General features: G+C 43.0%; 2 protein-coding genes across 2 annotated transcripts; one reads left to right on the forward strand and one right to left on the reverse strand.

Moving 5' to 3' along the window:
* Positions 1 to 9,529: 9,529 nt before the first annotated feature.
* On the forward strand, positions 9,530 to 92,394 carry mgat5 (alpha-1,6-mannosylglycoprotein 6-beta-N-acetylglucosaminyltransferase). Its single transcript, XM_069675216.1, has 16 exons — positions 9,530 to 9,959; positions 19,162 to 19,326; positions 38,904 to 38,980; positions 41,224 to 41,313; positions 44,812 to 44,883; positions 48,287 to 48,448; positions 49,311 to 49,480; positions 51,435 to 51,569; positions 57,629 to 57,762; positions 66,106 to 66,239; positions 81,876 to 82,025; positions 88,702 to 88,848; positions 88,930 to 89,046; positions 89,898 to 89,972; positions 90,056 to 90,213; positions 90,529 to 92,394. The coding sequence occupies exons 1-16, from the start codon at positions 9,719 to 9,721 to the stop codon at positions 90,725 to 90,727; spliced, it is 2,226 nt and encodes a 741-aa protein (XP_069531317.1). The 5' UTR covers positions 9,530 to 9,718; the 3' UTR covers positions 90,728 to 92,394.
* A 4,450-nt stretch (positions 92,395 to 96,844) lies between these two features.
* On the reverse strand, positions 96,845 to 119,471 carry LOC138603642 (transmembrane protein 163a-like). The gene is made up of 8 exons (XM_069675515.1): positions 119,217 to 119,471; positions 116,972 to 117,091; positions 110,617 to 110,660; positions 110,419 to 110,510; positions 104,945 to 105,041; positions 99,069 to 99,180; positions 98,737 to 98,878; positions 96,845 to 97,873 (listed from the first exon to the last, which is right to left on the reverse strand). The coding sequence occupies exons 1-8, from the start codon at positions 119,407 to 119,409 to the stop codon at positions 97,813 to 97,815; spliced, it is 861 nt and encodes a 286-aa protein (XP_069531616.1). The 5' UTR covers positions 119,410 to 119,471; the 3' UTR covers positions 96,845 to 97,812.
* Positions 119,472 to 120,037: the final 566 nt, after the last annotated feature.

Here is a 120,037-nt window from a genome sequence, read left to right on the forward strand (position 1 = left end):
CCAAACTAGTTAACACGAATGTTATTTAGTGCAACTGTTGTTGTCTAGAAACACAGAGAATAGCTTCAGTGCACTTTCCTGTGCTTGGATTCTGTGATGAATTAGATATTATAATATTTAGATTGACATGTTGCAGCGTGGTTGTGTATACAGGCAGGAGGCTTTCAAATCAGTAAAGCAGGACTCCAGTCGGATAATTGGATTGGTGCCGTCTCATATGCATGAAATTGTTGAAGAACATAAAACGCCAGCGGTTCCAAAACTGGATGCCTTAAGGACGGGCTAATGTTGCTGAAAGATTTGTTGTTGTTTTTTTTTCACAGTAAATTTAGGCTGTAGTTCATTTTAGGATAATATTTTCCTACAGTGAAACCAAGAGAGACATTAAATACATTTTTATACCATGTTTTCCAAATAAAGTAAATGGAAGTAATAAAGATGGAAAGCACTGCATTCGTTTTAGAGATAGACCGATATGTTTTTTTCAGGGCCGATACCGATACCGATTATTAGTGGTCAAGGAGGCCGATAACTGATATTTGGAGCCGATATTCATTTGCAGTAAAAGTGAAAATATTGGCGTCCAAATTTTGAATAATACAAACTCCAACACTTAACTTTGTTTAATGCCTTTAAGTATATGTTTATTAAACAAACAAACAAAAAGCACAGGGAGTTCCCAGGGTCAGCAGCATCTCTTATAAAGTTAACTGAACATTTAGATAAATAAATAAATAACTTCCTGAAGTTTTATAAAGTAAATAAAACAAAGTTAAATAAAATTTGCAAAGAAATGAACTCTTGTCGGCTGTCGGATACATTTTTTTAATTTAAAAATATAAAATAAAAATAATAATAATTTAAAAAAAAAAGAAAAAAAAAAGGCCGATGCCGATATGCGTCAAAATGGCTATCCCTAATACGTTTTCATGAAATAAAAACATTATAGAAGTTTTGGAATCACTTCACTACATTATGTTGTTCATCATGATCATAGATCATTTAAAGTTCTGACATCAAGTAATTCATTTATGATCTGTTTGTCACAAGTTAGAAACAGCTGAAGGTGTCCTAACAGAAAACAAGTTGGCTGCAAATAAAGGAAGTGCAGAAAATAGACTTTTAAAGTCGGCTTATCAGCTCCTCAAGATTTACTGTTATAGACTTTGATCGGTCACGTTCTGAAACATTACCTTGCACATAAATCAAAACAGCAAGATTGAAACTAGTAGAACAACACGCCTATATGAAATGGGGGGGTTGCAGATCACAAACAGGCAACCCCATTGCCTGGAGGATGGAGGTGTCATGCCAGGGACATGCAAGTGGCATGCAAGCTTGCAAAGGCTCTGTTTTAATAGTGTACGTCTATCCTTGATGCGGCAATCACAACATCATGTTCTGTTTAACCCAAGCCTATGATGCCTTTAAAACCACTAAATCTTGCACATACCGTTTACTGCTTCTGCGGAGACAGATCAAAGTTTCGATACGCTGGTGTTTTGAAGAAATGAGCTGCAGGGTGTCAGATCCTCAGAAAAAGGAAGGCAAACTTTGGTGATAGAGCTCTGTAGAGCGACTTCGCTCTCAGTATTGTCGTCAATGTCAAATATATAATTGTATGTTATTATCTGAGCCTCTTTTATGATTTTATGTGAAGCAACTGTCTGGCATTGTGTCTGTTGCCTCTCATGTTTTTATGATGTTTTTAATCTGAAGTAACAGACCATAGCACCGTGCGCAAGACAGACTTTCCCTCTGCAACTATAAAGTTTACTCTCCCTCTCTCTCTCTCTCTCTCTCTCTCTCTCTCGCTCTCAAACTGGTTTTAATTAAGGTTTTAAAATTCACTGGTGCTGTTTAATGGGGCTCAGTGGGAGGACATGCAGCTCCAGCAGAAACCTCTCTAAACGCACAGCAGGGCACAGATTCAACAGGGTTATTTTTATAACATCTTAATTCTGGTAGTAACTTAGTTAAGATTGCCTTCATGTCGGCGTCGGAAAAAGAAACGTCCATCATCCCTTCTGTCGTTGTTATATGACCCCGTCACCAATCAGCACAAGTCCAGAAGCTTAAACACCAATTTTTTAAATTGGTGCAACAGACAATTATTATCTATATCCATTTATCTGCCAATTTTCTGTCATGATTAATAATTGCTTCGTCCATTAAATGTAAACTATTTGAAAAATATATCACGATGTTCCTACTTTCGACCAGGTTATTGTCCGTATATGGCGCAGCCGCTTTATTTGTCCTCAAGAATGAAACGCGCCACCTGTTTGCCTGACCACACCTCATTTAAGACCAGCAAATGACAACTGCAGCGGGTGGAAAATAGCTTTGCTGCCACGCTTTTGCGCCACGTGAACGATAGGGCCCTGCGTCTTTGATGTGCGTAAGCGGTTGATCGGGGGGATGCATTTTGATTACTGTCAATGCGGAAATCGACCTGTTCTCTCTCTCTCTGTTAGATATAAAGAGATCCATTTTGCCCTTCACATCGCAGAGGTTACCTAACTAGATGTTTACAGTTATTTTTCTGGGGTTTTTTTCTAACGCTGCGCCTCCCCTGAAGTCCTCTGGCACACCGCAGGGGAGGCACGCCTCACACGTTGAAAACCGCTTATCAGACAGACTGAGGTGGATGTTAGAGAGATAGAAAGACTTTTTATTTATGACACATTATCAAGATTGCTCTTCATTTCCTATACAGCTAAAAAAAATGCTTGCGTTAATGGTAACGTGGGTTTTTCCTGTAGCTGCTTAGTTTCATTTACTGCCTTACACATAGGCTATGTTGATGTTCATGGTCACCTTACTGTACTATGTTTTTTTTTTTATTAAAGTAAGCTTACATTGTATCAGTCTATTGTAAAAATCAATTTGAACATGTGAAAATGTATCTAACAAGACCTTGAAAATGGAAGCCCCGAACTGTTCGAGCTGTGACTCACTGATCATAGATAAACTTCTAACTGGTTACATGCTGGATTCACGCCAGTAAGGTGGCGAAGCTGCAGCAGCGGGGCCTGTTTCTCTGCAGGGCCTAATGAATAATTGAGAGGCGGGGCTTATGTGAAGAAGTCCATTAAGATGCAGAGTCACACCGGTCTCCATGGTAGCAGGGCTATATTATCAGGATCACGTCAACTCTGGCCAGGAAACAGAAGGACCAGCACAGTCTTAGTCTGGGAGAGGATATGTGTTGACTGGAAGGAGGAATTTGAAGGGTGCTGGAGGAGGATTTAAATATTCTTGAAGATCAAATGGAAGGCTGTCACCGCATCAGGAAGCAGGGGTCGACATAAGCACCGGCCCCGGTGGCCCAGCGGTATGTTTGTAACCCCCCTGGGCCAGTAGATTAAGCATTTAACTGGCCCTGTGTGCCAGTAGGATCCACAAGCCCACAATGTAGACAATATAGTAGTATATAGATGTGCCTACGGGATGATAGAGGCAGACGTGCAGTTACGTGAGGTGGCAATAAGTGTGTGTATTCTTGTTATCAGCGGCACCTCGTCTCGGTGCACGCTGTGGCTACATAAACAGACCGTTCACAGAGCGGACGTGCTGCGGACTGTTTACTTTTAACGGCTACAGGAAGTAGGAGACATTAAGATTTTGTTTCAAAAAGTTACTGTCACGGGCTGATCATGTTAATTAAACATACCAATGGTAGGTAACATACCGTATAAGTAACGCCAATACAGCTATTACTACTTATTCATGCGTGTGTCAGAGTTGCTGAAGCAAGAGTGGTAAAAGAAGACTCTTTATACCCATATGGTTATTTTGGTCTATTTTTCTAGGTTTATAATAGTTCCACAATTGAACACATATTCAGTAATAAGAACCCTGACATAAGGAGAAACAAAATTTGACGAACAGCAACATAACAAATTATTTCAGGGCCGTTGAATTTGGCGCGTTACTGGCGTGGTGTGCCAGTGGAAAATTGTGCTCATTGTTGACCCCTGGCTAGGTTAGGCATGAGGCCTTTGTTTTTGTTTAAAGCAAAGTTTTGTTGAGTAGAGCTGGACGTATTGAATTGATAACACTGTAAGGCAACAATATTGCTAACTGACTTATCTTTAAGACACTTCTTAAGCAAATATGTTGAGAATTTCCTGGGTACAGCTCCCACAAGGCTTTCTTTTCTTTCTTCTTTGGTTAGAAACTGAAAAGCTTGGGGCTTTTGGCTGTTGGTTGTACAAACCAAATCACTTTGATGAGTTTCAGACCTAACCTGATTGATTCAGTTAATGACCTCTGGTGTGTTTATCTATTAAGTGCATTGTAAAGTCTGAAAGCTATCGGTTAAACCCCGGTGTTGACTCCACAACTGTACAGAAACCTAACTTTTCAGGTGGTCTTGACTTCTACAAGTAAATGATAGATGATAGATGTGTTATGACCAGTATGTGTGTAAAAGGGCCACGCTTGATGTCTTTACTAGGAGTGGGACAAAATATCGATAGCGCAATATATCGTCGTCCAAACTGGTGTGATACAATTACCGCATCGTTGGCTCCCTGCCAATTTGAGTCAACGCATCATTGTTTATCTCAATTTGAGTCAAAACAATATATCAATTATCGCTGTATTGTGATACTATTGTTATCGTGGGCCACGTATCATATTGTGAGTTACCCTGCGATTCCCACCCCTAGTCTTTACTCTGTGGAGCAAATCTGTGGCGCAAAAACACCACGTATGTACTGCTTTCATCGTGAAAGCATAGTGTTGCTTTAATCCAAACCTTCCCCGAATGACAGACATCACCACCCTTTTAGTTCTCGTTTTGTGAAACATCTATCTATAGTGAAAATATTCTTCAGTTGTTATCCAAGACCATAACATCTAGGAGAGAGGACTATCTTACTTCTCTGGCGATGACAGCCCGCAGTGGAACTTTTCCAAGAGCTTTTAAAGTTACCTGAGTGTGAGCTGTCAAGCTCCATAAAAGCCTATTTATATTCCCGAGAAAAATGGATACTTTTTCCAATGTTGATCCATAATTGATGGCCGAGGCTACATCTAGAGCATATTTCACTGCTTTATTGGGTTATGCAACAAGCTCTTAGTGTATGTTATTTCAGTTCACTAGAATGCTCTCTCTTTTAGACGTGAAGTAATGCAGTGGAATTAATCCAGACCTCCCTCAGCCTGCTTCACCTTTGTGGAGTCTTCCACTTTGAAGGGAGGTTATTTTCAGCTCCAATCGCAGATGCAAAAGGAAAATGGAAAAGGAGTCTTTACCTTGCTCAGCCATCTGGCCTGGTCTTAACGGTCCTGCATGTGATGGAACAGGGGCAAAGGTCATGTGATTAGGACCCAGCTGGAGAGATATTAAAGCCTGAGATGATGACAATAATGCCATATCATTGTGAGACGTAAACCACTTATGTCCCTGTTAGGGATAGACCGATTATCGGCCGGGCCGATTATCGGCGCCGATATTTAAAAAATTTTTTTTTTTTTAAATAATTTTTTTTTTTTTTAATCCGACGGCCGATAAGAGATCAATTTAAAACTGGGTTATTTTGGCTCTGATGCATATGCTTAAAGGCATTTAAACAAAGTTAAGTGTTGGAGTTTGTATTATTCAAAATTTTGACGCCAATATTTTCACTTTTACTGCAAATGAATATCGGCTCCAAATATCGGTTATCGGCCTCCTTGACTACTAATAATCGGTATCGGCCCTGAAAAAAACATATCGGTCTATCTCTAAAACGAATGCAGTGATTTCCATCTTTATTACTTCTATTACTTTACTACTTCAAAATTTTGACGCCAATATTTTAACGTTTACTGCAATTGAATATCGGCTTCAAATATCGGTTATCGGTATCGGCCCTGAAAAAAACATATCGGTCTATCTCTAGTCCGCGTACACAGGCCCACAATCATTGTAAACAGTCATATTGGGTATTTGTATCAATATAATAATATCAGTTACTCCCACTTATTGTATCCATGTTTTGCAATAGTTGCTGGGGAGTAGAAAAGGCTCTCCTGTTACTGGCTGGGAGTAACAGCTCTGCGGTGCCTCCGAGGGAAAGATCCTTTGTAGCAGATTTGGGTGGACAGTAATTTCTCTCAGGCTCGACTGATTCAATTGTTTCTGTCGTCACCTGTCCTGAACCTACAGGGTTTACTTCCAAGCAATATAAAAACCATTCAGCAGGTCATCATTAGCGCGTTATCATCTCAAGTTGCGACGTATCATATATTCTGCAACCTCAGCCGGCTGTCAACACAAAAGAGTTTCACTGGGTTGTTGCCGCTGAGAGCCAGAGGGCTCCCTGCCAGACAAATTAAGCTCCTGAATTAGAAACCAGAAGGTAACTGAGAGGAGATATACGCACTGCTGTGGGTTGAGCGTTTGAGTCGCCCCCTTTCTCTACAGATAATAGGACACATTCTGTGATTGGATGGTTTCCTAAGAAAGGAGTGATGGCTTTCAGTCTTAAAATAAGATGGATGGATGCAGGAAATCAGGCCAGACAAGAGAGCCAGCTCCGGCTGAGATTGTGTGTATTAAGAAGCGGTCGAGTCAATGTTCTGTGTAGGTTTTGGCTCGTGCTTCTAACAGCGATGTACCACAGGGCACTCTGAGCAACGCTTCTCTCTGATAAACAGCCCCGAAGCCTCCCATCCTTGTCGGCACCCAACCAGCGAAGGCTGCCAGCCTTTTCCTGCTCCCCCCCCCCCACCGCAAGCAAGCGAGTCCCAAGCAATGAGAGACATCCGATGTTATCAGCCCCGCAGATTGCACAGTGCCACTGCCAAGGGCTTGTCTCATGAACTCACAGTGCAGCGAGGAGATTTTTCCCCCTACAAAAAGCCTTGTTTTGCACACATCCTATCACAAATTGGATCGAGTTAAGTGTCGAAAAAAAGGAGAGAGAAATTAGCATTTTTTTCCTCGTCTTCCTTTCAGACAACATTCTTGCTTTGTTGAAATGTATGAAAAGATCTCTGTGCGCGCGGATCACAATCGCGAGCCTTTGTCTTAAACGGCACACCATAAACAATTATGGTGTGTGATAACCTACTGTGAGATTCCAGCCCTGTTGGAAGCTGCTCGCAGCTGTCTCTGACCTATTTATGAAGCTGATGGATGTAAGGTGAAAGGAGCTTTTGTGTTTCTCTGGAAGGTGCCGATGATTTTCTGTCAACAGTTACCATCTTCATACTGAAACGTGACCGCTGAAACCAATCAATACGACGAGTAACATACGAACAGGTGAAAGAACGCTGCTGCGGTTTATTACGGCGTGCTGCATCCACGGAGGGGGATGCGGTCCTGACCTGGTTTGAGCTGCTTTGAAAGACCGTGAGAGGAAGGCAGTTCAGAAGGCTGCAGAAATCCCCTCCCCACACTTTGCTTCACTTACAGTAACAGCAGCTGAATGCAGATGAGAGAACTTGATTTTTCTCCGTGTCATATCTGTGTTTTTGTTGCTTAACACCTAAAGCCAGGGAGGCATTTACGGCCTTGAGGTTGTCGGTTAAGATTTGTTGATCTGTTAAAACAGCTTCATAAATGCTGCGGGGCTGCTTCAGCTTGTGTTACGGCAAAAGTTTGGCCAAATGGCACGATTGTGTTCAATCAGCATTAAAGATAGCTAACATAGAATAGCGACGGAACAGTTAAATGTCACATTTGAGAGCCTGGTGGGCTTTACTCTCACCTATGAAGCTGCACATATACTAGAGGAAAGGGTATGTAAGATCTAATCAATTATATAAACATGGACATCTATTTAGAGTTTATTAACCGCATTATTGAGCTATAACAGTATATGAAATATTGAATCATATTGTTGCACACAAAGTTTAAGGAAGCAGACAAGTGTTTAAGACACTGGAAAATGCAAGAGTGGACCGAAACGACAGACAAGCAGACGACAGGAAGTGAAGACGAGCCGGTGGTTTTTGGTGTCCGTGGGCAATGTGCACATCACACTGAAGTCAAGAAGGAAGTGGTGACGCTCCGGAGGTCGTTTGGTAACTCTCAGAACAGCAGAAGAAGACTAACTTATGCACTTAAAACATTAGCATTAGCAAGCTAACAACAACCAACACCTAACAAACAAGTATCAAAGACAAATAAACGGATGAATTGTTTATATTGAAATAAGCTAGATGAGTATTGTATATTGTATGTTCAGTGGATAAGATATCAGATAAATGGTTCCTGTATATGATAATATATCATGGTGTCGCTTTTGTTTCCATGACAACTTTATTCTGCTTAAACATGAAACAAATTTCAGTCCTTTCTAAATATATCCATAATAAATGTTTGCAGCTTTTTCTTTGTTTTGTGTGTTGAATCTAACTTTCACTTTTGGAGATCTGGAGTTTGGAGCGTTGATTTGGTGCATTTCCAAACAAATTAGTAGAGATAGACCGATATGGTTTTTTCAGGGCCGATACCGATTATTAGTAGTCAAAGAGGCCGATAACCGATATTTGAAGCCGATATTCATTTGCAGTAAAAGTGAAAATATTGGCGTCAAAATTTTGAATAATACAAACTCCAACACTTAACTTTGTTTAAATGCCTTTAAGCATATGCATCAGAGCCGTCGGATTAAGAAAAAAAAAAAAAAGGCCAATGCCGATATGCAACAAAATGCCGAATATCGGCGCCGATAATCAGCCCGGGCGATAATCGGTCAATCCCTACAAATTAGGTGAAATCACCTCGTTAATTACCTATTTTCTCTCACAGTTTTTGTATGCAAATTTTCTCACCCAACCACACAGTGTCAAAGAGACATGTTCCCTCTTTTGTTCAGAAGAAAAAAACGTAATCGCAGAAAAGCCACGTTTTAAGAATTCAGCTTGTGTCCTGGCTTGTCAGTGAGGAAGACGAATTATAGGCTTTCCAAATGTTTATATTTTGAGGGAACTGTAAACCCTCTTACACAAATTCCAAACAGCCCCATCCATCATGAAGATCCCGCCGTCCTGCTGAGACAAGGCTGTTCTGTGTAGCCTCTGCTTTGAATCTTGTCCTGTAGTAGCAAGCATTGCTTACAGTCTGAATTCCTTACGCCACCAAACTCTTCATTAATTCAGCTGTTGAAAAATATTTTACATAAAGTTTTTTTTAATGTGTAAAAAATGTATGTTTGGCAAAACAAGGTGAGGCAAAGTTTTCCCTGCATACTCAGCCTGGCTAACTTAACTGAATGTCTCCATTCAGCTTCTCCCATTAGGTTTAATAAACACAGTTTGGTGTGTCACCATCCTGCGAGTGTACTGAAGCAGCTTCTACACACAAGTGATCCACAGTCCAGATACAGTATAAGCTCTGTGCTCTGTGGTCTGCTGCCGTTATAAACTGGCTACTGTGCCTAAAGTTACAGGTTAAAGAAGTGTGCTCTTAATTCATTGGCCAGCTCCTTGTTTAGCAGACCAGTCAACTAACCAACTATCTGTCTCTTCTGTGGCAGGATGCACCCGGTTGGACTCAGTCCACTGAGATGTTACTGAGCGACGAAGATGGGTCAGAGAAGGAAATCCCGCTGGTGAGGCAAACACCCCGTACACCAACCCTCCATCACCGCCGCAGCTCCACCGACTGAACCAGCCATGCCCCGCCTACCCTCCTGAATCTCCTCCCCGACCTCTGCTCGCTTCCTCGGCCGAATCTGACTCACTCCAGCCCCGACGACTCCCAAGTCAAGTCAGCATGGCCACGCCCTTCCTGTGGAAGCTGTCCTCCCAGAAGCTGGGCTTCTTTCTGGTCAGCTTTGGGTTCATCTGGGGCATGATGCTGCTGCATTTCACCATCCAGCAGCGAGCCAGCCATGAGAACAGTGCTGTGCTGAGGCAGCAGATCCTGGACCTCAGCAAGCGCTACATCAAGGCCCTGGCTGAGGAGAACCAGAGTGTCATGGATGGACCCTATGTGGGTACTATGACGGCTTACGGTGAGTAGATGAAGTTAATGTAACTAAGATGTTTTCTCACTTAAAGGAGCAACCTGTTTGTTTTGTTCATCCTTTAGAGTTCTACCAAATATATCTACAAACAAAACCAATACATAGCATTATGTTGCGCACCTGCGTTGTACCGGATTGTAAGGAAAGCAAGAGGAAAGAGAAGCTGGAGTGGAGGACTACCGGAATACTAAGGACGTTGATCGCTGCAGGCAATAGCTCAGAGCAGTACAGAATCCGGAATACGACGAGCAGTCTGCATTTCAAAGCTGACACTTTTGAACGAGACACGAGGACGGAATAGACGCTCTGTCTCGGAGGCGGGCGTCCTACATTGAGGAAGTGTTGTTTAGTAAGCTCCTTGGCCTCCACTAGATGACATGTTTTAGGCAGTCTGAGTCGTAGTCGGAGGTTTTTCAGGGCCCATTGAACAAGCGGATAGCGTCCTCCAAAGGCACAGAGCAAAACTGCATTTTTTCTTCCACCAAAATGGCATTAGCTCCCCGTAATAGCATGATAGGACTGAGGTTGAAAATCAGCGAAACTGCCCTTTAACTTAGCTAAGTTCTCCTGTGGTAGTCGTCTGTAGAGATAGACCGATATGGTTTTTTCAGGGCCGATACCGATACTGATTATTAGTAGTCAAGGAGGCCGATATCCGATATTTGAAGCCGATATTCATTTGCAGTAAAAGTGAAAATATTGGCGTCAAAATGTTGAATAATACAAACTCCAACACTTAACTTTGTTTAAATGCCTTTAAGCATATGTTTATTAAACAAACAAACAAAAAGCGCAGGGAGTTCCCAGGGTCAGCAGCATCTCTTACAAAGTTAAATGAACATTTAAATAAATAAATAAATAACTTCCTGAAGTTTTGTAAAGGAAATATAACAAAGTTAAATAAAATGTGCAAAGAAATGAACTCTTATCGACCGTCGGAAAGAAAGAAATTTTAAAAAAAAAGGCCGATGCCGATATGCGTCAAAATGCCGATTATCGGCCGAATCGGTCTATCCCTACTCGTCTGGCAGGATATTTTGCAAACAGGAACTGCTAGTTCCTACATTTAATGCTGACAATTTGCAAGTTGCACAGCTAACTAACCAAGCACATAACTTTATACCTCCTGTTCACATGCCCCACATTTTGGGACTATAGCTGTTTTCTTCACATAGGTTAATCCAGCCGTTGCAACCTGCTTCCTCTCGCCTAATTCTACTCAGATGTGTTTTTGATTCGCTGAGCACATCAAAGCTGAAGTGGAAAAGCCCATCAGAAGTTATAAACGTGTTAAGAGAATCCTAAGAACGTCCTTCCAAATATAAAGGAGCTGGAGTCTGATGTATGAAATCACAGGATAAACACGTAGCCCAGCCTTCACATGTCCTTTGAGTTGGATCAAATAGTTCCACTTGTTCTCCTTTAGCAGACACAACACTGCTACACACACGGAAACTTGCCTCTGAGATTAAACGCTGAAACAGCTGCACCGGAGCAAAATACTGTAATAGCACGGGTCCACAAGACCCCATCAATAAGTTATTCATGCCATTAATAGACCTGTATGGCTCGATAGGCGGCTTCATTAGAAACCTGAGATTGGAATTGATTGTTCTCTAATACCCAGAGAAACAACAGGATATAGTAAAGCTCTTGGAGATTAAAGCGTCCAGAGAATGTAAAGAAGAAGCCCAAGTAGGCAAAGAAACAAGTGCATACTTGCTTAAGGTTTTAAGCTGAACTTAGCAGGTAAGCTTAATCAACCTGTGTGTATTTAAAGGTGCATGCACGTTGTACCTTTTTAATGGAACATCAACATCTTATTCATTCGATTAAGTTGTTATTACTTGACCTGGTGTCAATTACTCAAGATGTAGAGTAGTGAGGTTTATTTTGTACAGTTTTAATTCATATAAACTTCATTCACACAGCAGTTATCCTCATCATTTATCATGGGATTATGTTGCGGTAACATGATCCGAGAGCAGCTCGTGGTTTTCCCTGCAACACGATCCGGGGGTTTCCAGGGAGCAGCGTCCCGCCCAGTTCTTCCCTTCTTATGACGGATTGATTTCGGTGATGCCGTCGGAGCCGTCCAACAGTCCCCCCGACCTCCGTCCGGTATGACATCAAAATCCATTTCATGTCCTTGATTAGATCGGGAGGCAGCAGGAGACTGTGCGCTTCCTGCGTTCACTCACTTGGTCGGTGATTTGCCCTGATATGATTTGTAACGAGTTTAAAGGGGAGAGGGTTTCCTCCTTTTCCATCCATAAACGACCCATAAAATCTTAATGCGTGTGAATTTAATATTATGTCCCCTGAAAGCACATTTGGAGCACGGGTGGGACAGCGCCTTATTAGCAGTGCTGATTGTAATAAACCCATGTTGAAGAGCGTTTACATTTCTAGATTATACATTTGACTAAATCCAAACTGGACTCATTTTACTGCCATGTGTGTCAAAGTGCAGGGAGCTGTGTCAGCTCTAATCACAGTATTCTGCGTCACGATCTTCTATGGGAGAAATATTTTAGGAAATCAGTCGACCGTAGACAAAAAGTAAGGCTGTTAAATGATTCACTGATATTAAGTTGGATGGAAGATTATTCTCTCTCTCTTTATCGCTCCTTTGGCTGCACCAGGTTTGGTTGTTGATGCGTGCCATAAAAATCATGTCTTCAAATTATTCTTTGAGGCATTAAACATTCTTTATTTTTTAAAATAGTTTAAAGTAAAAAAGATTTGCTTTTGCAGTATTATGGACTGGCTGTCTGGTGCAACATTTGCGGAAAAAATCACAAGCGGCGCCCAGTTAGTGACGCCTTTTTCATCAACAGCAGTGGTTGGTCTGCCAGAGAGGGTAGGCGGAGCTAACGCGACAAACAAGCGACGTGTGTGTTTTTCCGGTTTCTGTAAACGTTGCGAGTAAACAGTAATCTACTATGGCTGAATAAACAAAGAAAAGATGGATGACTACAGATACAACTTCAACAAGAAGTGAAAATCCAAAGAAAAAGAAACAAACTCGACGCTCAGATGAAGGCAAAAGCGACCGTCAGAGAGGAAAATCAAGAGTTACAACCGTGGACGTCACACATGCGACAAAGTTTGGGTATCTTGGAAGTGTGCTCTCGCAATTACCTTTTATCGCCACAGGTGTCGCCAAAGAGAAAGAAACGATCGAATCATTTTTTTCATGCGTTCTTCAGACGGTGTCATTAGTTTGCAGTAGGGCTGCACGATTATGGCCAAAATGATAGATTGATCAATATTGAGATCACGATTATTAATCACTGTTTTTATTAATTTTAGCGACACCCTTTTTTTTTGCATCAAACTAAAACTAAACTGGGTTCTTTACCTGAACTTTGTGCATCTTCTAGAGGCAAAATGCTAATTGCATTGGTCATTTCAGCCTGTCTTTGGGAGTTAGGTGGATAAAGTGTCGCACTGTACAGCGTCGCAGTTGTGGATGTCTGACTGGATGCTGGACAAGGACATTCATCATCCTGCTCTTTGTGCTGTTTTTTCAGGTGGTTAAACAAAGTAATTGTGTTGCTTTGCGGCGCAGACACAGGTGCTTGCTTCACATCACTTGCCCTAAACCTGAAATACCTCCAAACAACAGACGACGAGCCATTACGGGGGACCGGTGTTTCCGTTTAACGAGTGACTCGATCAGTTCCTGTTTTAGCGTAACAACGAGCAGCATTCACTCCACTTGAAAGACGTAACAGAAGTATATTTTGAGCTCATAATTTAGAACAACAAAGACGCATTCATGATGCGAGCTGCATATTCTCTTCCTGTTTTCAGCAGCTGCTGTAACCAAGACAACCACAGACGCATTCGGCTGAAGGTCACCAGTTAACATGGTCACTCACTGAACCAAAACACCGGTCCCTGTTGTTTACTCTTCCACTTTTAACTGGCATGACAAGCCAGCTGTTTAGGGAGCGCTTTATTTGATATGCAGCAGAGCTTTCTACGGGCGGAGCACGCATCTTAAACACCAATACCGCTGTCAATCAATTATTGAATCATGGGAATTCAGGAGTTCAAAGTTTGCAGCTCTTTTTGATCACTGCTGACACAGCCATACCATTCAGCTAAAACGCTACTTTTTGCAAATGTAACATTTGTTTGTAGCAGCCCTGCAGGGAATTTGCAATAGCTTTTCAATGCAAATGATCTGCTGATTCTTCACATGATTATTAAGCACTACGTTGCTCTGAAGAATCGAAGCGTTAGGAGACACCTGCACGTTGCTTGTTTTGTCTGAGCTGCAGTCCAGGACTTAGAGATGTTCACGTCATACTTACACGAGACAGGGAAGGGCTAGCCTCTCTTGAGGAGTTAGAAGTCAAGTTTTCTTGAGGAATAAGTTACTTAATTATTCATAGAACAGATACTTATCGAAGTCTGTGGATTATCTCAGGGTTGGAGCTGAGCTTTCATCGCCTTTCCTTTTAGCCTCGTCCCAATTTGCTCTACCTGAAGCCTATCTCACGGCACTGTCTCATCATTCCCTTCCTGTCAAGTGAAATCAGCAGGAAGAGGATACATAATCTTTCCCGTCCCCGCCCTTCCTGAAACCGCAGCCGGCCACCTGACACCCTTCCTTGCTTCTGCACACTTCAGCGGCTACTGTGGGTTTCTTTTGCATCTCGGACGTAAATCACACTCGTCCTCTCGGCGTCCGTCGGCTCCGTAGGGCCAATATCCGAATTCAGGAGGATACAGCTGCCCTCAGCTGAAGACTGGGGTGTGGTGTAAGCTTATATTGCTAGGCTAATCCGTCCTCTCTTGGGTGGAAGGTCAATGGATGCTTCTTCTGCTTCTGTCTGCTACTCATATTATACCAAATCTAAATTACAGGGACTGTCAGGCCCTCGCAGATCACAATAAACAATAGAGATCACTGATGAATGCCTTGGGCTTATGTCTCCTTTAATCACTTCTCTTTAATCACAAGCTTCCCCGTTCATTGTGCGTTCAGATTATTATATTATACGACACTATTATTAAAAGCAAAGTTAGGTTTAGTGCATTTACCGCCCGAGGATTTGTTTTGTAATTGCATCACCTCGCAGAGAAATATTGAGACAGGCAGAAATGTGTCCCTAGGTGCGCTATTACTCATCAGGTTACCTGGCAGCAGTGTTACAAAGGGACAAGTGGAAGCATTATTCACAGTGCCATGGATGCTTTTATAACATACTCGCTAATGAGGGTCTCTGACTCACAGCAGCGCAGTTTATTTTTTAAGACTTTGGAGCAGACGATTCTGGAAAAGACGTTTGTCATTCGTTGGCTCCAACACAAAGGATTTAAACTCTTTAATAAAAAGCTACAAATGCAGATGGAAATAGAGATCAAGTAATTGTAGAAAATTGTATCTCATGTAGAAGTTTCATGGGATGAAAAAATTCAGTTCATGTCAAAATCGCAACCTGGAAGATTTTCATGTAAATAAATGTCTGTTAAGTCTCTATCTATTGCTGAATGAGGTTACACACTGTAGATTGAGCCTATGGCCCACTGATGAAAGCTGCTGCATTTGCAGTATATAGTATTATTATATGGGTGTCTGTGGCGACAGGAAATCCCAAGCAGCGCCCAGTTAGTGACGCGTTCTCCATCAGCCAGCAGTGGTTGGTCTCCCAGAGAGGGTAGGCGGAGCTAAGCGGCTGCTTTTCCGCTCTCTGCAAGCGTTGCGAGTAAACAGTAATCTACTATGGCTGAACAAACACAGAAAAGATGGATGACTACAGATACAACTTCAACAATAATCCAAAGAAAAAGAAACAAATTGGACGCTCAGATGAAGCAAACAGTCTGAAAAGGAAAGCGAGGAAAATCAAGAGTTACAACCGGAGCCAACCGTGGACGTCTGGTTATCTGCGAAGGCAGTTGCCCAAATAGAACCAAACTGAGAACTTTGAGATTCTAACTTTAATGTCGTATAATAATGTGCTGCTGTGGTTTTCTTAGCACTCAGCAGACTGGAGTAAATCCTCACATAAGCACCACTTTGTAACAAATTGGAATTGATTGGTTTGAATCAGGAATTTAAACTTCTATCTGCCTTATTGTAATCTTTTTTTTTAATACTTTATTGTATTAATTACAGTTTCATCATTCCAGACAGCTGTTTCTTTAGTACATTGCAATTTTTATATTAAATTTAAGTAATATATAAATTGGGAAAGAAATACAGAACAACAAAAAAGGACAACAGCAACAATATCAACAACAAAACAAAGCAAAAAGCCTTATTGTAATCTTAATCAGGGCTGTTTGAAATGCAGTTTGCCCAATTTATAGTAGAAGAATGTACAGCTGTTATGTACTGTGTGAAAAACTGTTGGAAAGACTTTTTATTTATCAATTTATTGATCAAATATTCCAACTAAACTCTAACTTATAACATGAACAGATGAGTCTTGCTTAGATTTTCATCACTGCTGCTTGATGGGACATGTGTGTTTGGATACTTGGCTACCCGAAGTCCTCGGAAGAAAGTATCTTTGATTAAATTTGGCGGATGAAAAATACTTCTGGTCATTTGGATCGACTTTTGATTGAAACATTACTTGTTTATTGTAATCCAAACTGCTGCTCCGGACGGTAAAAGCAAGGGCAAGTAATAAATGAAGCGACAGAAGACATTAGCAAAGATTTTAAACCAATCCTTGTGGATGTCTCTGATGTTAAGCCTGATCACAGAGATGAGCAGAAAGGGCCTTTAACTCCTCTCACTCCTTCTTTCTGTAATTATATTCGGCTCAATAGTTTGGCGAGGTATCCCTCCAAAGCTTTCCGTTTGGTTTCTTCCCGGCCTCGCTTCGATGCACCGCGCGCATCTGCTCCTCCCAGCGCTCAGCTCGTCCAAATCAGACAAATGCTCTGGCGTTTGTCTTCACACGAAATCAGGCTGGTGTGCTCTGCCAGGCCTCGTTGCGCCCTTGCCAATCTTTCTGACGTGATCGAAACTGGCGTGTCAAATGCATTACGGCGAGGGAAAAATGTGGCGCCTGTATGTGATAGACAAGCTGCGATTATCATCACCCGAGGAAAGCGAGCGCGATGCACGCTGGATGGTTTCTGTGCACATACAAGCCAACGCGTGGAGTCGATGATTAAGACACAGCTCTTTGCAGTAAGCACGTGTTGCTGATTGCAAAATATTGCTTGGTATAATGTATGTTGCAGTTACAACATCTTGAAACTAATTGCTCTGTAAATGTCATCGAAATTGCCGCAGGTCACAGTATTCAACAAATGCAAAGAATGTCATTCCTTAACATTTGGAATGTATGCCCTATCAATCACATTACTGCTCTGCCTCCCTCCTGCCTAAACAGCCATTAGCTTAGCTTTTATGCACTGCATGGGAATTAGAAATAAGACGCCCAAAGAAACAGGAAATACGTGCAGGAACATGGCCACAGCTGAAATCAAGCGACTTGTTGCAGTGGGAGATGAGGAGCTCCTGGTCGTACGTTTTCAAACACAAGGTAGTCGGGTGAGCCTGCCAAGACGACAGGCTGCAGCTTAAATCACCTGCATGTGTTAATGGTTATGATAGCCAGGGTGATAATGGAAGAATTGGAGGCATTTTATTAGTCATGTGGAACCTTTTTCCCTCTGTTAATCAGATACAGATTGAAGGTGTACGTCCAAAAAACTTCTTGTTTTTTTTTTTTCTATTCCTTATTCCACACATTTTATGTTTTTGTATCCAGTATCAGACACTGTTATTAAGGCATTAAGGCTAGTAATACTAGGGATGCACAATATTATCGGCACGTTATTGCTATCTGCAGATTATGGCTTAAAAATGACACATCGGCAGATATGTCATTTTTCTGCCGATATTTTCCGGCGATAAAACCGCTTTAAAGTCGAGGTGAAATTAAAAATGTCATTTTAATCCTTTTAGATCACATCCCCGATAATATTGTGCATCTATTTGACAATATAGGCCCAAAAAAATACAGAAAATCCATTTCTCCATATTCTTATATCAAAATCCGATCATTTTTTCTTCCTGTAAAACAAAATATCCCGCGTGCTTACGTAGGCTAGAACCAACCAATTTCAACCAATCAATCTGCAACATTTAGCCACAGAGCACCAAGAACGCTCGGTCAGTTAGCTAGCTACTGCGCTGTGGAGAACGTCTGTCGACGCCCACTTCTCAACGATCAAATCAAATCCCTCTAATGATATGTCCCGCCTGCACGTCCTGTTTCACTCGGAAATCAACACGATACGGAAGCTAGATACTTTGGAAATGCCGTTTCAGCTCGACTTTAATTCTGCCTAACTGTTCGATGATTCCCTAAAAAAGCTCAACGTAATGCTACAACATTAACGCCGCACGATTGTGCGCGCGCACTGCCTGCGCACAGTTATCAACAATCTACAAATAAAGACTAAAAAGTCACAGAAACTCAGCCAATGAATAGAAGTTACTTTCACAACTCTTAACTAGCTAACCGTTAGCTCACATTCTCGTCATTTTACCAGACTTAACAACATCAAACATGCCGAAAATACACTTGCGGCCAAATGCGACGCTAACAGAGAAAACTTACTTACATATTCATGGACGCACACACGGTAAAAAGAGTCCGTCTGCGATGACGGTTGTCTCCGTAGCAGGTGCAGTGAACAAGTCCGGGCATGTCTCCCTCACTACCGTGTGAAGAAGGGTGCAAGATGTCTGCGGTATGGCAGCTTTTGGCCACTACATTACGAGTCGGCATGATATCAATTCCTACTACAGGGAGACTGGATGTTCTCTGCAGTTAGGTGGAAAAAAACATGTGCCTAATATATCGGTATTGAAATCAGCAATTGGCAAAAAGGGTTGGAAGATATCGGCAAGTAAAAACATGGTATCCTATCATTTTAAAATTATTTCAGGAATATTGATTTTAGTTGGATCTGAGCTTAGATCTGAGATTCTGTATTGATGTATTGATGTTGTAAGCCTCTGGCTCTTGCCTTAACCACTGTATATATTGATTTATTTACACCCCTATTCATTAATGATTTATAGACTAACCTAAACCTGAGGGAGCCAAGTGCATCTCCTCTCGGATATTCAAGGTTTTGGTGGAGGAAAAAAACATTTCCCAAATTACATCAATAACCTGATTCATGTTCTCGCTCGCAGACTTGAAGAAGACGCTCGCGGTGCTGCTGGATAACATCATGCTGAGGCTGGGCAAGCTGGAGTCCAAGGTGGAAAACATCTACAACGGCACGGGGGGCAACCTGACCAACGGCACCAGCACGGCCACGCCCAGCGCCACCAACCCTGAGAAAGTGAACGTGGCAGGTACGTGTTGCATCGCATGCCACTTGTTTGTGTGCAAATGAAAGGATTAGGCTTTAAGTCTGGAGGGTCTGAAGGCTGAAATCTCCAAAGGATTGAGGTCCTCTTTGCTGGCCTCAGAACGTCATTATCACATGAACTTGGACTTTGCAGTGTTTCTTCGTCCAGAGAACCCTGCACTTCCTTTAGGTTATGAAAACGCTCCGTAAACATGTTGTACTCGAGACTAATTTTAGAAACGAGGCTTTTTTACCACCCTTGTTTTTATTAAGACAGAAATTTCCATAGTGCAAAACATTCCCGAGGCATACAACAACTAAACACTGGCAGTATTGCACAGTGCACACCAGGCACTTTAATAGTACCAGACCACATCCTTGGACATAATTCAAATAAGGCCTCCGTTCACGCTGCATGACCCTTTTATTAGTTTTCATTGATTTTCCTGCCAGCTTTCAGATGATGAATTCGGGCCAGTTGAGAGAGTGAGGTGTTGCTTTTTTTCCTGTGTTTCTGTGCAGCATTAAGCAGCAGGAATGTGGACTTGGTGCTCTGAGCAGTTTAGCAGACTGATTGAGCTGTACAAAGTTATATTTGAATGCATCCTTATGACAGTTACCGCACTTTCATATTCTTATGAAATGACGCACCCTTTGTTGCCTCTTCTCTTTTAAGACCTTGAGCCTGAAAGCAGTTGGTTATTAATTGACACGCGCAACACATGAATGTGATCATAAACGTCTGACTTCCTTGTTACTCTTTGAAGTCTAGCAGCAAACAACTAATGCCACATCCTGTCACAGCATCTGATGTCGTGTCTGTTCACTCAGCTGCCTGACAGTATTGTAGGTTGCGTAATCTTTGAAGCTTGTGTGCTTTTTTTCCCGACCTCAATGTTTCTCAGCTCATCTCAAACCAACAGATTGCTTTAAACAAATTAGGATTGTTAGTAGAGCTAAGACAATAAGTTGATTAGATGAAAGTGTGTTTGAGTCTATGCTCATTATCCATGAAGCAGCTAAGCCAATTTTTGTAGCAATGCCAGGAGTTTCTGGTTGATGCTACTTAAATGTAGTTAAAGGTGCACTACAAAAAAATCGTCATTCCTAGTCGGGCTGGGTTTAAAAGAACAACAATTTTTCTAATTAATAAATGATGAACGAAATAAACGATCTTTAAAAAATTTGTAAAAATGTGTCTGATCACTCACGTTTCCGAGCGCTCCTGAACGCAACACGTCTCAGCGCTTTCCCCCGAAACACGGCGGTGAGGGAGACATGCCCGGACTTGTTTAATGCAAACTGCTAGGGAGATATCAGTGATTGACGACTGACTCTTCTAATGCAGGAAGTTGTTAATATTGTGTTGCCTTTTGTGTGTTGGTCATGCTAAATAAAAAGTACATGATGTTACTTAATTGAGGTTAATTCTTATTGTAGACATTAAAAATGTTGATAATGCAGCAGATAGAGGTGCATTGATATCGGATAGAATCGGGACCTTGTGAATCGGAACCCAGCCGTAACTCCTAGTGACACGGTCGGCTGTTGAGAGAACGGCAGTCAACCTTCTTGCACGCCCTCGTGCGGTCACTCGCATGCATGAACGAGCATCAGGGGTTTTTGCCGAAGACATGCAAAACTGAGCATGCTCAATCCCGGAACTCAGCGGCTCTGTTTACTTCTCACTAGGGATAGACCGATTATCGGCCGATATTCGGCATTTTGACGCATATCAGCATCTGCCTTTTTTTTTTGTTGTTGTTGTTTTTTGTTTTTATAAATCTGACGGCGGATAAGAGTTCATTATCGTTGCAAATTTTATTTAACTTTGTTTTATTTACTTTATAAAACTTCAGGAAGTTATTTATTTATTTATTTAAATTTTCAGTTAACTTTATAAGAGATGCTGCTGACCCTGGGAACTCCCTGCGCTTCTTGTTTGTTTGTTTAATAAACATATGCTTAAAGGCATTTAAACAAAGTTAAGTGTTGGAGTTTGTATTATTCAAAATATTTGATGCCAATATTTTCACTTTTACTGCAAATGAATATCGGCTCCAAATATCGGTTATCGGCCTCCTTGACTACTAATAATCGGTATCGGTATCGGCCCTGAAAAAACCATATCGGCCTATCTCTACTTCTCACTGACGAGACGTGTTTATTGAAGGGCATTGACGGTTTATTGACCATCTATTGGTAGTCATAACGTTAGCGAGCATGCTAAGGTTAGCCAACTAGCTCTAATGTAGATACACTGCATCAATATGGCATTGTTCTTCGTAACCAAACAGCAAATTCCTGTTTGTCCAGACAGGCTTCACTAACGATTTGTCGCTATTTTCTTACTATTTCCAGACAAAACAATGTACCAACATAATCAGAACATTTATCTGTCATGTGCACACTGTACACCCTCCTGGAGGAGACAGTGCGCACAAGAGTTGGCCCTCTGTTTAGTCTCAATCCCGCCATTGTTTGCACCAATCTGATATCCAATTGTCCACACACTCTTGGCCCACGCTCCCGTGTTGGAAAGCGATAATACTTGGACCTGTGACACATGTCAATGAACCTGCAGTGGCCCCCGCTGGCTGAAAACTTCCAGCAGTACCCTTGAGATCCAACATTGGGATCCTGAGTGCAGGTCAAGCTGACAAAGCGGCTACCACATCTCTCTTGGCAATGAGCTAAAGGGGCCCAACACTCCAGAGTCTCCATCGGAGCATGTCTCCTGTCTTTGAGTGGGTGGCAGGCAGCGCTGTTGCCAACTCCACTAGTGCTCCTCCCTGACTGGAAGGCAATTACCGAGATAAGAATCTGGACAGTGAGGGGAACACGCCTGGCTTTCAGAGGGGCTGCTATCAAGATGGAGCTGAGCAGCAGCCCTGGGACTGCACTGTTCCACCTCGATTGTATATATTTTATCGTAGCCTAGGACTCTGGCATGTTTGGGAGTTGGGCCGTTTATTCCCTGCTTTTATATTCAGTTTGGATTGGAGTGCAAGAGGTCGCATGAGTCTAGTTCCCATTTGTCCAAATTTCCATCCACTACTAGCACGAAGACCTCAGGAACTGGCCGCATCAAGATAAACAGCGCGTGGCGGTAATTCTCCACATCAGTTCCATTTAACTAGTATAGAAGAAGAGGATGCAATAATGACGTAATTCAAAGCGCAGCAGTTAAATCTGAAATAAACACAATTCCCACGTGATTATGTAGTTCTCACGCGATCTTGTGATCTTGTGAATCCAGCTGCTTGGGCTGAAGACATAAGTGAACACTATGTCACACAGTTATGATGTAACTATATATAGATATATATTTCTGGCTGGTGTCTGAAGGCTAATTCAATTAGCTTTGCCCTGGCTTAAAGCTGCTAATAAGCTAGTGAAGAATAGCTGTGATTTGTCATTGTAACACTAAAAGAGGTTTGTCATTTACTCAGTGCAGCGAACACAATACACAGCCCTTATCACTAACCTTGAAACTGAGCTTATCTAGCACACCTTTGCTGACTGCTGTAACAACCCAGAAAAGGCGTGCTCTTCTTTTTCCCACAGACAGGAGAGGCTTACTTTCCACAACAAACTAAGTCACATGCATGTGTTACCCACAAGGCCACCGACCAATGAAAACGAAGAAGACTTTTCTGACGACCAATGATTGGTCCAGCTCTAAGTTGTATAGAAAGATTTTCACCTCAGCCTTTCTGTGTGACTTTATTTCAAATGAGACCCTTAAATACAGCTGCACGATATCGGAAAAATTGCGCTTCTTTTTGCGATTTTTCTTTGTCGGAAAAATTGCGATTCTTTTTGCGATTTTTTTTGTTCTACGATATTTATTGCGATTTTAAAATATACAGGGAATTATACAGATAATCATACTTGTTACTATTTTCCTCTAACAAAACAGATCCCCCCTTTATAAATAAGTACAAAGACTTATGGCCTGCAGTCTACTTTAACTGCATGTCATCTACCATTTCTAACAGTGTTCAAATGTGTGTTTAATCAGCGTGACCAGTCCGGTGACAGTAACCTCCTGAAACAAAAGCTCACGTCTCTTGTTTCCTGTTGACACACACCTTCAGGGCGTGTGTGTGCGCTGTATGTGCAGCAAGTAGTCATAAACACTCGGCGGAACTTCCGCTCTGTGAGCGGCCTGTTTGTGTGGCCAGTGTTAACCAGCACTGGGGGGAGGTGTGGCTGATAACAGGAATAGTCACAAGCACTTTTGACACTGAGGTTCCGCCTCAGCGACATAACTCAGCTATCATGCAGCCTTTGCCATTTACATTGGACCAAGCAACGCCGGCTTAAAGTGGCCCCACTGTGTGTTTTCACATAGTGTTTCGGAAGCAAAACGTGCGCAAGGTGTAAACAAACAGCGTGTGCTTCAAATACATGCTGTTTCGCCCTGCCGTCTCCACTGTTTACACAGATGCTGTTTCACCTCTGTTCGGCCTCTGTTACTACATCCGATGGCGGCTCAGAGGCGAGAGACTTCGCCCCACCATTACCATCGCGTTTGACATAGAAGATCGAACGCAACAGAGGCGTAATAACCCCGCCTTGAACTGGCAGTGTAAAAAGGGCTTCACTTATAAGCCACGTGTCTGCCTCGATCATCCCGCCGACATGATCTGTGACGCCACCTGCGTTGTGTTTACGTTTCACATGCAGGTGACACACAGAGTCTGCAGCACAGCAGTCAGGTGTCTGTGTGCTCTGGTGAAGAGCTGCACTAATGTGATAACAGACGCACCCTTCCTGTGGATTAGTGATGGAAAGCGAGAAAGTGGCGAGTTTTTGTACAATAGCAGTTTCACTTGACGTGCTTCACTTTCTCACATCCTGCGATGGTTAAACGACGCATCCTGCAGCCATAGGTCGGTCAACTCACTTACATTTTATGTGACTCAAAAATGACTCCTCTTACTTTCTTTTTATAAAAATCTCGGCATTTTGAAAACAAATAAATGTTTTACTTTCCGTGCTAGCTCTTTGAACATAAAAAAATAGTCTGAGGCTGTTTATATAAAGCCATTAATGAAGGCCCCAATCATTTAGGCAGACTTGTCAAAGCTCTGGAGAATCCCCGACACTGCTGAAATCACAGTTTGAGACATCTCATCAAGACTGCATTGCTTATGTGACACTGGTTCTCTATTTCATCATCAACCCCACAACAAAGCCTCCATTCTCAGCCTCATGTTGACGTGTGATCTTTACAGCGTTACAGCTCCTGTAAGTCCAGCTCCTCCCCTGCGACTTAACGCTGCTGATGTGAACCAACAGCTGCGAGCACACAATGCTCCTTTCTTCTGACTGGTCACCTCGCAAAAATGTGACCCGCACTCACACACCTCATGTGCTGTCAAAGCTGCATCGCGGTTGTCAACAGGCCACATTTTGTTTGCTTCCGCCCACGCACGGAGATGGCTTCAGCCCTCGTGTGCTGCTTGCATTAAGCAAAGAACAACAGGCACAGGAGCCCTTCATCGGATCAAAACAAGTCGATCTGGCTTTGGTTGCCGCCTAGCAGGAGGCAGATGGGACTCGTCCAGCAGCGGTGTGTGACGCCTCGCCTTGCCACGTCTCGCTGATGTGGTCTAATCAGCATCTCCAGCAGTGTTTCACCCGTGGGCCGGCTCGTGGCACGGCAATGTAATCTCCTCCTACACGCACACAGGCGTGGAGACAGATGTAATAATGGTCAGGTGGTGATTTGCAGCAATCTAATTCACCCTCGCTTGCCTCTGCTTCCCTTCTATGATATATTTCTCCACCATTTGCGTTTTAAGTGATCAACGCCCCGGACATCTCGGCCACACTGCCGCTGCCTTTTTGCGTCCTGTCTTTTTGACACGATTACCTTTTTCGGTAAACAGAGACCCCTTTGCTTTCACAGCTCAGGGCGTCTTTGTCTCTTTCAGCTATTGATCCGTTCGCATCTCCGTTTGCCATTCACAGTGAAAGATGAGATCCAAGGTGTCAATGTCAACAAAGGGAACGAGACAAGGACACGGTTTCTGCTGGGGATTGCTGCTTACCTCATGATTTGATTGTTTGCTTCGAGAAAAGGTTGATTCGACGCACAGCCACCGCGCATTGAACATTTAATGCTGAAATCATCATGTCGGACTGTATGCCATTTCAAGCAGGGTCTGCGGTCTCCATTACGTTCTGGAAGGCCTGTTTACTTCTTCAGTGTACAGATCGATACTAATAAAGTACCCACATACACACACAAACCCACTCAGTGCTAATAAGCTGCTGAGAGATGCTGTCTGCTCCCACACACTTTCAAACACTCACGTGAATCCTGACATTCATCACCCTGCGGTCTAATGTAAATCGCACAGCAGCAGAAGGCAGCAGCAGCAGAGGTTACTTGATAAAGGGTCAGGAGAGTAAATAGTTAAAGAGGGGGTGTTATGCTGTTTCACATTTTAAGACATATATATATATATATAATGTTGGATGTTCAGACTAAACGTGGGTGAAGTTTCAAATCTGTAGGTAAAAGTATGTTGGAGTTATCACCTGCTAAAAAAGTCTCAGTCTGCAGGCTTTCAGACGCTTCACTTTGTGATGTCACAAAGCGAAGGAACTCTGTATTTGGGCGTCTGCCTGAGACACAGCCGAACTTCCTGCCCCTGGCACAGTTCCTTTGCCGAAACATTCAAACACTGAGTTCTGCCCCTTGGTAGGCTTCAGAGAGCTGGCCAATCAGAAGAAAGCGGGCCTGTAGGGGCGGGGTTTCTTAAAGGGACAGAGCTGACTGAGTCGTTTTAGGCAGAGGCTGTATGAGGGCCTGCACAGAGCACCAGTACGAAAACAATGTGGAGTTTTTTTTAACTGTAAATTATGCTTAGCTACTCCACATGTAGCTTCAGAGTGAAATATGAAGCTTGAAATTAGCATAATACCCCCCCTTTAAAATGTTATTAATTAGGTTAAATTGCGATTTATACTACTTAAGTAGTATAAATCTTAAGCACAGGCGCATAAGAGTCTGTCATCGGCCGGACTAGACCTGAATCTTTGATGTAGAGATCCGGAGAGGAAGTTTTTCTCACTACCTAAGACACAACTTGTGCTTACCTGCCTGTTTCAGAGCTTCAAATGAAACACTAGAGACGACTGAGCCTCTCCAGGACTTCCCCTCTCAGTCCAAGGTGCAGACAACAAGCACAAACAGGCTCTATATTAATGCGTGCGCATTTTTTCTTTGCATATGGAATCCATCGCAGAAAAGCCAACTTTATGAACTCGTGTTATGCTGTTGCGGGGGTCTCTAGAGCCCCTTCCCATATGGAAAACATCTTCTTATAGCAGAGTTGTAAACAAACAAGTTGGAACGCCTGGAAACGTTTCCTGAGGCCTTGTCGACGGGGCTCATGGGATCAGCACACAGTTAGTATGTGATGCTCTTTCTCTCACATGTTAGCACTTAAATCACTCCTGGAAATATCATTCAGAAAACATCCCCCCAAACCTAGAAAATACTGTTTAAAAACATCATGTTCAGCCATGTTTTTTGTTGGAAGTAGAAGTTTAAACTGCGAATAAACACAAGCCACACCATTATGATTACATTACAGCCACTGTTTGACGCTGAGCAGATTCTCGAAGACGTGTGCTGATGTGATTAACTAGGCTACTGTTGTCCCCACGATTAGGCGAACAGTCCACAAAGCCCTCCCTTAAAAGAACCATCGTCACATTAGATCACATTCGCTGTATCTGACTGGTTGAAGCAAACTGCGCTGACCCATTCCTTCAGGGGGCACTACTTTCTAATATGCGCCACATCAAGCTTTTGAACCTTAAAATTAAACTACACTGAAACATATTTCTCCACACACACTTGAGTGGATGCTGCCCTTAGGCGGAGGTAAAATGAAATCTTGTTAACTCATTGTGTTATATTACACTTAGACCATGAGATGGCTGTAATGATTTTTTACTCGATTAATCAATTAATCAACCAGAGGAAAATTAATCTGCAACAACTTTGATAAATCATTTCATTCACTGGTTTTAGCTTCTTAAATGTTAATATGCATTCACGTCTTCTATGACAGGAAACTGAATATGTTTTGATTTTAGATAATTTTTTAGATAAACATTTTAATAATAATATAATATATAAAAAAATTATGATTAATTTCAACCATAGGCTGTATAAAAAGATGGACGACATGACGAAGCCAAACCCTCTCTATCGCCCCCTGCTGACTGGCTGCAGTATAGCTCATAAAGCCCGCCTCCTCCATGTTAACAGATGGGACATGAGTCAAACTTTAAAATCAAAATACACGCCCGATAAATGTTTCTCAAACACGGTTTCTGTCATTATAGTTAGCTCTTATCATGCTGATTTATGTCCAAGTGTTCATTTTTCTGACAAGTTTATATTTAATTAATTATTTGATGCTGTTAAAAGGATGATTGACAGCTCTGTTGACAAATCCGGCTCCTGCAGGCGATCTGTTCCATAGGGTAGCTCACAAAATGATGCGATAACATCCACGATAACATCATGATACATCACGATATCTGATTAACTGAAGAAAACAAAATGCCCCTAAAAAGGTGAAGTGCAGCTCCGGCTCCAAATGACATCACCATCGCAAGAAGGCAGCGCCCGTCACAGGGGGTTATTTTGGCTTTAATTTTGTACAATGAGAGCAGATGGAGACGAGTCCAATTTTAGCTTTAAAATATAGAAGTGTTAATTGAGGGCACCCATATACCCTCTAATACATGTAGAATACATGCACAGCTGTCTGCTCCAATTAGAACCTGAAGGAAGAGCTCTTTTTAATTTGTTAAAGTTCTGACCTTGAAGTTATTATTCAATAGATACAAAGAACCAATGTAGAGGCTGGCTCATTCCACCTGCTGTCTATAAAAAGGTTGTATCTGCTTTGTCCATCATGCACCGGACTCCTCATTTGTTCCTTGGCGTATGAAACAAAGATTACCGATGTGTTTTCCACTGAAACAGAGAGTCAGAGCTCGCTGCAGGATAACAAGAATTAAATGAAATTAAGCTTTTAGCTCATCGGCGGTAAATCAATTTGAATTCTCCTAACCCCAAGTGAGTCGAAACCAATTCCAGGAAGACACACAGATATCGTTACACCGGGGCCTTTCGCCACCACATCCTCAGTAACACACACGCACACACACTCTGGGGCTGATGGAGGGAGCAGCGTGGGACGGGGGGGGAACATCTGGGGGCTAAATACACCATCGGCCGGGACACGTGCACCCCACTTTTTTGTCTGCCTTTAGTAGTTGGTGAAATTTAACAGTGTTTAAAAAGTCTAAAGAAAGGTTGGCGCCCCGTCATGTGTTGCCAAAGCAAATATAATATATTCAATGTCTCCCTTCTGTCTCATTGCTCTCTGCATACTGTATGACTCTGCTGCACTCCATCTCCCTCTGCATCCTCTATTGTCTCCTCTGTCTCCTTGCCGGTATTGTTAGTGCTCTGGTTAGAGCCACATCCTCGGCCCCTATATAATCTGCCTCTTCTACCATATGCAAATGAAAGCCGATCAATCCGTACGCAAACTCTCTCCTCCCGGCGTGATCCAGACTGAAGGACAGATTCAGGCACGCTTGAACCGACATGCGTGATGCGTGTTCCGGGCGCACACATGAATCCACTCTAAACACTGAGAGCGAGTGCTTCTGCATTATGCAGCTCTGTGGCTGCTTCACGAACGATAAGGCGCTGAATATTCTCAGCTCCACTGCAGCGCCTGTTAAAGGAAAACAGGCCGACTGTTTGGAGATTAATGTTTGTCAAGTGTCCAGAAATATTTCCTTAAATTCAACCTCTCGGGAGAAACAGAACATTCCCATATGTAGCTGTTTCGACTTTACAGACACTGTTGATAATTCTCAGTTTAACTTACAGCCCCTTTCATCACAACAACAAGTCCTCTGGCTCGTCTCGCGCATCTCACAGCCTGAACTTGCAGCTGTCCAAAATTTATCCAGATCAACATTTGCGCGTTAGTCATAACTCTGCAATGTTTCGAGCTAATCGAGGCTTTCTGGCCTCTTCGTGTCTTTTCGCTGCTCTCCGTGCAAATCTTCAGATGTTTTCAGAGAACACAGTCCGATCGGGGCACAAAAGAGGGATTGATTACAGCCAGACGTTGTGCTCCTTGCTGCAGAAGAAGGGACAGAAAGCGGAAACTTGGTGTGGGCTGGAGAGCGGGGATACATAGGGGGGATTGTGATTTTGTGTTTTTCGCCTGCAGGACTTTACTGTGGAATACTTGAGTGGACCAGAGGCGATGCGAGACATGTGTTCTGAGCTGCTTTAAACACGTGCCCCTCATGCTGGGAAGCCCCTTCTGTTCTCTGGAATATACAACTGGTTTCCAGTGGGTTGTGGGTTATATAAGGGGATGTATACAATGGAAGCTCACCACACAGAAACAGTCGTGTTTTAGGCTCGGATTCAGAACGCCACGAATGTCACATTTTATCTCCTCCCGTCTCTGAAAAAATTTCACACAATTTCCTCTTCCCTTCATGAGCTATTCTCATGTTCTTCCTCTCTGCTCGCCTTCACATGAGCTGATAAAAGGGAAGAAAGTAATGTAAAAATTTTAAGGGCTTATGAAAGAAAAACCTGGTCAGTTAAACCAAATAATAGCGCCTGAGATTAGTCGGTTTCAGGCAGGTCCGTATACGGCGCTCCATATATACTTGTGCCTGTGTATCATTATGTTTCAGCTTGCTTTAGTAGCAAAGTATTGCAGCGATGCTTTTCTACATATTCATGGGAAGACTGCAAAACTCACCACACTTCAGTGCCTGAACTGTTTCAAAGAAAGAAGATAGAATATATGTTTCAAGTGTGAACTCACTGACTCCATAGACACATTATACATCCTGTGTACTTCCCCCGATGTAAAGAGAGCAGGCGTGTTCAAAATGTGCATTGCACAGGCAACAGACAAAAGAGTAAACAATAAGAGCTGCTTGAATTGGGCGAAGTAGATCTCCTCTACGCTCCTATACAAGCGACTCGGTGAGAGTGTAACTGTCTGTCGCCTCGTATGAGGAAAACCACAGTTAATTATAAATGCAGCTCTTTGGTGACAGTCGCCTCTTGTAGCACATGCTTTAACCTTCTTTTCCTTTCTGCTTTGGCAGCACTTATTTTTGTGATCATGTAAGAAAAAGCACCACAACACCAGCTTTATGTTGTTTTAAACATTTGGATATTAGTCTGACTTTTCCCTTATGTTTATATTCAGTGTTAATGGTGTTATTAGCGCTGTGACGCTACTGCGAAACACTAACGCCCCCTTGCAGTTTGGCAGTTAACTAGTACCCCCGGCCTGCTGCTGGAGTATGTTTTGTTTAAGTACCTGGGACAAATGGATAGTGAGTTTACTCTCAAGATTTTAATGTCATGACGTGGCTCTTCCACGGGCTGCAGCGGGTGGAAAAACAAACTGGTTCCGAGTTGCTTCGCAAGTTGAACCAGCTCAGAACCAGCGCGAGCACCGGCCCTGAATTAGAACCAGGTTCGCGTTGGTGGAAAAGGGGTATGGGTCTGTATTTAATAAAAAGCGTCACTTGGTCCAACACATGTTTGGCGTCACATAACCGCAGCATTGTGGTCGTGCGGTTACCATGACAGCCCTTTGTGTGATAATTTTGTTCACCTCTACTCTACAAGAAGCTAAAGACTCAGCTCTTTCATGAACACCTCTGTTGTTTTCACTTTCTCACCTCTGCAGAAGTTCATTCCTGATGTGTCTCTGCTAAGATCTCTTGCGTGCCGTTAGATCCAGTCAGTGTCGCACTTCTTCGGTTTCCACTGACCAAATTGTGTCGCTGAAGCCGGGCCCTGGCCAGATTCTTTGAGGGAAGGTTTTCAGTTTCGTGGGTCTGAGAATGAAATCAACGAGAGAAACGGAGATGGGAGGAAAAGCAGAGAGTACACAAGAGGGAGGAATAACATAAACCAGCTGTCTTCAATCTAATTCCAGAGTTGTCAGATGTCCGATTACCTCATGGACTTGGACGATCGTACACGGGGAGAAAGAGGGAAAACAAGCCAGTGTGTGTAGTAACACTTGTTGTTCAGAGATCATGCTATTTAAAGGATCAGATGACCAACACTGTTTCTTTAGAGCCGGCTAACGGTGACCTCAGAGCTGGTAGACGCTCTTGACCGCCTTGCGTAACTTTGAGTGATCTCATCTGTTTTACGCCTTTTGGTTTCATGTACATTTGAAACCTCTTAATTAACATCATTTATTCTTTTATATGCTGATAACAGTCTATTTTTACCCTGCGGTGGTGTCGTGTTCTCCTCTGTTACAAATTAACCTCGTTATTTGCTTATCAAAGCACTTTGCAAACTGTTGTGAGAATACTGTTTGATGAAGGTTTGTCGTTTGAGCTCTGTGTAATATTTGCCTTTCTGCAGCATGGTTACTTTGTGCCTGTGTTTGCTAGGCCGAGGTGTGGTCTGGTATTGGGCTTATCACCTCACCTTACTGCTGTAGCATGTCACTTACACCTCATATAAACCTATTCATAGTCTGAATGTTTGATAAGCTGATGAATAGCAAATGTACAGCTGCCTAGGCGTGCTGAGAATGTTCCTGCCTCTGCTAATACTTCCTGAATCTCTACCAGGGTGTGTTCTTAACCGTGTCCTGCTCAGCTTTGATGCATGGAAGCTAAGGATTAGATGCTAGGTGAATGTTAATGGATATGATGTGAGAAGGACCAGTAAAGGGTTGGGTATGGTTTGATGTCCATCCTGGTTGTGACGTTGAATCGGCTCGCCAACCTCTGCTGCGCTTCATTATAAAGAGAGCTATATTTAGCACCTCCTTGGCAGCAGCTTCTTCTGCTTGATTAAAGCTAGGAGAAGATTTGCCTGGTGGCTTTGGCGCTCGCTGGCTGACTGGCTGAATGACAGCGTGAATGACAGGCCGCCCCGGTCTGGTTCTTTTGGTTGGTTGGTTCGCGGACCGACAGGGCGACTGGGCCGTCTGAAGGATGAGCTCACTCGCTCTGTGCTCGTGGCTCTCGCACGCTGCGCAGGCAGCCTCTTTACCAGACAACAAATCACAAGTCAGGTTTCTTCAGGGAGTGCTTTCAATAAATGAAATCAACACCGTGTGATTTACAGAGAACAGAGGACACAAAGGCAATAAACACAACGACAAACAAGAAAGAAGAGAAGAATAGAGTATGTTGGCCTGAATTCAACTGTGTAGGACACACGCCTGATACATGCTTAGTACTTCTCCATTTGCAAGAGAGAGTTTGCAAGTGTTTATATTAGGGATGCACGATATTGGATTTTTTGCCGATATCCGATATGCCGATATTTTACAACTCAATTAGCCGATTACCGATACTGATATTTTTTTCCCGGACTCTCTCATGCTGCAGGTAGACACACGTGACGTCATCACGCTGCGCCGCATAGGTCTTCTTCACGCCGGGGACATTGCGCCGAGGTCGGGCATTTAATCAAGTATGCAGCAGCCCATTATTTTATCGGTTAATTATATCAGCCGATAACCGATAGTTCATTTTTAAGCCAATATCGGCCGATACCGATAACGTGCCGATAATATCGTGCATCCCTAGTTTATATGAACATCACATGTAACATGTTTACAGTAGGTCCCGACCGATATATCTATCAGCCGATATTATTTGCAGATATCTGCCTTTCTCAGATGAATCAAACTCCACAACCCACATAAAAAGGATTCATTCTAGCTCATAAATTCAGCATATCAGCTGCCATATCGTCTGTGAATTTTCCCCCTCTAAATTCGGAATCTGTATCGGCCTTAAAATCCTACATCGGTTGCACTCTAGTTAAGTGATCAGTGGATTACTGCTAGCTTTTGCAGCGTTCTATATTCCACCCAGGGCTTTTTTCATGAGTGACTTAATCTTGGTTCAAAAGTACAATAATTGAGCTGAGTCATTTAGGCCAATTTACCTGTATAACCAAATTATTTTTCATGTTTGCAAACTCCCATATGCAGTGAAATCCTTACACAGTTAGCTTTGTTGTTGTAAAGGAGATCATTGCTGCAACACAAGAAACCTGAGGTGGAAAAAAACCCAGTGGGTCAGTGAAGAAACCCTGCTCCAATCAGAGTCTATGATCTGTAGGATCGGCCTGCGACATCTCTAGAAAAAAACAAACTTAATCCTCCGGTTTGTTGCTTGACTTCTGCTGCCCTTAGAAAGAATAATAAGCCCTTATTGTGTATTGTGTTCATCTTGTGACCGGCTGACTCCGTAAAGGAATGGCTCACTGGCCTCCCACCTCCTCCCTGTTTTAACCACATAGCTTGAAAATCACATTAATCACCAGGATTGTAGGCTCTGAAATGTTACTTATAAACACAACAGTAAGCTTCAAATAACACTTTCCTTTCTACACATGTCAAATGTTGGTAGCTAGTTGGCTTATTTAAGCTGAGAGCAGTAGTTAAGAGGCCATTTGTCATAGCTATCTGGTACACATGTAACAGACTGTAGTCCAATGTGCATCATTTTTCGGATAGGAATCAGAGTTGGGAGAATACTGCACTTATCGGCCATTTCTTGTACATGATCATACGTGACATTTGACATTTTAATGTCAATAATTGCTCTGTGTTAGTTCTCCTCGACCCCGTAGACCATCAAATGATGATATATATCAGGCACAGCATTGGATCTGTTTTCGTCGTATTTTGCTGACAGATCTTTCACTGTTTCAATGTCTCACACTGTGTCTGACTCATCTCCACTATCTTGTGGTGTACCACAAGGCTCCGTCCTGGGGCCTTTGCTATTTTCCGTCTACTATCATTTATATGCAGATGATATTCAACTCCACTTTTCTTTCAAACCCTGGAGACTGGACTGGACAGTTATTTACAACTTAATGATGATAAAACCGAGGTAACTGGTTGTTGCCCATGATAACCTTTTTCCCATAATTACGCAAAACAACGTGTTTAGATTTTATAGTTTGGTTAACTCACAGAATTAAGTTTGACTGACAGCATATGACTAAATATAAACATGCTTCTTGTGTTTCATTTCCTCTCTGCTTCCATATATGGTGTCTGAAGCAGCAGATGGAAACTTGCGTTGGTGGCCTTTCATCTTACTTGAGATGTGTTTAGTTACAGTATCTACTGCATGTCAACGCCTCTCTTTTATCTCATTCCTCCCTGATACACACTGCTGAGGGAGCCAGGGACTGTCTGTGAAATATGCTTTTAAACAAATCTTGGTGATAGCGCCGAACAAAAACGGAGAGAGGGGAAAAAGTTTACCACTGCAGCAGCTAGCTCAACGATACATCCACCCTCCAATCCCACCCACCCCGACAGAAGCCTGACCCAGTGCTGGAGCTGATTAGCTTCATATGAAAACATACCCTCCTCCTAATAAAACACCACCCGCAAACTCATTACATTAGTCTGGTGTCTGCCTCTGAGCTTTTATCTATTCAGAGCACAGCCCACCATAATGCATTATTTATATTCTGCCTGTAAAGGTCAGTGGTGATGACGTTAACATCTCAGAATGGGGATATCAAAAAGGTGATTATATGGAAGGGAAGCCTGCGTGCAAGCCGTGAATGTTAATCCTATGGCGATATTCACTTCCTAGGATATTAAAAGCATTGTGGGAAAATGCCACGTGACCCCTCCCCCTTCTGCCGCTGCATTAAATGTGTTTATTGCAGAAAAAAAAAGTATTAAACATCCCACCTGTGTTTGCGTCATGCGGATTCTTCTGACTCAGCTCTCAGTTGTTTGTGGTTTCTCTTATTATAGGGTTCACATTCAGCCAGCCAAAGGTGATCCTGTTGGCTGACAGTCATGCCGGACCACAAATTAACGTGCTGTCCCCAGCTATCATCGCAAGACTAACAAGGATGCACCTTGCCTGAAGCGCTTTCATTGCACAACAGACTGCAGCCTACAATCATGCTAACAGCTCTGTGAGGGTTCATTTATCAACAGCTAATTGTTCAGCTAATATGCTCATAATGACAATGCAACATACGGAGGTTTTGCCGGTATAATGTTGACAATATGTCTTGATAGCGGAAAATAGAGGAAAAGTCAGGGTATCACCAAATTAATGTTTAGTTTTCTTCATCATGTGGGAACCGTGTCAATATACCTGGGGGCGGTGGTAGAGTCGGTCGTCTTTTAATCGGAAGGGTGGAGGTTCGATCCCCAGCTCCCTCAGGCTACATGTCGAAGGGTCCTTGGGCAAGACACTGAACCCCAAATAGCTCCCGGTGGCATAGCCAACGGGTATGAATGGGATAACTGATGTGGCATGTAGTGAAAAAGCAGTTTCGAGTGGTCGCAAAGACTAAATACAGTCGATTTACCAAACCTATTCGATGTTATAGATTGAAGCAAAGGTTAAAGGTTACGTGCTTGGCACCTCCGACGGTGCCATTGCAGGCTCATCAGCCAGGGGCCACCCTTCATGTTTTGCTCCATTAACCTGGAAAATCTTGTGGTAGCGGAGCAACGTTTGGGATGCCTCCCCACCGCCCCCTGCAGCTGTCTCTAGGACCGTTGACTTCCCCACGCCTGATCCTTCCTCCTCAGCCAGAGCTAGAAGCTACGCTGCTCTGCCTCCTCTGCCAGATCTTTGAGGGCCTTCTTGAGTTTAGGACCAAACGCTCCCACACTCCTGAAGAAGTGCTGGGTGGATGTTCCCACGAAGCCTCTTCTGCCGACTTCCACGGGGTAGATTACAGCTGACCACCCTGCTCCGTGTATTTGTCCTTCTTCCCCTCCCATGGGACAGTGAGCTCTGCCATGATCACCGTCCGGGCTGTGGTGGTCTGGCCGTATAAATTTTATATTGGAGTGGGGATCCAACTTCCTGACATTGCATCTGTGATGCCACCTACAAATCTAAAGAGGTGTTTTAACCCTTAGTTTTGGTCTTAGGAGAAGCTTCTTTTGGAACCAGTAGCTAATTACCATTTGAGGAACCTGCTGCACGTCATCATGATGCTTATCGCATAGCTGTGTCGCGTGTCAATAAGATCGCATATTTGGTTTCCCCTTTTATCTTATCGTGTGTTGCTTTGTTCTCTCCCACTTCGTCTTTTTGAGGCTATTTTACGAGAAAAAAAACATGAGGAAGTTCATACACTTAAATCACAGCCGTGACAAAGACGAGACGATCATGCAGAAGCTACTTCCCTTTCTTTACAGTCGTCAATCAGCTCATCTCTCTGTCAGTCTGTTGAGCTTGGCCAGACATGAGACCATTGAGGAACCATGATAAACCAATATCCAGAGCTGCTTTTGAACAAACTGCTTAGTATGTGTAGTTCCTGTTTTTTTAAATTCTATAATAATCGAGTGAGCTGTGAATTTTAAAGGATAATGTTTTTTTCCCCCAATTGATCAGATATTGCCGACAAGATGTCGGATGAATAAGGATGACTGCTCCTTCTTGTATCACTGTAACATTCAAAACACGTCCGCTGGAGAAATAATGCCTGAACTGTCTGTTTTGTTCTGTAAATGCAATTTTGGTGAACAATCCCTGCACTCACGTCGCTGACAAACGACATGTTCCCTTTAATTCCTCTGACTGCTTCACAATAAAAGCATCCCAGTGTTTGCCCACTTTAATATCTTAATATGACGCAATACCAGTAGGGCATGTTTACCTAGCAGTAACTTAATACTAGAGATAGACCGATATGTTTTTTTCAGGGCCGATACCGATTATTAGTAGTCAAGGAGGCCGATATCCGATATTTGAAGCCGATATTCATTTGCAGTAAAAGTGAAAATATTGGCGTCAAAACTTTGAATAATACAAACTCCAACACTTTACTTTGTTTAAATGCCTTTAAGTATAACACGAACAAAAAGCGCAGGGAGTTCCCAGGGTCAGCAGCATCTCTTATACAGTTAACTGAAAATTTAAATAAATAAATAAATAACTTCCTGAAGTTTTATAAAGTAAATAAAACAAAGTTAAATAAAAATTGCAAAGAAATGACTGATGATGAAATGAACCCGTTGGATTAAAAAATAAAAAAATAAAAAAATAAAGGACCGGCCGATAATTGGTCTATCCCTACTTAATACTACAGTAGTCATGATTAGATCAAATAATCAATTATTGACATATAATTTAGAAGGTTTCCTGTGCAGAAACGGCGTACTCTGCCCTAATTATAAACACTACTATATAGACAGGTAATTATAGATTATTAAAACACTAAATGGCTGCTGTAAAAATAGAATTTAATTATGTTCAGAAGAGTTACAAGTTGGTTTGTCAAGTCAAATCACAATACAAACTACTTTACAGTCGAGGCAAATGCGTTAGAATCTGCCTTAATACATGATTTCATTAATTATATTTTACAAGGCAATAATACAGAGAGGGCAAACTCATGTGCCCAACAAGTAAGAGCAGCAGTAGAATAAAACACAGTAAAAGGCTGAAGAAATGCAGGAAGGAATGCTATAGAATAAAATGTTGGTCCTTACATCTGATTCAAAATAGTGGAGATGACGTAATGTTGGAAAGGGTTCTAGGAGCTGCGTCCTTAAAAGCTTTGGTTTTGAGGCGTGAGTGCGGGACTGAGAATATGACCTCAGTGACCTCCGGGCAGAATATTGAATTGCAGATTAGTAAGGTATTGCGAAGCTAAGCCATTAAAGCCTTTGAAAACAAATTGAAAGATTTAAAATCCTTTCTGCATTTGACTGGTAACCAATGAAAGTCGGCCAGAGCAGTAGAGCCAAGCCGAGAGTTGGTAGCACGGTTAACCGTTTCAAGGTCCTTCACAACAGAACTTACTATTGTGTATAGCTAGGAGAGCCAGCATGACTACTTTAGATTGGTTTGGATGTCATTAAAAGTAGATTCTTACCGTCCGACATTAAAACAGGTAAAGAGGTCATTGAAATGGCAGGCACTGTCAGGTGGATCCGGTAGGTAGAACTGGGTGTCATCTGCATAACGTTGAACCAGTTCTACTTCTCAAAGATGGTGCCAGGGGGAGCGAGTGTAATGAGAATAAAAAACAGTGAAATCGTCAACAAATGGAATAAAGACATCTGGGAAACATGTTCCGGGCTTGCAGGATAAATGTGGGACACAGCTGTATTGGCTGTACTTCAGTCCAGTACGTTCTCATCTAATGTGCATTGTTCTTCAACGCCTGCAATGCTGCAGAGGATCTCTGTTAGACATGCATAATGTATAGAAAGTTGGGATGCACAGTACCTGGTATTTTTTTAGCTCATTCTTGCTGATTGCAATGTATCCATATTTTTTCCACAAACACAGATACAGTCTGACTCATTTTCCCTGTTCAAACCTCTGAAGGGAAACTGCAGAGTAGAAATTTGTGTTCTTAATACTTTGAAGCCCGCATCTGCCTCCGCTCCAGCGTGCAGATCATACATCCTCACACTGAATTTTGGAGCAGCATGACTTGACCTCATCGATTTTCTCTCTCTCACTCTTTTCCTCCAGACCTCCTAAACGGAGCCCAGGAGAAGTGCGAGCTGCCGCCTTTGGAGGGTTTCCCTCACTGCGAGGGCAAGCTCAAGGTGAATCACACAAACTGAAAAAACACACATAAAGACAGCCTCTCCAATTTCACTCTCCAGCTCACACTGTTTTTATATCTGCGAGTGGAACATTTTGATATGAGTAGAAGAAAAGCATGGTCGGTAGGCTGAGCCAGAAAAGGTACCACTGAAGCAGAGCAGAACTCAAACACAACAGGCAGAAAAAAAGATTATTACATTTATACAGTGCAGCTACATGACTATAGCCTCCATACAGATTACATACTTACATACATCTTCACTAAAGTCAGCAGATTAACTGAGCTATATCACACTCAAGGTTGTGACTGTACTGAATATCACAGCTGTGCTGATATTCAGTACAACAGCACGACCTCCAGTGTGTTATTGCTTTTATACAACAGTTAAACAAGCGGCAAATAGTAGTAAACATGTAATTTTTTGCTCCACATACTTAACTGAAACTGGACTATTGTTGCCAAGCAACCCAAACATTCTGTGTCAACAGGCTACCACAGAGCAGCTACTTTGTATGATGAACATTTATCTGTTTCTTTTAATTTATCATTTAGCCAATGCAATTAAAGTCTGATTCAGAGGTACCAGGTATTCAGAACACTTGGCTGAGGAAGAGGATTAGGGCCACTGGGAAAAAAATTAAGGTCCATTAAAAATTTGTTTTTATTTTTTCTCAGAATAAAAATTTAAAAAAAAAAAATTTGGACCTTAGAAAAAAAGTCAGAATTCTTTTTTTCTCAGAATAAAAATGAAATTTTTTTTTTATTGGATCTTAGAAAAAAAAAAAAAATTATTGGACCTTAATTTTTTTTTCCCCAATGGCCCTAATCCTCTTCCGTGGAGGCGTAGAGTGAAAAGTCCCAGTTATGTTATACTATATATCAGCACTCATGGAATGCCTCTGGTCCAATCAGGAACTAGCTGGTGTATAAAGGTACATATCGCTGTGACACAAACTTTAGTCAGTTTGTGAATTAATTTTTGCTTGGGAAACATTTAGCATCTAACATAATCCTGTAATAAGCCTTTGCTCAGTAATCAATATCATACTTATAATGAATATTTCTCTCATAATTGCCTTCTCTTGAAACACTTAAATAGCTCTCATCTAATTACATAATTTATCAACAGAATATTTGGTTTAATTAACCACATCCTCCCAACTGCCTTACACGCGGTTCTATTTCACTCACAGATACAGTTTTATACCCACACACGCTCGCATAAACGTATACACAACTTCAGTCTGTTTTTTGCCTGTGTGTGTGTGGGTCTCCCTTGAGCTGATAGGGCTCTATCATACGCACCATCTGCTTGGCCAGTCCCAATCCTCCACTGATACTGTCAGCGTGTCCAACTGGGCGCCAGGCCCTGCCAAGGCTTGCTCTGCGAATGCAGCAGCACACACATATAAATGTACATTAGCATATTCTTTTCTTTCAACATTTCATATATTCAACCTACATTCACAAAACTATTCCACAGCAGTTTTACTATCAGTACACAGTCTGTAAATAACATGCAGATCTTTAGTTGTTTAAATGATCCGGAATATTCCGATCCAAGCCCATTTGCCAACTCCTTCCTCTACTAACAGCTGTCAGAATTTATATTTCCTGTTGGCTGCTCCCTTAGGTTACTGTAACTCAGCATGCCTCATGTCAGTCCACACCTTAGCACACACTTTGCATGTACTCCAGCCTGCCTTTCACGAGAGAGCCACACAAGCAAGCCTGAAACATTATCGAGGATTCACGTCCTTGCGTCTTAGTCTCACACGAGCGCAACCCCGAACGACCTCACCCTCTTCCTCTTGGCCACTGAGGCGTTTCAGTCGATGACTTACACAAGGATTTGATGAAAGGGAACTTGTGTCCCCAGTTTGTTCCGTTTGATTCCAGGGTCTGAAGCCAGAAGCGTTCTTTAACTTCTGAGCAACAAAAGCAGCCTGACACTAGGTAGTTAGCTGGTGCTATAGATTTTGCAACCTGCTCACACCTGCAGCTGCTGGAATTCAACATCAGCTCGGGTTTTGTTATCCATCCAGAGAGCTTATAAATAGACTGAAACAAGCTCCAAATTGCAGTTGTTTGGCTGTCAGTGTTACTGCCAAAGTAGAGCTGCTTTAAAGCCTCTGATAAAACTCAAAGTTGGCTCATATATTTTACAATTATTAAAGTCTGGGCGGGTAGATGGGCTGAGGTGTCTAGGACTCGGATCTAATCTCGCCTTTTCTTCCTCAGTGGATGAAGGAGATGTGGCGCTCAGACTCCTGCTATAACAATTACGGCGTAGACGGATCCACCTGCTCTTTCTTCATCTACCTCAGCGAGGTGAGTCCTTTACATGTGTGTGTGTGCAAATGTGATGATGTCTAGTGGATAGTGCTGTGCTGAGCTGCTCCAGCTAAATCAAGAAGCTTTTCCGGAGGTGCTGTTAACAGAAGAGTTTTGAATATTACAAGAGAGGCTTGGTAAAGTCAAATTTCCATTCAAATTTAGTGTCAATTGTTAAACGCAAATCAGTGCCCCAATCCTCCACTCACATGTCTTAAAACTACCGTCAAACTCGATGTAGAAGACGCACTTTTAATACATTTAATACATACAGAGGGAGGTATTTTATTGTGTGAGGTTATCCAGGCGATGGCGCTATAATCTAGCTAAAGCGTCGTCATGATCGCCAGTGCAGCCGCCGTCCTCACAACAATCGACGTTACCGTAGGCTGAGCTCACTTACCGCACCGGTAGCTAGCAGGACTGCAAACTTGATATGATAAAAACAGATGATAGGCTATAATTAGTGTGTTTTTGAATGTGTTTTAAATAAGAATAAGTTGAAATAGTGTTGAAATAACTATTACGATACCTCCAAAAACAGACTGCGTCTTATATTCCGGTGCAATTTATATCCAGATTTTACTGTATCTGTATTTTGCGTGATTAACGTCATTGGAAAGATGGTGCTGTACTAAGCTGTTCTAACGAAGTCAAGACACTTCATGGGTAGTAGCAAGTGTAAGAAGGGATGCACGATATTATCGGCACGTTATCGGTATCGGCTTAAAAATGGCTTAAAAATGAACGGATATCGGGCAACACGCCGATATCCGCCGATATAATTAACCGATAAAATAATGGGCTGCTTCATACTTTATTAAATGCGACCTCGGCGCAATGTCCCCGGTGCGAAGAAGACCTGCCCGGCGCAGCGTGATGACGTCACGTGTGTCTACCTGCAGCGTGAGAGAGTTAGAAGCCAAAATGTCCGTGGTGTGGACGTTTTTCAAAGTGTCCGAAATTGCAATGACTGCCCAGCTTCGGTGATGCGAGGAGGAGCCAAGGCAAAGTCTTTCAGCACTACAAACTTGATTAACCATCTCAAGACCCGTCACCCCGACCGTTGTAACAAATGTGATAAGAGTATCACCATTATACTGGACGCTAATTCCAATACAGAAGAGAGTTGATGATCTCTGCAATTAGGTGTGCGGGGAAAAAATATCGGTATCGGTAATCGGCTAAATGAGTTGTAAAATATCGGCATATCGGATATCGGCAAAAAATCCAATATCGTGCATCCCTAAGTGTAAGCATTAATACTTACTTACTACAGTTACTAATGGGCGAGTGTCAGCTTGTATCAGTTGTATTTCGTATTGCCTTCTATCAGGGTAAATCCGTACTACATTTTACGGTGCCACAGTAGCGTGTGAGAGAGAGAGAGAGAGACAGATAGGGAGAGAGAGAGATGACAGGTGCTTGTGTGCCACGTCAGCACCTGCACAAAACGCACCCAGGCACGAAAGCTTGCTCCGTTCCTCTTCCTGTTAGGAGAACGGTAGCGGGTTAAGCCATATTTTTGTAGAAGACTCCATGCTGAATCATAGACAGTTAATTTGAATACTGCACTTTGTTGACGGTCCCTTAATCGTGTCCACTAGAATGGGAACTACAGCACCGATCGTGATACTTCCCCCAATGCTGATGAGCCACCTAACACCCAGTGTTTATCACACATAGAAAAACAGCAAAAGCCCGTCTGATATCACATAACACATTTAAATAATGTGTCCCCTGTTAGTCCTTGTAACCTACTGCCGGTACATAAGTAGAGTAAGCGGGGCTAGCTGCAAAATACCCTCCTGACAACATTCGCGTTACCTGAAATGATCACCCAAGAATGGAGCGCTAAAAATAAGAGCAAAGCGGGGCGGTAGAGAGGGTTCCATTTTTAATGAGAGCAAATTAGAGCGTGTTGCAGAGGACGGTGTGGGAGAAAGTGGAGATGATTCAGTGGAACGGGAGGAGGGGCGGCGCGAGGTGCTTCGTGAAGAGATGAGTTTTCAGCCTCTAAGGGAAGAAGTGGAATGACTTTGCAAGAGGGACTCGTATTTGGCGTGACCAGTCAACACGGGCTGACTTCATAAGTAGTAATTAGATTAATCTTATTCTACTTAATCAAGTTTTAAGGTTGTCCTTTCTGTCAGCCTCTTTAAAATCAGAGAGCTTTGCTTCTTTTGTTTTTATAAAACTCCTAATGGCACAAAAGTCCATTTCTTTTATGCTTCTGGCTCCGGAGAGGTCAGCTGCCTTTTATGAATATTGTATACAAGCTGAAAGCATTCCTGTGAGCGCATAAGCAACATTAAAAGCCTGCCCGGCTCTGTATAGAAATAGACGGACAACGGGCGATCCATTAGGAGGAGAGGAGTCTTTTTTTATTCCTGCTCTCTGTTCGCGTCTATCGAGTGAAACAGGGAAACAAACACAAACACATAAACAGCAACAACTCAAAACAAGTGCATCCTCACTCAGAGAGTCTCCATCCTGCTGATCCGACGGTTGCCATGGCAATAAGCATGTACTCTCACACTTCCACTGCGACTTGCCTGCTCGGCGCGCGCACCCTTTGCCGTGCATAATTCATACTTGTCCACCACCGCGTTAACCTCGGGAAGGGGCGAACCGCAGAGGGCAACATATCACGTCGGCTGTAGAAGGTCGAGGCTAAACTGGTATGATGTGTGTGTGTGTGTTGCGGTTTAAGAAGGGGAATAAACACACCTTACAGTCAGTCTGCTGTCGCTGAGATAAGCGAAACACGCCATGCACTTCTCCTAAAGCGGTTAAAACAACGAGCATGGTCTAAACAAGAGGAAGGAAACGCTGAAACAGAGAAGTAGAAGTTGAGACGAGCCAGCCAAATCACAGTGGTGTCTGTTTGACATCAAACAAGCGATCCACTGAGTCACGTCCCCTCTGTGTTTGTGCGTAACGCTTTTGTTTCATACGGGCATTTGTAATGGCTCCTTAAAGGTCTAATTTTGCAGCTTCTCTTTTTAGCTGTTAGACAATAAGAGGCCTTTTTTCGTGTTTGGGAAAAGCAGGAGGAAATCCGCTGCGAGACGGCGAGAGAGAGCGACTCAGCGCGGCAGCGTCAGACAATGAAAACGCTGAGGAGACAGCAGCGGATTAAAAGATGCTAGTAGCTCTCTGTTTCCTCACATCCAGCCTTCTTCCTCGTTAGCTGTTGTGCTCAAGCGTTTTGTCTTTGACCCCAACCTCCAAGGTCGGCAGCAGAAACCAACTGCGGTTCATCCCTCTTCAAACAAACACATGTCAAACAGCCTGGAATCCAAAACGTATTAAACTGCGCTTTATGCAAATCACATGTACCGCAAGCATTTCCGCCCTTTGCAAACATTGTTAATAAAGTCTCTTACTTTGAACAGCCGTGCACGCGCCTGTGTCAAACCTGTATGCTTATGTGTGCAGGTAACAGTGGAGCTCATGTCATCCATGACTAAACAGGTGTTTTTGGTTTGACAGGTGGAGAACTGGTGTCCTCGCCTGCCCTGGAGGACAAAGACTCTGACTGAGGAGATAGACAGGAGGGGACAGGTGAGAAACACACAACAGCTTGTATCAACACACGTCTACACTGTTGGTTTAAATTAAACACACTTGTGATACTTTGAGTTGCTGCTATCATAATCTGTAGCTACCGTGTATCCACGGCAACAACCTCCTTGCACTCTCAGACAAACACGGTGTGGGATGTTTTTCAGGTGTCAGATTACATGTTAAATGTCACACTTGTAAGCCAAGCAGCTCGACTGTATTAAAGTCAATGAGGCTTGTATGTGTGTTTGTGACATCAAGCGTAATTTCGTCCCTCTTGACACTAAGCCACCCAACTTCATCCTGTTTAACGTGGAGACACAATTAAAGCGCTCGTTAATAAGATGTTTAAGAAACACTCGTGCCAATAAGAGAACAGTTTGACTTGCTGTGTTATAAAATGAGCAAACGAGGCCGATGTCGACATGCCTCGATGGCATAAGAGTCGAGCATACGCCAAAGCCGGAGTGACGGGACCTTGGGACAAATCTGGAATAATGATCTTCCATCCCTGCCAATGCGGCAGCTCACTCAAATCCCACTTAGAGCGCCTCTCCGGGCAGACAGGCTTCTGCACAGTCCACCGTATCAGCGCTCCTCCAGAACACACCCCCTTCCCCCTTCTGCTGCGGGTGAATCAATATTAAGCACTCTTCATCCCCCTCTCTGGATGCATCAACAGCACTGAGCCCTCCGTGGTGGGGCGATGCCATTTGACAGGCTTTGGAGATTTTAATTCAGGCCCAGATTTTAATAGGTTCAGTCCGCGGGAGTGATTTCCTGTCGTGATGAGGGATGCTAATGCCCTGCAACAGCCTTGTTTCAGCCACCTTAGCAGCTGGTAATGGCGCTGTGGTTTCTCCTTCGCTCACTTTGTCTTTCTCTCGCCGACTCCGGCCAATTCCCCTTCTTTTCCCTTTTTTTCCTTTAATTTCAATATCTGGAAAACATGAATGAAAAGCATTATTTTTTGGCTTTATAATCCTCTTTGTGCTATTTTTCTTCTGTAGCGTGACTCACAAATTCTGTGATTGAGCCCTAGTTTCATTTCAGCTTTACTTTGACCTCCAGTAAGTTACCACTCTAACAACACAAGAAAGGCTTAAAAAAGCAATATGATGTTTAAAGGGTGATTCTTTTTCAATCCAATCAAATAACTAAACCTTTGGACATTTATGTGTCCTGGAACAAAACCTCCTCTCCTCCATAAACTCTTCTCTGAATGAGCTCTAAGGCCGGAGATGTTCTTGCTATTTGGCTGACCACACGGGTCTGTATTAGGGATAGACCGATTATCGGCCGGACCGAATAGGTGTCGATATTCGGCATTTTGACGCATATCGGAATCTGCCTTTTTTTTTTTTTAAATTTACAAAATTTTAATTTTTATTTATTTATTTATTTTTTAATCTGACGGCCGATAAGAGTTCATTTCTTTGCAAATTTTATTTAACTTTGTTTTATTTACTTTATAAAACTTCAGGAAGTTATTTATTTATTTATTAAAATTTTCAGTTAACTTTATAAGAGATGCTGCTGACCCTGGGAACTCCCTGCGCTTTGTGTTTGTTTGTTTAATAAACATATGCTTAAAGGCATTTAGACAAAGTTAAATGTTGGAGTTTGTATTATTCAAAATTTTGACGCCAATATTTTAACGTTTACTGCAAATGAATATCGGCTTCAAATATCAGTTATCGGCCTCCTTGACTACTAATAATCGGTATCAGTATCGGCCCTGAAAAAACCATATCGGTCTATCTCTAGTCTGTATGTGACTGACTGAGTGAGCGACATTGACCTGATGCGGTCAGCCACACGCTAGGTTTGGACCTCATCTTGTTAACCTTGCGTTTGTGCACACAACCGGCTGCGTCATGAGCGAAGAATTGGCTATGCACTAAGCGTGTTACTGGAGGATAACTAAAGAGGGCTCACCAGAGAGCTCAGGACGTATGCAACTACTGTGTGTGCGGGATGTAAACAACAGACATGGCGACACTCGACTATAGTGTTAACCCTGAGATCATGATGGCGTGTTCAGTGGATCCAATATACTTTTGCAGGCTTCCATGTTGACTTCTTAATAGAGATAGACCGATATGTTTTTTTCAGGGCCGATACCGATTATTAGTAGTCAAGGAGGCCGATAACCGATATTTGGAGCCGATATTTATTTCCAGTAAAAGTGAAAATATTGGCGTCAAAATTTTGAATAATACAAACTCCAACACTTAACTTTGTTTAAATGCCTTTAAGCATATGTTTATTAAACAAACAAACAAAAAGCACAGGGAGTTCCCAGGGTCAGCAGCATCTCTTATAAAGTTAAATAAATAAATAAATAGTTTTATAAAGTAAATAAAACAAAGTCAAATACAATTTGCAAAGAAATGAACTCTTATCGGCCGTCGGATTAATAATTTAAAAAAAAAGGCCGATGCCGATATGTGTCAAAATGCCGAATATCGGCGCCGATAATCGCCCCGGCCGATAATCGGTCTATCCCTACTTCTTATATGCATCTCATCTGTCGCCAGTTATTTTGACAGGCATGTTGCATGTCGCTGTTTTCAGAACTTTCCGCCATTGTTGTCCCTGCTGTCACCTCCCCTCTGCCGCTACACTGCCCCTACTGCTCGTGTGCATACTGCATACTGAACACGCGGCAGCCATCATGCACACGCGTATTTAAAAGCAAGTCTCCAGCCTAAGGTGTCACTGATGTATCCACTACACAGCCAGTATTTCTTGTTGTCAGTATTTGTTCCCTCACAGTTGTCGCTACAAAGATTTACACTTCCTTTCATAGCTTTCTCTCAGGAGAGATCTCAAACATTAAGTTGTCGGTACAAAAGCATAATTTGCTTCTGCCGATATCTCTGGTAGTTTATTACGGTTATTATCACCTCAGCAGAATCACTTTGACGATTATAGAGAGACATGTGGGAAAATAGTCTTCAACTGCTTTTCTTTCTCTATCCGTTTAATCTATCTGCCCGTCTAATGCGCTAAAATATAGGAGTCCGTTAGTGTGGATAAACCTTTTATCCTTGAGAAAGCACTGACTTTGACTTATACAAAAGGGGCTTAGTTTCATCACGGCTAGAAGGATCTCCCTTAAAGAAAGCAGCCCTTGAGCCATTTGGATATAGCGGTTAGTCAATATTGCGACTTAAAATCAGATCAGATATATTTTTAAAGATCCCACTGAGATGCAGTCACGGCAGCGGCAGCAGAAGTATAAAAAACTGAACGCAGCAGGATAACAAATTAAACATAATTTAATTTTCCACAGCTACAGCTTTGAAATAAATCCCTTAGTCATAACACTATCATCTCAATACGAGCGTACGTTCACTAACTGTGTTGTGTCACCCGTGTGTTTCGTCTCTGTGTGCAGGCGGAGATCCGGACCAGCTTCGAAGAGCTTTACCGCGTCATGTCGCAGCGCGAGGAGTTCCGCTGGATGATGCTGAGGATCAAACGCATGGCCGAGCCGTGGGTCAGCGCCATCCGCTCGCTGGCCGCCAAGCAGAACCTGGCGCGGCGTCGGAGGAAGAAGGTGGGGTATAGCATGTATCTAAGTGAGGTGTGAGAGGAAACACTGTGAAAGAATAACTCCTGAATATAAATAGAGCTTGCGTTTTAATATTTACCTCCCGAAAAGAGAGAGTAAAGTAACCTTGTCAAGAACTTTCTGAACACACCTCCCCTTACCCTGCAGAGACGCACGCCCCGGGTACACACACACTCAAACACACACTTGTAGAGCGCCCCACTTTTGCTCAGGGGAGAAATGGCAGTGGGAACGGACTGACATGGATATTCAATTGTGTCCCGAGCTGGCAGCGGCTCCCAGCACTGAATAATGTACTCCACACTTTCCACCGGCCTTGTGAATAATTCACATCACATTCCCATGATACCTTGGTGCTGATGCAAAGCAGCATCCCCTGTAGCAACGCGGAGGATACGAGAAACCAGAACCCTCGGTTATCCATCTGTTTATCTATCGTCGGTGTCCTACCTATCCCTCCTAACTTTTCTCGGTTTAATCTATTCAGCCTATAATTAATCAAAGAGTTCTTCCTCTCGTAGTCCAGATACATTCAAAGCCAGGTCTTTATTTCAGCCGCTAATCTCTTTTGGATATTAATCCGCACATATTAATCCTTGACTTGTGCGCTCTGGGACGGCGGCTGGCTGTCAACAATGAAAAATGCGTCGGTCACTTCAAACACAGTCCCCTATTACTTCCTACACTTGCTGCGGAACACAGTGTTCCCCTTAGCAACTGAAAGTCCTCCTTGTTTAGTTGCATATGTTGCTCACTGTAAGTGCTCTGTGCATCTAATAGCATGCAGGGGAAAAGTTGAACTGCTTTGTTCCTTAGTTAAATCTTAACAAATCTACACTTCCATCAGGTCCTGGTGCATTTGGGCCTGCTGACCAAGGAATCGGGCTTCAAGATCGCAGAAAACGCCTTCAGCGGCGGCCCATTGGGAGAGCTGGTCCAGTGGAGCGATCTCATAACCACGCTGTACCTGCTGGGCCATGATGTGCGCATCTCAGCCTCCCTGGCTGAGCTCAAAGAGTACGTAACAACCACACTCAGTATTATGATATGCCTTAAAGGTGGGATATTATGCTAATTTTAAACTTCTGTTTCACTCTTTGAAACCTGTGGAGTAGCTTAGCATAATTTACCGTTTAAAAAACTCTCTCACACTGGTGCTCTGTGAAGGCCCTAATACAGCCTCTGCCTGAAACGACTCAGTCAGCTCTGTCCCTTTAAGAAACTAAATCAGCTCTGTCCCTTTAAGAAACTTTGTGATGTCACAAAGTGCAGCATGTAGAAAAAACAGTCTGAAACCTGGCGTTCAGAGCAGATTACTCCAACATACTTTTACCTACAGATTTGAAATTTTACCCACGTTTAGTCTGGAAATCCAACATTGTAAAAATTTATGTATGTCTTGAAATGTGAATCAGCATGCTACATTAGCCGCTACTAGCATAACACACCCAAATTCCTATGTTCAATAGAAAGATGGGATACCTGGTTCTGATGCATCGATTTTAACTGTTTGAACTGTTTTAATCTGTTCTTACCCAACTGACGTTTTCATAGTTTGATGCCAAAGCAATGAAGTGCTTCTTCAGGCCAAACACAGCCTTAGCCAGTAATGGTTGTTGTATCCAGATGTGCTTCTGCACAACAGATGCTTTGGTCAGAGAATGTCAAGGGGCGGAATAAATGCTCGATGAGGAAAAAAAACAGTTTTGCAGCATCTCTGCTGCATTGTGTCTTCATGCAAATGCAACCTGAGACGAGCAGGGCTTTACAGTCAAAGCGCCTTTTTTCTTCATTTGGTTAAACCATCAACCTCGTAGTAGAAGGCTGTTTGACTGAGGGTAAACAAATGCTGCTCTCATTTTATTTTTCTCATATTTGTTTGTTGTCTTTGGCCCACTGATTCGACTCATGTTACTTCAGGTGTATATTCACTGAAGCACAGCAGTCAAATCTGTACTGTATCAGTGTCAGTGTGGGATATAAGTAATCCTATCCTCTAGCTTCCATGTAGTGTCCTCACTATGGAAGTAACGGATTACAAGTACTCACGTTACTGTACTTGAGTAGCTTTTTTGCGTATTTTTCAAAGTCAGGAATTTTACTTTTACTTAAGTATGTTTTGAATAATTTGTACATCCATCCCTTACTGAGTAAAATATTTATCTACTGATATTGTGAGCTATAAAGAACACTGACTTGGACCAGACGCCAATCAAATGCATTGCACCAAAAACAGGCACATCGAAGTGTCAAGCATCGCCTCAAAACAGCGGTGCTGGTTGATTTTCACTGAGTCTGAAGCAAAGGAGGAGAGCTGCTACTACAAACCCAACGCATAACATAGAGTGTGAGAGTTCGGATCAAACACCACCTTTGACACAGAACCAGAAGCAGCCGCTAGATCGCTCTCTTCAAAGCCACCAGACTCCATTAAGAAAAACAGTGATTTTACCTCACAGAACACGGGACTTGCTGGTCTCCCGCTGCCTCGTTACACATTGTAACACATGCTAGTTCGCAGCCGAACTAACCCTTTAAAACACCACACAACAACCACAAACAAACTAACTTATTGAGGCAGCGGCAGACCATCAGCAACTCTTGTGTTCTGCGAGGTAAAATTGTTTTTGTCAATGGAGTCTGGTGGCTTTGAAGAGAGCTGGTTTCTGGTTAAACAACGGATCTTACTCTTTGACTTAAAGTCCATCTCTCGTCATTTTGCCACCAAAACATGTAAACATAGGGCCCAGGTTTGAAAATAACAAAGTTTAATTGTATCTAATTTGCATAGGATGTGTAAGGTAACCATGGCAACATTAGTTAATTATAAAAATCAGCGGGGTGGCCCTTTTACTTCTTCTACTTTTTGTCCTTTCCTGTGCAAATATTTGTCCTCCGCTTTTTAGATTGGTAAACAGTGGGAGCAAATAAGAACACTATTGGACTAACACTGAGACTGTTCTCCTTCCAGGATCATGCGCAAGGTCATGGGGAACAAGTCCAGCTGCCCGACCCAGGGGGACAAGATAGTTGAGCTCATCTACATTGACATTGTGGGCCTCACCCAGTTTAAGAAGACGCTGGGACCGTCCTGGGTCCACTACCAGTAAGTGCATTTGTGTTTTATTTAATGTTAAAGCAGCTTGTATGGTCAAATAAACACAATTTCAAGATGGCGACTGCTTTACTTACAGTTTTATCTTCACCGTTATTTCCCCGGGGAGGTTTTGCTGACTATGCTCCGTCTCTTTCAAACCCCGCTACTGATACTTAATTATCTCGCACTGTAACTCTTTGTTCGAGCAAGGCCTCACTATCACTTTTCTTGGAATTGTCTTGTCAGCCTCTCGGCTAATTCAGTAATCTGTACAGTTCTCTAACCTCCTGTTGCCGCTGCCAACCGCGGTTTAACAGCTTCTCTTACATGTACAAAGGGCGTCGGGTTGAGGTTTGTCTGGCACTTGGCGCGAGTCTATTTTCTGCTCAAACATTACCACAAACTCCCAAAAGGCGGCAGTTACGTCTGTTGTTCGTGATATTTTCATCCGCCAAGTCTATTCTGTCTCTGATAGCTCCACTGAGGACTGTGGATGAGACTGTATTGGTTTGTTTTGTGAGAAGCTCTCATCACCTCCGACTGACGGGAAAAGAGAAGGAACAATAAGTCTGCGGACACTAATGGCCCCGCTGGTTCCTCCTGCTTGTCACCAGGTTTTGTTTGTCTGGCGAGGTAACACCTTATGCTGCATCCGCTCTCTTTGTGCCCTGAGGAAATTGATTCAGCCTCCGGGCTTAATGTAGGGTACAGATGCTGCTTTCTGTATTATTTCTCCCACTATTATTGAACGCCTTTTGTCAGAGCACTTTATGTCACTGTCCGGGTTTTAGGAGCTTTGTGAGAGAGGACCTTGGCTGTCCAATCTTCTGTACATTTCTCCTTTTGCTAATTATAACCTTGTCAGTTCCCCTGCATGGCCTTTCTGTCAAAGTGAAACCCACTTTCCTGTAAGTGAACAGGATTTCTTGCCTTTGTGTCCTCAGAATCCCTCTGTGAAAGTGTTTCAATCCCCTCTTTTGTCAGGGAGAAATGCATCCTAAGGACTGAGATTTGTTTGCATATCAGTCCCAGAAACTGTTTTTGCTATTGTTCTTGTTTTCTGGTGCGTTCAGGGACAAAGCAACCACGTCTGTCAGGCCCAGCTGTGATTACTGCGCTTTGTTATTGCCTTAGTATTTTTCTGGCAAACTGTGTTACGGTACTGTATCACTGTGTTTCATACTACTCCAGAGGAGTGGGAATACTCTGAGCTATTGTTTTATGGGTATAAACTTGAGCCAATGATTCCCTGTTGTTCTATTTCATTTAATCCTTTCATCCAATAATCGGCAGTGCTGCGTCATCTTCACCCGAGTCTGCCACCGTAAACCAGTTGTTCATGGCGTTGACAGAAATACAGGAATGAACCGGACAAGCTTCCCTCTCTTTGTTGTTCTTTTCAGTCTGCGTTGACACGACACTGTTTGTATTTCTGACGGTTGCCTTTTGATTTATGTCTTTACACCATTAATGCTCACAGTCACTTGTGGTGTTTCTGATATAAAGGCAGCGACATTCCATCGTTTGTGTTATCGCACATTGTAGTATGCGGATGCTATTTTACAGTTTGGTTACTGGCATGTGAAGCTTTTCATTATGACATTGTAGATAATGCTGGCAGAACTTCAAAAGGTTTTAAACAATGGGTCTTTTATCAATCATGCAGTCTGAAATGAGCTCTCATTTTATTAGCTATAGCTAGCTTGTTAGCATTTTCAACTCCTTGAGTTGGTAGATCCTTTGATGTTTCTGACGGAATGTTATACAGGTACTTTAAAAACAATCATTTGGCCACGTTACCTTGGTAACTCTGCCATGTAATAATGTAATAAACACTGAGGCTAAAGCTAATTCCGGTCCATGTAGAATAGGGATAGACCGATTATCGGCGCCGATATTCCGCATTTTGACGCATATCGGCATCGGCCTTTTTTTTTTTTCCCCTAATTTTTATTTATTTATTTATTTATTTTTTCGACAGCCGGTAAGAGATCAATTTAAAACTGGGTTATTTTGGCTCTGATGCATATGCTTAAAGGCATTTAAACAAAGTTAAGTGTTGGAGTTTGTATTATTCAAAATTTTGACGCCAATATTTTCACTTTTACAGCAAATGAATATCAGCTTCAAATATCGGTTATCGGCCTCCTTGACTACTAATAATCGGTATCGGTATCGGCCCTGAAAAAAACATATCAGTCTATCTCTAATGTAGAAGTCATGAAAATAAAGAAACAGCCAACTAAAGTATAATATTACAATCTTAAGATATTTAAAGGGGGGAGTATTATGCTAATATTAAGCTTCATATTTCAGTTTGGGATACCTGTGGAGTAGCTTAGCATAATTTACAGTTAATACTCACGCTGGTGCTATGTGCAGGCTCTGTCTCTTTAAGAAACCCCGCCCCCTACAAGCCCACTTTCTTCTTATTGGCCAGCTCTCCAAAGCCTGCTGAGGGAGCGTGTAGAAAAAAACCTGGCGTTCACAACAGCCTGCAGACTGATAGCAGGGGATTACTCCAACATACTTTTACCTCCAGATTTGAAACTTCAGCCACGTTTAGTCTGAACATCCAACATTGTAACATTATATGTCTTAAAATGTGAAACAGCATAATTCCCCCTCTCTAAGCAGTGATTGGGTCGTAGGCACTAGGCCACAGTTACACCATCACTACCTCGAGTGTGATATTGCTTCTATACAGTTAAAACACTTATACAAGCAGCAAATAGTAGAGATAATTTTCATGCTTCATCAACTCAACTAGTTCCACAACTTAACTGAAACTGGGCTGTTGTTGCCGAGCAACCCAAACATTATCCTTCACTGTGTCTACAGGTGACCACAGATCACCTGCTTTTTGTCATGTACCTTTATCTGTTCATTTATCAAGCAACCACTAAAGTTAGTGTCAGCTGTGTGATTCAGAGGCACCAGCTGGAGCAGTGTAAACATACACAGTCACCTGTAACGGCAGTTAACAATATTCAGAAGGCCTAGCTGAGGTGGAGTGATACACAGAGTGAAAAGTCCCCACTGCTATTCTGTTATTCTCTATATCAGCACTCATGGATGCCTCTTCAATCTAATCAGATTATGACAATGAGACATTTTATAGGTGTTAATTTGTTACCAATCAATACTTATAAAAGATAACAACAGAATTCATGTCTTTGAAGAAGAATAGAAATAAAGGATAACATTTATCGCTCTCAGAGAAACTTAAAATATTCAGACTTTATTAGCTGCATGACAACCCAGTACAAGAATCAACAACAGATTACAGAATGTTCTCATCTCCGTGGTTTCCTCATGACGTTTTTTTGTAAAAACCAAACCTGATGTCGGGAAGTAATTCAGCCTAATGCTATTATATGACAGTTCATTTACTCATTTTACCATCCAGCTGTTGAGTTCAGCCTCAGGGATGCGCCGACATGTTCCAATCCTTCAAATAGATTCATGTATAACAGAAATCCCCCTCTGATCGCTGATTCTTAATGCCCCATATGGAACCTTTTAAGTTATTGTTTATTCCACATGGGAGCAGTCATGGGAGGAGAGGCCCCGTGACCTCGTCATGCGGATAACATTATTGTGAAATAACACTTTTGCTCTGAAAACAACATCCCCGCTCAGCTCAGCTCAGCTCGATTGTTATATGGCAGCAAGTGTCACTAAGTGCACACTTGTTGAGCTGAAGAGCCTTGGCTCCTGCCACGTTATGACTCCCACTGTCAGCTCGCTGGACTTGGAATACACGCGGAAAGCCTCACTGCAGCCATATTTACATCATGTTATGACTCCAGCAGCACTTCCCCATCTGTTGAGGATATATCTACTGGGGACAGAAGGGGGTTGTTTTTCTCCGGAGCGAGTGGAGATGGCATGTGTTGTTGTTGTTCTGCTTAAAGTTTCCTCATGGTGAATGTGCATCGCAGCTCTCTCCTCTCCCTGGACCTTTTACATTTCGCACAGCCAGCTGCGGCTGCACAGCATCTGCTTGGGCAGAGAGGCGGCGACTTAGAGGGAGGGGATGATTTTAAGATGCAGATGCCTGTGTGTGTAAATGTAAGCCTGTTTACACCTGGCTCCCTCCCATTACTGTATGATTAATGCCGAGTATTCTACCGTGAACCCAAAGAAGGAGTCGCTTAATTTAATTTCCCACAAGAAAATAATGTTCGTGGGCTGAAGTTGGCCTGTAGAATCTAAACATTTTGGGATAGGAATAGCTTGAAAGGGAGAAATAGATGCATCAATTTTATAGGCGACATATTAATATTAGCAGACATAAGGAAACCAGCGTCTAGCAAAGAGAGGCGAGTATCAATGAGTCAGTAAATGCAGAGCGTGGAGTTTAAGGTCATGAGCGAGAGGCTATCTGCATATATACAATTCCCTCTTCTAGTTGTCGTCTAATTAATCTTGTGCTGTGACCTTTGAGTGGGCCATGATGCTCATTCACAGTCTCACACCTCCTCAAGACCAGTTTCACTATCACTCAGTCTGAGAGTGGAGGCATTCTATTTCTAGTTTTTTTTTTCCTGTGTAGAGTTGTTCATATTCAAATTCACAGCAGGGCCTGTGTCCACTAACGGTGGTGACAAATCAAAATCAAGAAGGGGCGGGACTTCTGATATCAACTTTGTCAACAACAATGGCGGAGGAAAAGCTAATCCTTCCGTTTTTTTGAGGGTACAATTTCAATCAATCAATCAAATTTTATTTGTATAGCGTCAAATCATAACCAAAGATATCTCGAGACACTTTACAAAAAGAGCAGGTCTAGACCGACTCTTTGTTATGTTATTTAAAGAGAGGCCCGACATGAATCCCCATGAGTGGCACTTAGCAACATTCAGCAGCAAGGAATTTCCAGGTCTCGAGCCGCTGCTAATGCCAGGACATGATTCCTTTCCATTGTTTAGGTTTTCTTTCTTATATTTCCTTGAAGAAAAGCAAATTTTAAGCACACACAGCAATTTAAAACAGACTTAACAATCACCACTGAGGGAAGCGGAATACCGGCAGACAACTTTCGTCGCCTAGCAACAGTAAACAATGGTGAGAAGCGCTTGGATATTGAGAAAAACGCTGTTATAGGACACAGGCCCTTACCGGACTTCTTTCTGCGGATTGAAATGATAGCAGTTTGTCCTCCGGATTGTGTAATTATCCCTAGCAACGGTGTGTTCTTCATAGCAACGGTATGTTAGCGAGAAATAGCAGACCTCGGAATGCCATGATTAACTAATCAGAATGAAGTAAACCTCAATAACATCCTTTTTCTTGATGTAGTTGTTTAGCCCTTAAACTGGCCTATAGGGAAGGAATAATGTACAGCAAGTGGGCCGCTTTAGAAGGAGTGGACCCTGAACTGGACTTTTGAGTCACTGCAGAGTGTGTTTCCTTTTTTGATTAACCAGGCTTTAGCCAGGTTTAACCAGCTCTTAGTCTTTTAACCTCTCTTACTTTTTTCTTTTCTTTTCTAGACAAAGTGTCAACAGGGTCTCAAACATTCTTTAATGCTGCAAAATAATGTGATTGAAAGTGGTCCTGGTATCAGTTTGGATCAGAACCATACTGTCAATGATCAGAACTGCCTCCATAGCAACACTGTTTCATTATAACAGCTGTCTGCTGTGCAGAAATTGTAGACAGTAGAATGTTGTGACTGACCAACTAAAACTGGCTGTTCAAATAATCCATAATAAAAGTCAGTGCACATTTCTGCAGCATGCTGCTTTACAGCTCTATCCAACTACTGCAGCTACAGCTTAGACAGTAAAGTCTTCAGACTTACAGGTGTGGCTTTATTGGGTGTTGAATAAAGCAGCCATAGACCTATTCTTTGTGTTGCTTTGTGGCTGACTTCACTTTGTAGTGGTTCACTACAGTTTCTTGTTGTGCTCGAGGTGTGAGCAGTTTTTCTTGTTGCACATAACACAACAACATTCCATATTTCTTTTGCGAGCCAAAAGCAAACTTACATTTTATACATGCTTCAGTGCATATGGCATGGAGCCGGCTGCTCACACCCTTGTGTTTGTTTGGTGTCACAGGTGCATGTTGCGGGTGTTGGATTCGTTCGGGACGGAGCCGGAGTTCAACCATGCGCACTACGCCCAAGCCAAGGGTCACAAGACGCCGTGGGGGAAGTGGAACCTCAACCCGCAGCAGTTCAACACCATGTTCCGTAAGTCTAACACACTCTTTCCAGTAGAGCTCTGAAAGTTTCAGTTAAAAAGGAAACTGTGAACAGGACTTGTCTCTGTTTATACAGTGACAACAAGCTCGAGCACTTTGATGGTTGATTTGTCCTCTCGAGTCAACAGTTTAACCGCGGAAAAAGCTCCCTGATCTGTCCAAGTTTGTTGTGCTGAACGGCCGAGATTAACGCCGGCTTTCTTCTCCACATCACACTCGCAGATCTCATCACCACGGCGAGTTCCCCGGTCTGTTGTGTAAATACGACGAGTCGCCAAGCACGACTACTTGCAGTATAAAGCCGTTCATAACACCATAGGCTGTTTCTGAAGCCCGCAGTTCCAGTTAGATTTCCTCCTTTGAATGACGGTTTTGAAAAGACACATTAAAGACGCTTTGAAAAACCCAGCACTTTGCTCGCTAATGGAATATCATCAAGCAGATTAAAGGGAAGTAAGGTCAGACACTCAGCTCTCCATTTTACTGTGATTATGAATGTAGGACGTAGGGGGTTTATTGCTCCGTGTGTGTGCATCGCTCCCACTGCGAGCTCGCTCTGTAACTGGAGTCAATTGCATTCGCCGGGGCGGATGAGCGGCGGCGGCTCGGGCAGAGGAGGGAGAGGGGAGCCGGCCCCTCTGGAGTATTGACCTTTTCCCCGTGGCTAAGAGAAAGTGAAATGTTACCCCTGCAGTCCCCGATTGTGAGGTGAGGCCCCGGAGTTATCCAGAATACCCCCGCTCCTGAATAGGCCCTTTGTCTGCTGATAGGGTATGTCTTTCTCAGAACACACTGGGGGCTTTACACAAAATCCAGTTAAGAGTCGCTAGGTTAGATGATATCGCCGGTGAAACAAGTGCACAGCGGTTTGGACGAGTGTTACAACCGCAGAATGGCATCACTTCACCAGGCACGAGAGAGTTTTCTTTCCCTCTGAGCCGCACAGCACCTTACCTAAAGCTTTCTGAAGACCAAATTTGCTTTTAATATATTAAATTGTTCCATTTAAATTCAATAAAATTCCTTTAAAATTTGCAATAAATCATTAACTAATCAAAGTGAACGGAGGTCTATTTGTAGAGCAGTCTTATAACAGCTGGATGACAGCCCTGGTAACTGGCATTTGTTTATCAGTAACACACTCCCTCACTCTTATCAATCTCATGGAAGCAGCCGCTTTCAGGACCACGGTACGATCTTCTCTGTCACCAACTGTTAGGTAAAACTGCATGCCCGGTGGCCCATGATCTTTTTGGGCTCGCCATTAAAGGACATTGTACTCTTTGACAACTCTTAACATTGGCATCATTACGCCAGCTCAGTTGTTGGTTAACTTTGGCTAGTTTTAAGCCATTTGTTCAAGACGATCACCGTGTCGCTCCATCTTTCATGAGGGGTGCACTCGCTTGACACGTAAGCCGTCTCCTGACGTCTACTAACACATATTGGCCTTAAAAAGTCTAGATCCCGAATATAAGATGATCCCACTTCTTCAGATGTATGTCACAGAAAAACAAAACCCTTTCTTATATTTGAACCAATACGGTAACTATGGAAGCTGACGTTTGGGGTTCTAGCCTTCTTCCTTCTTCCTGCGACAGTAATAAAGGTCATACACCAGGTAGTTTGGACACTTTAAGATTGTCCTTGTGCCTTTTCCTTGCTGGCACTGATATAAATATCTTTCAGGCAGGTTAGCGCTCTGCATATTTTATGTCCAGCCAAATGAACTGCTCTTTGCAGGGTTAGAGGGTTCTACACAAGTAACTTGTGCCTGTGTTTGTAGTTAAACTTGCTCAAACCTCATATGACATGTCATGTTTGAATACAACTCATCTATTGAATGTAGATGTAACATGGACAAATCAGGTGCTAGTGGGTAATTTATCCTAGATCTGGATTGGTCCATTTGTTACCATTAGGCAGTGCTCCATAAATCATTGGGTGGGGGAATTGGGAGCGTGTGGCCTCCGGCCAATAAGACAAGACAAGGCCAAATCGACCTCATTAATCTATTTCAGAATCTGGATACAGCGAGTGTTTTCTGGTGTTCTATATGTGTTTGAATAGGCTGTGAGTCTTAGTCAAGTTGGCTCTGTTTCCTCGGACGAGTCATTTATAATCAGGAGAGCTGTAGGCTTGGAAATATAATATAATTAACCTTCCCTGTAGGTTAGAATGCCATGTAAGGGTTCAACTGCTGTCAGGTTTGATCTATTTACTGTACACTTCAGCAGCTTGATGACATTTTTTACAAAGGACTTTTTGGAATAGGACAGAAACCATCATTAAAAACATACAGCGGCAGCTGCTTCCATATATCTGCCCATGCACATTTAATCTCCTCCAGAAAATGATGAGCAATACTGGTCATACAGGTCATACAGTATTTTTCTCTGAAGCACTGCCAGCTACATAATTGATCTTAGATCTGACAGTTGCTGTAAAACTTGATTGATAATGTGGCCGCTCCACCCGCTCAGTAAAGGTTACCTTTTTATACATCTGTGTGCGATCAACAGACGGCTGTTCTGTGCATGTCACACACCTTACACTCTGTCCAAACATACTTTTTACAGCCCCGTAATTCATATTCTCGCTGTGCTCTTTGATTGAGACCATTAAAATTCATGTAACTGAGCACCTCCGACTGTTTTTACCTTGATTAATTTAAAACCTTTTCAGATGCTTGTTTTCATTGCAGTGGATTAGCATAAAGTATGTGCTCCTTAATGCTCTGAAATGAACACATTTAGTTCAGTGACTTAATAAGACCAATTTAGTCTAAGTATTTTATATTATGTTTTGGCAGAGCTGTAACCATAGACTGTATAACAAATGGACGTAGCCACTGTGACGTCACCCAATGGTTTCTCCAATGCGTGAATGAAGCCGAAAAATATGGCCGCCACCATGTTGGATTACTGGAGCCTGATGTCTGTGTCTGTGGCTGATCTATTAGCTAGTTTAACTTTGTGTTTCCCACAGAGGAGATTCTTTTTGTGTTGGTGACTTTAATTTATCAGACTCAAAGAAGTAGCAACTCGCTCGCCCGGTGAGATAGCCGCGGATGAACGACGAAATGAAATATAACCGATCTTCTCATCACTATAATCGTATCCAATCCACTTTATTTAAATAGCACATTTTAAAAACAACAAGGTTACAAAAGTGCTGCACAACAAATAAAAAAAACAGTAAATAAGTCAAATTCAAATGTTAAAATAAATATATAATATAATATAAATATAGTAATTAAATAAATGTTTGATAAACGCCGAACAGGCTAACAAGCCAGGTATGGCGAGCGTACGATACCTGCTACTTGTTGCTAAAAATGTATCAATACAATAAAACTAGCATTTAAAAGCTGAAAAGCTGGAGTACAGACTTCTCGCACGGCCACACATGGTTCCATAAATCACACAGCAAGCCAAAGCAAGCAAATTATGAATGAAAAAAATCCTCAAAAGGAAGTTAAAGTTCAGTGACTGTGTGGCTGTGTCTGCCAACAGGATCAACCTGTCGCTCAAGTGGCCCGGCCCCTATGATTTAAGGCTTAAAATAATTAAAACAGGTGTGTTATAAAAAAAATCCCAGGTACCAGGCTGTAAACATGTTTATTTCTGCTTTAAAAATGGGCGTTTTCCCATCTGCTGTAATGTTATTCCTTGTTTTCTGGAGACAGCCTCAAGTGGCCACTCGAGGAACTGCAGTTTTTTTGCACTTCTGCATTAGCTTCATTTTTCCACTCCGGAGGTTGCCGCTTGGCAGTCACCTACTCTTTAAAATGAGTTTGTTAGTAAGTTAGGAGTGAGCTTCTCTTTGTGCCTAACAAACAGAGTGAAAGTGCGTTATGCACCCGCCTACGTAGACGCATGTTACAATCTGTATAATGCGCTCTTTGAATATCAAATCAATGACTGCACCTCTGCATGCTTTCACTGGCAACTAACGCAATCACTTCCTGCAGCCTCAGGATACTAACGTACCAAAAGTGCTCATGGCCACACCTCATTCTAAGAGCCAGCATACCTGTGGCTGCACAGATTGGTCCGATACTTGCAGAACTTGGCGCTGAAAAAATAACAACCGTGTTGGTGGTATCAGTGCCTGCATCTAATGCTTCAGTTTAGCCTCCGGCGCACATCTTTGGAGATATGTGAGAGCTCGATGGATAAAATGTGAAGTGAGTTGGTTATTTTTACTCCTCTGGCCCATTCAGATAAGTTGTTGAACCCAAAAGTCTTTGATGTTGACTTTTCAAAGGGCTCGGGATTTAAGTGCAGATGATGCATCTCTGCAAGTTTCTGGCCTGCAGCTTTCTAGCCTTATTTTTTGGAATATGAGTTTGCATTCTTAAGTGTTGGACCAACAAATTATGTGTGTGATCTGTGGCTCCTTTTTATAATGAAATTGTATAGTCTTTGTTGCTCCCTAAAATCCAGATCCAGAGTTCTTCACAAAGCAAACCTGTCCCCCCGCTCGACAGAAGCTGATGAAATGCTGTCTTTTCAGGCTTGTTTGTCACCTAACAGCAGCATGAAGCTGTGGCAAGTTAAGGGACACTTTGAGTGGCATCTCTAGTGGGAGAGGAGGCATCTGTTGCCAAAAGCATCAAGAGGGCTGAACACTAATTAACAGCCTGTCCTGTTTACACAGTTAGTTTGGTACATGAGTGGTAGTGCTGCCTCCTCCCAGTGCTTAGGAGCGTCTCTGTATAGGGCAGATTGGTAATGGAATAAAAACATGGGATTGACAGCTGCTGCTTCTGCTCCATAGTAGCACACAATTAGCTGACTGAAGGGGTTAAAGGGGCATGTCAGAGGTTTAGTTTTGTACTTTCATTCGGCTTGGGTAGCTCTTCCAAGTTCAAACTTCTTCCAACTCGTGTTTTAATTTAATTTGAACACAGGAACAGTTTGTACTGTACGCTCTGCAAGGAATTAGAGGTCTTAAAGGAGAAGTAAACCTGGGCCCTATTTTTACAAATTTGGGTGTCGAAATGACTCATAGGAACTAAAACTTTTGGAATCGGTCCGTTTGATGTCCTCCGCCGTTGACGCGATACAGCCGCAATGGCTGCAACATAATCCCCCGGGGCGCATTCCCCACAAAGATCGTCCTTTTTTAAAGATCCTTTTTGTGTAACCAGAAACAGAAGTCTCGCTCAAGGAGAAGTCTCGCTCTAAAATCCCGCGGGTGGTGAGGTGTTACCTGAACAGGACGGTGGTTCAAACGCCTCATCTTCATCGTCGATCAGGTAAATATTCGGCCGTGGCTTTGGAAATACAATCCTCTCTCCAACTCTTAACTCACGTTTCCACCATCCTCTTCAGGTAACCACCCGCGGGATTTCAGAGCGAGACTTCTCCATGAGCGAGACTTCTGTTTCTCGGGTACACAAAAAGGATCTTACTCTTTAAAAAAAGGATGATCTTTGTAGGGAGCATTTCTGTAATGTTGTCGGACACCTGGAGTAACAATCTGAGTGGCAAAAACAAGCCCTTTTAATGGACGATCTTTGATCAGGCGCAGTTGCCCCAGGGGATTATGTTGCGGGCATATCGCGGCTGCTGTATTGGTCCGATTCCAAAAGTTTTTGTTCCTATCAGTCATTTCTAAACCCAAATTTGTAAAAATAGCGCGCAGTTTTAAAAATACCGAACTTCTCCTTTAAGCCAAAAATCTTAACAGATGTTTTTTTCTTAAACCTGACATAGCCACAGAAGACATACGCATGTCTATGAGGCCCAGTATTAAAGCCACTTTTTAAAACACCATGTGTAAGATGTAAAATGCGTGGAATGGCCCTTTATTTTTCGTCACGACCTTAATACGGTTTAAAGCGAACCATCAGCTGTTTATACTGTTTTTAAAGGAGTTATTGTGTTTGTGGGCCAGCTGTGCAGAAACACTGCAGGTCATCTGCGAACAGTCGTAGCATTCAGCTCCAGCCCACGCTGAAACCTCTGCAGATCTTCACAACTCCCACATCCCTGTGTTCTACCTCTGCTCAGTGGATAAAAGGGAGCTCTGTGTATTGAAATGCTGGAAATGCCAACCAGGAAGAGGATTTGCATACAGTAGATTAGGAGTTGGACAGAAGGTGCAAACCACATTTGTAAACACGTGTAATGTAAGAGGTGTCTGTTTATGGCCTTTTTAAATGGAAATATTGTCCAATATGTCCTCATGCTGGGTTTATTTACTCTGCAGAACACACTTCCTGCTCTCTGTTCTCTTCACCTGAAGATATTTACTGAGCTAATATGTGAACTCTCTGTAGACATGAAATGAATAAACATTGAAAATGTCACATTCCAGCCAACACCCGAAAAGAGTCCCATTTGTGAAGCATCCGTGGACTCTTACAGAACGTCATTCTTCCTTTTGTTATCTCCCGCTGTTAAATAAACTGCTGTTCTCCTGGCATCATGTGTTAAACAACATGAGTCATCACCTATAATTAAACAAGGTGTTATCAGTCAGAAGGCAACAGTTAGATTCCGACTTGCTGAGAGGCGGGCATTTTTGCAGCTGCGGTTTTGAAAGGTTCAATAAATTCTTTTTTTTACTGCCCTGAAGTGGATTCCATCTCCCTGTGACTGGATAACCTTAACTTGCCTCTGTAGTATTGGCGTAAAAAATAAAGAGCTCCGACCGCAGCAGCATCCCTGGGGCACTTAGACAAACCACAACTGTGTACCACAACACCTCCCTCGCAGCCTGTTTCATTCACTACAAGGGGAAATGAGGTCTGCATTTCAGTCGGCTTGTGTTCCTCTTTTTTTTATCAGCAATTACTGCGTTGGTTTGAATATAAGACGGGTTTTTTCCCTTGACATACATCAGATAAAATCTGTCTTATATTTGAGGTCTAGGCTTTTAAAAGTTAATATACATTCACAACATGTCACTTATCTGTGAGGGCCTGTGTCCACTGACGGTGGTATTTGCACTGGCAGCACCTATTCTCAGCACAAAACCAATGCAGCAAAAACGCCCTCGGCGTCAGCTGTTTGTTGTCGCTATGCTAACACCACTCTCAATTGAAAATTGTTCAACTTTTGGAACACGGCCGCGCTCGTCAATGTCACTTCTCCCTCACCGACCAATCAAAATCAAGAAGGGGCGGGACTTCAGATATCAACTTTATCAACGACAATGGCGGAGGAGAAGCGGATCGTTTTGTTTTTTAGAGGGAACGTTTTTATGTTTTCTTTGTAAAATTTAATTGAATTAAAGCAAATATGAAGCATACAGAGCGATTCAGACTTAACGATCACTACCAAGTGAAGCAGAAGTGCCGCCAGACAACTTTCGTAGCCTAGCAACAGTAAACAACGGTGAGAAGCGCTTGGATATTGAGGTCGTGTGCGCTTCCAGCGCAAAAAACACTGTTATAGTACACAGGCCCTTACCGGACTTCTTTCTGCGGATTGAAATGATATTTGTTCTCAGGACTGTGTAATTATCCCTAGCAACGGCCTGTTCTTCATAGCAACGGTATGTTAGCGAGAAGTGCTCTGTAATTGAGGTCGTGGGCGTTGCCGGCGCAAAAAGCAGTGTTAGTGGACACAGGTCCTAAAGCGAGTTTACCCATCATGACTGAGGCCAGCCGTCACTCACAAGTGCAGAGCCAGGGTGATGAAAGATGGAGAGACACGGCGATCGTCCGGAACGAATGGCTTAAAATTAGGCCAAGTTAACAGTTGAGATAACAGTTGTCACGGAGACCTCACTTCATGAATTAAAATTTAACAATTTAAGAGTTATTAAACATTTATTTAAAAGGTAAAATAAAAGAAATTTGGTTGAGTCTTGAAATAGGGCGGTTGTCTTATAATCAGGGTCATTGCCTGTATCTTTCATGTCCACACTCTTGTCTTCACATTTGTTTTACGAGGCAGATGGCAGCGAGAGTGGAGTGCTGCCAAGTTCGGCTCCACACTTGACCTGCTCATCATCGGTTCCCATAGTGACCAGTCATCACCGGGCAATAAGGAACAGAGCAAACAAAGGCCCAGACTGCTTGTCGAGTTGTGTTTGTGTTCCTGTTACACTGGAATTGTGATCAGTGCCAAACTCTGATGTTGAAGTGAATTGTATGCAAAGTCTTGTGTGAGATTGTTTCCCTTTTTTAATCATCCCAAAGGAGTGTTGAATTACTTTTCTTCTTCTTTGCTTTTGTTTTGCAGAAACCTCATTCAAATGTATCATAATGAATGGGAAATGAAGCCTTTGAGAGCTTGTAACTCACCCTTCTTAATCCTCTTATTTATTCAACTATTGTGTTTTTTCAAGTATTAATATGTTTATTGTTCTGCAGCTCACACGCCGGACAACAGCTTCCTGGGCTTCGTGGTGGAGCAGCACCTCAACGCCAGCGACATCAGGCACATCGACGACATCAAGAGGCAGAACCAGTCGCTCGTCTACGGGAAGGTCGACAACTTCTGGAAGGTACTATATGTGCATTAGCTCACCTACAGACATGTACATACAGATTTAAAGGTATTTTTCCCTCTGAAGATAAAAGGGAAAGCTAAGACAAAAAGCCCTGCACCGAGGATTACCCATTCTCAGACCTCTGAGAGCTCAAACTCTTTGAACAACCTTGGGTAAAACTTTCACAGGAAACTTAATAACAGTCTGGTTTGGGAGCTCAAGTTCAGCTTATCGCCTTCTCCGCCGCGTTTTTAATATATTCAAATGCATGCTCACACTGCGGCACGGAGACCAAAAGGATTACTGTATCCTAGACAAAAACGACTTAGAGAGTTGGAGAGATTTGCACATTGTTTGGCATGCCACGGACGGCTGGATTAGTGCCTGCGCTTGATGAGCTTTCAGCCGACACCATGTATGTTTCAGAGTGGGTCACTCTGCCTGACGGAGTAACTCGGTCACATGATAATATAAGCTACCAAAAAGAATAGTCTTTATGTAAGATGCTTGTTGTGCAAGTGCCTTCTGACACCAGGAAGCTGCGTGATGAAGTGCATAATGATACTTAACTGATGAATGATGTGAATGATATTGCGTCAGCCAGTCCCGGCTTGTTCCGCTTGGCTTTATGTAACTTCAGGTCATTGGTGGTACATGCATGCTCATACAGCTGCCAATTTGATGTCATATTTGAAAGTTATGTGGTTACATGCTGAAGCAGAAGTTGTTGCCATGTTCCAACTTGAATTGATTTAAAAGGCAACGCCAATTTAATCGTAATCCCTTAATCTCGTCTAACCAGCCGTTTAACGATACTATTTCAATGTTTTAATACTATGAACAGACAGACAGAGACAGCAGCGTATAATAGAGAAAGAAAGGCCGAGACAGCAGCATGTGATGTGGAGAGAGAGAGAGAAGAGGCAGCACTAATGAAGTGAGATAGAAGAGAGCGGCAGATGGTGAGAGGTGCAGCATTACAATGCATGAACTATGAAGAGTCTATGAGTGAAGAAAAACCCTTTTAATATTACAATAAACTCATGGTAACAAACAGATTTCACTTTTTCCCACTCTAGTCAATCAATGATTTTCAATGGGGATTTTCAATTTCAACATTGTAACCAAGTCTCGCTCGCGGAGAAGTCTCGCTCACGGAGAAGTCTCGCTCACGGAGAAGTCTCGCTCACGGAGAAGTCTGGCGCGTAGTTGTTGCAGGAAGAAGGAGAGAGGAGGGAGAGAGGATCTTCAGCCATGACGATCTTTTAGATCGCACTGAGCAACGCTTTCTGTACTCCAACACAGCAAACGGCTCCCTCTTCGTCTTTGTCTTCTCTCACTCCTCTCTCCATCTTCCTGCAACAACGAGATTTCAGCACGAGACTTCTCCGTGAGCGAGACTTGGTTACAGACAACAACAGAGAGCCTAAGCAAAAACAAGTGCTTCTAGTGGCTGTATATTGGCATATGTGCGGTGCCCCGTTTAGTTACATTGTATCTCATTTGGCGGCTGCCGGCCGGTGCTCCCTCCCTGGACCGATTTCAATAGTTGTTGTCTACACTTGTCACTTACTCACAAACACATGGGAAAATAGGGTCTAGGTTAAAAAAATCCTGAAGTTATCCCTTAAGAGTCACTGATCCAGGGGTTATGGCACATTTTAACAGTACTACTACTCTTATCGATACTGCTTAATGATCCAGTACTTTAACGGTATTCTTATTGGTTCTTTTCGCTATTTTTTAAGAGAAAAAAATGAAAGAAATTCAGATCAGAATTAAGTTTGAAGCTTTATTTTCTGAAATGTAAAATAAACAGCAAAAAGAAACAGCAATGCTTAGAACAAATCACCTTAAATAAACTCCAATAAATTTGGCTGGCTGGTAGTGGGCGGGGCTTCTCAGTTAACCCGGTTCCTCCCGCTTACCAAGTTTGTCGGGTGACGGCGTGTTTGGACAGACCGCTCGTGTTCCCGCCCTTACAAGCACAAAAAGCACTGTTGCACTCTGAACTATAACCACACTTCTGAACCTTTAGCTCTCTCCGCCTTCGTCATGAGCAGGATCTCTTGTGTGCGCGCTATAGCGTGTGTGAGAGAGAGAGCTGCCCCCGCCCCTCGCACACGGGCTCACTTGCAAATTAGAAACAGTTGCTGAGATTAAAAGTGCACGATAACATTTTTGTGGGAATAATAAACAGGATGTATTTTCTTTATTTCTCCAGTACCGAAAGCAGAAGCTCTCCTTTTTTCATCCACATTTGGTCTAATGGCTTATATTCACGTTTCTTCAGCTAACAGTTACATGTGTTAACACTTACAGTAGAGTTCCTCTCACCGTGGGGGAGTTCTGCTGGAGCAGATGGGAGTTAAGTGTCCGAAACAAGGGTACTTGAACATTATGTTTCAAGAGTTAGAAGAGTATTCACACAGGTAACCATGTCAGCCTGCCTGTTAAACTCTGCTGCACTCGATGCAACACATATCACCAACGTGTTTACGTCAACTGCAGGGTTATTAATTTGTTAAGAGAGAATACTGTGGGCAAAACCCGACCGGCGACCTCTGTACCAGCTCCAGGAAGAAAGTTAACGCCAACCTGGAAAACATTAACAGCTCCAAAACACACCTAATCCAAAAACTATTCATTAACACGTGTACGGTTCGAGTTTCAAAGCCACATTGTCAGACTTTATATCCCAAGGTGTTTATAATCCAGAGGTAGCTGGCTGCTGCGGTTTGTGGTTCCTAGCACTGAGTCAGAACCATTCAGTGTAGCTATAAAAGGGCAGCCCATCAGCTCCCAGCAAGGGGCATTAGCTACTAATCAGACTCCCAAGCGTGTTCATTACCTCCTGCTTTTAATTAAAGGGCCATTTTGGAGCCGACTGATAACGAGCTGACTGGCTTACTCCATTTCCCTCCCTCTTGTGTTTAAATGGTGCTGCGCGTTGATATCTTTCTCTGCACTGTAGAGGTTTCATTTCACAATTAATCGTTCACTATTTAGAATAGGAAGTAAGAAATGTGTTCCTTGCATGAAGCTTGAATTCACAGTGTAATTTTGAGCTATAAAACAAAAAGAAAATGTCGGGAAATTCTAGCCACTAAAAGTGAGAATATGTGCATGAGACGGGCGACACTACATCGCCTCCGTCTGTGTCCTCTAGCCGAGTGAAGTCTCCTTCCTTGGGATTAATTTGCAGGGGTTAATGTGGGTTAGGCAAGTAATAGTCTCCACGTAAAACACGGCCTATTGAAAGCTCCTCTCTCTGCCTGATCAGTATGCAAAGGTGCTCTGGTCACACTCATCCCACAGGTGTACGGAGTGAAGCGGTGTGAAGCAGACTGAGTAATAGCCCAGGCACACACGTACACACTCGTATCGCAGATTTCATCACCAACGAAACCCGTAAGAGTGAAACTTCAGATGCTTGTAGAGCTCTTAAGTTTCTTATTATTAGTCGCCAATGAAAACATTTGGCGAAGCTTATTTTGGATCGTCTATTTACTGTCTTGTACAGCTAGAGATCAAAGTACAGCAGGGTTTTTGCTGCTGATCTTCCCCAGAGAGGACGAGTCTGCTGTCTGACACTCATTTGGACATTACTGTCAGCAGCTCTGGTCTGCATCATGAAAAATTAATGCCTCATGAGGTTCCGCGTAGCTGAAATGTTGTAGTTTAAAATGGCCATGAGCTAATGATCAGTGTGCAGAACTTTGCAAAGCACTGGGAATAACTTTACCAAACCCGGTGCTTGGCTTAGGGTTCCGTTTTTTTTTTAAAGCTGCACTACTTATATAATGATGAGCTTGTTGCTTGAGCTGTACATTTAAATGCCATCAAGTTTTACTGCCAACCGGACCTCTCCAAACGCGAGCACCCCTTCCTGTAAAGCAACATTTCTCTCTAGCGCTTGTAATAACTTCCCTAATGAGGCTATGGTACGCATAAGATCAGTACATTAGTAATACAAGTTTACTGCCATAAAACGTGTGATTATCATTCTTCTGAGTGGGCAGTAGATCTTCTTTGTCTCTATGTGTTAAGGATAGAAAACAGTGGTTGGTTCTCTTATGGTTTTATTGGTTCTCAACTGGTGGGCTGGGACCCAAAATCGAAAAAAAAAAGCATTAGGTCAAAACCTAGTATGTGGCTGACCGCATCAGGTCAGAGTGCGCTTTTGTGGGCGATGTGTTACAAGGACTGTCCGCTGAAAACGTGTGCGAAAGCAGGTGCAGCGCTGCGGACGTAGCCGAGGACAGTACAAAGTATCCAGAGCCATACAGACAGAGAGTCGCGTCAGTGGAGGTCCAATATGCTCCATGGTCCGCCATTGCGATGTCGCAACTCTCTCTCTCTAAGGCTGTGAAAGTACCGTCACTCAGTCAGTCACAAACAGACCCATGTGTCGGGCAGTCACCCCAAAAAGTTACTGCGCTTTTATTTTGAAGGACATGTGTTTCCTACGGCGTGCGTGCGGTAGTAGTGTAGTTTATTCACTTTGTGCTTTACCGTTGTTGCACTTTTGTAGTTTATTTCTGTTGAAAAAATCCTTATAATTAAATGAATTGCAGAGGGAATATTTTCCTCTCATGCACTGCCACATGCTGGTCATTTTGGGTGACTGTTATACTGTTGTGTTTAGTGATGTTTGGTTCCGTTTAAATGCACCATCTTTTGTTGAATACATTTGAGAAGGTGCACAAAGAGATAGGGTTAAAGATATTTCCACATTTTTCGGGCACACCTTTAAGATTCAGGGTTTAGAATTGTCTTTACTCTTTTGATCTAATAGTGAGATAATGAATCCTCGTTTGCCTGTTGACTCCCTGTGACATCATCACCGCGAAGTAGCAAAGGTCGCTCACGTGACGCGAAGGAGGAGCCAGGCCGCGTGGGAAATAGACGGATGAGATCCTTCAGGTTAAAGAACCAGGACGGCACGGGATCATTCTGTTATTGAAAACACACTGTTGATGCTGAGATCTTTTGCGGCATGGCCAGACCATCTCTGAGGGAGACGTTTCCATAGCAACCCAGTTGGAGGAAGGCAGAACAAGGGAGCTGAGAGTCACTTGCTGTCTCTTCTGTCTCCCCTTCCATACGTACACAGACAGTACAAAACAGCTATTGTTTCACTGTGTGCTCATGGTTGCTGCACAACACTACCATTTACAGTGAAATCAATATTATTAACATTATGGATCTTATTTTGTCTACTTAAAATCTTCATCTCCTTTCTAACTGGTTTAGATTTGATTGAAGAAACCTTTAAGGCTTCTACCTGGACTCACCTCATTTGCACACGTCTGCATACATTTGCCTGTGTTTTCCAGCTTGTAAGAAGCTTTTGATGAGTAAGAAGGGAACATGGATAAAGGTCAGAATGGGTAGGATGCCCAGAGAGGGAAAGCTGCAGGCTTTTGGCAGCAGATCAGAGGACGTGATGGAGAAAGGCAAATCACACTGAGCTGACAGGGACGCACACAAAACATACACGCTTATATACATGCAGAGCAGAAAGGACAAGCATTACACGCTCATCCTTATAAGCAGACAACATTCCCCTTTCATGATTTGATAACCAAATTTAGTTGAACATTAAACCTTTGTTAGTGTCGCTGTGATTACCTGAGCTGATAAACCCTTTGTGCCATTGAACTGGCTTGAGTTGCAACCTGAATATTGTATGTGAGGAAAGAGCTGCTGAGTGGGAAACGTTATTAAATCAATCTTTCAGAACTTTCTATTGATTTCTACCATATCCAGAAGGTGCAGCTTGTCACTACATAACTTGTGACTCAGCTCAGTCGTGTTAAACATTGTAGTTTCTGTTTATCTGCAGCATATTACAACTAGAAAAGCTACACTTTCTTACATTCTTTGCTTGTGCTGATGTAACTGAAGTTAAAATGGGAAAAAAGTGCTAAATTAAGTTGAAATGCCACGCCAAGCTAGATGGATGATCTGTAGTGTACGGCCGACTTTAGAGTAAACAAACATGGCTGACGACGGGCAGGAAGAATTGGCAATGATAGTTTTTTGACTACTTTTTACTGAAAATTCACCCAAAAAAAACTATAGATGAAGTCGTGGAGACAGCGTGAACATGGGCTGTACATGTTACAGTGTGATCTATACATGTTACAGTGTGATCTGTACATGTAACAGCACCATCTGTACCTGTTACAGCGCAGTCTGTACCTGTTACAGCGCAGTCTGTACCTGTTACAGCGCGATCTGTACCTGTTACAGCGCGATCTGTACATGTTACAGCGCGATCTGTACATGTTACAGCACAGTCTGTACACGTTACAGTGTGATCTATACATGTTACAGTGTGATCTGTACATGTAACGGCACCATCTGTACCTGTTACAGCGCAGTCTGTACCTGTTACAGCGCAGTCTGTACCTGTTACAGCGCGATCTGTACATGTTACAGCGCGATCTGTACATGTTACAGCGCAGTCTGTACATGTTACAGCGCGATCTGTACATGTTACAGCGCAGTCTGTACATGTTACAGCGCAGTCTGTACATGTTACAGCGCGATCTGTACATGTTACAGCGCAGTCTGTACATGTTACAGCGCGATCTGTACATGTTACAGCGCAGTCTGTACATGTTACAGCGCGATCTGTACATGTTACAGCGCAGTCTGTACCTGTTACAGCGCGATCTGTACATGTTACAGCGCAGTCTGTACCTGTTACAGCGCGATCTGTACATGTTACAGCGCGATCTGTACATGTTACAGCGCAGTCTGTACCTGTTACAGCGCGATCTGTACGTGTTACAGTGCGGTCTCTACGTTTTACAGCGCGGTCTCTACGTGTTACAGCGCAGGTTGCGCTTCCTTTTTCAGTCAGCCTTCAGTAAATATTGAACATGTTTAATATTTACGATTTGAAATCAGAGTGGCCTTGACGTTCTTCCAAGGAGATCGGGGGAAGTAAAATCACTCTTAACATAACTCACACCACAAGAAACTGTCAAGATAATCTTTAGAAACAACAAAAATCAGGACTGACTTTAGTTGGAAGAGGGGAATCTGGGCCCAAAATTGGCCCAATTGTCTTATAGTGTGTAACTCGCTTAAATCCTTAAATAAGCCACATTCAGTGTATAATAAACTAAAAGAAGAAGCTAGGTGAAGTATTGTCTGAATTGAATCACTGAGAGAAGTTGCAGTAACTATATGTAGGGAAAGTGTGGGATGCCAAAGAAGGTTATCTCTCCTGTCATAAGGTAAAGATCTGAGCCCTTTAAGTGTTTCCATTAAACTCAGAGAGATAAAAGGGGTGAAACTTTCTGGAGATAGATCAGCTAGATAAGGAATATGAGATTTTAGTAAGATTTGAAAGCATATCTACTTACTTACTTTGGTTGAAGTTTCAAGGAAACAGTGATAATAGTAAGAACTTTCCTTTATTCCCATGGGAACACACTGGCCTTGCCTTGATGCAGAACGATCTAGCATGTCTCGGTTACCATCTACTGTGATTTTATTAGGCAAAAGGACACAATCATTGAACGTCAACACTGTTTACTTCCATGCTCTTTCATAGAAGCAGTAACTGAGTTATCCAGATTTACGAGGAGAAGACAGGATGCAACAAACACGAGAGGGAGCAACAGAAAAAACAACATAATAGAAGCAATTATATTTGTTTGAATGAAATAACCAGCCTAAATCTGTTTGTTCCAAATTGACTGAACACGTCACATTTGTGATAATTAGGTAGAAAACTGCACCTGTTTTCCTCACTAAGTCGTGCTTTGAATGTATGGAAATGATGCTAAGATGCCTCCTGGTGCACTAAGCTTCTGCACACCAGGTACAAAGCTTTTAATTGCACCCAGTAAAGCATGCAACATTACAGGTGTTTCCATCGCTGCAGGACAGACAGGAAAATACAGCTGCTGCCTGCGTTTGTTGTTTATTCTTCCTGAACGGGTCGATGTTTCCTCACGTGTGACTTCAGCTGGTTACACCTGCACGATTCTGCAGATCACATATTCATAGTGGGAGCTCAAAAAGCACCTCCTTTAGTGTCACGATCAGAAACACGATCTGCCAACCAATAGGTAACACACTGTTATGTGTAATGGGGTGTGGCACTGAAGTAAATAACACCTCCTAACTGCACTTCTGGATGCAGTTTAACCGCCCATGTTCCTGTGGGGATTTCTAAAGTATCCGTCAAAGTGTTATTTAAGTGTCTGCTGGGTATTAGAGCGCAGCCGTCAAGCTTTTTGTTTACCGGTCGGTCTATCAGAGATTCATCTGTGAGAATTGGTATCAGTGTATCTGTAGTGGTGGGGGTGTTTAAAGTGGTACACAATAACAGATCTTTATTGGTGGCAACAATTGCTACTTTATTCTACTACTAATTTCTGCTCTATAAACTGTCCACTCCAGTGTGATGTCATAAGCTCATGTAGGCTAATTTGATAAGGGCGGCGGTGAGTTGGTCATCTTTCAATCAATTCAGAAGATCGGAGGTTCGATCCCCAGTGTCCTTGGGCCACTTGGACACTGAACCCCAAATTGCATAGCCATCGTTGTGTGAATCTCATGAATGATTGACAGTTGGGCACTTTACGTAGCTGCCTCTGCCATCAATGTGAGAATGTGTGTGGGAATTAGGGGTGGGACAAAATATCGATACGGCAATGTATCGTCGCCCTGACTCGTATATAACATGTTAACAAAATTTACTTCTTTCAGTGGATTGATATGATTACAGTTAGTCCTCCAGATTCTGTGATTAGAGCCGCATCCCTAGCAACGGTCTGTTATTCATAACGACGGTCTGTTATTGAGAAATAAAAGACCTTGGAATGCTGCATTGAACCAATCAGAATTAAGTATTTCCTAGTAGGGGTGGAAGAAGTATTCGTGAGTTACCCTGCAATTGCCATCCCTAGTGTGAATGGGTGAATGTAACATGTAGTGTTACAGCAGCTTTGAGTCACAAGACTAGTGCAGTCCATTTACCATGTGCAGTATTGAGCATTTTGAAATAGAACTTTCCATAGAACAAAGTTTGTACCACAGACATACAGTGGCTTAGATGTAATAATTTCCAAGGATTTGTTTTAAAAACTAAATAATTTAAAGTTTAATATGAGCCGAAGAAAAAAAGCATTATGCAGCATTTGTCTTTCTTGCATTAAAATTGTAGAAGATGCATAAACAAAGAGTTTGTCCTTGCCAGGAATCAAATATGCATACAGTATTAAAATGCACTGCATAATCCATTTATGAATATATAAACACTTAATGCTCACTGCATAACAATCAAACTAATTCAAGCTGCACTGTTCTGTCAACTTTTAGCATAAATGCAGCATTTAATTATAGGATCTAATCAGCCTCCTAAGCTGTAGGATACATTCTGACCAATATAATATTGGAAACAACTTTCAGAGTTTGATCTTAACTTCGTTATTCAGTAAAGATGTCGTCATTGTTGCATACAGAGAGAGGTCAATATGTTGGGTAAAAAGTCACACTAATTGCTTAAGTGCCTCTTTGAATGAACCACTGCCACCGACTCAACCGTATGACGTCACTGCAGAGAAGTCTGTATAATCGGCTCTGCGGGAAGATACCAGTGATTTCTTTCCCTCCATCTCTGAAGAATGGGCGAAGTTAATTATTGTCCTGACTGACAAGCTTCCAGATCTGGAGCCCCAGAGACTGTCAGCTGGAGATGGTATCAGATGGGAAGATGATCACAGGTGCGTTTGATGTTTAATGTGGAAGGCAGTTTGACGGTTGAGTAAGCCGAACCGGCGCACCTGTCTGCATTCTGATGAGGCAACAGCTCTTCTGGCTCCTTGACATCACTGCAGCACACTCACAAACTATCACACAGTCGATGCTTGCTCACAAGAGTCTTTATTTTTTCATTCAAGAGCTGAAGAGACAGAAAATAAATCTAAGGAGTGACAAAACAGTGTTGCACATCTTTAAGAAAGTCATTAAAGAAAGAACATAATGAATAAACACAAAGTGTCTCAGGTGGAAGGGGGAGTTCATTGTTTCTGTTGAAATATTATCTAAAGCAAGATTAAGCTGCTCTCTCCCGTTTCCTAACACAACTACATGTCAAGATAAAGCGCCGCAACATCAAAACCAGCTCCCAGCCCCGCAGCGCTACAAAGATATAGAGATGAAAAATGTAATAATAAAAGGGAAAAGAGTGCTTTACACTCGTATCAAGTTTGCTGTTATCCTTTCATACCGCATATCAGGCAGCTGGTATTCTGTTGCCATTGTAAACATGCTGTTCTCTCTAAGAAAAGCAAGGTAAGGAGAAGGGACACTGAGGTAGAAGAACTCTATGGTAGAGATAGGCAGCTAAAATAATCTATTGACATGCCCATAATAATGAAAGAAATGTTTTAAGCTAGCTTCAGGCGTCTTGCTAGCCCTTGGTCGCATATTTTTACGCTGATTGTTTGCCCTTTCAGTGGGCATGGCTTTCACGTGACGTTTTGCTTCTTCTTTTTTTAAAGAAAAACATAAATAGAACAAACTAAATAAAAGATGAACAAATGAAGATTCAGTTGTCTCAGGGTCTGAAGTATTGTAACTTTTGTGTTTTGCGCTAATTGGCAAATTAGCATGCTAACACACTGAATTAAGATGGTAAACATGGTAAACTTTACCTGCTACACATTTGTATTTTGACTTTGTCTTGTGAGAATGTTAGCATGCTAACAGGCTAAATTACAACGGTGACCGTTGTAAACATTATCTGCTACACATTAGCATGTTCACATTGTCTAGTCAGCATGTGTAAGCTTGCTAACATGCTAAATTAAGATGGTGAACATGGTAAATTTTACCTGCTACACATTAGTATGTTGACTTTGTCTTGTGAGAATGTTAGCATGCTAACAGGCTAAATTACAATGGTGAACATTGTAAACATTACCTGCTACACATTAGCATGTTGACTTTGTCTCGTCAGCATGTGTAAGCTTGCTAACATGCTAAATTCAGATGGTAAACATGGTAAACTTTACCTGCTACACATTAGTATGTTGACTTTGTCTTCTGAGTGTGCTAGCATGCTAACAGGGTAAATTACAACGGTGACCATTGTAAACATTACCTGCTACACATTAGCATGTTGACTTTGTCTTGTGAGAATGTTAGCATGCTAACAGGGTAAATTACAATGGTGAACATTATAAAACATTACCTGCTACACATTAGCATGTTGACTTTGTCTTCTGAGTGTGTTAGCATGCTAACAGGCTAAATTATAATGGTGAACATGGTAAACTTTACCTGCTACACATTAGCATGTTGACTTTTTCTTGTGAGAATGTTAGCATACTAACAGGCTAAATTACAATGGTGATAATTGTAAACATAACCTGCTACACATTAGCATATTGACTATGTTTTGTGAGCATGTTAGCATGCTAACATGTTAAATTAAGATGGGGAACATAGTAAACATTACAACACATTAGCATGTTGACTTTGTATTGTGAGCACATGTTAGCCTGCTGACATGCTTAATTAAGATAGATAACGTTGTAAACATTACACACAGAGTATTAAAACCTAATAAGCATGCAAGAGCTACTAGATATGCCGTCTATTGAGCTGCTATACTCTGTGATATCAGCCAGGTACAAATAGTTAACTTGACATGCATTGGATTTAAAAAATGTTAACTAATTACTTGCTTCTTACTTATAAACTGGCGAGTTATGTAATGCGAGCAGTCATAAAAAGGGATCAGTGGCATCAATAACAAGCTAACTGTGTCTCTCCAGCTTTGTAGCCCTCACTTCCTTTGCCGTGAGTCTCAGATATTGTGTCTCAGCCCGTAAGCTATCCTCCCCGGACACTCATCCCTCAACCCTCCCCTCCGCCGACAGAAAGCAGCCGCCGCCTCTCCTGTTTCCTCTCCGAGCCAGGCTTTACAAATTCCCTCTGATTTACAAGGTCATAAAACTCACCTCCTCCTCCTTCTCTCTCTGCTTCAATCAAGCCTCTCCAGCTAAAGCAGTTATTTTATAACTCCCTGAGCACATGCTCCTGTACAGGGCTGCTGCAATTGATCTGCTTCCTGGTTTTAGATTGCAAACTGCATGAGCTGGGAGAAGTGTACATCCGCATACAGTACATACAGGTAAAAACACATTCTGCTCCCTCCACCTGTTTATGCTTTCCTTACATGCTGCCCCACAGATTTTTATATCTTTCATCAGTTTTTCGGTTACTTTTTAAATCAAATTCCCCTTCAGTCCAACCGAAGTGTCTGTCTGTGTGCGAGAGAGAATCCAGCCACGCTCCGCAGAGCATCTGGCAAGTGATGTCCTCTGACCGTAAAGCTTTGTGTGGCTCTTGCCTCGAAGGGTCAGGGCAATCTCTGCTCCTCCGCTGCGCACACACACAGGCACTCAAGCGGTCAAAAAAAAAAAAAGAACACACACATCACACACATCCTGCTGCCTTAAGAGACTTCATGATGTCTTTTCTTTTAGCGCCGTTATTTTATCCTTCCTCTGGAGGCAGCTGCAGTCATGTGACAAGAGTAGTCAGTCCTACAATTTTTTAGCTCTTCTTTTTTCAGATTTCATGCACAAGCCTCGATAGATCTTTGTAAGCGTGTGTGTGTATTCCCCGCCTCTTCTTCATGTGCCCACCAGAAACTCATTTATAAATCCCTTCATACAGACGCATAAATCCCAGCTCTCCTGAGCGAAAAGATTACAGGATAGTGATTCCACCTTCTAATTAGGACTTCATGTCTCTCTTTCTCACACACACACACACACACACCCTCAAAGAGACACACAAACACACCAGGCTGCTTTAGTTACAGCAGGCTGGCTGGAGGCATCTGATAGCCAGGCCTCCGGGGACTCTGACGAGCGGCTACCTGAAATTTAAACCCGAAAAGGAAGCACTGAGGTGGACAGCGCGTACACACACACACACACGCACACATTGGGAGTGGAGGGCAGCTAAATGTCCTGGAGGCAGAAGTGTTTCAAAGGCAGGCTCGTTTATAGGAGCGGTGTCTTAATTTGAAACAGGTTTCATGAGGTGTTCCTGCCTCATGAGTGTTGCTATTGCTAATCAATAACATTTAGTTTGTATCAGTGTGTGTAAACATACTGGTGAGTGTACCTTTGTGTGTACCGCCACCCTTAAGCGCTCAGCATTAAAAGCTTTCCACCATATTGTAAGTTGCTCCCATATGGCTGCGCAAAAAGACACGTTTGGCACAGGATTTCAGGAGGACACACGAGGGAATATTTTGTGTGCATATTTGGCACAGCTACACGGCTGTCGTGTCCTCGTTTATGAGAATCAAAGAGCTAGTGTGACAATTTCAGTGTGGGGACGATCAAAGGCTTTTTTATTATGGAAGTGATGTTTTCATCCAAACTGATTAACGTGACTTATTTTGAAACAGACGCTCTCGTGTGTCTTCTGTGACAAACTTTCTTTTTTTTAAGATTATTTTTTGGGCTTTTGCCTTTATTTATAGGACGGCTGAAGAGAGACAGGAAGTGTGGGGAGTAGAGAGTGGGGGGTGACTGTCAAAGAATGATCTGCAGAGCGGAAGTCAAGCCTGCGATCAGTGTTGGGGACTGTGGACTCTGTACAAGGGGCGCCTGCTCTACCAACTGAGCTTCGATGACAAACTTGACAGGGATTGCTAAGGACTTAGAAATTAGCTCATGATACTGTAGGCCAGTCTGTAGGCCTGTTGGTTAAGTTGATTAATACCTCATGTTGATACATTGTTTTCTGAACCCTAACTCACACATACTGTTGAGTGATCATTTTGGCCTTTATTGGTAGGACAGCTGAAATGTGACAGGAACTAGGAGCTCCACCCACACAGCTAAACCTGCCCCCCGTATTTTATGTCTTTTATAATGTTTGTAATTCTGCTCCAGTCGCCGCTGGACTCTTATCAGCTTGAACTGAATGCACGATCCTCCATGAAAGAATGCAGAGGCAGAGTGTAATCACTGCAGTAAATTTCGGGAACCTTAAATGTGCCCTTGAAGATGAAAGCGCACTGGTAGGCAGAGAAAAAGGAATATTAACAACATTTTGTTGGGGGCTGCATATAAATGTTTCAAAGGGTCCTCGCCAAGGTGGAAATAATAAAAGCAGATTGTTTATGACTATAACACTGTATTACAGTATGTACATTATGAATTTCAATGTGGTGTTTAAGAGTCAAGTGTTACAGCACTTAAATTAAGTTGGCAATACTGAAGAAGTTGCATAAAAAAAACCCTGGTCATTGTTAATGCAGCAGGGCCAAGATCTCATTGTCCCTGATTTTTGGGACAAAAATCCAATGGGCTGGCCTACATTTCCCATAATGCCAATATACTATTTACTACCTACTAACTAACTACCCTGTCTGGCAAATGCCCAATGTCTGTCAGACTCCTGCCCATAGGGGTAAAATCATTAAATATTCCCCTGTCCATTAGGGATGGGAATCACAGTGTAACTCGTGATGCCATGCAAAATGCAATACGATGTGCGATACAATATGCGGTGCGATATGCTGTGCAATATGCGGTAAGATATGCGATACAATATGCGGTGCGATATGCGGTAAGAAGTGCTATACGATGTGCGGTACGATATGCGGTACGATGTGCGGTGCGATGTGCAGTGCGATGTGCAGTAAGATGTGTGATACGATGTGCGATACGATGTGCCATACGATGTGCCATACGATGTGCGATACGATGTGCGATACGATGTGCGATACGATGTGCGATACGATGTGCGATACGATATGCGGTACGATATGCGATATCAATCAAATTTAATCAATCAAATTTTATTTGTATAGCGCCAAATCATAACCAGGGTTATCTCGAGACACTTTACAGAAAGAGAAGGTCTAGACCGACTCTTTGTTAAGTTATTCAAAGAGAGGCCCAACATCAATCCACCATGAGTAGCACTTAGCAATTCGGCACATTGGCAAGGAAAAACTTCCTTTTAACAGGCAGAAACCTCGAGCAGAACCAGACTCATGTTGAACAGCCATCTGCCTCGACTGGATGGGCCGAAAATGGGATAGAAGGAGATGCAGGATACAACAAGTTCACGTTATTCATGTCACAAGTGCCACCATGAGGAGAAATGAGTATTTTGTCCCACCCCTATTATCCGTTGTCAACGCCGAGGTGACCCTGATGACATCACTATGACGCCATCAATAGACTGGACACGACTTTTCATTGAAAGGAAGCAGGCTTTATTTGCATGCTTTAAAGCTTTATTGTCTTTTGAACAAGGACATCAAGGATCAGGTAGACGTCAATAACAATAGCAGGGTATTGTGTGCACTGTTGCTCCTCATACAGCGCTATTTTTAGCTCTGCCTTCCATTGTGGCCAGATGGTCAGTCAGGTAGCTCGGACAAAAGTTCAGCAGGCCACAGAACAAAGTAATGATACTGATCCCCTCATAAAAATGTAATTCAGAATGGTTCGTTCAAGGATACATTTTGGATCCCAGTTTGGAAAAAACCTCTCAGAGCGGACTTTAAAAGATTCTGGTTTCAATGAGGATTTTCGTTTGTTACTGAAAGTACTGAATGTATCTCCCTGTTTGTTCTAGGACAAAAAGAAATACCTGGACATCATCCACAGCTACATGGAGGTCCACGGCACCGTACACGGCACCAGCACTGTGCACCTCCCGAGCTACGTCAAGAACCACGGCATCCTGAGCGGCCGAGACCTGCAGTTCCTCCTCCGAGAAACCAAGGTGAGTCTGCCATGCCGGAAAGAATATGATTCTTAAAAGAGACGTGGAAGAGTGTCTGTGAGTAAACAAAGGCCCTCCTCTGAAAGAGCCTTCATCCAAGTGGCTGTCTGACTGTCCTCAGCCCAGTCGTCCACACTCGTCTCTTCCTCTCACTACTCATGCCACTCTCTTTCACAAAGACAAGGACACAGTTACAGAGCCTGATGAACGACTGGATTGTACTGTATAGAGCGATCTCTTGACATGTCCACAGAATGCGTGAAAAGCTTTTAAACACAAACGGCTCTTTTTGGTGGCAGCACTGAAAACTGTTGTGAAGAGCGTTACCTTAAACCGACTTATCCCTGTTGTAAACACTTTGCTATAAATGTCAGTCCAAATGCATGAAAACAAAACCTGCAAACAGATGTACTGTAGTAGTTTTATCTTGATTCAATTTACCTAACAGATTTACAACTAAAAATGTTACTTTTGATTTATCCAGCTGGAATGACCACTGGTGCTAGCTGGCTAGTTAAGCTAATTAAACAGTAGCTTCATAATATGTGTATAAATGCTCACTGTGGGTGGCTTTTTAATGCTCAACACTGTCTTATTATGAAGGTAGAACCCTTGATGGCTAAATCATGTCTTCTAGCTGTAGTCAGTGTCTTCCATGTAGACACCAGTGTCGTAAAATAAGGCACCAGACCCCATTTTGTGCTCCAACATAATCACACTTAGCTGCTTAGTTTACATAACTGTGAGCTGTATTTGACTATTTTTATGTTTTGGGTGAGTGTATTTTGACTTTTAAAGTCTTTTCAAATGAGGACTAAGAGATTAATTTAGCAAACATAAGGCTTTCTCAGACAAGGTTGCTAACCTTAGCCTCGACTTAAATAGCATCCAAGAAAGTGCTTCCACATATTGAATGTGCTAGTTGTGAACTGAGCTTCTGCTTTACATTAAGCTAATGTAGCTAATTCGAATTATATGGAACACTGACGTCCAGCTTTCATGTATGTACGACTCCTCAAGACTCAAGCCGCGCTCACGTGTCTTGCTTGCGGCATGCTGCTAGCATGACAGGAGTTAGCCACGAAGCTAGCTACAGCTTGGAGCAGAACAACAGCAAGTCTCCCCTGTGCTTTCTGACTACGGTCGGGTCGCTGAAGCAGGAAAGGTTAACAACGGCTTGGCTGGTTAGTTTCCTCCTTTTGTTTATAGGCTGGAATACAAGGCACACTACTTTAAACGTGAGAGCATTGGAGCTGTTTCGCCAGATTCGAACAACATATTTCGATTGAAAAGCGGCAGCCCTAGTAGGTAGCGGGACATGCTAACAGTTGCAGCTTATGTTGGAGCGAACAAACACACTGTTTAATCCAGGGGTGCCCAATCCTGCTCCTGGAGAGCTACCTTCCTGCATGTTTGAGGTTTCTCCGTGCTCCACACCTGATTCGAATGTTTTGCTCGTTATCAATCCCCTGAGAAGCTTCAGTTGATAACGAGCAGATCATTCAAATCAGCTGTGTTCAAGTACAGAGAAACCTAAAACATGCAGGAAGGTAGCTCTCCAGGAGCAGGATTGGGCACCCCTGGTTTAATCCATTCCACACACTTTATATCTTCTCTTTGTGGTTTCGGAAAGGCTAAAGAATGACAGCCCTCTAAGCTCTTAACATGCTAAGGAACATTAGAGCCTCATGCACACAGCTTCAACATGTAAAGCTCGACAGCTGCCTCACACTTACAGATGCGACGCTATGACTGGGAAATTGCTGTTATATCACGGAGCTTCATTGTATTCCTACAACAAAGAATATCTTCTACATTTTATACAACTGCCTCTTGCCATTGGGAATCTGCATTAAAATTACACGGTCCTCAGAAACCTGAAAACAATGTCAGCTGAAGGTGAAAACCATCATTAGTGTTTCTTTTTTTTTTTGCTCCAGTCATCCTTTTCAAAAGAATACGGCGGCGCGAGCTTCGATTCCTTTAACCTTTGAAACCTGATGCTTTCCCATCAGAGCAGAGAGGAGGGAGAGGCAGACACGGAGAGGAGAGAGAGACATCAGACGAGATCTGCGACAGGGATAGAGAGCGCGGGAGAGCCGCGGATCGGGAGTCAGACGGCTTTAGAATAAAAGATAGATTGAGATTTCAACATCTTTTGTTCTGCGAAGAGTTTTGCTGCAGCCGGAATATGATTCTTGACTGACGTAGTGAATTCAGCAGTGGAGAAGATCATTAAAGTGAAAAAAAAGTAGTCCAAAAATGGTGCCAGAGTGGTAATTGGTTGAATTTTAATTTGCAGGATTCAGGTAGACTGTCCCTAAAACTCCGACATATTGTGCATTGTTGTTTAGGCACTTACAAGGACAACATGAGGTGTTTCCTGTTGCTTACACGTTCACTGTTACCTGCTATCACACTGCCTGAGCTAATTGGCCTTCTGGGGTTTAACTATTGACAGAGTACACTGTCAGAACACTCGTGTTTGTGGAGGCGTGTTTACGTGGAAAGTTGTCGCCGCTGACGTCTGACATTTGATTTTCTCTCAAACAAAAAATGTCCTGAAATAAACTCTTGACGTCGGTGCGCTTTATCAGGGGGAAAGTGTCAATGATCAAACGGCTGAGTGACAAAGCTTTACTGCGTCACGACGGCTGACAGGAGTCAAAGGTTTTTCACTGACGCTGCGTTTACGTCTGTCTAGCTGTCTGTTTATTTGCCTCCTTCTGTCTGCGTCCGGTTTGTCTCGCATGTGCTTCTTATTTTCTTTCGCACTCCTCCAGCACGCCCACTGCATTACAAATCAACCAGAGGCAAGTTATAGAGTAAAAATGTGACTTTGTGATAGTAGCAAACAAACGCACCCCATGGCAGGTGCTGGGATTATAAATACCAACAGCCTGATTAGCCCTCCGGCTTATTAAACTCAGTGACATCTATGTTTAGCTGAATGTACATTGGTCTCATGTTGGCGCACAATAGCAAGCTTGTTCTTCATTGTTGATTGATAATCATTTGCATGGCAATCTTCTGTCTCTTCAGCCACGGGTCAGAGGATCAGATAGCAGGAAATACCACCAAAGGATTCATTGTACTGTAACTTTCCTCGGAAAGTAAACAGGATCATAAACGCAAAAGCTTTTGTGAGCTGCTACTGTGTCCAACGATGAAACACTGCTGTGCATGATGATAGGAAAATCATGTGATGATAAGAACCACCTCTGGATGCTGTATCCTTGATGGTGTCTTTCATGCTAACAGATCTACACTCAGATGGTTTCAAAGTTAAAGGGCCAGTGCGCCAATTTTAACCTCAGTCCTGTCATGCTATCAGGGAGCTAATGCCAGTATGGTAGGAAAGAAATGCGCTCTGCGAGGCCAGAGAGCTCACTAAACTACACTTCCTCAATCGAGGATGTCATGTCTCATTCAAAATCGTCAGGTTTGAAATGCAGACTGCAGACCCAGACGATCCACCTGTATGTTCTCGATGTATTTCTGATTGCCTGCAGCGTCTCTCGCTGGGCCGTTCCTTTCAGAGGGAGGGGTGCAATGCACGCTGGGTAATGTAGGAATGTAGAATGGGCGACACCACCAGCTGTACAACTTTCTCCACAACTATGGCGCCAATTTCAATTTGACTGACAGCGGCTTTTTCCAGGGGCGGATTGCTCCTTTAAATTAGCCTCCTAACAAAGGAGCTTCATTCATTGTACATGCATGTGTTTAAGACTCATGTAAGCGCATGTACGTGCAGCTTTATAGGGGGTTATGATAATTTATATTTATATGTATATAATTTTTATAATAGCGTAAAAAAAATAAAGTATCAGTATATAAATGCATGCTAAAGCAGGGTGCTTCATAGGGGAGGACACATCAATAGAACAGCTCTGATGTGTTGCATTGTATCCTATAAGCAGAATGTCCTTGACATGCAGCACTAATCCTTGCAGAGTGCATGAACATGAATACACAAAACTGCTTTAATGCACGCTAATTAAGAGCTGTCAGGTAAATGCGACGATCTTCATCGATCCCTCTTTTTAAATCTTGAACTGTCACGTGGCCGATGCATGCATCATTCATCCATTTCCACCTTTGAGTCCTTCAGTCAGTCAGTACGCATTGACTGCTTTTCCTTTCAACCATAGAAGCTCTCTCTCCGGCTCTCTGCGCCTTCCTCTCTTCATCCCCTCCCCTCCTCGCTCCCTATAAATAGTGGGTGACTGTTTCCCAGTGTTGGAGAGCTTTTGCATGCATGCACAACACACACATACACACACAGAGAGGAAGGAGAAGATGAAGTGTGCTCTGCTGCCTCCTGTTGGCAGAAGTCTGTTGCTGTGAAGGCTGGAGGTGTTAACTAGAAACAATTTGTTATTTTCACACGTGAAACAGACGAGCTTTGTTCACAAGCCAAGCGTGATTGTGGATTATTGTCAAAGAATATTCAGACACTTTATGGTGCTCTTTGTTGTACTGTGTGTTAAAAACGAGTCTGTTCTGTCTGTACAGGCAGAAACACACTGCACAATACAAGCACAAACAGAGTAGTCATTGTCACTAACCAGCTCTGGACCTCCAGTTAATGACCCACACGCCACCACCACCATCTTTCCCTCTCTGGATAACTGTCACTAGTCATATTGACAGTCTGCTTCTACTGCGACTGACCTGCAAATATTTGCTCTTCCCATTCAGCAGGAAGGAACTTGTTAATCTCTGCGCATACACACATTTACATTGCTAAGTATGTGAGCATTGTGTCATAAGTACCCACAGAACATACAGTAAAACAGGCTTATTACACGACGAAAATCAATAGTTTGACATCAAATATTGATTTGAAAATGAATTTATTAATTTAAAAAATGATTATATTTCCATTTCCGTTTAAAAATAGTCCGTTACACTCGCAGTGAGAGCTGCGTCATAGCAACTGTTTACTCTAGCCTTCGTAAAACGAGCTAAGCTAGCTGTGTTTACTCGCGTTAAATGGAAACATTTCTGATGGTGAGGTAAGACAAGGTGAACAGGAGCGCAGGAATCAGCGCGGCGCAGTTTTCTGTCTCGTCACTGTCAGAGTCTGTTGATATGTTCTTTTCCATTCACCGTCTTACTCACAGCCGTATCCCGTACCGTGTTCTGTTTAATGTTTACGTCGTGTGCCGTCTTTAGTTTTGTAGGTCTCTCTGTCGTAGCCTTCAGTTTTTGCATTGTTCCACCTTTATTGCTTTCTCTCCGCTGTTTTGTCTCTCTGTAAACGAACCGACGTCAAATTGACCGGACTTCTTTCAGGCGGATTGATATGATTACAGTTAGTCCTCCGGATTGTACGATACGAACGGTCTGTTATGCTGCGTTCACGTGGATTCAGGCAGACGGTAGACGGAAAACCGGATATAATTTTCTTGGAAGAGAGTGGGGCGGTAAAATGTGGTGAGGCCGGCAACGGTAACGGCAACAGAATTCACAACCGGATGAACTGACACCATATTATAATACGTAAAACAAGCAGCTGTCGTTTTACAAGGGTGCACCAAGTGCAGTTCTCCTTTCACTATCCATATTGGAAATGAACGTTATGAGGGAAATCTAACATGTTTGCGATAGAATTTCAAGAGAAAGCTGCGTTTATACAATTATGGGAACAATTACATAAAATGATGACACGATGACATTTATTCACCATAGCAACATCTCGTCATGCGTGTTTAGTTTTGCCGTCCTGCCGTTCCGTCGGAGTGTTAGTTTTCCCGTGCCGTCCGAAACGTGTTGGCCGTCTGCCGTCTGCCTTACCGAGAAATAACACACCTCGGAATGTCGTAACTCACCTATCAGAATCAAGTATTTAACAGAGTCATGTAATAATTAAACATAATTGTGACTGAATCTTGAGCACATGTGATCTCTGCATGCTGAATCCACTCCTCATGGTTCATAGTGGCAGTTAAAGTAGCCCTTCCCAGCCTGCTGTCAGTGTAAGTGATTTGGGTGAGTGGTTCCCAACTTGTGGGTGGGAAGCCCTGTAAGGGGCCACAAGCTAATTAGCAGAAAAGAAAATGATGAACAGTATTTTTGTACGCAAAGTTGTCCTTCTTTTTTCATTGTTTTCTCAGCTCTCGCTTATAAATACAAATTTTAAAGCTCTAAAAATGGTTGTAGTTCCCTTGGAGACGTAGTAATAAGTATGTCAAATACATCATAAGTCTGTAAGCAGATTTACAGGCTGCTGTAATTGTTGTAAAGTCTTTTTGTACAGCCAGTTTCCATCTGCAAGATATCCCAGTAATCCCTGTTTACCAAACGTCCAGCCGCCTTTAGGAACAATAAACATTAGAGGGTCCTAATATTATCCTGCTTGTTTTTCCTCCCTTGTTTCCTAAAGAAAAAGTGCTGCCTCGGCTGTATTTTGTGCTGATAACACGGGAGGTTCGCTTCAACTGGGGCTAACTGCTGCTATCAGCAAACAGCAGAAACTCCTCACCACTGCCCGTGAACTTCTAACCCCTCTACCCCTCACCCTCCTCTTTGTTATGCTGGTTATTTCTGTAGCTGAAACCTGTCGGCTCCCACGTGCCTACTCCTTCTGTCTTTGTTCTGTGTTAGAACAAATAATGTAAAGTTTTAAACCAAGCATGCACTCACTTTGGTTGTTTTCTCTCCTCTGCAGTTGTTTGTGGGTCTGTCCTTCCCCTACGAGGGTCCCGCCCCCCTGGAGGCCATCGCCAACGGCTGCGCTTTCCTCAACCCCAAATTCACCCCGCCGAAAAGCAGCAAGAACACCGACTTCTTCAAGGGCAAACCCACGCTGAGAGAGGTGATGCGCGCGGAGCTTCACACTCTGCAGACTCTTCTAGAAGATGTGCTTGTTTTTCCTAAACCTCTGCTCTCTGTGCAGCTGACCTCGCAACATCCGTATGCTGAGGTGTACATCGGCCAGCCCCACGTGTGGACGGTGGATATTGAGGATGCTGCAGAGGTGGAGAAGGCCATCCGCTCCATCCTCAGCCAGAAGGTAAAAACAGAAGGATTTATTGTCCTATTGCCAGCTTTGCCATGACATTGGCCTTAAATCCTTCTTCCTACAACTACCGTCTTGTGCGGGATTTCAGCGCGAGACTTCTCCGTGAGCGAGATTTGGTTACAGACAACAACAGAGAGTATAAGGTAAAGAAGCATGGCCGCCACAGAGTCATCTCTTGGCCTCAAGGCAGGCAAATAAAGGACAAACATCCTCAAAGGAGAGCTGGAACTAGGACATGTTCGAGCCCTCGGTTAGAAGAGCTGTATTGATTATCAAAGGTTGATACTCTAACTGATGGAAACCTGTTCAGAAACAGAGCGAGTGAAAGCAAATCTCCCTCCCTCATCTTTTAAATCAAGGAAGAAACAAGTCGTCTTCCATCCCAGCGTCCGGGCCCATGCATATTTAAAGCCGGGGCTCGGCGCCCCGTGTTGTGTTGCGCTCCGCCGGGCGGGTCCGAACAATGCCTTTGTTCACTGGACAAGCCTGCGGAGCCTCATATGCTTTGTGATCCGCGGCCGAGCTGCGGCCTACCAGGCTCCAGCTTGGCTCGCGCTCCCTCCCTCTCCTCCTCCTCCTCGTCTTCCTCCCCACACAAAGACGCGGAGGGAGCAGCGAGCGACTCGGTGCTGCAACAAAGGCTCCGGTTGTTGGTCCTCACTGCTTGAATTTTCCTCCGTTAATGAGAGTGCGTGGAGGTCGGCAGGACTCACGAGGAAGTACAAAGGGAGGACGGCGGGCTGAGCTGCGTGTGTGCTTTCATGTTCGCACACATACAGCGAGGCAAGCTCATGTCTCACACTGTTCCTCCTCACTAACCAGTGTGTTCTCTGTTTGATCAGATTGAGCCCTACCTGCCCTACGAGTTCACCTGTGAGGGGATGCTGCAGAGAGTCAACGCCTTCATTGAGAACCAGGTACCTTCATTGTTCAAATAGGAGCTGCACACTCGACTGTGCCGTTGTATTTCCTGTTGTGTGACATCTCGTTGTGTCGTCAGGACTTCTGCCACGGCCAGGTGATGTGGCCTCCGCTCACAGCTCTGCAGGTGAAACTGGCCGAGCCCGGCCGCTCCTGCAAGCAGGTGTGTCAGGAGGAGCAGCTCATCTGTGAGCCCTCCTTCTTCCAGCACCTCAACAAGGACAAGGACCTGGCCAGGTGCGACACACACACACACATTTATATAACCTGTCAATACATTTAGACTTCCTTTCAGTTGTAGTTTATTATTATAAAAGTGTCCACTAGGTGGCAGCACATCACAGGTTTAAATTCATAAGCTGTTGTCATCCAGAGAAATGTTTTTAGCTGTAATGCTTCAAACTGCAGTACTGAGTTATCACCACTAGAGGGCCCAGTGTGCTCACTGTTAGAAATGGCTCAAGGCTCTTTCTTCCTCAGCATGTCTGTGCCTGTCTCACCTCTCATTCACATTCAAACATTAAACAAACAACGTGTCTGTCTTCCTGTCAGGTTCGGCATCGATTGCCAGACGGTGGAGTCCAGCTCAGACACGGTGGTCCCGGCCTACAGCGAGACCCGCCGCCACTGCATCTTTCAGTCCGACCTGCTGCTGTTCAGCTGCGCGGGCGCCCACGCGTCGATGCAGCGCGTCTGCCCCTGCCGCGACTACATGAAGGGCCAGGTGGCGCTGTGCAAAGACTGCCTATAGCAGCAGCAGCAGGCTGACAGGAGTGGGGCGGGCTGATTGAGGATTGGGTGGAGTTTAAAAGGGGCGCTGGATGGAGTTAAATATGGAGCAGCTTAACGAGTGTGTTTGAGAGACAGAGACACACACTCCAGGGCATCAAGCAGCTGTCAATCAAACACACACTAGACTTTTTTTGGGAAGATGTCAGAGTAGAAAAACTTTCATGTGACTGCAAATGTTCGTCATATTTATTGTTTTTCGTGAATCAGTCCCGCAGCCAAACCTGAGCATCCGTCACCCCTCTGATTCACCGGCGGGGGTGGGGGCGGGGAGGGGGCGCTGCGAGTCCTGCAGGCGGAGAACTTTACTTGAATCTACAAAGGGAGTCGCCTTAGACGATAAAGCGGCAGATCGGCTCTCTGCTGCCTCCTTGGTGGACTGCACGGATCGGTGACTCCCGGCCTGTGTGCGTTCAGGGTCACCGCGGCAGCGACGGACCAAGGAGACCCCTCCTCCCCCCTCCATCCACCTCCCCTGGTTAAATCAGAAACTCTTTATTCTTTAGGTAGGTTTGCACTGGACTGGCATGCCTGAAGGCACACATCCCTACCACACTCACACACACACACACACAGGGGTGCTGCCCCCGGCTTAAGAAGAACCCAGTTTTACACTGTAACTAACTCGTTCGTCTCTTCTGGACAAAAGACGACGAAGGTGGACATGTCATGTAGATGTTTAGGTTTTTATTCTGGAAGTTTGATCACTTCCCGACACAAACTCCAGACGTAAAGTGGTCTCATCCCCCTTTAAAGACGCGGTCAGTCCCTTGAATTTCACGCGTTCACGTTTAAGTTGCACACTTGTTTTTAAAGGATGGATGTTTATTTAAAGCTAGAAGGACGACAACGTGTGTGTGTTTAACAAAAAGGCCAGTAGAGACGAACATAAGTGTTTTTCTTTGACTGTTTTAGCACGCCGCCAGGTACTACACACACACACACACACACCTATGGTTCAGGATCAGGGGTCGTGTTCTGTAGCTAAAGCTGTCGTGTACGGAGTCGCCATGTTGTAGGATGTTGTGACGTTTTGTTGTAGGTGATACAGTTTTAGAAGCAGCGGTAACACCTCGATGCAGCACGTGTAAGCCTGCAGAGAAACACAGATCCAAACTTACCTTCTTCCTACCGGGTAACAGATGTCATTCATTTCAACCAAGCACACGCCAACAAAGCGTTCTCCCATCTCCTTCTTTTATTTTGAAAAACCTTCTTAATTTGCCGGCAGACGCTAAAAGTTTAAGGTAATATAAACTGGGTAGTTCTTGTGGTGAATGGGGAAAATGCACTACGTTAATCTATTGGCAGAGGTTTAACATGATATTAGTAACACTGTATATTGTTCATATGGGTTTTAAAGTTTTTCTTTTGTATTTATTTTGTATACAGATCTTTATCTCTGTTTGCTGGAAATCTTTTTTTTATTTATAGAAGGGGTGTCTTTCTTTTTTTCTTTTATAGATCTTTATTTATGGATAGTAATTTAAGACAAGCGTATCTCCGTGTGTGTGATTGAGAGGGAGGAGGGTCTGTCTGCTGCTGTTCAGGTCTCACAAGTGATGTCATGAATATGATTATTAATTATGCATTAATCATTCTTTATGGAGAATGTATTAATGTATAACCGGCCAAGGATAATGCATCTCCATCTGCTCTCATTGTACGAAAGGGATGCCAAAATAGCCCAGGTGATAGGCGCATCTTGCGATGGTGACGTCATTTGGAGCCAGAGCTGCGCAGTAGAGATCGGCGGGTGGAGCCTCCGTAGCCACTTCCGCTAACCAAAACACACGCTAAACTTACCGTCTCCTCTCGCCGTTCCTCCTCTGCTCTGCCAATTCCGGAACAGATCGTCTGCAGGAGCCGGATTGGTCGACAGAGCTGTCAATCATCCTTTTTACAGCACCAAATTAAAACTAAACTTGTCAGAAAAATGAACACTTGGACGTAAATCAGCACGATAAGAGCTAACTATAATGACAGCATGTTTGAGAAAAAATTATTTGGCGTGAATTTGATTTTATAGTTTGACTCATGTCCCATCTGTTAACATGGAGGAGGCGGGCTTTATGAGCTATACTGCAGCCAGGCAGCAGGGGGCGCCTTCACTTTTAGGGAGCTGTCTTGGCGTCCATCTTTTTATACAGTCTGTGGGTTCGAATCTCACAGCGCCCAAACCCGTTATACCGGCACCTGGCACATAAGCTTTCTTCTTCTTTTGTTATTTAAAGGCGGTTAGCAAACACCTTTTACATGAGCTACAGCCACCGTCTGGCGAGAGTACCGCATTACAACCAGATGGCAAGATTAGATAACAGTTGCCTGAACTTTTGGATTATTTTATAAATGAATGACTATTCGAATATTAAGTCAAATAAGTTTATTGAGCACAGTGAAAATGAATCTCTTAATTAATAATCAATTCTTTACTCGATAAAAAAACGCCCTCATACAGCTCAATTCCTGAGCTGGTCCTTATTGATTAAAGTCCTTCTAGTTATTTCATGATTAACTTTTCTAGAAAAGGTTTTAACAGTTCAAATGTGACTTTATATTTATTACTTATAAGCTACAAACAAATACACGTTAAGTAATCTGACAATCGTCTGATCACTCTGTTGAAGACGGACAGCAGCAAACAAACGTTCCTCGTCTTATTGTGAAAAGCCAGCGGGAGCCTCGTACACTTTGTGCTTTGATTTCTCAGTTCTTCTCTGTTTGCACAAACTCAGCCTGAAAGGCCGCGTTCAGCCACACCTGTACTTTCTCACTGTGTCAGCTCAGACTGTTTTTATGTTCTTTTTTTTTTTACTTTTTTAAACAGGTCAACGATCTGCCGCCAAGTTATTGTTTCAAACATGATGTGCCTTTTTATGCTTCAGTTCGGTTCTGCTTCTGTTTCAGCCTGACGGTCTGCTGCGGCGTATCAGAGGTCAGGGTCACTTCAAATTATTTAACATGTGAACCTGAAGTTTCAATGAGATTTCCCGCTTCAGGCTGTAATTTGATTTCAGAAACATTTACAGTTAATATAAGAAGAGAAACATGTTCTGCATTACTTAACGCTAAGTTGTGTTTTGGAGGATTCACATGAGACAGACTGTTCTTTATTTATGGTCGGTTTTCTGGTTTATTCGCCTTTCTCCTGCACTTCCTGTAGGTTCAGACTCTACATGCGCTTAAGCAGTGATGCAGTGAGATAGAAACGTTGGTGGTGTTAAGCTTTCATTTAAAGGAGGCGGCTTATGATCATCTATAGTTTTGTTAATGTCAACAAATCTTATGTGGTCTACTGAAGACACACATTGTCAAAAAATAACTCTTTATAAGGCTTGGTTATTTCCCAAAGCAGCTGCTCTAACGGGAGGAAATTTGATGGGGACTATTTTCTGGTGGGGAGTAATACACATGTATACAACATTAGAGCTGTATGCACAGAGGTAGGAGATATTTAACTGTGTTCCTTAAGGTTTGTTGACAATAAGAAAATTACACACTATCATCAGACGATCCTTATTTCTGTTCGTCTGATCAGGAAAGTTTTTAACAGAATTATAAGAGAACCTAAGCGTCAGTTATTTTATTTTCTCGTGAGCTGACGGAACTTGCTGAAGTCACTTCCTTCTCTGCGAGCAGCTAAGACGACTTATTTCGTTGCAGTAAAAGCCTTATTTACTTTCTGTCTGTCATGTTTATTCAAATCATGCTGTACACATCACATCATCAACTGTTTCAAGAGAAATCAAGCTTCATGGAAACTGGAACGCCAACAGAAGTCAACGCTTCCATCACCATATCTGTCTTCGTTGACCTCGGCGTCGAATGTTTCACGCGTGAAGAACAAACCTGCTTCTCGCTCTTCGGTTTTGTCCACTCTGTACCTTGTTTGAAGAAGCCGTCAGTTTGCATCCGGCGTGTGACGCGCCAGAGCGGCGGCGGCAGCGAAAGATAACACAGTGACAACATTTCTTTTTGTTTTCACAGTACTTGACGAGTAAGAGGGATATAACTTTATTTTTAAATAAACCCTTTTTTCTGTGACAAAAGGCTCTGACTCTGGTTTTATATTTGTACATCACAGCAATACAGATCCAGTATTTACAGTCGGCAGCTCGAGTCCCACAGTGTGCGTGTGCGTACACACATGAAGATATAGAGATACATTTGGGCCGCCATGTTTACCATGCAGTGGAACAACTTGAGCAGTTTGATGTGCTTCAAATGCTTTTCTTTTAGCACATAGATTATACTACATAACTTACTGACAAAATATAATTTATGTGCTCAGCTCAACATTCGCAGACACATTTTAGTCGCTAAACTAACTCCCCGTAAAAAATACCACTTTTATATTCACGTAAAAGTACAAACATTGTGACTAATCACGAGTAATCGCAGTAACACGTTCGCGCGCCGCATAAACTAGTCCCACAGCACAGTGCGTACATTCAGTTACAGCCACCGCAGCAAACACACACTTGAGGAAATACCTTTAAATACTCTGAAAATAAACTCCCGCTCCTGATAATCTATGACGGCTGAGACTCCACCTGATAATTACATTCATGTTTCACAGTCACCGAACGCTGATCGCAAAGATTTTAAGGCTTTGGAGTGAAGAAGAGATGAGCATGAGGGGTTCAGGAGCCGCTGTGCTTCAGTTAACTCCAGAGGAAAGTCAGCTATATTAAGAGGTCTGCTGCACCAGACCTAAATATTTAGTCTTATATTAATTCTTTCTGTGTAACAACACTCCGCAAGAAAACATGTTTAATACACCAAGTAAGGAGTCGCCCTTTTAGATCCCAGAACAAACAGCAGCTCCAGATAAGAGATGTTGACTCTGGATGCAATATAAAGAAGTAAATATTGACCTGACTGGGGTCCTAAACCCATCATGCAGTGTGTGTGTTTGATGTGGCCACTTTCACCAGCCGGTAACGTGATCATGGGAGCAAATTGGGTATCAGGTATGAAAACATCAGCAGTGACGAATGTCAGTTAAGTCTCCATCGACTAATAACCGACTGATAGTCCAACTTACCATGAGGACTGACATGGCTGGAAAGGCCAATCATTCACAGTATTATTTATATAATATACATGTTTATATCTGTATGTAATTCACAGCTTGTAGACAGAAGTGTCGAGCAGAATGACAGTCAGCACAGAGATCAGTGATAGTTTACAGTCGTGGGGTGTGTCCGAAACCGCACACTATCATACTACTCATACTAACCGTGACGTCAGATTGAGTATGTCATGCGTTCCCATCTCATAGTATGCAATTTTGTGTATGTGAGAAATGCCCGGATGTGTACTAGATCGGCTCAGATGTTTGAGTATGAGACGGGAGCTCACTGGTTGTACTCAACCGCCCCAAAATGCATTGCGGCTATTCAGCTTCTACTATGGTGGAGATGGACCGGAGATCAGACCGGACGTAAACGATTAAGTCACGTGATACGGAGACGACGGCTCTGAATATGATGCCACCGGCATCCTAATAGTCAGGTTAGTAGGCAGTATGCAGTACATACTGTTTGATTATGTAGTAGGCAGTACGTTAGTATGCGGTTTCCGACACAGCCAATGTCTTCAAGAATCAGGCGATCGAGACTAAAGGAAGGCACCAGACTGCACGGGGGCGGCTGTGGCTCACTGGTAGAGTTGGTCGTCTCTCGATCAGAAGGTTGGGGGTGCGATCGCTGACTCACAGTCACATGACGGCGTCTCCTCGGGCAAGACACTCAACCCCAAATTCCAGTAACTAAATGTGGCCCAATCAAACTGTATATATATTCTGTTTACCCTCTTTGCTGACTAGTCAAACGTATTTGAACCACCATGTTAACGAACCATGTTAAACTACGGCCACATACAGAGGCTATAGTCCTCGATGCGCCGGCCCCCAACCTAGGCCACTCTCCTCTGTCCTCCCTCTGGAATAAAGGCAAAAAAAGAATACCTATAAACTGTCATAATTATAACATCTGGCCCAGTCGAGCCAGCTAAAACCTTTACATTTTTAATTTCCACAAATATAAGACGGCGTAAATCCAGTTAGTCAGGAATGTTTCAGGAGAGGTCAGAAAGCTGTAGATCTGTTGCCAGATAAAGAGACATGACCGAAACGTATCTCTGTGCTGACACAGGTATTTAAAAAGCAAGCAGGTGCAAAGGTTCATCTGAAGGAAGTCTGTGTTCAAAGCTGTATTAAATATATTGTGTAGTACCTCGTCAGGTCAGCAGATGGCGCAAGCTGTGAATGTACAAATTCTACTATAGAGTAATTTCAACAAAAACAAACAAGCTAAGTGTCACTTATTTATCCTTCTGTTTTTTGTGCAGCTCCTTAAATAGTTCCAACTCCAGGTAAAATACTGTCAGCAGCAAAACACACGTCACTGAGCCTCTGCGCGTGTGTGTGTGTGTGTGTGCTTTTACATCTGCTCCCCACACGTGCATTGTATTGACACATCCTATCTAGTCATAAAAAAAAGGTAGAACACCCAACAACACTCCGCCGCTACATCAGCTACATCACTCAGACACACGGCGACGTTTCATTGCACGGCTGAGCGAAGGCCTCTAGGAACCCTGGGAAAAATAAACTGCTGTGTGTTGACAGGGCAATGAGGGATAACTGAGGTATCGTACATCAAGAAAAAATGCTTTTAAGGAGTTATGGACGCTCGGGGTCCGTGTGTCCAACTCGTCTCTGTCCTGTTCTCCTCTAACTCCCTCTCACTGTTAAATATGGAGGCATGATAGAACAGCCTCACTGTTAAAAGACAGATAAAGATATATATGTACACCAAATTGTAAAACACTTATAAAGGTACCAAGAACCTCCTCCTGTCATCATCGGCCTGCATCCTAAAAACAGGAGGACTGTAAGACGGCGAGGACTCAATGTGATTGTCTGTGGAGAGACTGTCGGGACTCTCCTGTTTCCCATCCCTCTGTCTTTCAGTCAGTCAGCCCCCATCCATTCCTCCCAAGCCCTCCTGTTCTCCCTCTTTTCTTTTCCTCCGCGGTGCTTCACTCAAAACGCTCGTAGTTCCTGGTTTGCTGGACCCGTGGGACCATGTCCACCAGCAGCCTGCAGTAGGAGAAGAGGAGAGTAGCTTGATTTAGAAGGGGGGAGATTAGCGCCTGATAGATATATAAGAATGCTGTTATGGGCCTTTTTTTCCCTCCGGCCTCTTTTATGGCTTTATTCAGAGGAGGGGGGGGCAGTGGATAGTGTCAGAAACAGGGAAGAGAGAGTCGAGGAGTCTGCACTTTGGGGGACGAAGGCAAGAGGGAAGGCCCCGAAAGGCTTCCTCTGCATGCGACTGCCCCAGCCGCAGAAACACGAGCACTTCCGATTGATGGCCTCTAAACACGGGACGCTCGATTTAACCACTGAGCTAATCCAGCGTCCCGTGTTTTGGGCCTATTACACCCAGATTTGTATCAACTTCATATGGGGAACTTTGGGGATCACTGAGACGTGTGGCATCCTGTATATTTTGTTGACAATGTCTATATTCCATCACCTCTTCAGGGTCGCGGGGGGCTGGAGCCTATCCCAGCTGTCATTGGGTGAGAGGTGGGGTATCATTATTAATCACAAATTAAGCTAATCAATCGCCCTGATATATCCTGACAGAGGACCAGATTGAACATTTGTGAATGTTATGTAATTTGAATACTTAGTCTAGAATAGATAACTGCTTTATTACTGTTACTGTAGCTTTAAATCTTCCAGAGAGTTCATAGAGGATTGGGCCATAAAATGTGGACTAATTAAATCGTCATACATTCAAATAATTTACAAGCAAACTAATAAACAATAATAATAATAAAATAAGAGTATGTAGGAGTAAGTGACAAGTTAAAGTGACAGTTATGAGATAAAGACATACATAAAGGTAAACCATTTGTAAAATATACCTGTAATAACCACTAGTAATCACTTACTTGACACCGTAGGCGAAGATGATGAGGCCTATGAGGACGCCTGTTGTTCCATCCAGGTACCACACGTTCGGTTTGTGCTTGAACACTTCAGCGCTGATGAGGATCGAGAACCCCATGATCGCCCCAACCAGTGAGTTGAACGCTAGACAGAGAAAACAAGCTTGTTTTTCTTTTCAAAAACATTGTACACAAAGACAGCTGGTAAAGATTTTGAAGGCTAAGTGTTGGAATGCAGCCCTTGTTTAGTTTAAAAGACAACCTCATGAGTAGAGAACCATTGCTACACATATGTGAGTGGAGGTGACCCGAAAGTCTCCTGTGTGTACACCTACCATCAGTGATGAGGGCTCTGCTCGTGAGCACCCTGCCGAGCATAAACTTGATGATAGACAGGATGAGGCACACCACGCCGCTGATGATGGACACACTGAACAGGAATCCATCCTGAAGGAAACAGACAGGAGCACAGAGAGGCATTTGGATGTCTTCTCCACCTGTTTATGTCACTGGTGTCCCTCAAGGCTCAATTCTAGGTCCCCTATCAAAGTTCACCACTGGTTGTTCAGGATGACTCTGAGGCCCAACAGTTTGTTTGTTGTTCGTTATGATAATGACAGTAATAAAAGTGTCACCCAGGAAGCTAACATGATTGAACTTAAACCTACAACCTTTGTATTTGTTGTCATTCCAGCTAATTAAGCTGCACTTTAGTATTTTCTAGACCTCAGTAACCATTCAATACAGCTACATCCACACCTCAACTACATCCCAGTAGCCCCTGCTGTACAGCTTATTCAGAAACGTGGTCTAGCACTACACCGCCACCTGACCTCCCCTCTTGACCATTCACTTAAATAATGCTCAACAAATGTGTTGCTATGTCAACTAAAACTTAATCTGAGTCTCACTGGAATGAGTATCAGCTAAATACCTCAAATGTAAATGCACAATAGACGGACAGAGAGAAGGGAGGGATGGATCGGAGAGGAGAAAGGGAGCTGCAGAGCACTCAGTGCCTCTGCGGCAACATTAATATTGCACTATGGCCTTGGAGCCATGAAAAGCTACTTTGGTGAGCTCACAGACATCAAAGAGGAGATGAGGGGAAAAAAATCATCAGCATGCTGTTTAAAAAAAAAAAAAAACCCGAGTCAGTACTGTGACTCAGCTGTGGAAATAAATCTAAATAGCTTATTATCCTTGAGATTAACATTTCAACACGTAAACACATTTTCTAATGAGAGCTATTCATCATTCCTAAGGTTTTGTATAATTTAATTTCATGGAATATATTTGAGGCTATTATATGACAACCTAGTAGTTTCTCAGTTTGTCATTTAATAAAGCAGTGGTCATGTGGGATTCCACAGGGATCAATCCTCGGGCCCTTACTCTTCCTAACAGATGTTAACTATATGACATCAGCAGGTGGTTGTGATCTTTAGCTGTATGCTGATGATTCAGATTTGTTTGTGAACTTTCATAAAACCAGATTAGGTTGTGTTCTGGTTCCAAAAAATGTCTAGGAGTAGTATTTTAGTACAAAAAAATACTTTTTGTATCATGTGGATTACTCGCAATAACAAACTAAATGTCACATGTCAAACTTAATTACGGTTCAACATGTAGCCAAGGTACAGAAGTCTATTTTATCACCATGAACTGGGTTGGTCAGGAGCAAGTATTCAGGATTAAATATTTTAGGAAGTAAACAGTACATCTTGTTTCACTGTATTCAGAGATTTCATAGAGAGACACATAGAACATTTACATTTTGGGACCTTAATTGACACCTCATCGTGGACCACGGTTATTTTGGAAAGTTGTGCATCCAGTTGTCTAAAATAAACAGCGCCATTGGGAAACCCGGCGTGGCCTTCTAATCAACATTCAAAGTGTCTGAGCTGACATTTTGACTGGTTGGGAAGGGAAACGCAAACACACACACACGTGTCTGTGAGAGGTAGCGATCATGACAAACAGACCCTGCCTAGAATGTGAACACAGTGCTTGACATTTACGATCAACAACCTCCTTGAGCAGAATATGAAACAAACTGTTCTGCTGCCTTTTTGGAGGGGAGGAGTCAGGAGGGCCAACAAGTGTATGGACCATTTGTAATGCCTGGGACCAAGCAGCTATGGATTAAATTGTTTAAGCAGAGATTAAACCTGCTATGAGTTGAGGAACTTGTGTTTTTTGAATGGATTTCGAAAGCTCAAAGTTTCTCCAACTCCAAACAAATCCTGGTAAGTGTTAAAGACTTTCAAACCAGCGATGATATGTAAGGCGACAGCTTCGACTGGGATGCTAACTGACATTAATTGGGCTCAGAGGACGAGCTGAGCAGGAACACCAAACATCCTCCTCCACATGTTTCCTCTTCCACTCCCCTCTTTCCGTCTCCATCATCTGCCTCCTTCCCACCACTGAATACCTAAGCAGCTGCCTACCTTATTAACATTTCATAACAAGGAGGAAGAGAGAGAGGCGGTGAAAATAAACCTCATTTTCAACATTGGCGTACAAAGTAGGGCATAACTAAATATATGTTCAGCTGTGACGCTCCAGTCTAGAAGAGGACAGAAAAGGAGCCGGTCGATTCAGAACAACACGCTCTGTCTTCCTCTCTGCTCCCACACTCTGCCTTTGTTATTGCGTTGGTGCTCACTGTCTGTCAGGCCTGTCTCTCTCCCCCGCTGCAGCGACTCATGAATAAATGGAAAACACAGTTTGCCCAATAAATCAATAAAAGGTTTGAAAACGTATTGAGTCTGAGTGAGTTGCAAAGGCTACTTGAAACTCTGCATTTCTCATCATGATATATTTTTGTTTTGATCCGCAGCGCAGACAGCTACAGTTTCTATTTACTCATGCTAACACTCACCCAACATTCTTCATAGAAATATGACCATAAAGAAGGTTGCAATAATACAAGGCAGTATATTAACAGTTAAAAAAAATGCTCTGTGCTCCCTCATACAGCCTCTGACTGACATGACTCTGTCAGTACTGTCTCTTTAAGAAACCCCGCCCCTAAAAGCCTGCATTCGAAATGCCATACTATACTAGCAGTTTGTACTGATTCAGAGAAAATCTCCAGTATGCATCGGACCAGTCTACCTCGCCTACTGTATCCCACAATGCAAAGCGCTGGAACGTCACAACGGCAGATGAAGTCACGCACAGCAGCAGCATTCCTGCAGAAGGGGGCGCTATAGCTAAAGAAGCAGCGGTTATTGTTTACTTCTGCCTGGCGTAGTATACTGCAAAATGTATGTAGATAACAATATATAATGTATGTACTATAGTATATAGTATATAGTACGGCATTTTAAACACAGCCATAGATAGTATAAAAAGATGGATGACAATACAGCTCCCTAAAAGTGAAGCCAAAACATTTCGAGCGCACCCTGCTGACTGGCTGCAGTATAGCTCATAAAGCCCGCCTCCTCCATGTTAACAGATGGGACATGAGTCAAACTGTAAAATCAAAATACACGCCAAATAAATGTTTCTCAAACATGGTTTCTGTCATTATAGTTAGTTATTATCATGCTGATTTACGTCCAAGTGTTCATTTTTCTGAAACGTTTATTTTTAATTTGTTATTTGATGCTGTAAAAATGATGATTGACAGCTCTGTTGACAAATACAGCTCCTGCAGCTGATCTGTTCCTGATTAGCAGAGTAGAGGAGAAACGGTGAGAGGAGACGTAAGTAAAACAATCACTACAGTCATTGAAGTTTACATATATGTGAACGTCTGCTTCAGACCAACAGGAGAAGCTGTTAAACACGCCGACGTGTGGGATCCTTGCTGTTTTTTCTGTAAGTTAAGTGTGTGTTTGGGTTAGCAGAAGTGGCTACGGCGGCTCCACCCACCGATCTCTACTGCGCAGCTCTGGCTCCAAATGGCGTCACCAGCGCAAGATGGCAGCGCCCGTCACAGGGGATATTTTGGCATCAATTTCATACAATGAGAACAGATGGAGACGCGTCGTCCATCTATATATACAGTCATTGGGAAGAACTCAGTGTGCCCGCCTCATCCTCCGTGTCATTGAGGCCCCAAACAAACCGTTACTGACTCGTACTTCATTGTAAATGTTAATAATCAGTTTCTGACAGACTTCCATTTAAAGGCTTGTTGCCAAATATCAGTTCATTCTTATAAAACTGGCTATAGCTGCTTAGTTAAGCACAATACTGTGGCGCACTGAGTTTTTTGTGTGTCCAATCAGAACTCATGCGCATGCACACTTTGACTCTCACAAACACACTAAATAAAATCAATGCTAAGGCTAATTTTCACCACATTCATGAAGGAGTAAAGTGGTTACAGTTTATTCAATAAAGCACTTAATCAATCATTTAAGGCTAAATGAGTTGTTTCATCAGAACTTCATCACTTTTAGGTCTTTGACAGCATTTCTATAGAGATGACTCGTCACCTGGCAACAGGGTGATGAAGCTATTCCAGGAAGTGTGAAAACTCTTTGTGACATTCTTCATGCAGCAGCAGCGTTGACACTGTTGTGTCGCACATACATTAACACTCAAAGGGAAAAAAACGCACAAGCTAATGTGATGTTGAGTCTGGAAGTGCTGTTTGTGTGGAAACTCATTAGTTTTAGGGATGCACTTTTTAACAAGCTGGATTGTTTGATTGGGAAGAGCATCGTTGAGGGGTAAGGATGTCTGTGCACCAATCAGGATGAAGCAATACTTGTGGGTTGTTCGGTCACACTGCCACTTTAAATCAGAATAATCTGAGAGCAGAGGAGGAACAGACGCCATTACGCTTCCTTCTCTCTTTCTAACACCAACTTTTGTTGTGTTTGAACTTGACAATAGGGAATGACTGACCTTGAGTATCACGACTGCATTAAGGCCTTTGCAAAAATATTGATGAATGCTAATAGTAGGTTTAACTATGACTGTTATTGCAGACTGGACAAAGATGCAGCTTTCCAACCTACACAGTGAGCACCAACCAGGATTTCAACATTAAAATGTGGTTGAAAACAAGGTGAAATCTGTTGTCCGGTCGGCCCATATTTGGAGATACCGCTAGCTTTCCTAGCTTTATTTGGTGCTAGCATTCCTGACGGTTGAATACAGTATTGCTCTTTAGCACGAGTCCAGATCACTCGGCGTTGGTTTGTATAATCCTCTTCAGAAAAATGATCGGAGCAGGCATGTAACTGTCTCAGTGTTGCACCTGGAGTGTTGATGTTTACATTAGCGCAGCTAGCCACTGCTATCTAACTCCATTATCACTCAACAATACAAAACACTTCACAGCATGAAGGAAAACAATGTCCTGTAGTCCCCGTAGTGAACGGCACTTTGTCGTTTCCATCATGTTGTATTTTCTTCAGTGTGTTGTCTCTTCTACAAACCGCTGACACAAACAGCTGATCCGACACCGTGCGCTGCAGGCGTAGTAACACGTATGTGTTGCGGTCCACACAAAGGAGTGCCAAATCAAGAGGCTCAATTAATCTCAACTTTATTTCTTTTGCGTGTAGTAAAAGGAGCTGATCTCTTCCAACAGCTCAGTACCAACACTGACACCGGTAACTCTCCTCCTCACAGCTCAGCCTCGGACAGGCCTGACCCACTAACCCCCCTGTGACCAGCACCACGAGGCGCCAAAGCTGCCGGTTCACGTGTTAGACAGGGACATGTTTGTCTTGTATTAAACTCAAAGCAATACAAGACGAACATGTCCCTGTGTTTTTGGGGGGGGTAGTGAAATCCTGGTGTCTGGCAGGCTGGTGCTGCGACGGAGTTAAGAGCAGATGATTCCTGGCTGGACAAAGTGTTTCTGCTCTCTGGCAAAGCTTTACAAACCAAAGTCCACCAAAAAAAGCCACATTTTTGGCGTGAATGCTTCAGCCTGCACCGCGTCAGCGAGGACAGAACCTGCTGTGACCCTGTTTGAAAGTTAAACAGATGTTATAATGTGACGCAGGATGCTAATGTGTGCTAAGTGCTAAATGGATAACATAATCTGTCCCATATGGTGGCTGCTTTAATCCAGAGCACTCTCCATTTTCAGTTTGAATCGAACGCTGACCCCTGCTCAGCTGTTTATTCAGCAGCACACTGCAGTAAACATAGTAAACTCTATTCTAATAATGTCGACAGAAAAGTTTTCATGCAGCTTTTTATGTGATGAGGATCTGTAAAGTCTTACCACTTCAGGTAGCAGCTTGGTGGCCAGGTCGTGGATGGCCTTACCCACAATGCATATGGAGGACAAGATGAAAACCACCCCCAGAATAACGCAGGCTCTGCGGAGGGAAAGAGACAAAATAAAATGTTTGTTTTTTGTTTGTTTGTTTTAAAGTGGAGACACGTGCAATGCAGTTTGCGTTCATCGGAAAAATGCTGCAGCTACTCAAGAAACACCAACTTCAATCCTGCAGCAGTTCATGTCTCATCCGCGCAACATTCTGCTAACTGCTAATTAGCTCCTATATATTTATTACTGCAACATTTCCGCCTGTTTGACCTCATCAGGTATGAATTGTTCATGAGGCAGGCACAACTAATGTCCATATGAGTGTGGGACAGGGGACCAGCCTCAGCTGTCAAGGCTCAGATCAGCAGCCACTATTGGAGTGTGTTACATTTTAAAAATGAATTACATATAATTTATTTTTCATTTGTTGCAATCAGGAGAATCGCTTTTCTTTTGGGTTTTGTTTGTTGGTTTGTTTTGTGAAATATCTCTTTTATTTGATCGCCATGACAAGTCGTTTCCATGAACTTCAATGATCCTTTAAAGTCCTTTAAAAATATCGGCCGACATAAATACAGAAAATCAATATCTTCGTATTCTTATATTAAAATCCGATAATTTTTTCTTCCGGTAAAACTTAATTTCACGCGTGCTCACGTAAGTTAGCACCAAACAATTTAAACCAATCAATCTGCAACATTTAGCCGCAGAGCACCAAGAACGCTCGGTCAGTTAGCTAGCTACTGCGCTGTGGAGAACGTCTGTCTACGCCCACTTCTCAACGATCAAATCAAATCCCTCTAATGATATGTCCCGCCTGCACGTCCTGTTTCACTCGGAAATACGTCACGATACGGAAGCTAGATACTCTCGAAATGTCGTTTCAGCTCCACTTTAAAGAGTTACTAAACCCCCCAGACCACTTTTTTTCAGCTGGATGTATGAGGGTATTTAGTCGTGTTGTTGATCAAGTCAGGTGCAAATCTCCACAAAGTATTTGAAATCTACAAAATCATTTGGTCAGTTTTATTACTCATTTAGTCGACTTTTTAAGTGTTAATTAGCAAATATTAGCATGCTAACATGCTAAACTAAGATAAATAAAGTGGAAAACAATGTACCTGCTAAATATTTTTTAGCATTGTAGCGTGCCACTTAATTACGATGGCCCTGAAGTGCAAATCACAACGGCAAATCAGAAAACATGACGGCATTAACCAAACGAGGGTACCTACCTTTTCTGGTTTGGTTAATGCCGTTGTGATTTGCACTTCAGGGCCACCGTACTTAATGATGTTGATGCTATTGACGATATTTGGTGATGATATTGAATATTGATGATATTAAGGATGTTGTTGTTGTTGATAAGGATATTCATGATGATGAGGATGAGGATATTGGCCTTGTTGATGTTGTTGAAATTGTAACATTGTAACTCAATGCACCACTTTTCCTCCAGCCTCACAGAGCTGCTAGCATGGCGTTAGCATCTAGGTGTAACAGAGTTTTTAGCTTGTTATGAAACAGACTGGAATTAATTCTGATGCCTCCGTATGACCAACAAGAGCAAACCAGACCATCAGCGAGATGGTTGATTATTCATATAGTTATTTTGAATGCCTGCCAGTGTCAGACAAAGCAAATCTAAATAGCCTTTTAAACATATTTACAAAGACTCACAGTGCATGTTTGACAGTTAATAGGACGCATTATAGAACGCTGCTCATGCATGTTCAGGACAGGAGATAAGAGGAGACGCCAAGATTGACAGTCCTATCATTGGCTTTAAAAAGGGCCGTTACAACTGAAGTCACCCTCGACTAATCACTAATGAAATATTGATGCACAAACAGCAGATGTCCTTAAACAACCTTTCCCCGATGAACAACATCCAGAGGGAGACACAGAACAACAGGAGCATCTGCCTCGGTCATGCATGGCTACCAGTTCAAGCCTAGCGAGCCACCTCTGGTGTCCTGACCGGATGAGGTAACCAAGGCAACCCCCGACATCCCACTAGGAAGTCCACAGCAGGACACGCACACAACCATGGGAGCCTTCAATCCCCTCTAAAAGCCCCCCTGTTGCCTCCTGCGCTCGGTGGATGTAACAATGACACAACAACACCTCATTGTTACCTGTGCAGCATGCAAGCAAAGGTGTGTTTGCTTCTCGGGGTGCCATATTCCATTTGGAGACAAAACTCCCCAATTTGTCTGGTTTTGACATATCTCAAGCTTGTTACCTAGGCAACCGGTGTGTACCTGAGCATCACTATGGAGCTCTATATCCTCCATCACACACAAACGCATAAAAAAATTAAAGAGAAAAACACTGATTCTCATGTTTAGTGTCAGATATGTTTTAGAACAGCGCCGCATGTATCTGCGTGTTTGTGTCTGCGTCTGTGTGATCCAGGGGGAAGCCTGGCTGCTCCGTGGAAGCCAATTACCGCCTGAGAAGCTTCCTGAACTTTGTCCGAATCGTCCAATTAGCTGCTGAAGTGACAGAATGAAGGCTGCCGTCAAAAAAAGTGACTTCATGTGAAAGTTTTAATTTGAAGATTTAACGCTCTCACAGCTGTTAATTGCTTGCTCGGCTGCCAAGAGCATCAGAGCCCTGCCGCATAATCTATCTCTTAAATCATCTCAGTGTCTTTGGTAGATACAGAAGGATGAACTGGCAACTAAACAGATGGAGTCGTCCAGTAGATGTTGAGTGAGGATGATGAGTTAAGTGGCGAGCAGGTTGGTGGGTGAAGGTCAGGAAACGACTAGAACAGGGCCTCTGGGGGGGAGGTGGATAACGGCAAGGGACCTTGGGAAGTGGGAATTCCAGAAGTCCCAGACAGCTGGTCAGGAAAACAAAGAAAGGTGGGTTGAGGATCTGGGGGCTGAAGAAAAAATGTGAGGATTATAGGTGCGATGTTGAGGCAAAGCTGAGGCAGAGCAGGAGCCAGGCAGGCGACGAGCTGTGGCGGTCAACCTGGAGACTGCTCCGGGAGGAATCAGGGATCAAGGCAGTGTGCAGGATGGGCATACCATGGCTGGAGCCAAGGGGCTTTTTAATGATGGACCAGAGGCCAGACGCTGGTGCAACCACAGAGACAGGAAGCTGCTGAAGACCACCACAAAACATTGCTGCAGGAACAGGAGTCTCTTGCTGCAGCTCAGCAGCAGTAACAGCAGTCAGCAGACACATGAAAAGGTGTTCCTGCTCTTAAGTGCTGGACAGCGGAGGCTCGATAGGCAGAGGAGGCTCTGAGAGGCTTGGCAGTGAAGTCCCTGGGGCACTGGGCAGTGGAGGCTCTGGAGTGCTGGGCAGCAGACATTGCCAAAGATCTTTCTTCTGAGGCCTTCAAGGGACCCTGTGAAATGGCTCGGCGAGAACCTTCCCGAGCTGATTGCTGGATGTCACGGTGGTTGATCATCATCATCATTGATCCTTCATCAAACTGTCCACAGACATTTTTCAGAGGCTTCAGAACAGGCAGTTGTTGGTGGAGCTAGCTCAGGACAGGCATGTGGCAGGCTAACTAGCAGGCTACTCAGCTTGTGGCAGGCAGGAACAAAATAGATAGCAGGCTAGCTGGCGTGAGACAGGAAGGCTGGAGGTAAGAAGGCCGGAGGCTAGCACGTTGGAAGCTAGGCGACTATAGGAAATAGGCACGGGGAGAAGACTGATGACTAGCAGGCCGGATGCTAACAGACGGTGGTGCATCCTGGAGGTTAGCTGTTACTCAGCACATGTTTTATGGTTTTACGTTAAAAGAATGGTTGTCAATCTTCGGGCCAAAAAAGTGCTTAAAAAAGTAAAACTATTATTTAAAAAATAATGTAGTCTAAGAAAGTTGCAGCCAGCTTGTGAATATGTTTCCAAAAGAGGCTTAAATGTTTTTGTTTTCCTCAGGAAATGCTTCTAACATTTTATGTATTTTACTGTTTGCAGAATGTCACGGTTGAATTCATGTCTTTTGATGTCTTTCTGACTGCGTCGTCTCCAGAGGACGTGATCTCATCTTTCATCTCAGCAGCAATTAGCAGTTCCTCGGTGTGGATTTGTGTGTGTGTGTGTGTGTGTGTGTGTGTGTGTTGGGACTGATAGATTCCTTGTATGAACCGACCAGCTGCTCTGACAGTAAGAAAATAAATACTGACAATTCTATTTTATCTGATTCATACAGTAACAGATGCTTTTGTTGTGGTTAAATTTTATTTGTTGTGTATCAGCCAAGGTACGGCTAAGACTCATCTGAAACACTCGGCTTTCTCTGTCTCTCTTTCAGTCGCCCGCTTGCTGCCAACAGTCAGTGGCCATTCAGCAGGCTCTGAAAAGCCCACCTGACCTCGACAAACGCACACAATCACACACCGTTCTCCGCCAGGTACAGATAAGACGGAGGCACTCGTCTGTGATCGGTCCCAGGGGGCCCAGGCTGACAGAGCTGAAGAGACCCTCTGTGTGACACACTCCTCAGTAGGACAAAGCAGACAGCACACACAACTAACAGCTGCAGGGTGTCTGCAAGTGATCTTTTGACATGGCAATCATCCCCAAAACATAGATTTATCATACAGAAATCTATAAATGGAACATAAGGCAATGCTATTTTATGTTAACCTCCAAGATTATGGATCTACTTTTTTGACAAACCTCTTAACTTTGACGTGTTAAACTATTAATATTGATTATCTTTTGTTAAACTGTAAATACTTAATCTAAGGCACTTGAATGCAAATGATTTATTTCAAGGGCAAGACCTACATAAACCATATGGACATGTTTTAGCTATATTTGTGCGATATTTGTGCGATATTTGTGCAGCATTTGTGCAATATTTGTGCGATATTTGTGCAATATGTGTGCGATATTTGTGCAAAATTTGTGTAATATTTCTGCGATATTTGTGCAATATGTGTGCAATATTTGTGCAATACTAGTGCTATATTTGTGCAATATTTGTGCAATATCTGTGCGATATTTGTGCGATATTTGTGCAATATTTGTGCGATATTCGTGCAATATTTGTAGGATATTTGTGGAATATCTGTGCGATATCTGAGCGATATTTGTGCAACATTTGTGCAATATTTGTACAATATTTGTGCAATATTTCTACTATATTTGTGCAATACTAGTGCTATATTTGTGTAATATTTGTGCAACATTTGTGTAATATTTCTGCTGTATTTGTGATATATTTGAGCGATATTTGTGGAACAATCTACAACTTCCCTCATGACATATGCTTTTTAATTTTGACCTCCCTTCACGTGTGCAAACCGTTAATTAAGTATTAATATCCTACATAATTAATATATATATATATATATATTGTGTCTAATTCAAAACTTTTTCAGGTATTTTAAGTATATGAGGACACCCTTAACTGAAAGTGATTTAATTTTAAAGTAGATTGTACTTACATGTATTCACGGTGTGCTGAATGGACGGCTGCAGCTTTGCTGTACCGCCATAGTACAATGACAGAGGACAACACGTCCAGCGTGGCATCAAACTGCAGCATGAACACAACAAAACAGACACTTTACATTCTCCTCACAACAACGTATGCAGTTAGCCGTAGTAGCGTTAGTGTAGTGCGGGCTTTGGAGTCAACTTACGGCAAATCCAAAAGCTGAAGCGCTGTGGCGCATGATGGAAACAGCTGCAAGAAAGAGAGAATAACATTGATTTAACATGCCTGTCACATAATAGCTCTGTTTGTCACTCATTAAGTAGAGAATCCATCCATCCACCTTTAATTAAAACTTCTTAATATGTATAAGCATTTTTCAGAAATATCTGCAGGGGTCTCTGTTCAACCCACACTTCGTCTCCTTTCACAAGCTGCTGTTTGCTCACAGGAGCGTTATTGTATTAAAACACAAAGTTGACAGCCTTTTTGTGGAGAGCTGACAGCATGATGAAGATTTTCTGCCTCTGCCTTTGTACACAAACAAAAATAGGCTGATTGCTGCCAAATAAAAAAATGTCAATGTCATTCAAAAGAGAACTTCCTTGTTGACTGGGTCCTGTCCCGATTAACCGCAGTGATGGATGATCATTATGTAAGTGCAGACGAGAGGTGCACTTTTATGCCGATTTGCTTCTGTAGTTTTTATGAGTTTGTGCAGCAAACCTGTCAGACGGGATGAGGCGCATTTTGTTGTTTGAGTAATTTTGTTATCAGGATCTAATGAGCCTGTTTTGGCCTGACAACAGTCATCTGTGAATGTGTCGAAAACAAACACTGAGCCACAACCGCTGTGTGCACACATACACCTGCAATGGGAGGGAGCGAGGAGAGAAGGAAGGAGAGACAAAGGAGAGAAAGATGCAGAGAGATAGAGGGGAGGAATCCTCCTCCTTCCTCTCTGGTTTATTTTTAGCGTAACTCACTGGGGGCCAGCTTCTCGCCTCAGCCCTGCATGCAGAAACACAGCTTTGGGTGGTTCCTCTTTCTCTGTGTTTCCCCTCAAGTCGCTCATTCTCATTCTGCTGCAACGATCAGGAAATCATCATCATTTCTTTTTTTATCTCTGCCCCCCCGTTGTCTCTTTTCCTCCCCTTTATGTCTCCCCTTTTCGTCATCCTCTCTTCATTTTACTTCATCCACATTAAGTTGCTCTCTGGGCTGTAGGCGCAATCTTGTTCTTCCCCTCGACAAAAACGATGCAGCCTTCCCATGCTTCTGCAAACACTCAACCACACATGGACAAACCTTGAATACAAATGAGTAAGCAGGATTTTTTTCTATGATATCAGAGATCTGCAGAGATGCAGCAAGAAAGCTGTGTTAAACAACTGATGAAACAACAGCATCTTCTCTTACGCTCTTTAGCCTAGTTTTGTTCCAGGCTCCATTTCAAAGGAATGATTTATGTAATTTGTAATTATAAAAGCAAACAAACTTGGTCACAGAAGTTTAAAAGGCAGCTATCGCAATTTTAAAGGTGCAAAATGCAGGTAATTATCAATGCCATCCCGCAAGCTTAAAGTGGGGGAATTGTCTGTTTCACATTTTAAGACATATACTGTTACAATGTTGGGTGTCCAAACTAAACATGTGTGAAGTTTCAAATCGGTAGGTAAAAGTATGTAGGAGTAATCCCCTGCTAAAAGACGCTTCACTTTGTGATGTCACAAAGTGGAGGAACTCTATATTTGGGCATCTGCCTGTCAAGTTGGTTACGAATGTCTTTAAGGAAGTGTTTCTTTGGCTGTGAGGGAAAGACATCAGAGTTTACTTTGTCAAAGGACAAGGGGCGGGGTTTCTTAAAGGGGCAGAGCTGACTGAGTCGTTTCAGGCAGAGGCTGTATGAGGGCCCGATCAGACAGATCGCGCTTTGCAGGCTGTAAAACGCGAGGCGCACCGCACTGCCTTTGTTGTGGAAGTAAACACCCGATCAGACAGAGCGCGTTTTAGCAGCTGGGGGCGGCTTCTTTTTTCCTACTGTTGTTAAGGCAACCACAGAATCATTAGCCGTCATTAACCTAACTGTTACATTGTAAACTGACAGAAGGCTCGCCTCTCCTTTCATCCGATTGGACAATGAGAAAAAACGCCCATGACGTCGGGTGCTTTTCTGCTTTAAGTTGAAGTTTTTTCAACTCGAGGCGCTCGGAGCGTTTCCTCAAAAACGCGAGGCGCACAGAGCGGAAAAAAGCAGAGCACAAGTCAGTGTATGTTCTTGTACTTCTTCTTATACTTCTCCTTCTGTATGTGCGCTTCTAGTTCCGTACCGAAGCGAGAACATACAACACAAATATTTAAAAATAAATCGTGCGGTGTAAAGTTTTAACAGGACACGACAAGCGGTATTTATCTGGGTGAATGGGAGTTTTGATTGCTTACACGAATTTCATGCGAACGCAGCTTCAGCTGGGATCGTACCGAGAGTGTGCGTGAGGCGAGTCGGATTTTGGCTGAGGGTGTAAAATTTTGACACCTGAGTGGAGAAAAGTTCTCACTCTACATTCATAGTTTTGGTAGCAAACGTCACGTTCTTTTGGAATTCATTGGACCATGCACATTAGCTCTCTTTACTCATGTAACTCACTGTCATCTTCATAATCTAAACACCCCTTAACACAACAGTCAACGCCTTCGTGAGGCCTTTGCGGTCCTGGCGCTATCGTTGATCTCCTCCAGGGTGGAGTTTTTCTTCTTGTCAAGAAACCGGCCGAACCCTGTGTCCCAGCTCGCAGTGTTGTGACAGGCAGCAAATAGAAATTGACAGCTGTTCATATGAAGGTAAATATGAGAGGGAGGGACTGTGTCGACACCGAGGTGCATCTGCTAGAGTTGACATAACACGGTAAAAGGAAGCAGGCGGCTTCTTTTGTATGTGAAGGATTGTGAGGTGACATGATGATTTTTCAGTTGGATCATAAACTGGTGGTCCAAATCTTTCCTTCCCTTGTCTCCTCCTTCCCTCCCTCATTAGGAGCAAAAGGGAGAAACTGCGTGTAAATGAATCTGCTGCGGCTCTGCGGTTGTCAAAGCTAAACCCGGCGGTTGCTAATTGGCTCCCAAGAAAGCCGGTACGGTGTCAGCGGGGACGGAGCTCCGGCCTCGCATCAGGATATCACACACACACACACACGGGGTCTCTCGCCTCCCTGTCTCCTCCTTCCCTGTTAGATCTGACGAAAGAAGCGAGAAGAAGATAAAACACGGTCCGAGCTCTGGGTTGTTTCTGAAGCAGCTTCATGCAGATCAGTGCAACGCTTTGTTGTTTTTACAGTCGGTGGGCTGATGGTGTTTGTTTCTCCGTTCAATGCAAACGCCTTGTTTTTAAAGAAGCAGCAAGGCGCGCCATTAAATATTCATTCATTCATTTATCTCAGATCTACTCCACATATTTCATTCTACAAAGGCGGGCGGACAACACAACATGCGGGAGGTGGAATTCTTCATCGACTGGAGCCAGACTGACAGAAATCGTGACTTGCTGAAATCTTGGTAATTTAGACAGGACCAAAAATATAACTCAACATCTCTGAAATTCACATGTTTGCGCTACTAACCCCTCTCACCTGTGTGGGTCCATTAAACATGCTATTCTATGTCCGAAAGATAAACATAAAGCTGCACCTGCCTGCCCTTAACAGAATTCACACAGACACACTATAGGAGCCTCACGCATGTTTGACTAATGCTAATGTTTTACAGGATATGTTACCCAGCAGCTATCATTCTGTCAACATGTATGTCTGACAGGAAACGGCAGCAGGTGGTGATGACTGGGCGGGCACACGGCAGCCTCGGACAGGGTGAAGACACGGACAAATTTAAGAGTTGTTTTCATGTCCTCCTGTTGTGACTAGCTTTAGCAATAAAAGCATGTTACTCTTAGTAATAAAGCAAATAAGTGTATTAAGCCACTAACTGTCAAATGTTTGTTTAATTATAATTATTAGCGATATCTATCTGGACCTGTTTAATAAATATGCCTGCCTTGTTGCCGAGGTGGCTTTGAGCTCTGGGGCAAGATTCTGAGCAGCTAGCTTGCGCGCTCCGTTTTTAGGGCATAACATTAAGTCACTGATAAAAGCAGACTGAATATTTGACATGTACTGCAGTTATTTAAAATTTAAGAAAGCCAAAAATTATAGCACAGTTGAACAAATAAATGAGTTTGTGCTCAGCTTTACTGAGGACAAGATGCTAGCCGGCTGCGCTTTAGCTACTTAATCCCATCAGCGTTAGCATCTAGGCTCTAGCCTCTTTCTCACTGCCATCACTTGAAGTATCTGGTCGCCTGAAATAAGACGATGTTTCGGCTTTCATCCTATTTGTGTTCCAGACCGGTTAGCTAGCTATATAAGTAACGTTAGCTTTTGATATTTGGAATGCGTCGAGCGCTGAGCGTCCCTTAGCGCACATTAAGACCTCTGATCTGCTGTTTTCCTAGAGTGCGCTCATGTTTTAACCAACATATGTTGCTGCTCAGCTTTCAACCCCTTTACATCTGTACTTCCAAAGGAGACACCCCGCTGTAGGAACCTTTTAAATATGTATTTTTAAAGGCCTGCTGATGCTGTGCTTGCAATACAGCCACTTGTGTGTTTGCTCCTATTAATAACTAAAATGCTAAAACGGCACTGATTACATTAACCTCATTGTCAACACAAATCTAATCCATTATGTTTTTTATAACTCAGGTCATTACACAAAATTGCTGGTCCATTATTATCGTCCTTTTTGAACTGCTTCATTAGGTGTGGCCTACTTTACATGTTAAAGCCCTGTCCTGTCTGGTTCCCTTACACGGTCTTTGCACTTTAAAGACGTCCTTATTTACATTGTGACTCTCTTTTGAGGACATGCGTTACATTCAGTACACATAGGCTTTTATATAAATATAAGTGACAGTTTTACAGACGCTTTGATGGCTGTTAAATGAGCACACACGCAACTGGTGCCGTTGATTGCTTGCTCATAAATGTTCTAATTCAACAGTGTCACTCAGAGACGTAGATGCAGGCTCTGCGTAGGTTTAGGTGCACGGTGATGATCATATTATATCTTAAACACTGACTAAACAACAGAATATATGCTGTCAATCTGCAGCTATCTGATTAGAGGGAGCGTGGGCGTTGAGCAACATTGTTTCACCACAACACAAATATGCACATCTGCAACCGAAACATGCATGACTGGGCTGGATTTGCGATGAATAAACGTCTGTCAGCGTGCAACGTACGGCTTAGTGCACACACCACAAAGAAGGAAGCTGTAAGACAGGCCTCTCCTGTCTTGCTTCTGTAACAGGGGTTTCTTATCAGAACAGGAAGCGGGCAAGATGTCAGACAAACACAGACTGAGCTCAGGAAGGGGCTCTGATTTTCAGGACAAAATGTTTCCCCTCATCACTCCGACAACTGGTCAACACGGGCCTTTCACTAATTGTTGTGCAGAGCAGCAGATTTTCTATTTCACCTGCAAACAAGTCTAAGTAATTATTGAACCACTTCTTCAGTTCCTCCAATTTCTTGAAGAGAGAGTCTAACAAATATGTCACTGTTTACTGGAAACACTGCTGCTGCTGCTCCGGCCTCATTCATCTCTTCCTCAGCTGATTTGCAAGCAGGACCATGTTTCATTTATGAGCAGGAGCAGCCGAGATGTGACAAGCGACTGCAAGACTACGGCGATGTGATAAAAATGTCTAATGAAGACATTTGCATGAAAAGACGCTCGGGGAAGAGAGATGGCCGGTTTGCAAATGTGGAAATTGTTTTTTTCGGGGAGGCCGAATTCGCTTTAAAAATTGAGTCAAGGAGATGAATGACGTGTTTCTTCAGCCTTCAGCATAACAGGAAACTCTTATATCTCTGTGCATCTGCAAACCACTGCAGCAAAGCTTCTCTTTACTTATGCATCTGTCAAGAACTAATCTGCGTTTACTGCAGAGGAGGAAGAAGCATCTTGAATTTTGCAGCATCTGGACAATAATTCCTGAATGATTTGAAGGCCTTCTAATGCAGCGTCACAGACACACTGAAACACCTCCTGAGTTAGATCAAAGTGAATCAGTTATATTCTAACCTTTGACCTGCAGAGAATTGAAAGAACAGAAACAAATCCGCCCTGCGTCTTCTCGATCCTAAAGCCCGGAATGAGTCATCGCATCAACGCAGGGGCCTTGACACAAAGTTAAAACACGCTCACGACAAAGACAGGTGCTTTAAACTGTCCTCCCCTAAAGGAGAGAAAGAATGAAGGTTGAATTCACACTCTTCAAAGCAAAAATGTTCCGTGTTGCTTTCTTCGGCTATCAAAGTAGAGTGTCCTTCATGTTGTGGTTTAACCAGGCGGTTGGATGCCACAGCGATTAACAAACCTGTCCTCCAACTGAAGGACCGAACTGCAGGCGTCAGTACTCATCGTTGTTTCCTGACTCAAACCGCAAAAAAAGCACCGCTTCCTGTGAGTCACACGCTTCGTCAACGATCCGAAGAGCTACTCACTGAAAGCGACGATGGCCAGGACGATGGTGACGGCGATGGACACCCAGGACACCCACAGGGCTTTCTTGCGGTAGCTCTGCGCTTCGTGAGGCTTCAGGCGCATGCTGCTTTCCAGGAGGCCTGCAGGCGACAACACAGGGCATAGTAAACAGAGATGCGGTTTGGTGACAGTAATTAAGTCAAACATTGTCTGTTCAGTCACTTTGTGTTGCCGAATGATTAAACACAGTGTTGATTGAGCTTTGGCAATTTGCTTCAATATTAAATAAGTTGTTCTTATACCGATACCAACATCATATTGGCCTCTGATGCTGCCTAAAATGCGGTATTAAGTGTCAGTGAGTGTGAATCAACAGGTGTCAGGTGAATTATTATGTAATGATAACAACCAGCAGCGCAGTGTGAAGGCTGCAATGCCACCCAAAGCTAAAGCAAAATGTCAACATGTTTTTCCAACAATAATATGCTAATTCTTTTATTCCACTAGTATCGGAGGGAAGGTTAGTATCAGACATGTGACAATGCAAGTGTGCTGATTTTCAGCATTCATTTTAATATGATGATTAGCACTAAACACAAAGCACAACCGAGGCTGCTGGGAATGTCACTGGTTTATGATCGGTGGCTCCTCCCGTCTGCATCTCAAGCTGGCCTTGGGAAAAATACTTATCCCCAAATTGTTTTGTGTGTTACTGTAATATAATTACACATTTCTTCTCTTAGCGCTGTTGCCTCGCATCTAGAAGGTTCCTAGTTCGAACCCTGCTTCGGACGTAGTGGGCCTTTCTGTGTGGAATCTGCATGTTCTCTCCGAGTACTCCGGCTTCCTCCCACAGTCCAAAGCCCGTCAGGTTAACTGGTGACTCTAAATTGCCCGTAAGTTTGGGTGTGAGAGTGAAAGATTGTCTGTCTCTATATGTGATTGACTGGCGATCAGTCCAGGGTGTACCCCGCCTCTTGCCCAATGACAGCTGGGATCGGCTCCAGCCCTCATTCTACTCTGAAACTCTGACACTTTGACACCAATTACTACAAGCCCACTTTCTTCTGATTGGCCAGCTCTCCTGTGACATCACAAAGTGCAGCATGTAGAAAAAACTGTCTGAAAGCCTGAGACGCCTGGGGATAACTCCAACATACTTTCACCTACAGATCTGAAACTTCACCCACGTTTAGTCTGAACATCCAACATTGTAACATTATATGTCTTAAAATATGACACAGCATAATACCCCCTCTTTAATTACGCAAACTCTGGTCAATCAAATCACAATCATTAATCTCATGGTGGCAAAAGGGGAAAGTAAAGGGATCACCAAAATAAGTAGGATTCATCCTCATCCTCTTCTGGGAACTGAAAATGTGTTAAACATCATGTCAGATCAAATCCAGTAGTTGAATGCCACCGCTCGACCAACAGTGCCAGCCTCATAGCCACACTGTAAACCTGTCAATGATATGCTGACAGTCCTTATTAAGTCCTTGTAGTAATAAATTACATGTGCAGTCACTTCATAACTCTCTACTGATCCCTGTTTGAGTTTGTCTTGTCACATTTTTCACTTTGGTATGACCAGGACTTTGCAAAGGCTTGAATGTGATTGAGTTGTCCACTCAATAGAACATTTTGTACGTTTGACAGGATCGTTCTGATGATCCCTGAACATTCAGAACATGTTAGCCTCTTATCAGGGTAAAGTGGGGTCTTTAAAATTGATTCCATGTAACTCCATTAACACCCTCTTATCAAGATGTTATCCAAACTAACGTAATGTATCTATATCTTATTGCAAATATCTGATTAATTTCAGGCACAGGAACAAATAAAAAAGCAAACCAGTGCCATAATTAAAATGTGGAACACCTGCTTCTGTTTCAGTGGCTGCCTGTGGGTTTCACTTCCCCAAAGGCAAGCCACTAATTTATTCACAAAACCTGTAATCACCGCACAGTATTTGAGGCTGAATGCAGATATGCATAATATCGCACTCTCTCCCAGCTCTGTTAATAATGTATCATTCTGACCACATCATTAAGGTGTCAGTCTGTTATCTTGTCCTGTTTGCGCCCAGTTTGACAAATTTAGGGTCAAATTATAGGAAATAAAAGTTCAGTTGAATTAACTGAAGGTTAAATTGATTTACAGTAACAGAATAACAAAAACAGGCTACTCTCCATGGTGTTGCGCACAATGTGCGCACTGGCGACAGGGCATCCTCAACTTTCAACATATCACACAGCCTACCTCCGTCCTCCATGCTGTCTGTAATCTTCATCTCCTGGTCCATCTTGAGACCGTCTCTCTGACTTTCTGTGCTGGGCTGCTGCTGTGGCTCCAGTGGGACCGCCTGCTCGCACTGCCCGTTCACCGCCTTGGGGTCCACTACTGTAACCGGGTCCGGGACGGCGGTGGGGTCTGGCGGTGTGGGGTCCGTCATCTTCGCGGCGGCTTGCGGTTCCAGTGAGGCACTCCAAAAATGTCACACCTGGGCGAGAAGTGCGGGCTTTCAATTGGGGAGAGACCCAGAGACAGAAAGGGAGGGAGGGAGGGAGACTTCTTGCAGGGCTGCAGGTCCAGTTGCGCCAAATAACACACACTGTAAGGTGAAATAGTACCGGAAATTAGGAGGTGTGGACTTCAAAACAAATGCCTTTTTGTCGGCTAAAAAAGGATTGCCAAAATGTCTAAATTAAATCAAATATACAATAGACACGAATGTTTTTTTGTTTGTTTCTTCATCTCACCTCTATAGACTACTTTAACTATGACTGAGGAGTCAAAAGGACTATCACTGGTACACAAAATGGTGTAGGAAATAACCAGGCTATCTTACATTACGAATAAATATAGTCTACTGCAGGCTACTTTATAGTCTGTCCAAGTAAAACCACTGTGTGTATGTAATTGAGAACATGTATGTTTGTAAAAAATACCTTAGCTCTTCTTTCACTGGTAGTTAAATGTTTTCAATTTGAAGTTTTCAGAGTCCAAATCAACGACGTGCTCGCTATTTATTTTGAAAGTGATAACCGGTAGCTAGTTAGTGTACATGTTGATGAACCTGA

The sequence above is a fragment of the Semicossyphus pulcher genome, unplaced genomic scaffold (genome assembly GCF_022749685.1).
Source record: "Semicossyphus pulcher isolate SPU_LCO1_2020_fin unplaced genomic scaffold, fSemPul1.0.p SCAF_24, whole genome shotgun sequence".
NCBI classification, from domain to species: domain Eukaryota; kingdom Metazoa; phylum Chordata; class Actinopteri; order Labriformes; family Labridae; genus Semicossyphus; species Semicossyphus pulcher.

Excerpts from the sequence above, each read along its gene's own strand:
- LOC138603642 (XM_069675515.1), bottom strand. The coding sequence starts at position 119,409 with ATGACGGACCCCACACCGCCAGACCCCACCGCCGTCCCGGACCCGGTT. Across the intron at positions 110,511-110,616 it reads CTTCAGCTTTTGGATTTGCC|TTTGATGCCACGCTGGACGT; the intron begins GTAAGTTGACTC and ends TTCATGCTGCAG. Across the intron at positions 98,879-99,068 it reads CAGAGCCCTCATCACTGATG|CGTTCAACTCACTGGTTGGG; the intron begins GTAGGTGTACAC and ends TTCTCTGTCTAG.
- mgat5 (XM_069675216.1), top strand. The coding sequence starts at position 9,719 with ATGGCCACGCCCTTCCTGTGGAAGCTGTCCTCCCAGAAGCTGGGCTTC. Across the intron at positions 48,449-49,310 it reads CGCGGCGTCGGAGGAAGAAG|GTCCTGGTGCATTTGGGCCT; the intron begins GTGGGGTATAGC and ends CACTTCCATCAG. Across the intron at positions 89,047-89,897 it reads GCTCCATCCTCAGCCAGAAG|ATTGAGCCCTACCTGCCCTA; the intron begins GTAAAAACAGAA and ends CTGTTTGATCAG.